Below are 135,563 nucleotides of genomic sequence, written 5' to 3'. Positions count from 1 at the left end.
ACTTTCTTAAAAATCAACCATTTCCCCAATTTTCTTGCCTCCCAAGGTAAAGTAATGCCCCAAATTAGCAGGAAGCGATTTTAAGAGAACTGCCCCATTCTCAAGAGGTTGAGTAGATGATTTCTGGTCATTCAGTGGGTGTTGGACATTGTCGTTGTTTAAGGGTGATGGTCACAGTACTTATGGTCTTGGAAGGAAGGAAATAAAATGGGGAGGTTAGATTCAGAGATTTTTTCTCTTCTTCAACCTTTCTCTTCTATCTAGTGCTAGGGGGAAAGGGGAAGAAAGAAAGAAAGAAAAGAAAAAAAGGGGATTAGGAATAATTTTGGAACGATATAAGTAATGGGTAGATTATTGAATCTTTTTGTACTCAAAAGAATATTAATAAGCAATAAATCCTACATTGATACTGATCTTTGTATATTGATATGCACCAAGGTTACATTTTGTTACATTGGTATAGACCTGTGTATACTGGTAAAAAATTGAGGTTACATTTTACTACAACATACTATGCTATATATGTTTTCAATTTTATTTGCGGTATTGTACCTATATTATTCTTTAAAATGTAATGTAAAGTTCTAGTCCTCTTGAAAGCCGCTATTATAAACTGTTGAGGATAAGTAAGAAATGCAGGTTGATAGTCAAATAATCAAACTCATTGTTATGTTAGATACTAGTCTGGTTAATTAGAGTAGGATCTTTATAAGGTTATTCAGAGAGCAGATAGTTAAAAGTGAACAATGTTTGACAATTCATATATACTATAGATGGTCTTTTAAAACCTCAGAGATCCATAGAATGTGGCATTTAAAGTTGTTTTATTATTAAAAGATCTTTTCTGACAATGAGACAGGTCTGATCCTGGCAGTACTCCCAGTTCCCTTCAAAGAAGGTGATGCACATTGAAGAACTTCCATGTGGAGTTCACTTCAAATGTGGCAAGCTGCCATTGGGCAGAAAACTGCCCTTGCTTCAACTGCAGACAGAAAACTGTCCAAACTGGACAAACAGAATGCAGGGAAGTCAACTGCTGAGTTTTGCCAAGACAAGGTAAGCAGTCCTTTATAATTCTTGCTTCACAAAATGGTCTGTGAGATGTTCTGGGTCAGAAGGATGAAGATGGATGTTCCACTGTTATAGAGACATTCACAAGGGACTGTTCAAGCAGTCAACTATGTCTGTCATTTCTATGGTTTTGGAAGCTGCTTGCTCTGCACTTCCTGCATACTCTGGTAACATTTATTCCTTCTCAAATCTATGATGGGATTGAAGACTATATAATTATAGTCACACATAGAAATTTAAGTCATTAAAGATTTAAATAGATGTTTTTAGGTAATGCAAGTTTAGAAAATGACTTAGGTACAGAACTCTGAACTCACCAATAGTATAGTTAATAAAATACTTTATGAAAATAACCAAACACATATGGACTAGATATTATAATATAAACCTTACCTGAAACTCTTCATAATTGTTATTATTGTATAAAGATCATTATTATTTGAGAAAGAGCCTTTTATTGGACAAAAAGGGGCAAATGCAGGCATAATATTTTTGTGCACTGTGTAACTAATGCTGATTTCTTTGTCCTCGTAACTTATTGCAATCTGGACATGGCATTGTAATGCTTGGTCCAAATATCTCCTGTTTCAAGTTAGTGTAAACAATGTTTAGCATTTATTCTATGCCTTGTCAATCAAAGCTGGTTAGCCAGTGGGTGGGAGACTTCTGACAGCCAGGGGAGGGAAGACTGAGAAGAGTAAGGAGTAACCAGCCACTAGGAGGGTCAAAGGAGAAAGACATCATGGAAAACGCATCTGGAACCCAGAGAGCCAGACCAACACTAAAATGTAAGTATTTCAGGGGAGTCGGCTGGCAGATGGCCAGATTAGCTTAGAGGATTAAAGTAGATCACTAACTGCCCAGGTATTATGCAGTAAAGCTTGGTTAAATAAATCTAATAATCTCGATCTCATTCTTTCAGGAGCTAGCCATGGCTAAAGAAAAACTTTTTAGGATTACCACTACAGAGAATCTTAGCTTGTTGTTACACGTCTGGTTAGATTGATTGATTGATCTCGTCTTGGTTTAAATATGGAACGGTAGGTGAATTTAGAAATTCATCCATTTCTTTTACATTTTCCAACTTAATGGGGTACAGATTTTTAAAGTAGTCCCTTATAATATTCTGAATTTCTTTGATGTCTATTGTGATGTTTCTTTATTTGTTTGTGATTCTACTAATTTGGGTTCACTCTTCCTTTCGGTTAGTCGGGCCGTGGGTCTGTTAATCCTGTCCATCCTCTCAAAGAACCAGGTCTCAAAAAGCCCAGCTGCTGGACTTTTCCAAACAGGCACACAGGAGTCATGACTATGGAAAGCTGACCAACTCAGAAGAGAGGCCTGTGCACACCTCCGTGTTCAAAGAAAGCTGAATCCAAGCCACATGATAGAGTCCTGTAACACGTTAGGATGGCCCCAAACACACTTAAATCACCAAGCTTTTCCTGATGCATGTAGGAAACAACCCACTTTGCTTGGACGTTTATATCCCAGTTTTTCGGTCTCATAGAACCTGAGAATTAGAAGAAAAAAAAACTCGCATTTTAATAGGAACCTTGGCACATTGTCAAATGTGCCACATGTGCACATTTAAAAACATAGTTACACGTGCCACAAATATCATATGACACTGATGTGAAGGAGCACTCTCTGTACACAGAAGGTAGACAAGAAGGCACACATAACGTGGTGGCTTTAATATGCTGGCCCGTAGGGAGTGGACCTGTCAGGAGGTGTGGCCTTGTAACTGTCTCCGTGGGGTGGGCTTTGACGCTCTGTCAGGAGGTGTGGCCTTGTAACTGTCTCCGTGGGGTGGGCTTTGACGCTCGCTCCGCCCAGTGTGGCATAGTCAGTCTTCTCCTGTTTGTCTTTGGAACAAGATGTTGGACTTTTGGCTCCTCCAGGGCCTTGTCTGCCTGGATGCTGCCGTGCTTCCCACCATGATGATAATGGACTGAACCTCAGAACCTGTAAGCGAGCCCCAGTTAAATGTTGTCCTTATAAGAATTGTCTTGGCCATGGTGTCTCTTCACAGGAACGGAAACCCTGAGGAACATAGATCAAAAATACTAACAGGTGAACTGTAATTGCAGCTTTAGCTCATAGAAGACATGTATTCCCCCTTTTAAACTAGAATAGAGATGATCATCTAGACCTATAAAGAAAAGCCATTTTCTCCTCCTCCAGTCCCATGCTTAAATCTACCAGAAGTTTGTTTTGCATATTATTATTATTATTATTATTAATACTTCTATAAGTGCCCAAGTTTTTTAATACTTGTAACGTTTATTAAGCATGTTATGACTTTTTATTAAGAGAGTTCTCTCAGTATCCTCTCCATAGAATGACTGTTAACAGTCATCTAATTTGATTATTATTTTCTTTACTACTTGTAACTCAGAGAATACAGAACACAGAAAACAACATCTTTTTTTTAAACAAAGAAAAAGGAAAAAAAAAGCAGCAGAATTTTCTTTCCTTAGCCTGTTATATCGTTGTAACTATAAAGTAAAACTAGAAGCAAGGGGTAGAGGTGTAAGTGAGAGAGGCCCTCGTAGGCTCATATTTTAATGATTGGTCACCAGGGAGTGGCACTATTAAAAGGATCAGAAGAATTCAGAGGTAGGGATTTGTTGGAGGAAGTGTGTCTCTAGAGGAGGGCTTTGAGGTTTCAAAGGCCCATACCAACCCAGTGCCTTTCTTCCTGCCTACTGGTCAGGGTGCAGAACTCTAATGGGCTAACATCTGAAACCATCAGCAAGGCCCAATTAAATGCATTAAATGCTTTCGTTTATAAGAGTCGCCTTGGTCCTGCTGTCTCTTGACAGCCGTGGAACAGTGACTGGGACACAAGGGGGGGGGGGCGATAGACTCAAAAGTGGACAATTCACCTAGAACACAGGAGTTTTGAGAATGTAAAGAATATTTTACCTCAGAGAAAGTCAGGACAGAAAACGCAGACTTTAAGATGTAGCAGAGCCGGTATCTTGTTTTAAATTTGTTTGTTTGTTTGTTTGTTTACATCCCAAACACTACTCCCCCTCCTGGTCCTTTCCTCAGAGTCCCTCGCCCTACCCCCTTCTCCTCTGAGAGGGTGGGCTCCCTCCTCTGTGTATTTCCCTACCCTGGCACATCAAGTCTCTGCCAGATTAGGTGTAACCTCTCCCACTGAGACCAGACAGGGCAGCCCTGAAGACCCAGCTGTCTGTTTGCTACGTAGGTGCGTGCCTGGGGCCTTCTTCCAGCCTGTGTATGTTCTCTGGCCGTGGCTCAGAGGTTTGTTGGCTCTGTTGGTCTTCCTGTGGGGTTCCCATCTATTTCAGGGCCTTCGATCCTTCCCCCATCTCTTCCATAAGTGTCCCCAAACTTTGTCTAATGTTCGGCTGGGTATCCGCATCAGGCAGCTGCTGGGTAGAGGCTCTCTTTAGGACAGTTACGCTGCGCTCCTGTCTGTAAGAAGAGCACGTGGAGAGCCCGATGCTGCTTCAAGGATATTGGCAAGGATATTTACTTTGGTCTAGGAGGCCGAGGGAGTGGGCTCAGATAAGAACGTTTACACTGGCCTAACTCAAGGCTCACGATGAACACAGCCGGAACGCACTGTGCTCCTTTTGTCTTGGCCATCTTTCCGAGACTTTGTTGCCTTGTTTGACTACTTTGTCTCTACTTTGTTTGTTCTTTGACTGCTTTGCCTTTGATCTAAGAACTGACCCTATTCCTTGCATGTACCTGGAATGGTATAAAAGCAGACTGGGAAAAACTAAACCCGCTTCAGCCTGGACACTACCTGGAGTCTTGTTACAATGCTGTCTGATTGTCTTTTCTTTCTTCAATCCTCCGTCCCTCTCGAGACCCTGCTGACTGAGCTGGCTTGGTCAGTAACCGAGTTTCATTAATAATGGGGATTGGTGCTTGCGCAACCATGGGAAGGGTTTCTAGTCGGGCCAGTTATTGGCTGGCCTTCCCTGCAGTCTCTGCTCCACCCCTGCATTTCTTTTAGACATGTAAACTTGGAGTGGAAAGTTTTATTGATGGGTTGGTGTCCTTATCTCCTCTGGGGTTCCTGCCTGACCACAGGAGGTGGCCTCTTCAGGCTCCACATCCCCACCGTTAGGCATCTCTGCTAAGGCCCCATTGACTCCTGGGAGCCTCCTCTCTCCCAGGTCTCCGGGGCTTCCTAGAGACACGCCCCTCCCATGCACCGCTCCAGATCCTTCTTCAGGCCCTCTGGGCCTCTCTCCTATCTCTCCCTGAACCTGATCCTGGCTCCCCATCCCCCTCCTCCTGCTCCCCCTCCCCTTTCCCCCCACCCCCAGTTCTCCCTCCCTCTGCCTCCTATCACTGTTTTGTTTGCCCTTCTAAGTGTGACTCAAGCATCCCTGCTCGGGGCCTCTTCCTGTTCACCTTCTTTGTGTCTGTGGCATGTATCATGGGCACACACCGTGCATGTCCTTTTGAGTCTGCATTACCTCACTCAATATGATATTTTCTAGTTCCATCCATTTGCTGGCAGAATTCATGATGTCCTTGTTTTTAATACCTGAATAGTAAAGTATTTCATAGTGTAAATGAGCCACCTTTTCTGTATCCATTCTTCTGTTGAGGGGCATTCTGGGTAGTTTTCAGTTTCTGGCTACTACAAATAAAACTGCTATGAACACAGCAGAGACTGTGTCCTTGGGGTATGGTGGGCATCTTTTGGGTAAATGCCCAGGAGTAGTGTAGCTGGGTCTTCAGGTAGAACCATTTCCAGTTTTCTGAGAAACTACCAGATTGATTTATAGAGTGGTTGTACAAGTTCGCAACTCCACCAGCAGTGGAGGAGTGTTCTTTCTACATTCTTGCCACCATGTGTAAAGTCAGTGTCATAAGCGTCCCTGCCCAAGCAGGCTGATCCATCTCTGAACTGGGACACCCACTAGCAGCAACTTGTCTGGGGTCTGGGTATCCTTCGGGTCCTGTGTACTTGGTTCGTACTATCTCAAAACTCAGACTTTGGCTGCTAAAAATGTCTTCCCAGGTTTGCCCATTTGAGAGTGTCAGCTCCTGTTGGTAGCTGCCTCATGTCGGAGGCAGATGTCTGGGAAAACTCTTAAGTCTTCTCTAGAAAGCAGTAAATAGATCATGCAAAACAATGCACCAACCCAAAATGTTTGCGTTATTGCTCTCCTAAACTATATGGGAAAAGCTTTGACTCTCATCATGGTGTGGGAGAGCCCATGTCGGAGTCTCTTCTGGTTGCTCCAACTCCATGATCCCATGGGGAACACAGGGAGATGAAATAAAACAGAGAAAACTGTGAGAGGATTGGGATGTGTTCCTGTCTCCCTGTGGCACAGGAGTCCCGGGGGTGCAGAGATCCTCTGAGGGCCCAGTGATATTGGAAAATATTATGGGTGTCGCCATTTTGATGATGTTGCTAGCCAGGTTAACGGCCAGGTCACATGGCCACCTCTACCTTAATGAAAGCATCAGCCAAGATGGCAACTTGGCTGTCTTTTTGACTGTGGGATGAACTCAGCTCCATAAACTGAGCCCATATCTCACCAGGGTGTGAGGTCATGGGGAGTATGGAAACGTGGGCAGCTGCCCCTTCGTTTCTCAAGCAACTGTCTGAGTTAGATTAGCATTGATGTAACAGTCCTCTGGTGTTCAGTCCCCAAAGAGCAAAGTAACAGAGGAAGGAATTCCATGGTCTCAGTCTAAGACAGGGGGAGGCCATATGTCTCAACACAAACGTAACTGTGAATTCAAAACCATGACCTGTGGGTCTTTGTTTGATCTCACTCAGTTTCCAGGAAAAGGAACCCCAAAAAAGACAGCAGAAGGAATAGGGTGGGGTGAGAAGTGCCAGCCTCCCTACACCATCTCTGTAACTGGTATGTGGAATGTAAGAGAACCGGGAGGCCCGCGCGAGCTGTGGTCCACTAATGTGCACCACAGTTAGACAGTCGTTCTTGGTTTCTTTCGGACCCAACAGCACCTTTTGTCCCATGAGTGCATGGCTTGGTCTGAGAGCAGACAGACACTTTCCGTGGTGGCTGGACCTTTAGTCTCGAAACTAATTTCTTACAAGTAGGTAGTCCTGGTTTAAAAACCTTGGTAGCCGTGGATGGTGATCTGTGAAGTAAAGCAGTTGCCTGGGCAACCTTACAAAGACAGTGTGGGATGGAGCTGCTGGCTGGTCTCTGTCCCCACACCATACAGTGTCTCCCGGGCTCTCTGAGGGAACCAGGTGCAGAAGGGAAGAAGGGAGTCTCCCATGCCCAGAGAGGAAGATAAGGAGACAACTTAGTGCTATTTAGCTCCCACCACAAGGCCATACGTCACCGAGTAAGGTCTGAGGGAGGGACCATTTGCACTGGGAATGTAGGGATATATTCGGTGGGAAGAGTCTCTGGTCAGGGAGAGCTGTTTGTTCCCACCTCTGGAGAAATAAGGTTGTTTTTCACTGAGCTTGGTTTCACCTTGGTATTTCTCATTCTGGTTCCTAAGTTGAGAGTCCCCTGGAGACACACACACACACACACACACACACCAGTGCTAAGGAGGAGGCTTCTTGTATCTGAGCTGAGCATCAGCTGAGGAAGTGTCTCACACTGCCCGCAGCTTCAGTGTGCTCCAACAACAAAGGCAATGTTTTGTCAGCTGGGTGATTTTCTTGCCTTGGTCTGTGCACACTGCTGTCTGGTCCCCATGGTGCTTGGCTGGGCCCTTCCCCTACGTTGCCTGTATTGTTACCTGTCTTGAAATTGCTACAAATCCAAAGGAATGTTCCTCAGACAAGACCCTGGAGGCCACACCAAAACATGTAGGGGAAGCGCTTTGTCCAAGGGAGCAGACCCGGATGAGCCCTTCGATTGTTGGAAAGAACATATATGTCTTTCATGTAACTCAGGGAGGTTACTCTTTGCCAAAGCAGGCACCAATGGCACGAGCCAGGCCAACCCGCACCCCAGGGCAATGTGCGTGCGTTGAGCAAACAGGTGCATGCGTAAGAGTTTCATGAGACGTGTGAGGTTGATGGAATATTGGCCCTTGGAGGCTAGCCGTCTTGGATAGAAAAACAAATACTTCTTGGAGTAAAAGTCTACTCAGAACACTTGTACCTTAGACCTGTGCCTGAGGCTGCTGAGCTGGACCAGTGGGTAATGTTGACAGCTTAGCAATGGAGACATGAGTTCCCTCACTGAAGGCCATGTAAACGTGGAGAGAGAGAACACCACGCCTCGGCCTCCTGAGTGCGGGTGACTGACACCACGCCTTGGCCTCCTGAGTGCTGGTGACTGACACCACACCTCGGCCTATGGGTGTCTCAGCCGATCGCCTTCTCTCTGTCACAGCGTTGGTTAGAGACAAAATCCCCCAGTAATCTGCATGGGCGATGGCACAGTGGGCACAAATACTTAATGCACACGTTTGATGAACTGAGCTCAGTCTCTGAAACCCGGGTAGAGGTGGAAGGTGAGAACTGACTTCATATTGCTGCCCTCTGACCTCCGCACTGGCACCGTGGTTCCCGTGTTATCATAAAATAGTAATAAATATGTTTTTGTAAAAAGAAAATGTCCAGGAGATATGGGTTGCTCTTTTTGGAGACGAAGCGTTGGTGATCTCACACTGGTACATCCACCACCGCCCAGCAGTATCCTCTGGTTTTGGCATCTATATGTAAACTATCGTAGCAGCTGGATCCTCCTTGTAAGCTCTAAAAGCATTGGTTTCCTGTGGTAGAATCATGAGACGTGGACTCCACTGGCATTTCTGATACAGGTCAGGTTCATATTATCACCTTCTTTAAAAGAAGGCCCACTGCTTGGGCAGGGCGGTGGTGGCGCATGCCTTTAATCCCAGCACTTGGGAGGCAGAGGCAGGCAGATTTCTGAGTTCGAATCCAGCCTGATCTACAGAGTGAGTTCCAGGACAGCTGGGGCTGCACAGAGAAACCCTGTCTCAAAAAACAAACAAACAAACAAACAACAAACAAACAGACTGTTTGGAAACCTGGAATTCAGGCTTTGACAGCAGCTCTGCGAACAAGCAGGGGACGAGACCAACTGAGAAGAATCCTTTCTATTCAGTTTCAGGAGTTTCCGGGGCCAAGTCTGTGAGGTATAAATCTCCCCAAGGCCGTCCCCAACTCTCAGAGACCGTGAGTCTCTGCTGAGGAGACAGCCTGCAGTCAGCAAGGCCAGGCTTTTAGGGCCTCCTGAGTTAACTCTGGAATTTGCCCGTTGAGATCAGTTTCTTCAGTACCCGTGAGACGTGTGTGCACTGGTTGCCTCATGCTTACTAATGCTGAATTCTCATAAGAACAGTCGGCGTCATGACACTTTCCTGTGGGTCTTTGCACAGTGCTCACATCTATCCCATCTTTACTCTTATTTATCCCCCTGCTTTCTTGTCCACATCGCCCTACAAAATGTCCCCCTCGGCACTTACATCTCACGTTCATACATGTACACGGAGCCATGCATGTGTACACGTGGGTCTGTATTCCCAATAGCACCGCAGTGAGCACGGGTGAGCAGGGAACGGCGATGTGCTGACTTAGATGGCCTTGCTCTCAGGGGAGGGGCAGCTGGATAATATGGTAGTCACAGAGTTAGAGTTGAGGAACCTCTGGACTGACGAGCAGGCTGCAGTGGTAGAAATCCCCGTGCCCTGTCGCCCTGCGTTCTAAGCCATGTTTCTCAGCGCTAGCTTTCTGGACAGCCTGCCTGCCTGGGGTGCCTTGTGATCTCAGGCATCGATGGCTTAAGGGTTAAAAATTCTTCATGATTTCGATGGCTATTCCTGTGTTCTCGATCCGTTGACCCATTTGTAAATTGGAAGGATATTTTCTGTTCTTTAAGTTTTCAGGGGAGCGGGGTAGTAGTTGCACACACCTCTAATCCCAGCACTCGGGAGGCAGAGGCTGGTGGATTTCTGAGTTCAAGGTCAACCTGATCTACAGAGTGAGTTCCAGAACAGCCAGGGCTACACAGAGAAACCCTATCCAAAAAAGAAAAAAAAAAAAAGAAAAAAAGTAAATTAAATAAAATGTTGGCTTTTCTGAGGTAATTTGTGTTGTTGATGTGCACATGTTCATGTGTGCCCATATGTAAGCGTGGTTGCATCTCCTCATGTATGCACACAGAGGCCAGAGAAGAAGGGTAGAGATACAATACCATTTCCAGCTTTTATACGGTGGCTGCACGTCAGAACTCAGGTCCACATGCTTCGATAGGAAATAAAACACCCAATGTGTCATATCCTGGGCCTCCTGAGTTCTTTACACGTTCTTAGTATTAATCTCCTCTTGTATATAGTATATATCCTCCCGTTCTGAAGGCTGTCCATTTACTCTGATGATTGCTATGAATTCAGTGGCTTCTGGAATTTCACAGAATTCCTTGACAGTTTTGCCTGCATCCGCAGAATGGCTTGGCTGTGGTCATCTTGTGAATCCGTTCCATTTCATGCCTCCTGTCTTTAAGCCATTGCAAATGTTTCCTGTGGACCAGGCAGGCTCAGGCTCTTCGTGTTGCCAAGGATGAGCTAAAACATCTGATTCTCTTGCTTCTCCAACCCACGAGCTCTGGGAGGTCGTGTGTGTACCACGGTGTCTGGTCCCCACACTGCCGGAGATCAAACCCCAGGCCTCATGGACATAGGCAAGCACTCTCCTGACTAGGTGTGTCCCAGAGCCCCCGAGCCGATTTTCCTATAGAGATGGCCTCTCCTCCCTTCCTCCCCATGTGGATGTGCAGCGCCCCACACCCTTTGTTGGGAGGTGTCACTCCTCCAGTGTGTGCTTTGACACCTTCCTTTTCCCCGAGAAATATTTCATGTGACCCCAGGTACACACGTACATAAGGTACACACACTAATCAATTGTCACTGCTATCCAGTCATGAAGAATTGTATTTAAACAGCCCTTTGGTATGTGTGTGATGTTAGCTTTTATTAAACATGAACTCACACTTTCTCCTAACGAGAGGAGGCACTCATTGCTTCCTACAGAATTCTCTGAATACTGGATAGTGCCACCTGTACATCTTATGCAGTGTTGTACACACTTGGGAGGCATCTGATTATACAAGCCCCCCTTGGTGCCTTCTACACAATGCAGGAGCATGTTTTCACAAGGGTTGCAGATTCTTCCTAATCCCAAGTTAAATTTACTGACTTCTTTTTCTGAGACGGGGTCTCTCTCTATATATATATATAGGTCTGGCACTGGGATCAAAGGTATACAACCATTGTTTCTGGCTCTCGGAGATGTTTTTAAATTATTTACCTTATTTTATGTGTGTGGGTGTTTTGCTCCCACACTCTGACACATGTGTCAGAGTACCATGTGCTTGCCTGATGCACATGGAGGCCAGGAGGAGGCGTCGGACTCCATGGAACTGGAGTCACAGGGAGTTCTGAACCGCCACGTGAGTTCTGGGAATTGAACTTGAGTTCTCAATGAGCCCTTTCTCCGGTTCCCTTTGAGTGTTTTTTTTTTAAATTAAATTTGTTCACTGATGGTTTCATACATGTACAGAAGGTATTCTCCTTGTTCTCATTCAGCCCTTTAAGTTCCCCCTTCCCCTTCATCACCTCCCACTCTTCCCCACTAACCATTTTCCCCACATGAACGTCTTCATAATGTCTGTGTGGTCTTCTCATTGGAGTGATGCCCTGGCACCTTGTGGGTGCATAGGTAGGCATAGCACTGAAGACTGTGACTGCTCCCCGTCTGAAAGTCAACAGAAAGGACTGAGTCCCATGAACAGCTCTGCACCCATGACTATCTGGGACCCAGTGATCAACCTCAGGTGGACAGGATTGGTGGCCTGCACCTCCCACCCCGACCCCCAGCAGTCCTGCTGGCAGTAGTCCTGTGTTTCTTTTTTTTTTTTTTTAATGTTTTTTTTGTTTTGTTTTGGTTTTTTGGATTTTTTTTTGTTTTGTTTTTTTGTTTTTTTTTTCCCCCCGACACAGGGTTTCTCTGTATAGCCCTGGCTGTCCTGGAACTCACTCTGTAGACCAGGCTGGCCTCAAACTCAGAAATCCGCCTGCCTCTGCCTCCCAGAGTGCTGGGATTACTGGTGTGTGCCACCACCGCCAGGCAGCCCTGTGTTTCTAACACCCTTAACTCTTTGCAGTTTTCTTTCCTCCCTGTTATAGATCCAGGGACAGCTTGTCCCAGGGAAGGCGTGTGGAGAACATTTGCATAAACATCCTCGAGTCTCTCTCAGAGTCAGCTCCCGAGGAGGAGCTGACAGGATGACCAGTTCTACTAATGCTACACTGCGTGGTACCCAGTGGAGCTGCTGACTGTGTGGCCTTTGTTTCCTCAAAGTGTTTATCACCCACAGTTTTCTGAAGTGGAGACTTAAGGGTCCTTTGGAAAGTCACTTGTGTTGGATGGTGTTTTACTGGATCAAACACATGAAGGAGTGTTTTGCTGAAGCAGACACAGGTGAAAGGCTAAGGCAGACCAATGGTCTCTCTTCCCATCGATGTCTGACAAGGCCATCCTCTGCTACATATGCAGCTGGAGCTGTGGGTCCCTCCATGTGTACTCTTTGGTTGGTGGTGTAGTCCCTGGGAGCTCTGGGGGTACTGGTTAGTTCATATTGTTGTTCCTCCTATGGGGCTACAAACCTCTTCAGCTCCTTGTGTCCCCAAAGAACTTTTCTAAACTGGCCCACTTTCCCCATATCATTTTTTCCACTACCTCTGGTGGGTGATGGGCTACAAGGGAGAATAAAGCATTTAAGAACCATCATTAAAAATAAGCTATTAAAAATTAAAATTACAGTTTTCTGTTGGCATCTTAAAGATGATTTAAGCTCAGGACCTTTTGCCTCCACATAGAGCGAGCTAGACTGTTCCCACCCTTCTCTTTTTCCTTTGGGTCCTTCTCTGTCCCTTTTGATCTTATAAAGCAGTCCGGGGATAATCTTAGTAAGACCACAGAGTCTTTCTCACTTCTGAGTTTAGAGGAAGTGATATCTGTGTGGCCTCTGTTACTGAAGTCTTGCGTATGTGTGTGTGGTGTGGCCAGTCCACTGCTCTTAGTTTCTGTATGTATCACGAATGTAAACCCTACCAAAGGTCTTTTGTAAATCTACTGGTATCCATGTGATTTCTGTCCTCGAGTCTATGTTTGTGGGGAATTGCATCCATTGAGTGCCAGACATCGAACCCTCCTTACATCCCTAGATACAAATGGAACAACATTTTCTCAGGGTGTGTGATCTTTTGACTATATTGTTACTTCTATATGAAAATCTCTAATGGTAGTTTGCCCATCTGCCTTGATCAGGCAAATTGTTGTGCGGCTTCCTGTATTTTTATGTTCCTGCAGGCTCTGGAGTCAGATTGGGTAACAAACGTGGATCAGGGTGCACTGCCAGGTCTCCTCCGGCACCGCTCCCTTCTCTTGCTGCTCTGAACAATGGAGGGCTCCATCACATTGGCTGTCATCTGAGGGGACACAGTCAATTGTGGGGCTGGTGTCACTGCGGTGTCACACAGAGAGGAGGCAATGCCTGTTCTTCCTTCGCTTCCCTTTATACTCAGTCCAGGGCCCTGGCCCTGGAGATGGAGCTGTGGACACGTGTGGTGCATCTCCCATACTCTGACATGCCTGTCACAGAGGAATGGTGCTCGCTCTCCTGGGTGGCTGTGAATCTGGTCAAGATGGCGATGAAGAAGAACCACCCGTCCCTGCTTTATGGAATAGTCTACAGGAGCAGTGCTGTCAGCTTTCGTCTTGTATGTTTTCATTTTATTTTAACCGTTTCTCTTACTTTTCATGATGATTGTGTACATGTGGGTGCTTCCTGCCGACCTCTGCCAGTGTCCACTCAGTGTTCCTGTTTGTCTTTCTCTGCTCAGAATGACGAGGTCCCCAGCAGGACAGAGAATAAGTTGATCTTTGTTGGAGCTCTGACATCTCACAAAGTCTTACATCCCTGCAGGTATGAGTATGAGTGTACCCAGAAACCTTTTTGTCAAGAATTTGATCCCCCCAGGTTTCCTGGTACATGGAGAGTCACCCTGATGTAGTTACCGCACCAGTCTAAGAACATGGAAGAAAGTGAGAATTACTGTTGGACCCGGGCACATCGAACTTCCTAAGTTAATTCTCATTCACTGGAGGCTTCCTATCTGGAGCATCTGCCCATCTTTCTGTCTCTCCTAGGGACCAAGCAGAAGCCAGGTGGCCGCTCTTGAGTTGTTCTCTCCCAAGAGTCCCCAGCTCTGTCCTGCCCATCCTCCTCCACCTAGCCCAAGGACTGGCTCCCTCAGCTGTGAGCAGGACACCTGACCCGAAGATGTCCCCTGCATGGGGAGAGGCCGAGGGGAGCTGCAGGGTCTCTGCTGCTGGCTCTGTTCCCCTCTGGAGGAGAGCTTCAGCTCCAGCGCTGCTCTCGGGCCCGCTGCTCTGGTGTCAGCATGGCTGCTTGACTGACCTCACTGTTCTTCCAGGCTTGAAGACCTCCCGGGGTCACATGAGCTAGAGACAAGGTGTGTGGTCAGGACTTCTCCTTGTCCTGTCCCTTCCCGGTGTTGGTTTCAGCCCCTTTGAACAAGATGGATGGGACCCCTGTCTCCTGAGAGGATCCCTCTGTCTCCCGGCCTTGGGACTCTCCGTCACAGAGCAAAGCCCTGGACCCCCCAGTGCAGGCGTTCTTCCTTCTGTGACACAGCTGGCTGGCTGCTTTTCCTAGTGTTGTCTGGTGTCTGTCAGTAGGATTTACTCCCACAGAAAGGTGCACAGGCTGCTCTTGCAGGGTGCCAAGGGGCCATTTGATTCACGACTGATCTGAGGACTGTATGTGTGTCACCTATATTGGGGACTTTCTTTGGACCTGCTATTGGTATGGTGTCACAGAGCCTTTTAATATAGTTTAAACCTTAGAACGTTTGCTGGGACAGGTGCCAGCTATCTCTTCTGCCTTAACCCACCTCTCCTAGCCTGCGACGTGCCACGTGGCTAGCTCTGCGCCTTTCTGCTCCATTGTGGTTTCTGTCTGTTTGCTCCTGTCTGCTTTGATCCCTTCTGTTTTCTTCTGGGTCATTCTCTCTGCCCAGAAGTCCTGCCTTCTTCCTTCCTGTAGTCCTTGAGTGGCTCACCACAAAAACCCTTGCACCACAAATGCCATCAAAGTGGCGGCAGGCCCCTCCTTCTCCACCCCCGCCCCGCCCCCAGCCTGTGGCCACCACAGGCACCCAGACCACAAGAGCTGTCCAGGGCAGCTCCACCACATCCCTTCAGCCTGCTACCGGCACAACAGCGCTGGAGGAGCTGTCCATGGTAGCCTTTCCAGTCTCAGCCGGTAGCTGACCCGCGCTACCGTCTCACTAGTATTTAAAAAAAAAAAAATTAAAGTGGCCGGGCGGTGGCGGCGCACGCCTTTAATCCCAGCACTTGGGAGGCAGAGGCAGGCGAATTTCTGAGTTCGGGGCTAGCCTGGTCTACAGAGTGAGTTCCAGGACAGCCAAGGCTACACAGAGAAGCCCTGTCTTGAAAAGAAAAAGTTTATGTGCTCGGGCTGGAGAGATGGCTCAGCGGTTAAGAGCACTGACTGCTCTTCTGAAGGTTCTTGAGTTCAAATCCCAGAAACCACATGGTGGCTCACAACCATCCTTAATGAGATCTGGCGCCCTCTTCTGGGGTGTCTGAAGACAGCTACAGTGTACTTACATATAATAAATAAATCTTTAAAACAAACAAACAAAAAAGAAGTAAAAAAAAAGAGGTGGGGTTAGAGGTTTTGGTCATTGGGGGGGCCGTGGATTTTGGTTGTCATTTAGGGGGATTAGTTACGAGTTGTTGTTTGTCATTGTCAGGGAGGAAACAAGGGGAATCAGGGACTTCTCTGTCTCCCCCCCCCCCATCCTTCTTTCCCTCCTATCTAGTGTTAGGGGCTAAAAAAGGGTAAATCAGGTCACACAGGATGAAAAAGGACAAAGAAAGGCTATTATTGTATTTCCTTTTAGCTGAGTAAAGCAACAAATCTCAAATGCTTTAGATTGATAGGGCTTTTTGTATGATGATTAAAAAAAAAACTTAATGCTACATTTGCTTCATCATTCTTTCTACATGATCTGACTCTTGTTTAAGTTATATGTGAATATGCGTCTCATTTCAAAATGTAATGGAAAGTTCTAGTCTAATGAAAACTACTATTGTAAAAATGTTAATGAAAATTAAGAAATGCAAGTTGATAATCATCTGTAAATAATCAAGTTTGTGGTCATGTTGGGGACTAATTTAGTTATTTACAGAAATAAGTTTTATTTAGCTTCCTGTGTATGTTTTCAATATTAAGCAAAAAGTCACTAGGTGGAAACAAGCGATGTTTGTCTACTTAGATATTCTCTAGATAGATGGGAGGTCCTCAAACACTTCCGGGATCTACAGGATATGACAGTTAAAATGTTTATATAATAAAAGGCGTTTTGACAGAGAGACATCAGCTCCTGGAGCACCTCCAGCTACTGGAGCACCTCCACCTCCTGGAGTACCTCCAGCTCCTGGAGCACCTCCACCTCCTGGAGCACCTCCACGCCCTTCCAAAGACGGTGATGAGCACTGAAGAATATTCACCTGGAGTTTGCTTCAACTGTGGCAAAGATGGATCCTGGAGAAAAGACCAGGCCTTAGCCCGACCGCTGACAGCGCGCTAACCAAACTATGGGTGATCAGGAACCGAGGAAGCCGTTGTCCCACTTTGCCAAGACAAAGTAGGACAGTCCATCAAAATTCCTACCTCACAGAGAAGTCTGTCAGATCTACTTAGCCTGGCAGTCAAAGACACATGTCCCACCGACATGGAGGAAGCTCTGGTGTCTCTGATGGGGTTGAAGACTAGATGGCTGCAGTCTTACAGCTGTCTGTGTTATCAGAGTCAAAACAGATAACTGACGAGAGAGACATAAAGGCTGAAAGGCAAAACTTTAAGTAACTTAAGACCTAAGAGAGTGTTTGAGGGTCTAAGAAGATGTTTTATGGGAAATCTTAAGTGGTGATAAGAAAGTGATTTAGGCACAGAACTTTGGACTCACCAAGACAGGATAGATAGAGAGTAGAGTGCTTTCTCCAAGGTTGCCAAATACAAATGGACTGGATGTAGCAAATGTAACACTTACCTGATAGTTCTCATAGTGTTCTTATTGTATATAATTTTTTAAGATTATAGATAAAGTTCTTTCTTGGGTTAAAAGCAGGAGATGTTGGGGTAACATTTCTTCCCATTGTATTAAGTTGTGTCTCTGTGTTTTTCTTTTATACTCTTTTCCTTAATTTATTTATTTATTCATTCACTTTATATCCAAATTGCAGGTCCCCCCTCCTGCCCTCTCCCCACACAGCCCCTCTCCACATCCCCCTCACTTCTTGAATGAGAAGGGGGAGGACCCTTGTATATCACCCCACCATAGCACATTACGTCACTACAGGACGAGGCACAGTCTTTCCAACTGAGGCCAGACAAGGCAGCTCAGTTAGGGTATGGGATCCACAGGTAGGCAACAGACTCAGGGGCAGCCCCAGCTCCAGTTGTTGGGGGAACCACATGAAGACCGAGATACACACATCTAACACACACACACACACACACATATGAAGGAGGGCTAGGTCCCGCCCATGCTCCCAAGCTCACTTTTTGGTTGGTAGTTCAATCTCAAGGATCTAGGTTGGTTGAATCTTGAATCTGTTGGTCTTCCTGTGGAGTTGCTGTCCCCTTCAAGTCCTTGAATCCTCAGCCAAACTCTTCCACAAGACTCCGTGAGCTCCATCTAATGCTTCATTCAAACACAAAAGATGATAGTATCTTCTCAGCCCCTCATGGAACCATCTCCAGAACTGACCATATACTCACAAAGCAAGCCCTTCAACAGATACAAGAAAATTGAAATAACCCCATGTAACCTATCAGACCTCCATGGATTGAAGCTGGACTTCAACATCAACAGCTACAACAGAAAACCTACACACTCGTGGAAATTGAACAACTCTCCAATCAATGATCACTGGGTCAGGGAAGAAGAAAATAAATTAAATACCTTCCAAAATACAATAAAAATGAAGGCACAACATAAGCCACACTTGTGAGACAGTACTGAAGCAGGCTAAGAGGAAAGTTCGCAGCACCAAGTGCCCGCATAAAGAAGCTAGAGAGACCTCACACTAACAATGTAACAGCACGCCTGAGAGCTCTAGTGAAAAAGAAGAAGCAAATACATTCAAGAAGAATAGATGGTGGGAAATAATCAAGCTCAGGTCTGAAATAATCAATTCAAAACAAAGAAAAAATACAAAGAATCCACAAAACAAAGAGCTGGCTCTTTGAGAAAACCTACAAGATAGATAAACCCTTAGCCAAACTAATTAAAAGGCAGAGAGCCAGTATCCAAATCAACAAAATCAGACATGAACAGGGAGACATAACATTGGCCACTGAGGATTTTCAAAGAATCATTAAATCTTACTTCAAAAGCCTGTACTCTACAAAATTTGAAAAGATGATTTTCTAGACAGATACCACTTACTAAAGTTAAATCAAGATTGTGTAAGCTATCCAAATAGTCCTATAACCCCCAAGAAAATAGAAGCAGTCATTAAAAGACTCCCAAGTAAAAGAGTCACTGGCCAGATAGTTTTAGCACAGAATTCTACCACACTTTCAAAGAAGAACTGATCCCAATACTCCTAAAACTATTCCACAAAATAGAAACAGAAGGAACATTATCAAACTCATTCTATGAAGCCACAGTCAGCCTTATACCTAAACCACACAAAAACCCAACTAAGAAAGAGAATTTCAAACAAATTTCCCTTGTGAACACTGATGCAAAAATACTCAATAAAATACTCATAAACGGAATGACAGAACATGCCAAAGACATTATCCACCATGATAAAGTAGGATTCATCCCAGGGATGCAGGGGTGGTTAAATCTATCAACATAATCCATCATATAAGCAAACTGAAAGAAAAAAAAAACTACATGATCACCTCATTAGATGCTGAAAAACCCTTTGACAAATTCCAAGAGTCCTTCGTGATAAAAGTCTTGGAGAGATCAGGGATACAAGGCACACACATAAACACAATAAAGACAATATACAGCAAGCCAATAATAGCCAACCTCAAATTAAATGGAGAGAAACTCAAAGCAATTCCACTAAAATTGGGGACAACACAAGACAACATCCTGAACAGAACACCAACGGCTCAGGCATTAAGACCAACAATTAGTAAATCAGACCTCATGGAATTATAAAACTTCTGTAAGGCAAAGGACAGTTCTACCCAGAGGACATTACAGTTCCATATGTTGATGCACCAAACTCGGGAGCACTGACTCTCACAAAAAGAAATGCTATCAGATCTAAAGCCACAGATTGACCCAACACAATGGCAATGGGTGAGATCAACACCCCACTCTAGAAGTTATGCCTGGTTCTTCCTCCCAGCCCCGTGCTCCCAGAATCAGACTCAAATATATTTACAAGTACCTTGGCCATATAGCTAGGCTCCTTTTTGACTAGACCATAACTTGCTATAGCCCATTTACGCTAATCTACCTCCTGCCACGTGGCTGCTTGCCCGTGGTACGGTACCACGTATCTGTTTCCTCTCATTGTCTGGATTTATCCCAGAATTCTTTCTGCCCCCTAGATTTCCCGCCCCACACCTTCTCCTCTCCCTGGGTGTACAGATGTGTCCTGGAAAGAATATCGTCCTATGGTGAGTTTCAGAGAGATTTCCCAGCATCCTGTGCTGGCTGAGTGTGGCTCAAGTCTGATGGTTCAGGGGTATCTCTGGTCACGTCCTCACTCTTTCCCCTGGGTCACCTCGTCTTCTTCATGAGTTATGACCCTAACAGAGCGGATTCCTCAAAGACATGAGAAGGAGCCAGTAAGTCAGAGCAGACTCCTGGGAGGGACATCCAGATCTGCTGGGACAAGAATGGAAACCCGTCCGCAAAAGTAACAATGCGTCCGGAAAGGTTTTGGAGCAGTAATTGTTGTATGTTCCAATGTCACCCCCTGGTGTTTACTCGGAGAACTGCAGCTCATGTCTGGGCAATAATAGGGATGCGATTGGGCTCCAACTGCTCTGGGCTAGCCTAGCACAGTGGGCTCTGACCTCCAGGCTGCAGGACCATCATTCCCTGCCCCATGCCTCCCATAGCTCCCGACTCCATCCAGTACAGGGTAAGTTCAGGGACACTTGGAGATTTGTCCTGGGAACTCCCAGTTGAGTTGGGAGTGTCAAGCATCCAGAGGATGGTGACAGTGGGAGGACGGTCCTGAGACAGGTGTCTTGAAACGTAAGGCAGAAGACACCTGCACTTGCTCAGTTCATCTCTTCACTCTAAATCCTTGGCTCTCTTTGCATTCATGCACACACACATGAGAGAGAGAGAGAGAGAGAGAGAGAGAGAGAGAGAACACAAAAAATTTTTTTGAAAGAAAAGGAAGAACGTACATTAGTTGGGTGTGGTGGTGACATATACCCATAATCCCAATGCCTGAGAAGAGGATCACCACAAATGGGTCTATGCGTGGAGTTCTAAGGAGATATGATGAGACCTTGTCTCAAAAGCCAAAGGTGGGGAGAAGAGGTCTGAGGATGTGCCTCAGCTGGACGAGAGCTAGCCTAGCACGCATGAGACCCTGAGTTCAGTCTCCAGCATGCCATCAGACTGGGTGTTGCAGTGGAAGCTCGTGGTTGCTTTAGAAAGTCAGTTATGTCAAAGAGCGTCTCTCTGAGGCAGACACTCTCGCTGAGGCAGACACAGGTAAGAGGATGTGTTGCTAAGGCAGACGCGTGAAGGAACATTTCACTGAGCAAGCACGTGGAAAGACGCAGGATGAAGGATTCTTTGCTAACGACACGCATGTATTGGCCTGCCTTACACGCGTTGCTGAGCTCCTGGTAACGTTAGGCAGTTTCTTGCCACCTCTATAGACTCAGCTGATTCGTCGAGGGATGTCAGCTGATACGGACTCACGTGGAGTTTGGCTAAGTCAGACTCACGCGCTGAGGCAAGACTGTGAAGGACACGTGATCTTTGGAGGGAGTGTAAAAGGGACTCGGTGAACAGTGAGAGGGGCTCGCCCGCACAGCTAACTCTGCAACGCTTCTTGATCTCTGCTTTGCTGACAGAGACACAGCTGAGAGCTACTGACAGCCCCGATGGCCCTGGGTCCTCCTGCTGACTTGTGCGGAGGCTGAGGCCTGGCTGTTTCTGCTAGGTCATGCCGCCGCTACTAATTTGTGTTTGCTGTCCCGAATCTACCGAACTGGGCTGCTACTATATTCATGACGTGTTTGTGAGTGGACCGAGCTGCCACTGCTGACCTGGGAACTGAACTGCTGATTTCCTGACAACGCAGAAGGGAGTTGCTCCAAAAAAACCTTTCTAAACAGGTCCACTTCCCCGGCATCCTTTCTTTCCCACTACCTCTAGTGGGTGGTGGACTAGACAGGAGGTTAAACTACTTAAGAACCATCATTAAAAGTAGGCATTGAAAAAAAATTAAAGCTATAGGGTGTGGTGGTGTATGAGTGTAACCTCAACACTTGGGAAATGAACCAGGAGAGTCTGGAGCTCGATATCAGTCATAGACACTAGCCTAGGTGACGTGAGACCCTGTTGCAAAGAAAGCAAAACCAAAGCCACAAGCCCAACTAAATGAGCATGCATGAAGCCCAAGGTTCCGTCACTAACAGCAACACATGCACTCGCATGCATGCACACACACACACACGCACGCGCACACACACACACACACACACGCACACACGCACGCACGCACACGTACATGCACGCGCACACGCACACACGCACGCACACGCACACACACTTCAGTCCCTAGCACTGAAAGGAGAACAGATAATTCTCTTGCTGTTCTGAAGCATAAAGTACACACACTGGGCTTGGCTGCTTCTAGAAACTTCAGGAAAGAATTCACACTCTACTCTTCTGAGCCTCTGGAAGCTTCCTGCTTTCCTCGTGTCACTCCAAACTTTGGGGTCCAGCATCCTGACTCCTGTTGACTCCACTGGCCGTCCTTCTGAGAAGAACCACCTGATTCATCGCCCGGTCACCTATGATAAATAATCCCCATCTCAAGACCCTTAAACTGGCCAGGTGACATTGTCACACGCCTGTAATCCCAGCACTGGGGAGGCAGAGGCAGGTGGATCTCTGAGTTCAAGGCCAGCCTGGTCTACAGAACCAGTTACAGGAAGGCCAGGGCAACATACACACACATACACAATACACACACACAGTCTGCCAAGGACCATGCAGTAAGAGCTTTAGAACGCATGGATTGCATTCCACCAGTAAACACAGTCACAACGGCTGCTGTACCTCGGGTATGCATGGCCCTGAGGTCTACGTGTCCTGAGGACTTCACGCTGTTGTGCAGTTCTGCTCGGGTTGTGGCCTTGACTTCCCTCTTAATCTAAATTGTATGAAAACTCTAAGGGCTCTTCCAGCCCCTCCCCGGGCATTATCACTGGCACGCACAGTAGCAGTGCTTGATCTCTGTCGGGCATGGCTGCTGGAGCAGTTTAATGATCCAATCACCACCCCAGGGAAGAACTTAGAGAAGTAGACTGTCAGCAATGACCACCACCCTTAGAAAACATTGGGAAAAATAAAATTGTTAGTGGAGCTAGGCTGAGATGTTTGGGGTACTGGTTCTGATGTAGGAAGTCTTAGGGAACAATTTGAAGTTTGGAAAGGCAATTTTTTATTTTTATTTATTTATTTATTTATTTGGTTTTCCAAGACAGGGTTTCTCTGTATAGCCCTGGCTGTCCTGGAACTCACTCTGTAGACCAGGCTGGCCTTGAACTCAGAAATCCACCTGCTTCTGCCTCCCAGAATGCTGGGATTACAGGCGTGCGCCACCACTGCCTCAGCTCAGCCATCTCTGCAGCCCCCAGAAAGGCAATTCTTAATAGTTAAGCTAGGGATTTTTTTTTTTTTTAAAGTCAGGGAACAAAGACAATGACTGTCATGGCTGGCGGGACTCACCCTGGGGCTGGACTGGCAATGACTGTTTCCTGGACCCACTTTTGCCCTCAGCTCCCTGATATAACTTATAAGAATTTGCTGATGAGTAGATATGCATTCTGAGGATTTAAAGTAGATATACGTGACTGCTTGTTCTTTATATAAAAGTTTAGATCTGTGATTCTTTTAAGATTCTGACAAGATTACTTTTAAAGATAAATAATAACGTAATTACTCCTTTTTTTGTAACTGCAGATTGCTGCCTGCCAGTAAGATAAACTGGCTGCGCAAACTGGCTTGCTCACACTTTGTTAATCTACAAGATGCTTAGTTACGAATGTGCGTGAGTTCTTGGAAATCATTTTTTTCCCTTTACCTGTACTACACAATGTTTCTCGTGTAAAGGTATTGGGGAACACACTGTTTTTTTAACATCATTCACTAGAAGAAAATAGGATGTAATCACATTGTAATTATATACTGTTTGAAAGATTTTGCTGGGATATATTGGAGCTTGCCCCACTAACTCTGTGTGTATGTGTGTGTGAGAGAGAGAGAGAGAGAGAGAGAGAGAGAGAGACAGAGACAGAGAGAGACAGAGAGAGAGAGAGAGAGAGAGAGAGAGAGACAGAGACAGAGACAGAGACAGAGACAGAGACAGAGACAGAGAGAGAGAGAGAGAAATGCTCGAGCCTGCTTGCCCAAGAGGCTTCAGAGGAGAAGATTCATTTGTGGCTTAGAGATAATTACCAGGACATTTGGGTGAAGAATGTGGCTGATTTCTGCCCTTGTCCAAAAAATCTGCCTGAGGCTACTTGGAGAGTTGTGAATTAATAGTTTTGGTGGAGAATATTTCTAGACAGCCTAGCATTGACTGTATTGTTTGGCTATTAGTGGCCACACTTATTCAGATCTCTAATGAACAGGAGCAAGCTGAACAAGTTAAAACACAAGAAACAGCTTGAGGCAGAGGCTAGTGGATGTCAGAGTCTGAGGCCAGCCTGGTCGACAGGCAGGGAAGGAAACTCCATGAGAACCAGAAAGCTGGTGAGGGTGTATTTGAATGAGGAGTCCTTGTTCCAGCCCCAGCAAGCTGCAGAAGTTGGCAGCTTTGACCAGGTGGTTCTGATTTGAGATTGAAATATACACAAAAGTGGTTGTGGAATCTCAGTCAGCACTAAAGGAAAGCTACTGAAGCCCTCTCTAGTCCTCACTATGCAGGGACTAGATGCAAGAGGCGCGGGACGCCCATCCAGGAAAGCCGCTAACAGGGAGTGGAACCAGCCCAAGAGAAAGAAGTGTGTGGCAGTCAACAAAGCTGAAACCAGTTAGAGAGCTGAAAAATGGGGAGTCCCCAGATCCCTAGAACGTGGGAACTAGAACCTAGTTCACCCTATGATTAAAATGGAGTCTGAAAACAAAATGGCGGTACTTAGGACAAGTTCCTCTAGCTTGTTCCCAACACCATAAACTGGAATGGTAGTGTGGTCCAAGACGTCTTGCCCCATGTAACTCCAAGATCACTCCATTCTTTCTCACCCCTGCCCCTCGGCTCTGTCTGCAACCCTGCTGTCTACTGGCCTCCGGGTTCTGTTTCTTTGCAATTGTATCTTTATAATTTCTAACTAAGAATGAAACTCTGAAGCCTTGCGCCTTTGGCCTGCCTTTGTTTCCACCCCAGGAAGCCTGCAGGTGTCTTCCTAGCTCTCTCAATACTCCTTTGTAGCTTTTTTTTTTTTTAAATGTTGCCCTTTTTTGTTTCCTTTTTTTAAAATACATTTTTATTGCTACTTTGTTTGTGGGTTCTTGGTGGGTTCCTCTTTTACCCGTCTCCTAACAATATCTTCTCTGGTTCAGCTCCCCTTCTCCTGAGCTTCTCCTGACTCACCTGTCTTCTCTCTGCGTCTCCTCTCTTCTGGACCCCACTTCTGTGTACTCCCCAATCCTACTGCTTTCCCTTTTCCTACTCCTCTTTCCAACTCCTCACTCTCCCACCCCACCCCTGAGAAGCCACCTGTCATTGAAGAACATAGGATCATTCAAAGGGTCGATACATAAAGATTTCATAATACATTCCCCCCCCCATTCATTTTAGCTACTAATTAAGCAGTTTTGAAGCTGCTTCTCAGTTCTTTCCAACGCCTTTGACAGGGTTCTCAGGGGTCTGATGTGATCTTTCTGTTGATTCTCAGGAGCACATCCACAACTAAGATATCCTAACAGTGATACTTCTCTTTCCTGTTTCTTGAATCTTTTTTATTCCTGGACTGTCATCTTCTAATGTCTTATGTTTTGGGGCCTCTCTTAATCTCCTTCCTGACCTCTGTTAACCTTGGGCTTGCAGCTCTGACTTGGATTTTGCAGGATGCGGTATTCAGCATGGTCTGTCTTAAAGTCCGGCTCACGGGCTGTGGTCGCTCTGCACTGTGAGTGGCTCTGTGTGGAGGAGACCCAGGTTCTGCTCATAGGCCTGTCGGTGGTTAGGTGCTGAATGAACGAACAGTTCTTGTCCCGGCTTCTCTGGCTGTCAGGGAAAGCAGGGGCTGCTCGGGCTCTCTTCTGTGCTCTGCTTTGGTCAGTGGCTAAGGTTCTCAGAAACCTCACCAGCTCAGCTCTGAGATGTCTCAGTTTTGATGACATCCACAGCTTTTGTTTCCTGTGGAAATATAAACAAATCTGCATTCCCAATGCAAAATATTCACTGACCTCTAATGTTAACCCATCCTGATGGCATATAGTCTGATTTATCACTACAGGTTGGTTTTGGGTTTGGGTTTGTTTTTGTTTTTTGTTTTTTGTTTTTGTTTTTTTTTCTTATTATTTTTTTTATTCGATATAATTTATTTACATTTCAAATGATTTCCCCTTTTCTAGCCCCCCCCCACTCCCCGAAAGTCCCGTAAGCCCCCTTCTCTTCCCCTGTCCTCCCTCCCACCCCTTCCCAGTTCCCCGTTCTGGTTTTGCCAAATACTGTTTCACTGAGTCTTTCCAGAACCAGGGACCACTCCTGCTTTCTTCTTGTATCTCATTTGATGTGTGGATTATGTTTTGGGTATTCCAGTTTTCTAGGTTAATAACCACTTATTAGTGAGTGCATACCATGATTCACCTTTTGAGTCTGGGTTACCTCACTTAGTATGATGTTCTCTAGCTCCATCCATTTGCCTAAGAATTTCATGAATTCATTGTTTCTAATGGCTGAATAGTACTCCATTGTGTAGATATACCACATTTTTTGTATCCACTCTTCTGTTGAGGGATACCTGGGTTCTTTCCAGCATCTGGCAATTATAAATAGGGCTGCTATGAACATAGTAGAGCATGTATCCTTATTACATGGTGGGGAATCCTCTGGGTATATGCCCAGGAGTGGTATAGCAGGATCTTCTGGAAGTGAGGTGCCCAGTTTTCGGAGGAACCGCCAGACTGCTTTCCAGAGTGGTTGTAGCAATTTGCAACCCCACCAGCAGTGGAGGAGTGTTCCTCTTTCTCCGCACCCTCTCCAACACCTGCTGTCTCCTGAATTTTTAATCTTAGCCATTCTGACTGGTGTAAGATGAAATCTTAGGGTTGTTTTGATTTGCATTTCCCTAATGACTAATGAAGTTGAGCATTTTTTAAGATGCTTCTCCGCCATCCGAAGTTCTTCAGGTGAGAATTCTTTGCATGCAGAAGAATGCGAATTGATCCATCCTTGTCTCCTTGTACTAAGCTCAAATCCAAATGGATCAAGGACCTCCACATAAAGCCAGACACTCTGAAGCTAATAGAAAAGAAACTGGGGAAGACCCTTGAGGACATCGGTAGAGGGAGAAAGTTTCTGAACAGAACACCAATAGCGTATGCTCTAAGAGCAAGAATTGACAAATGGGACCTCATAAGGTTACAGAGTTTCTGTAAGGCAAAGGACACCATCAAGAGGACAGATCGGCAACCAACAAATTGGGAAAAGATCTTCACCAATCCTACATCAGATAGAGGGCTAATATCCAATATATATAAAGAACTCAAGAAGTTAGACTCCAGAAAACCAAACAACCCTATTAAAAATGGGGTACAGAGTTAAACAAAGAATTCTCACCTGTTTTTTTTTTTTTTAATAACTCAGTGTCTCTGAGCCACTGTTGTTCCTTTCCCATTAACGTTCAGAAAATGTAAAGTTAACAGAGCACTATTTAATCTACCCCTGGGGGCCTTTATTCTCTCTTTAAAAAAAAATTAAGTATTTCTTTTAAGGTATGATTAGATCTTTCTACAACTGCTTGTCCTGTAGGATGCTGTGGTTTACCTACAATGTGCTTTATATTATAAAATACAAAGAGTCCTTTGTCTTACTGGAGCCATACTCTGGGCACTGTCAGTGTTAATTTGTACAGGTATCCCCATAGCAGCCATCACTTCCAGTAAGTGTGTAATCACAGAGTCAGCCTTCTCGGGACTCAAAACAGCTGCCCAGTGAAACCCTGAGCAGGAATCAATGGAATGGTATAGAAACTTTAGTTTTCCAAATTCTGCATAATGGAACATATCCTCTGCCAGATTTCTTTTCTTTAGTACCCTTAAAGGGTAATGGCATTTGGATATACAAAGAACAAGTAGGACATTTTTTGATAATTTCCTTGGCTTGTTTCCAGATGATAGAAGTTTATTCAATAAATCTTTACTGTTAACATGATGTTTTTCATGAAATCTTGAGACTTCTAATGCATTCATATTAATAATTAGTCAATTTCTCCATTTGCTCGTGCTAATGGACCTACCAAACCTGTAAGAGACCAAATATGGGTGATATATAATGCATATTTTTTTTCTGAGACAGGGTTTCTCTGTGTTGCCCTGGCTATCCTGGAACTCACTCTGTAGACCAGGCTGGCCTTGAACTCAGAAATCCACCTGCCTCTGCCTCCCAAGTGCTGGGATTACAGGTGTGCGCCACCACGGCTAATGCATAATTTGTTTCCAATTGTCTATATGGTGGTATAAATAATGTGAACTCTGAATTATCAGGAATAGATTCAGCAGTTTCTATATGCAAAACAGCTCCTGGGGCTGGAGAGATGGCTCAGCGGTTAAGGGCACTGACTGCTCTTCCAAAGCTCCTGAGTTCAAATCCCAGCAAACCACATGGTGACTCACAACCATCCATAATAAGATCTGACACCCTCTTCTAGTGTGTCTGAAGACAGCTACAGTGTACTTATATATAATAATAAATAAATATTAAAAAAAAAACAACTCCTTCTGCCTGTTGAGAGTCAGTAATTATATTAAGAGGCTCAGGAAAATCTAATAAAACCATAAGAATTGCATAGAACTCTGATTTTTGAACTGAAGTATATGGGCTTTGAGTTATTTTGTTTATTTTTTTCTGACTTATAAGCAGTCACTCCCAATTTATTTGCATCCGTATAAAATGTAGGTACTTCAGGACTTGGCATTCCTTTTACAATACATGACAGAATCAAATTAGTTCTTTTTATAATCTGAATACACTTGCTTTTAGGATATTGCTGTTAATCTCTCCTGTTGCTGCCATTCAGGAAGCATTTGTGAACCCCAAAACACCACCGAGGAGACAACTCCAGTGCAGTCACACGAGGGTCTTTATCCAAGCTCCGCCTTGAGCTCACCCACCATCTCCAGTGCAGCAGGACAGGACGGGAGCCCTGAGCCCTCAAAGGGACACGGTTTTATGGAAAACGGGGATCATGTGAGGGGGGCTTCAGCCTGTCGAGCGTCTAATTGAATGACTGCTGTAAGTCGACGACAGGTGGGTGCTCTGAAGCAAGACCCTGAACAACCACAAATGGTTTGAAAGTCCATCTGGAACTATCAGACTACTCCTGATTGGCTGTTGCTAGGGAGTAGCGCAGGAGTAACTCTGGGTTATGGGCCAGGGGGAAGAAGCCCCGTGGTCCTTCCTAGAACTTGGGTGCAGCTTGGCTTCAGCTGCCCCTTAAGTTCTTGGGCCTTTTTCTTTTAAAACGGAGGCCAGTCCCAAGATGGAGTAGATTTGGCTTCTCATTCCCAAATAGTTTCTACAAGCTCTTTGCCAGTCTTCACTGATTACTCATAATAAAGTAATCTCAGTATTATTATATGACACTGCAATTTCTGCTGATTCTATTCCTGACAATTGCTGTAGTCATCTTCTTCTTCTTCTTCTTCTTCTTCTTCTTCTTCTTCTTCTTCTTCTTCTTCTTCTTCTTCTTCTTCTTCTTTTTCTTCCTCTTCCTCTTCCTCTTCTTCTTCTTCCTTTTCTTCTTCCTCCTCCTCCTCCTCCTCCTCCTTCTTGCTCCTTCTTGCTCCTTCTTGTTCCTTGTATAATTAAATAATAAAGTATGATGGCTATTCCTGGTTGTCAACTTGGCTACTCTGGATGGACTACGATCCAGAAATGGAGGACACCCCTGTGAGTCTAGAAGACACAGGCTGCTGACCTGGATGTTAACTTGGTGTGACACATGCTTTTTTTTTTTATTCAGATCTTGAGGTATGCATCTGAGTGCGTCTGAGTGTGTGTGTGTGTGTGTGTGTGTGTGTGTGCGTGCGTGAGACACCATATGCAGCGGTTATGGGGTCACTTGCAGGCGTCAAGTTCTCTCTTCCACCACAGGATTCCAGAGATTAAACTCAGGTCAGCAGGCTTGGCAGCTTTACCCACTGGAGCCATCTTGGTAGGGTACCAGCTTGTTTGAAGGGAGGACATTTGCAAAGAAAGGATTTGCCTCCTCTGTTAACTCAGACTTCTCTACAAACAGCCTCACTCCTAGCCAGAACATGCTTTGGTAAACAACTGTGAAAATGTCATTGTATTTATCCAAAAATGTCCAAATATCTCTTCTGAAAAAATTACCTCTCCCAACCTCCTACCTCACTATCTCCAGTTAAGGTTCTTTACCTGCTCACTGGGACATCTATTTTGCAAACTGAGAATAGAACAGGAGTCACGTTCCCTGGATTGGAGCTGTGGCTCATCATACAGCCCCTGCCTAGAATCCCCCAGTGAGGGGCTGGGGGCGTGGCTCAGTGGTAGAGCCCCTGCCTAGAATCCCCCAGTGAGGGGCTGGGGGCGTGGCTCAGTGGTAGAGCCCCTGCCTAGAATCCCCCAGTGAGGGGCTGGGGGCATGGCTCAGTGGTACAGCCCCTGCCTAGGATCCCCCAATGAGGGGCTGGGGGTGTGGCTCAGTGGTAGAGCCCCTGCCTAGAATCCCCCAGGGAGGGGCTGGGGGCGTTGCTAAGATAGAGAGAAAGACATAGGGCATATGTAAAGCTGTGGCACATTTGCTACACATCTGCTCCCACCAACTTTATATTTTCAAACATTTGAAATTGTGGCAGCTCAGTGGTTAAGAGCACTTGATGCTCTTGCAGAGGACTTAGGTTTGATTTCTAGTACACGCATACAGCAGTTCACAACTGTCTGTAACTCCAGTTCCAGGAGATCCAACACCCTTTTCTGGTACATTTCCATACAGGCAGTGAAATGCCCGGGCACATTAAAATAAAAATAAATAAAATTTTAAAATAAGATATAAACACGACACTATAAATTTAAGCATTCTGGAAGCCATATTTTAAAATGCTGAAAGTCATAAGCAGATGTAGCTCAGTGGTGCAGCGTTTACCCAGCACATACAAAGCCCTGCGTTCTGTCCCAAATACCACTTCCATAAACCCTAAGTTTTACAAATTTTAGAAGTTCTGGCATGGGGGCATACACCCATCATCTCAGCAATGGAGAGATGGAGGCTGGAATATCAGGAGTTCAAGGCCACCCTCAGCTGTCTAGCAAGGTGGAGGCTACTAGCCTTGGGTACACGAGATCCGGTCTTGAAAAATAAAACAAAAAAGAAAACTATCAAGAAAAAAAAAGTCAGACCAGGTATGCAACTCAGATCTGTCACCCCAGCAGTGTATCTGTCACCCCCAGCACTCTGTTGCCTTAGAAGTGCAATGGCTGACAGAAACTGTGAATTCCAGTCCATACCAAGGCATGTAAAGAAATCCTGTTGCACAAAATTCAATTGGAACGACGGGAGGAAGGACTGAGCGATGGCTCAGTGGCTAAAGTGCTTGCCTAGGGAGTATACGAGCCTGAGTTTGAATCCCCAGAACCAACGGAAAGCTAGAGAGAGGCATAGTGAATATTTGTGATCCATGGAGACTTGGGAGGTGGAGACAGAAGAATTGGAAAGACTGGGCTGTGGTGGCGCACGCCTGTAATCCCAGCACTTGGGAGGCAAAGGCTGGTGGATTTCTGAGTTTGAGGCTAGCCTGGTCTACAGAGTGAGTTCCAGGACAGCCAGGGCTACACAGAGAAACCCTGTCTCGAAAGAAAAAAAAAACCAAATCCAAAAAAAAAAAAAGTAGAAGAATTGGAAAGAGATTTCAGGCCAGGGAAGGTGGTGCAGAGCTGTAAACAAGAGAGACCCCCATCTCAGGGTAGAAACTAGGAAGTGATGCCCGAGCCCATCCTCTGACCTCCACAGACGCCGCGGCACGCGCAAACGCACACTCACACACATACACAGAATGAGAAATGAGAGAATACCAAGCACCGCGGGGCACACCTATAATCCCGGAGCTCGTGACAGAGGCAGGAGAATCTCTGTGAATTCCCGGTCAGCCTGGTCTACAGGGCTAAAAGAATGAGGAAGAGGGGGCTGGAGAGATGGCTTAGCAGTTAAGAGCATTGACTGCTCTTCCAGAGGTCAGAGTTCAATTCCCAGCAACCACAGGGTGGCTCACGACCATCTGTAATGAGATCCGATGCCCCCTGCTGGTGGGTCTGAAGACAGCAAGAATAGGAAAGGAAAGGAAAAGGAAGGAAGGAAGGAACCAGCTTAGGGCCTGAGTAGTGGGCAAGAGCATTTGCTATGCAAACCTAAAGGCCCGAACCAGACCCCATCTCCCACAGGAAAAGGCCAGGCCTGTAGTCCCAGCCTTGGGAGAGTCAGGCAGATCCCAGCCTGGCCATGATGGGATGCTTCCAGTTCAGAGAAGAAACCTTGTCTCAAGGATTCACAGTGGAGATCCTTAGAGGAGACAACTCCACACACCTACACAAGTGCACGTATATCACATACCACACATGGAAAATGGTTAAAATCATCGATTTTATGTTATACAGCCACAATAAAAGCATATAAAATCAATAGTTTATCTCATATGTTCAAAATATTATTTCAACACATGGTTGTCACGTTGTTTAAATTGTTGAGAGGTTTTACCACAGAGGTGTTTGACTTTGGTTGTGGTCCACATTTCAGTCTGAACCCACCACGTTCCAACTGCCTGCCGGCCATGGCGCCCACCACGCTTCTCAGAATTGGTCTTCAAGCCTGGCTGCCAAGATTCCATAGCTTCTGCCGAGCACCTGGTCTCCGGGTCACACTGCCAACATCTCTACAGACACACCCGTGGTTTCTGTGCCCCTCCTACATCTGCAATCAAACCGACCCACAGCGCACAGGCCAATGCCTGGGTCTCCAGCTGCGCATCTTTGGCTGAAGGAGCATCATTGATTCTCAATCTCCGATTTCATTTGCATAAATTTGCATCTCATTTGCATGTCAAACTGAATCACCTCAGATGGTCATCTCGAAGTCCGGGAGGCGCTGGGCTGGATGGGAGCTCCCTGAACACCCTTCCTCCTGCTTCCCCTCTGACCCTTGGTCCTCTTCAGCACAGCTCTCCTCCTCCTCCTCCTCCTCCTCCTCCTCCTCCTCCTCCTCCTCCTCTTCCTCCTCCTCTTTCTCTTCTTTCTCCTCTTCCTCCTCCTCCTCTTCCTCTTCCTCCTCTTCCTCCTCTTCCTCCTCTTCCTCCTCTTCCAGGATGGTGACCAGCTCTTCCCGAAGGGTCCCCATCTCCAGTCCCAGATCACACAGCTGTCCCAACAGCTGGACATCCACTCGGCGCAGGTTCCCCTGTAGGAATAAAGGAACACCATGGCCAGACCAAAGAAAGCCGGCCAGAGCATCATGGGGGCAGGTTTCAGCTCAAGTCCTGCCCTGCCTGGCCAGGGCCCTCACATCTGTCCCCACATCTTCGGCTGCATTTTCTCACCCTTACCTTTGGTCTCTCCCAGCCCCCACTCCATCTGAGGTCCTGTGTGTCCTGCTCTCCATCTTTGATTTCTACCTGTGTTCTCTGGGGCTGACTCCAATCCTGTCTCTCATGCTCTGTCCCCATCCCACCTGTGTCGGCCCCATTTATTTTATTTTCACACGTGACCTCAGCCTGTCGCCCAGGCTGGACTCAAGCTTGCATCTCTCCTCCCTCGAGCTCCTGGGTGCTGCATCACAGACACACTAAGGCCCGGCCGGCTGGTCCTCGGCGATGTCTGCCTGTCTCTCTAAAGCCCTTTCTTTCACTCACCAGCTCCTCCCAGATCCACAGCAGCAGCTCCCTGGCACCCCCAAGTTCTGCCCCTGAAGACATGAGGGCCTGACCGGGGTTCCCCTCTGGAGGGGGCATCCTTAGGGCCTTGGGGAGTGGACCCAAGCCACTGGGCTCCAGTCCGGCCTTCTGCAGCTGTGCCCACAGCTCCATAGTCTGAACCATGGACTGACGAGCAGGAAGTACCAAGGTTCATGTGACCCAGTCCCCCGGGAAGCTGCGGGATGCAGGGAAGGCGGGGAGGGGCTGAGAGACATCCCAAAGTCCATTCTTCACTGTGAATCAGCTGCCTGCACTTTCTCTCTCTCTCTCTCTCTCTCTCTTTCTTTCTTTCTTTCTTTCTTTCTTTCTTTCTTTCTTTCTTTCTTTCTTTCTTTCTTTCTTTCTTTCTTTCTTTCTTTCTTTCCTTCTTTCCTGGAGTCCATCCTGCAAGGTCCCACAGAGTCTGAAGATAACCTCGAGCAATGGTCCAGCTTCACCTGCTGCCTCTCAGGCTGACACCCACACACCCCACACCCACACCCACACACACCCACATTCCCACCCCTGCCACCCCCACACTCTCACACCCCCACACCCCACATCCTCCTAACCCCACACCCCCACACCCCACACACCCACCTCACACCCCACATCACACACCCCCATAGCCCACACCCCACACCCCCATAGCCCACATCCCCACATCTCACACACCACCCCCACCCCCACACCCCTTATACCCCCCACACTCCCACCCACACCCCCACATTCCCACACACTCCCACCTCCACACACCCACACCCCACATCCTCCCACCCCCACACCCCACATCCTCCCAACCCCACACCCCACACACCCACGTCACACCCCACACCTGACATGCCCACACCCCACATCACACACCCCCACACCCCACACCCACACCCCACACCCCCACACCCCCACACCCCCACACCCCTTATACCCCCCACATTCCCACCCACACCCCCACATTCCCACACACTCCCACCTCCACACACCCACACCCCACATCCTCCCACCCCCACACCCCCACACCCTCCCACCCCCACCCCCCCCAGACCCCCAAACCCCTGCCTGGGGTACATGGTGCTTGGTGCTCAATACCTGAAGGGGCTGAGTTGTCTTCCTTCCCAGGTCCTCCCTGTTGCCAGTCTTCCTCAGTCTCTTTAGCTGGATGACTTTGGTCAGCCCCAAGTTGGTCCTTGTCTATCCCCGGCCAGGGCTTTGCCACCAGTGTGCCTGAAGAGCCTCTGTATGGAAACTAGTTCTGCTAGCCACGGACTTGCCAGCATTGTGTCCTTGTAGAGCGCTCGGAACTGGGAAGTTCTTGGGTCTTGCTAGGTATGCCAGTGGCCAGTGGCTCAGGGTCGGGGCTAGACCTCAGCTGCCCACCCCCCTGAGCCCAGACTCCAGTTCTGCAAGTCCCACATCTTGACATCAGTGTGGTCAGCACAGAATTCCTACTTTGGGCCCACCCCACTGGACCCATTTCCTGTTGATGTGGGAAAAGTCACCATAACCTGCGTACCTTAATGCAAGGGGGGAAGGGTGCAGAGATGCACCAGAGGGCAAAGGTGCCTGCCACGAAGACTGATGATCTGAGTTCAAGCCTCAGGACCCACAGGGGGAGAGGCAAGAACTTACTCTTGCAAGTTGTCCTCTGTCTGACCTACACACACACACACACACACACACACACACACACACTTCAGTCCCTAGCACTGAAAGGAGAACAGATAATTCTCTTGCTGTTCTGAAGCATAAAGTACACACACTGGGCTTGGCTGCTTCTAGAAACTCCAGGAAAGAATTCACACTCTACTCTTCTGAGCCTCTGGAAGCTTCCTGCTTTCCTCATGTCACTCCAAACTTTGGGGCCCAGCATCCTGACTCCTGTTGACTCCACTGGCCGTCCTTCTGAGAAGAACCACCTGATTCATCGCCCGGTCACCTATGATAAATAATCCCCATCTCAAGACCCTTAAACTGGCCAGGTGGCATTGTCACACGCCTGTAATCCCAGCACTGGGGAGGCAGAGGCAGGTGGATCTCTGAGTTCAAGGCCAGCCTGGTCTACAGAGTGAGTTCCAGGACAGCCAGGGCTACACAGAGAAACCCTATCTCGAAAAAAACCAAATCCAAACAAAACAAAAACAAAAAGAAAGAGAAAGAAAGAGAAAGAAAGAAAGAAAGAAAGAGAAAGAAAGAAAGAAAGAAAGAAAGAAAGAAAGAAAGAAAGAAAGAAAGAAAGAAAGAAAGAAAGAAAGAAAGAAAGAAAGAAAGAAAGAGAAAAGAAAAGAAAAGGGGGGGGCGCTCGGCAGGGAGGGGAGGAGAAGGTGGAGTCTTTTTAAAGTAACAGAATGTGGCGGTCTGAAGGTAAATGGCCCTCATAGGTTCAGACAGCGGAGGGGTGTGTGGTGGGTTGGGGAGGTTTAGGGGGAACCTTGCTGGAGAAACTATCGCATTGGGGGTGAACTTTGAGAGTTTAAGGCCCAGCCATTTCTGTTCGCTCTCTCTGCCCCTTGCTTCAGCGGAAGACGTGGACTCTCCAGCTTCTTGTCCCTGCCGTTCGCTGCAGTTGTGCCCACGAGGATGGACTCTTAGCCCTGTGGAACTGCGAGCCGGAGCAATCTTCCTTCTGTAAGTTGCTTTGAGTTACATCATTTTATCACAGCAACAGGAAAGCAACAGCTACATACAGTCCTTAAGGATTACAGGACAAGGGCGTCTGTGGTTGCGTTGTGGGCTGTTCAGTCGGCCCGCACCACTCCTGGACACACCCGCTGCCCCCTGCTTCTCCATTTCCATGAGTGGCCCCTTTCAGTTTCTCAGGCTTTCCTCTCTAGCAGCCTTTTGTCACCTGGGCCGCCCACCCCTCATTCATCACGTGCCTCTACGATGCAGAAAGCTCTCTGCTGGTCTCAGGGCCACCTCTGTCTGCTCAGAATCATCCTTCAGATCTTTGCGACATGTAAATCAGATTTCAAAACTCCTTCTCTCTCCCTCTGTGACTAGAAGGAAACACTGCTGGGCAGCCAGGCAGCACTGCCCAACTCTGGTCACCTCTCTGCAAGCTGGCAGTCACCCCAGGTCTTGTACCAGCTGTTACCTCTGCCTGAACACCTGCACTCCAAGCCTTTGGGTAGGTGTCTCTCTCCTGTCACTCGTTGAACTTAAATGCACCTGCTCTACAGACCTTCGATGCTGCCCTATGTCCCGCCACACCCTAATACATTGCCAGTTTTTACCTACTTTTTTTTTTTTTTTTTTTTGGTTTTCCCGAGACAGGGTTTCTCTGTGTAGCCCTGGCTGTCCTGGAACCGGGCTGGCCTCGAACTCAGAAATCCTCCTGCCTCTGCCTCCCAGAGAGTTGGGATTACAGACGTGCACCACCACTGCCCACCTACTTTTTATCAAACACTAGCTTTAATTTTGTATTCACGTCTTCTCCATTGCCTTTCTACCTAGAACGATGACTCCCTAAGAACAGGGCTGTCAGTGTGACCCCAGTACCCACTATGAGTGCTCAGTAAACACTGAATGAATGAATGAATGAATGAATCCACCAAGACTTCACATTGAGAGCTCAGCATGTAGCTCAGTTGGTAAAGGGCTTGCCTAGTATGCAGGAAGTCCTAGGTTTAGTCCCCAGAACCTCATAAACTTCTGACCACAGCACATGTGTGCCGGTACTTATATACCTAAAAACACACACACACATTAATAATAAATATAAGCTTTTAATTGAAAAAGGTTCAAGGCACGTATAACATACACGAGAGGCCCCATGTAAAAGTAATAACTCTCTTAATAAGTCTAGATGTGAACTCCAAACTAAAGACAGCCTCTTATACTCAAGTGGCCACTACCTCGTCCCTGAGGAGAGAAGCCTCGGTGGCAGTTAAGAGCACTGACTACTCCTTCAGAAGACCTGAGTTCAATTCCCAGCACACACACGGGGGCTGGCAACTCCAGTTCCTGGGATCCACAGTCCTCTTTTGGTCTGTGGCACTGAACACACGTGATGCAGAGGTACATGCACACACACACATATACACACACACATAAAATAAAAATTTAAAACCTAATAATAGGGCCAGCAAAATAGCTCTGTGGGCAAAGGTGCTTGCCATGCAAGTCAGGGGACCTGAGTTCGCTTCCTGGGCCCAGATTCTGCTCATCTCTACACCTGCGCGGCGGCATGCACAGGTGTGTATATGCACGCGTATATACACACAATAATAATAAACAAAAAAATCATAATCAGCCGTACTGATTCTTCTTTAAAGAGACATCGGGTGAGAACTGAAAAGCTAATGAAAAGTAGATCCCTAAGTGTGTGTGTGTGTGTGTGTGTGTGTGTGTGGTGAGAACTGGAAAGCTAATGAAAAGTAGATCCCTAAGAGGGAGGGAGGGAGGGAGGGAGGGAGGGAGGGAGGGTGTGTGTGTGTGTGTGTGTGTGTGTGCGCGCGCGCGCGCGCGCCTTTAAAAGGCGGGCTAAAACAAAAGGAGGGGCGTGGCCACAAGCGAGGTCCTTGCAGTCTGACCCACGTGCTAGGCGGGAAAGTCCCGCCTCTTCTGTTTACGTTCCCTGCAAGATGGCGGCGCCCAGAGCGGTAGGTGACCGCGGCGCCCGGGAGTCCCGGAACTGTAGCTCACTTTGCAGCTCGGCTCCCCAGCCCTCTTCCAGCCTCCAGGGAAACCAAAGCCTGCGGGACCTCGCCCGGGAGACGCCGTCTGGGGCTGCCGAGGGTCCACAGAGGGTCTCGGGTCGCTTGATAGAGAAGCCAATGGGCTGAGGGTGGACTGGGCACAGGGGAGTAGGACAGCTGTTCCTGGGAGAAAGGACGGGACAAGCCTTGGGAGGGTGAAGAGCTAATGATGCTTTTGCGCGAAATTCCTGGGGAATTTAAGGTTCTTGTACTCCGTATCTGGGAGGTGGAGGCAGAGGGATCAGGAGTTCAAGGTTATCCTTTTGTGTATCAAGTTGGAGGCCAGGAGGAGCAACATAAAATCCTGTCTGTAAATACAAAACTAAACCTTAATAGAAGAAAAAAAAATTAAAGAAGCTGAGGGAAATTCACAGAACTTCGTTAAACCGGAGAATGTATTTAGTAGTAGAGTATTTTTGTTGGTACTGATTGCGTTGGGTTCCATCTCCAGCACCACCTGTAAAGGTAAAGGTTACGTGGATGGGATGGCAAAGAAATTAGTCATTCGGCAAAATCCTAGAGAGAACTGGGTACAGTTTGGGCTGGGGAAACGGTTCATTATTAAAGCACATATCCTTGAGGCACAAAGACCAGAGTTGGTAAAGACCGAGTGTATCGGCTCCCCTGTAATCCCAGCACTCTGGATTCCTCAAGCATACTGACTGGCTAGACTACCTGAGTTGGGGTGCCACAGATACAAGTGAGAGACCCTGCCCCCATATAGAAAGTAACGAGCAATTGAGGGACACAGCTGGCCGCCACCTCTGGCCTCCATACACGGGCACATTCGTGCAAGGCCACCTACACATCTGAATGCACACTACACACGTGTCTTCCCCCTCAGCCCCCAAAGTGAACTGATGAGAAATTAAAGTATAACGGGAGTTTGAGGAAAGAAATAAGGACTTGGTGTGAAATTAGAAGAAGTTGAGAAAACTAAGACTGACTGCATTAAGGACAGAATTTATGGCTGGTTAAGTGGAAGAATTTGGAGAAATGTTTTGAATCCCAAAGGTTAAGGATTGGGGAGGTGGACATGCTGGGGAATGTTAAACAGAGACTCTAGTCCTGAGATACACCCCCATATTAGGGTGGGGGGGGTGTTACCAGAAGGATAAGACTTAGGAAGCACAGGCTGAGGTTAAAGGTCGTGCTGTGAGCGTTAGGGAGGGAACCCAGCTCCTGACTCAGCCTCAGTCCTCTCCCCTTCTCCAGTTCCTGCACCTGGGCCCCCGAGAATGGAGTGGGAGAGCCAGGCGCATCCACGGCAGGAGTGAGCTGGCGACCCCAGACGGCGGTCGGGCGGAGAGAAGAACGCTGCTGCAGCTCCTCTCAGATCACTTCCAGGACATCCAGACTCTGAGAGAGTACTTGCTGCAGAGACAGATCTCGAAAGTCAGCTGGGAGAATCGGTGAGAACCTGTGGCTGACGACCCCAGGGAGACCCTCCCAGCCAGAGCCCCAGCCCCTGCTCTGGGCAGCCCCAGGCTGGGCTGTGGCTTCCGAGTCCAGCATTACAAGCTCACATCTTCATCCGCTGGTCCATTCTTCCTCTGAGACTCATTTTATAGGCACCTCACCACCAGCTGTCCTCGGGGGTCATTCTCGGACATTCTTAGGTACAACTCAAATCTCTCACGTCTCCCATTTAAAAGAAATCTCAAGCTGCCCCCATCCAAAGAGTAGGCCACCCAGCTGCCAAGGGTAAATTTAAGGTGTTTTCTTTGGCTTCTCTCTGCCCTCACATCTACTCTATCAATGCTAGAGGATTCCCGGGGTCAGTTCCCAGGTTCCCACCACTTCACTCGTGCCTTGCCTACCGTGCCAGAAGGTTAGTCCATGACCATCATGGCGGGAGCATGGCCACAAACTGACCAGGCCCTAGAGCAGTAGCTGAGAACCACACCCAGAGAGGGGAGTGTGAGACTGGGCCTGGCATGGCCCTTTGAAATCTCCAAGGCCAACCCCAGTGACACTTTTCCTCCCACAAGGCCTCACGGGTTAATCCTTTCCCAACAGTTCTACTAAGGAGGGAACCAAGCACTCAAAGATGAGCCCACGGGAGCCGCTCTGATCCCTCCCGCTGTACTCAGTTATGACATCAGCTGGGAATCAAAGTGGATACACTGGGGGTGGGGGTGGGGGAGGAAAGGGGCGGATTTATTGCTGAGTAGAGTTGCCATCTCTAGCCTTTTTTGTTTGTTTGTTTGCTTGTTTGTTTGTTTGTTTGCTTGTTTGTTTGTTTGTTTGTTTTTTCAAGACAGGGTTTCTCTATGTAGCCCTGGCTATCCTGGAACTCACTCTGTAGACCAGGCTGGCCTCGAACTCAGAAATCCACCTGCCGCCAGGTGGTGGCAGTGCATGCCTGTGATCCCAGCACTCCCACAGGCAGGTTTCTCCTGTGTGTGCCACACCTGGCCAAGAAGTGAGTCTTACCATCTACTCTCACTGAGTGTCCACAGTCAGGCCGGCCCGGATTCACCCTCACCTCAGAGCTGGAGCTCTGTGCTGTGCTTCCGTTACGTCCTGCTGTGTAGCTGAACAGAGGCAGAGACAGACACTGGTCAGCTGTGTCCACTGTGACCCCGTACCTGGCACTCGATGGCACGCAGATCTGCAGCCGGGCTGGTCTATACGTGCTTGGTGCCCTGCCGTCTGCCCCTCGACGCAGTGGTACCCAGCGAGAGGTACCAGGCTTCAGCCCTGTTCTCGTTTTCTCTGCAGATCCTTCACTAAGATCCATGAGAAATATGGCCCATATGTCGCGGGTGCTTTCTTCATCCTGAAGCAGGGAGGCGCAGTGAAGTACGGAAGCAGTGGGGGGGGGGGGGGGGAGTGGGGGCGGGGCAGAGCGAGTAGGGGCGGGGCAGAGCGCCTCTGCCGTCCAATGGCTGTGTGTGCTGGGGACCTTGCTTCTAGACTTGAGTGTATCATTCAGAAGGAACTAGCTGGGGCCCGGAGCTCAGGAAGTAAGACAGCCCAATCCCTGAGGCTCTTGCTAGCCGGTCAGCTGGCCGCACTGGCCAGCTCTGGGTTCAGTGAGGGATGTGTTTCAAAACACAGTGGAAAAGCAAGTGATGGAGATGCCCGACTGACCTGTGGCTTACATGCATGCACTTGGACACGCGCACAAAGACATGCAAATACATACACACAAATACATTTTAAATTAACAACCAGCCCTTTAATTCCAATGCACTGGGGGCAGAGGCAGCTGGCTCCCTGTGAGTTCTAGGCCAGCCATGGCTACATCTTAAAACCCCCTCTTTAAAAAAATAATGAAAAGGTTATATACAGCCAGATGTATATATCAGATGTGGCATCACAAACCTTTAATCCCAGCACTCAGGAGGCAGAGACAATCAGATATTTGTGAATTGGAGGCCAGCCTGGTCTACAGAGCGAGCAAGTTCCAGGATAGCAAGGGCTATACAGAAAAATCCTGTCTCACAAAGGCAAAAAGTGTTTTTCTGCTGGGTGGTGGTGTGCACCTGTGGCTCTAGGATTGGGACACAGCTGCAGGTGCATCAGGGCATTGTGATCCTAGCTGCCCGTGGTGGCGTGCGCCCGTGATCCTAGCTGCTTTGGAGGCTGAAGCAGAATTATAAACTCTGAGCTGCATAACAAGATCCAAGATCCCGTCTCAGAAGAGAAGGTCTTTATACACCTTCTCATGCCTTTCTTGTGTATATATGTATACACACACACACCACACACACACCACATACTTTATTCAGTGTATGGGGGCGTGCTCCCGCTGCTGTGTGGAGGCCCGAGGACCACTTGAAGGAGACACTCCTCACCATCCACCGCTGGGGTCCTGAGGCACCTTGGCATCAGGCGGCTTTACCCACTAAGTCGTCTGGCAGCCCCTGGTTATTTTGTTTTCTTTTCTGGGAAAATACAAAGTTTCTGTTCGCCTATCTATTCTTCCTACCTCGTTTGAGTGCCTGAGCCAAGGTCCTTAGGATGAGACCTGTGTCTGAAAACTGTCAGCAAGAACTCAGGTGCATGTGGCTTTCCTTCAGTGTGTGCTCAGACAGGGGTGCTGGGGCGGGGGATGCTGGGGTGGGGGTGCTAGGGAGGGGGTGCTGGGGCAGGGGTGCTGGGGAAGGGGTGCTGGGGAGGGGGTGATAGGGAGGGGGTGCTGGGGCAGGGGTGCTCGGGAAGGGGTGCTGGGGAGGGGGTGCTCAGGCAGGGGTGCTTGGGAGGGGGTGCTGGGGCGGGGGTGCTGGGGAGGGGGGTGCTGGGGAGGGGGTGCTGTCCGGGTCTTGCTCTGAAGCCCAGGCTAGCCCCCGCCTCCCAAACACTGGGCTTCCAGGCATGCAGCCGTGCACACCCTAGCTCAGCTCTAATGCTGAGTAATACCCGGGGCTTCTGGTGCCCCGTGTGAAAGAGTGTGAGCAATGCCATCTTGATGGCCACCCATGGGAAGCTGGGCAGTGACCCTCTGCCAACTCCTCATTCTAGGTTTCAGGACAAGGAGTGGATCCGGCCAGCCGGCCGTGGCCACTTTCTTGCTGAGCTTCCGACATTGCAGAAGGTGCCTGTGGAGGCTGTGGATGCCAGTGGCTGTGCCATCAACTACCAGGGCCTGAGTAACCTCTGTGAGTGGCCGGGATGGCGGGCTTCCCTATGGTGTTGGGGTCCAGGAAAGGCCTCCAGGTGCCACCTGCCTTCTTACTCACCAGTGCCCCTGAAGGAGCTGCGGTCCCTGTCCCTGCAGCGCTGCCCCAACTTGGACGACTGGTGCCTCAGCCGCCTCCACCCACTGGCTGGCTCGCTGCAGGAGCTCTCGCTGGCTGGGTGCCCCAGGATCTCAGAACGGGGCCTTGCCTGCCTCCACCACCTCCAGTAAGATCTCTGCTCAGGCTGGCACGGGGCAGTCGGGAGGGCACCCTAGGTGCGCCTAGCCATGCGCCTGCACCCTGATCCAGTGCCCGGGGCAGGTGAGCACAGCTGAGCATTCCGAGGCTGGAGACGGACTCGGCGACTCCTGGCTTTGCTTCCTCTATGTGTGGATGACACTTTGTTAGCCACACTGCCGTGGGAGAGAAGAAGCCAAAGAACTGAGTTTATCCTCAGCAGTGAAGTTCTCATTCTTCGCTAGCCACAGTTTCACCAAGGAGCCAGGGCTCAGGGGTATCACAGGTACCGAGAATCCCCCAGCGAGGGGCTGGGAACTCAGCGGAGCTGTGGTGTTTGACTAGAATGTACCAGTAAGGGGTTAGGGCTGTGGGTCAGTATAGAATACACTAATCCCCGGATTCCTTCCTTAGCAAGTGCACACGCAGATAGACACAGAATAAAGAGAAACTACCCATCGTAATTAGGGTCGGGACCCGCCCTTCACACACACAGATGCCACTCAACGTCTGTCCTTCTCGCCCCTTCAGGAACCTCCGCAGGCTGGACATCTCAGACCTCCCTGCTGTGTCCCACCCAGGTCTCACCCAGATCCTGGTGGAAGAGATGCTGCCCCACTGTGAGGTCCTTGGAGCTGACTGGGCCCAGGGATGTAAGCTGGGGCCAGGCGAGCAGCCTCCGGACACATGTAGCCCCCTCTCTTCCTAGCTTGTGACCCCGACTCTCCCAGGCTCTCGTGGGCTCTGTGGAGTGTCTGAAGACTTCTTGTATTCATCCAGCACGGAGCAGCATGGGCAGATATGAGGACTGAGTCAGGACTCACTCCTGCTGCCTGCGCAGGGCGAGTGTCTGCCGCCTGCAGACAGCCCTCCATGCGCGGCTGCAGTTCCATGACTTCCCGTCATCCCTGTTCGTCAAGATTTCCCCCAAACTCTCCCCATACATGTTGACAGGGACTGTGGCTGACATGAGATGCTGCCGGCCCTTGACAGTGATCGTTCTTCTCCATACCTACACATACTAAAGACCAGCAGCACCCCAAGCCCCACGGCATGACCCAGTGATTTACTGAATTGCACCTTCAAATGTGGGAGTTCGAGTGTGTCTGCACACCCCGCCCCCAAACGGAGCTGAGTGTTTGAGAAAATGTTCTCTTCATCGGGCACAACAGACCTCGCCAGTAGAGGGCGCTGGAGAGAATCCAAAGTGAAGAGGCCTGTGCTGGGACTGTAAAGCCCAGAGTGTAGGGGGGCGGGGCTACCGGGCAACCGTTCCCCAGCACCCAGACTGCTGGGTGGCAGCATTCCCCTGGCTCTCCTGTCAACTATGACTGACTCCTGGCACCCATGTTACCAGTGGCTCTGTCATGACTCCAATACACCATGGAAATGTGTGATTCTTTATATTAAACTGTGGCATTTCCTCCTAGCTGGATCCTGATGGCACCAAATGCAAAGTTCTGGGGGTAAAGATTCAAGATGGATTTGGGAGGACTGGGCCTTTGTACGTGAGCATAGCAGTAAGTCCTTGCTGAAAAAATAAACACAGGGTGCCATCAACCCTGTCACGCATGGCATCCCAGACGACCTGTGGTGGATGCCAACAGCGGTCAACTGCGGCACGCACCCATAGCCGCTGTGCCAGCAGCTGTGGCTGCAGAGATGCTGTGGGTGCTGGGAGTTTGGGGAGCACCCTTGAGTGCTGGTGGGGGGGTTGCATGTGTCAGAGCTCCCATGATAGCCCCAGAAGTTCATTCATGGAATGGAGCCAGACTCAGTCAGGCCTTGACCCCTGTCCCCACCCACTTGACGGTTCTTGCCGATACCAAGGAGCCACCAGAACCACCTGGTGATGACCTCGCCTGGACCTTGGCTTTGAAAGGAATGCCTAGTATTAAAGATTAATTTATTTTTATGTGTGTTGGATGTAACACATTGGCCACAGGGCCCGTAGTAGCCAGAAGGTGGCACTGGATCCCCTGGAACTGGAGTTATAGGTGGTTATGAGCTGTGGGTTCTGGGGACCTAGGTCCTCAGAGCAAACTATGCCCTTAACCACTGAGCACTCTCTCCAGCCCCATACGCCCATCATTCTCAAGATTCCAGAAAGCCCTCAGATCTGTCTACATAGCAAGTTCCAGGGCAGCCAGGGCTATATAGTGTGAAATTCCATCTCAAATACATATATGCACAGATATGTGAATGTATAATACATATTAAAGAGTGTCCTCTTGTTAGTCTATTGCTAACAAGTCTGTAAAACCTAGGATCAAACCCACTTGCTCCACAGCTTGGAGAGAGCAGGGTTTGCTGGGCTCCAGCTGGTAAGAACGAGATGGGGTAGCACAGCTCAGTGGTATCACGCACACAGCTACCGATACTAATCAGTACTTTCTCTCTGGTTAGCTGGTTGACTGACTGGAACATGAACCAACAGTACCCTTCAGTTAATAAAGGCAAAAATCTACAAAAACCCCTGGTCTGACATGGAACTGGATGATGAAAATGTCCCAAACTATGGTCTCCCCAAAATACTCTTCAAGCCCTGACCCTTCATTACTTGGTCTCATGTTCTTGTACATCACAGCTTTCTAGTGAGCCCTCCCGGTTCCAGCAGCTGTGTGGCGGACGCGTTCTGGTTGGACGCAGGCCGCACAGCAGCCCGGCTTCCTGGGAGACTTTAAGGCCCCAGGAGGCAGGTATCAGTCGTGGAGCCTTCTGCGCCCTGAGGGAGGTGAGCCTGTAGAGCTTCGCTTGCTCGCTGGCTTGGAGGCCTAGGCTGGGCTGGGCTTGGCGCAGCCTGGCCCTTGGCTATCTTCCTCACCCTAGCTCGCACTTATTCCATTAACGTTCACCATTTCCTCCCCACTCTCTTCCTCCATCTGTTCCCACGGGCTCCATTATTCAAACTTGGAGGGAGGAAATCAGGGCTGGAAAGATAACAGACTGTGGGCGCTGGTACACTGAGTTCCTTTTATATCTGGACAGTCCTCCAAACCAGGTAGGCTGCAAAGGGTCAACCGGGGCTTCGGGGGTGGGGAGCAGCGGGCTTCCTCCCAACCTCGGTCCCGGGAGATATAAGAAGGCCCTACCTGCTGGCCTCCCCAGACTGCTGGCAAAAAACTCCACAGCAGAGGCCCTAGGGCCGGGATGTAAACAGAGTCAGACACACTCCTGCCCCAGGGGTGGGGCGTAAAGCCCAGAGCATCATAGGGCGGGGCCGCTCCCAGCGGATGGAGGTGGTTCTTGCACAAGTTGGAGGAGGTGCAGGCCCCTAACTCGGGGCTCTCAGTGCAGCTCACCTCACCGCCGCCGTCTACTGCGCTCGAACGGCCTCTCTGCTCTCCCAGATCCTTCCTTTCCTCTCTAGGTCCTCCTCCCATCATTCCCTGGTTAGTCAGGCTCTGTTCTGACCTCTTCCACCTGTGCATCTTTCTCCTGCCTCCCCCTTTCTCTGCTCTTCTAGTTACCTGCCATCTTTGATCCCTCCACCCACTCGCGGCCCCTGCAAACACCCCCCCCACACACACACACACACCCGCTCACAGAGGTCACAACGCTTTCAAGCGGTGGCCTCGAACTAGTCAGCCCCTTAGCCTCCCGTCTCTTTGCTCGTTGGGACCTCCCTCGCAGGTCCGCGGCTTTGGCCACCCCTAAACCTTTCCCGCTGTCTCACCAGAAAACCAGCCCTAACTCGCCAGGGCGCGTCTCCCCGTCTGCCTCCCCTTCCCGGCCCCGCCCCGGCTCCTCCCGGCCCCAGGGGCCCTCCCGCTCGCCTCCCCTTCGACCGCCCGCCCCTCCAGACTCGCAGCGCGGGCTGGGCCGGCAGCCCGAGGACGCACGGCTGCGAGGAGGGTGGCCGGGCAGGGCTTGCCCAAGGACCCCCAGAGCTGGCGGAAGCTGACCCCAGAGGTACCTGGGGCCCCAGGCCCTGGGGTGGGGTTACTGGAGGAGGTAGGTAGGTTTCCAAGAAGGTAAAAAGGAGTTTCCCCGGGAAGCTGGGACTCCAGAAGAGACAGGACCGAGGGAAAGGGGGTAGGAACAGCGCTGGAGCGATATTGCAAATAGATATATCTTGACTACAGGAAAGGGAAAGAATGGGGGGTCGGAGGGAGGCGGCGTTCCGTCTAGGGTAACAGTTGGGCACTTTGGGTCAGCCTGCCTAGGGTCAGGGTCTCAGAAGCCATTACTGGAACTGAGGAAGACCTAGGCTGCTTGCCCCAGCTTTGCTGGGCACTCTTCGGAGATCCCCCTGCACCCTAAAGACTTCTGTGGCTCCTTGTAACTCTTGCAGCCCCACTGGTGGCCCTTTCCCTGGGCCGGGTCATGCGTTGCCGCAAGTGCCAGCTCTGCCTGTCAGCACTGCTCACACTCCTGGGCCTCAAAGTATACATCGAGTGGACGTCCGAGTCCTGGCTGAAAAAGGCTGAACCCCGGGGCGCTCTGCCCAGTCCCACACCACCCAATGCTGAGCCCACCCTGCCCACCAACCTCTCAGCACGCCTGGGTCAGACTGGCCCACTATCCTCTGCTTACTGGAACCAGCAGCAGCGGCAACTGGGCGTCCTGCCCAGGACGGACTGTCAGACTTGGGGGGCTACCGCTGCCTCGGAGATCTCAGACTTTGTCCTGTACCCCCAGGACCTCCGGCGCTTCTTGCTGTCTGCAGCCTGTAGGAGCTTCCCGCTATGGCCGCCTGCAGGAGAAGGTGGCCCTGTGGCCAGCTGCTCTGATAAGGATGTACCCTACTTGCTACTGGCTGTCAAGTCAGAACCAGGACACTTTGCAGCACGACAGGCCGTGAGGGAGACCTGGGGCAGCCCAGTCGCTGGGACCCGGTTGCTCTTCCTGCTGGGGTCCCCACTAGGAATGGGGGGGCCTGACTTAAGATCACTGGTGACGTGGGAGAGCCGGCGTTACGGTGACCTGCTGCTCTGGGACTTCCTGGACGTCCCCTACAACCGGACACTCAAAGACCTGCTGCTGCTGACCTGGCTGAGCCACCACTGCCCTGATGTCAGTTTTGTCCTGCAGGTTCAGGATGATGCCTTTGTGCACATCCCAGCCCTGCTGGAGCACCTGCAGACTCTGCCACCCGCCTGGGCCCGCAGCCTCTACCTGGGTGAGGTCTTCACCCAGGCCAAACCGCTTCGCAAGCCTGGAGGACCCTTCTATGTGCCCAAGACCTTCTTCGAAGGCGACTACCCAGCCTATGCGAGTGGAGGTGGCTACGTCATCTCAGGACGCCTGGCTCCCTGGCTGCTGCAGGCAGCAGCTCGTGTGGCACCCTTCCCCTTTGACGATGTCTACACTGGTTTCTGTTTCCGGGCCCTGGGCTTAGCACCCCGTGCCCATCCAGGCTTCCTCACAGCCTGGCCAGCAGAACGTACCAGGGACCCCTGCGCTGTACGAGGCCTGCTCCTGGTGCATCCAGTGAGCCCCCAGGACACCATTTGGCTCTGGAGACATCTGTGGGTCCCAGAGCTCCGGTGCTGATCCCCAGAGACAAGCTGGGGTGGGGATGGGGTGCTGACCTGGCCTGAGTCCCTCCTAAACCCTTCTCAGCCAAGAATGGGCAGGCCAGGCAAGATGGCAGACTGTGTTTATCTACTTTCTGATTTTGAAAAATGTGTCCTTCCTACTCTGAGGCCAGGAGCTATTTCTTCTTCCGTGGGACCCTACAGGAAAGGCAGATGGTGCTGCCCCTCTACCCTCACGCACGCATGCACGGCACTTCCCAGCCCAGCATGGCAGGTTCCAGGAGCACCCTGGACCCTTCATTGGACATCACGCATCAACCAGCGCACTGGAGGGCTCTCTCTGGAGGGCCGTGTGCTAAGGCTGCTCTCTAGCCTGGGAACATTTACAGAAGTAGGTATTTCCACACCTTTCTGCCTGAAGAGGCCAGGCTGTCCCCAAAGGCTGGTGTGGTGCTATATACTCCTATAATCCCAGAACTAGAAACTAAAATAAGATCACAAGCTCCAGTCAGTTACTGTGTAGATAAATAACAAATAACAGCCCCCTCCCCGGCCCCTGCCGCAGCCGCAAAGCGAATCAGCCATACTGGGCTCTCCCCTCCCGCCACATACACACCCCAGCCCCAAACTTGAGGAAGCAGAGACCAGAGGAAGCAGAGTCAAAGGCAGTTGTGGTTTACTTACTCTGCCAATTAGCTATTTCTCTGGGCAAATCCAGGGCCACCCTGCCCAGAGGGTCTTCCCTGGCCCCGGTCCCACCCACCCCTCAAAGGCACTGTAACAGGTGAAGGGAGTGACGGAGCTGCAGCAGTGACTGCAAACATGGTGCCCCAGTGAAGTGGCCTGGGGGAGCAGGAACAGAGGTCACCCCATGACAGGCTGGAGGGCAACCCTGGCTGCTCAGCGTGTTCGCAGCGCTGACGAGCCGAGGGGTAGCACCCTGCTGGTACCCCTGCTCCACTCAGCTGGACCACCTCGTGGTGGCTGGGCCTCACTTGTCAAAGTGGTCCAGGGGATAGTGCTCCCCGTAAGTCTGCAGGTGCCGGGCCAGCGCCTCCTGCTGCCTGCGGAGCTGGGCGGGCATCTCCTGGTACACGTCGGAGAAGAGGAGGCTTGGCTTTGGCTTCAGCTTCCGCTCGGCCTGCTCAAAGGCCTCCATGACCTGGACACACGAGGGAGTGAGAAGTGGCTGCCCCTTCACCCTGCCCTCTCCCTACCACACGCCATGGTCCAGCCTCCCCACGGAGGCCTCAGCCTGGTGTTAGTGAACAGTCCAGACCCCCAGCTCTGGCCTGCAGGGACCTGGCACTGCACTGAGCAGCTCTACAATGGAGGGACAGGATGCAGAGGAGGAAAGGTCTCCTCAGGGCAATGGAGTCAGAGCTGAGCCAGTGACCACGGGGCAGCCTGAGGCCAGACCAGGCTCTGTCACAGAGGATGACATTCCCTCCAGCCCAGGTAGGACAATGCACTTTACATGGACTGCGTTATAAAACGGATACCCCAGGAACTTAGAGATGACCGGTCCCGGGTTCCACTGTGGAGAGTCATTGAGGCCATGTGGTCCAGGCGGCTTGGCTCCAGGGGCCACAATGGGGACAGTGCTTGCACGGGTCAGTGTGAACACCCGATCCTTATCACTGTTCTCCCGGAGTTCTCCCTGCGCAGAAGCCAGCGGGAGCTCACCCTGGGGCTCCAATGGGCCCTCACCTTCTTTCGTGACTGCTTCCGCCAGGCCTTCTCCTGCTCCTCATCCCACCAACCCTGGTTCAGCAGGTATTGCCTCAGCCTCGAGATCGGGTGGTCCTGCTTGTCCCAGTAGTTGACCTCATCCACTGACCGGTACGCTGAGCTGTCGTCACTGGTGCTGTGGTGTCCAATCCTGCTCAGGGGAGGAGACGAGCATCAGCTGGGGGCCAGGGCGACAGGCCATGTGTGCGGGCACTGACAGAGCTTGTCAGAGGTGTGCACTACAGGGATGGAGGGAGATGAGTACCTGTAGGTCATGGCCTCGATGAGGAAAGGCTGGTTCTCAGCCACAGCCCGTCGTCGGGCCTCCTTAGTGGCATTGTACACCGCAAACACATCGTTGCCATCCACACGAATTGACATGATGCCATACCCAGGGCCCCGAGCCGCTGCAGGACAGAGAGGGTGCCAGTCAGGACTCAGGGAGGGGAAGAAAGGGGAAGAGTGAAGGGTCACACCATCCAGGAGAGAGCAGGAAGGAGGGCAGCGAGAGAAGGGCGCTTACCTATGCCATCCCCACGGTACTGCTCAGAGGTTGGTGTGGAGATGGCATAGCCATTGTTCCGGCAGAAGAAGATGATGGGACACTCCAGGGTGGCAGCAAAATTGAAGCCAGCGTGGGCATCCCCTTCACTGGCTGCCCCCTCGCCAAAGTAACAGATCACAATCTGGTTGGCATTGGCCCGCTTGGCAGCATAGGCTGCCCCGACCGCTGCATGGGAACATGGATGAGGGTGTGAGGAGGAGTACCCTGCCCCCTCACACACCCTCACACACACACGCACACGCACACGCACACTTCTCCTCGGGCTTGGAAAGTTGTCTCCAGGTATCCAGGGTGCATGACCCTTGACTCCAGTCTGTCATACTTACATTTAGACCACCTTCAGAGGACAGCCAGATCTCACCTTCCACACCAGGGCCAAGCCACAGCCAGGGACTCCTACAGTGTGAGTCTGGCAGATTCCATCCTAACTCTGGGCTCTCAGGCCACTGTGGGCCAAAGCTTGGAATAGGAAAGGCCACTGGGCCACACTGCTCAGCGTCCCCCACCCTTAGTCCCCTGGTCAAGTCATTACTAAGCACATGATGGCCTCAAGGTGCCCACACGGCTTGCTTCCACACTGCTTCTAGTCTGTCTGTCAATCGCCTGCAATGCGTCTGCCACTGCCCCCAAACATGGCTCTGTGCTGCCTTTCCTGTCATTCCAGGTACTGTCTCTTCACTCTTCCCTGCTGCTGTCCCCCAAGCCAACATCAGTATCAACAGGGCTGACATTTGTCTCTCTTGTTCAGAAAGCCCAGGGTGACACCTGCACATACACCTGCTGACGAGGGCACTCTGTCCTTACCGTGTAGTAGACCTAATAAAGAGCTCTGCTTCCCGCCACTCTCCCAGAGGTCTGCAGCCACACAAGCCACACACCCTGACGAGCTCAACAGCCAGGCTACCCTGAGTCACACGCTTCCTATCAGATTCTGGGCCCAGGAGGCCATAAGAGAGCCAACCCTCAGTCTTGGTGCTGTGTGGGCACAGGCCCAGCATCCTGGCAGTCTCGGGAATATGCAGGAGCCTCAGGGCACCCCAGCTCTGGGGCGTCCACTTGGCTTTGAGGACCAAGGCTAGCCAGGGCAGGGTTGAACGTGGTGGTCTCTGCAGCCACAAGTATCCGTGAGGGAGTTTTTCTTCTAGTCCCTGGTAAGTCACTTCCTTCTTCAGTTTCAACTTCCTGTTCTCCGTAACAGGGATAATAATACCTGCTAGGTTTACCCACAACCACTGACGGTGTCATCAGACAGTCTTGAGTGTGGCAAGGACTCAATGCCTGGCCATGCTGGCTTGGGAAGTTCAGTATGGTCATGGCGACCCACGGCTGCTTAACGAGGGGAGACAGCAGAGCCGCCCTCCGCGAGGGCCCTGCACATAGGTCAGGCTCTAACCTCTAAGGCCCTACTCAACTAGCAGGCGGGAGGCCTGGGCCCACAGACCTACGCCACCGGTACTGCATGCACGAGGTTCAGAGTACACGTCCTCACCCTGAGGGATCTGCGTGGCCAGTGGAGAGGAGATGGTGACGAAGTGGCGCTCCTTGCAGCCGTAGTGAACAGGCATCTGGCGTCCCTTGCCGGGGTCACTCACGTTGCCGTAGCACTGGGCCATGAACAGCTCCAGCGGGTAGTCCCGGTACATGAGCACACCTGCGAGGAGGAGGCTGCCCTGAGCCTGAGGGAGGAGCAGTGCTGGGAGGAGTGCTGGGAGGAGTGCTGGGAGGAGCAGTGCTGGGAGGAGCAGTGCTGGGAGGAGCAGTGCTGGGAGGAGCAGTGCTGGGAGGAGTGCTGGGAGGAGCGGCAGGACAAGCCTCCTCCCCAGAACGTCCTACCCAGAAGGCAGTAGCCAGGTCAGTGTGGTAGGGCAGGCCTTTGAGCCCAGCACTCTGGAGGCTAAGGCAGGAGGATTGCAAGTTGGAGGTAAGTAAGCAAGGGCTACAGAGCAAGATGATGTTGTTAGTGAAAAGATACCCAAGAGCCACTGTAGAAGGTAGGTAAACTCGGGGTCATAAGGACAGGCAGGTCCCATAGACACGACCTATCTCAGGAGAGACTTATGTTTGACCCAATGTGGCTTGGTAACTCCAGCAAGGGTGAACGGTTTATGTTAGTACCACCCACACTTGTCTTTGAAGGGGCATAACTGAACTTTGCATATGACAGGGCTGCCCTGCACAGAAAATGGCAGGTGAGGTCTTTGCAAGAATCTGGTTTCAGCCTTCAGGGCACATGGTCAGCAGGAGGAGCCATCAGACCATCACTCTACACGTAGCTTTTCAAAAATTACTTGGTCATTTCATCCATGGACCTGAGGTGTTTAAGTCACCCCTCACCCCTCACCCTGATCCCACATCCAATCTTTTGGGAACACCCTCTATTCTCCAGACTTCATGTTGTTTTCTTTTTCTTTTTTCTTAGTAACTCATTGGCCAGGCATGGTGGCGCAAGCCTTCAATCCCAGCACTTGGGGTCAGAGACAAGCAGATCTCAGAGAGTTTAAGGCCAGCCTGGTCTGCACAGTGAGCGGCTGTCTAAGTCCCTGTGTGCCTGCCCCTGTGCTCACAGATACAGGGGGCCATCCAACGGCCCATGGGCCACAACACTGAGGGAATGTGACTCTCCTTCCCTTGAGGCTGTCAACATCCCCCTTTCCCTTCTTTTTTATAGTGCTAGACATGGAACCCAGGACCTCAGGCAGGCATGCCAGCAAATATTCTACCACTGATACAGCTCCAGCCCAAGGCTTTCTTCCCAATGAGAAACTGTGAGATTTGTGTCTCAAACTGATTCACCTCCACCTGTGCCGACAGGAAAGGTCATATCTATTCATAGAAATGAAACCTTTTCTTCAAATAAAGGCCTTGGGGGAGGGGTCTAAGAAATGCCAGAGACCTGTGCCAGCGGGAGGGAGGGCCCAGGAGTGTGTAGGACGACTCTAGCTGAGTCTCCTGGCAGCGGGGTATGGATCCTGAAGTGGACTCCCAGTGGAGGGAGAACACAAACCCACCCACAAAACATGACCCAAAGTGTGTCATGCCTACAAGATGTGCAGGAACAAAGATGGAGCAGACGGAGGGCATGGCTAACCCATGACTGCCCCAAACTGAGATGCATCCCTTGGGCAAGAACCAGTCCCCGAAACTATTCATGGCAGTCTTCTCTGTTTGTAGACAGGAGCACAGCATGGCTGTCATCTGAGAGGCTCTACCTAGCAGCTGACTGAAACAGATGAAGACACCCACAGCCAAACCTTAGATGGAGCGAGGAGAGTCTTGTGGAAGAGATGGGGGAAGGGCTGAGGGACCTGAAGAGGACAGGGACCCTACAGAAGGACCAACAGAACGACTAACCTGGACACATGGGGCAGGTGTGCAGCTTGCTCTTCATGCAGCCCCCCAACAACTGCAGTCGGGCTGACCCTGGATGCTGCCTGTCTGTGGATCCTGTTCCCCTAACTGGGCTGGCTTCTCTGGTCGCAGTGGGAGAGGCTGTGCCTAGTCCTGCACTGACTTGATGTGCCGGGGTGGGCTGATACCCTAGAGCGACCTCCCCCTTCTCAGAGATGAAGGGGAGGGGAAGGAGATAGTGAGGGGAGAAACCGGAGGAGTGGGGGAAGCCTGATACTGGGATATAAAATGAATAAATGAATGAATGAATGAATGAATTAACTAATTAATTAATTAATGGGGGGAAAGCCCTGCTGGATGGATGTTAGATCTCCGTCGAAGGCGACTTGCATCCACGTACAAGTCAGAGGGCTGGATGGGTCTAAGTGTTTCATGGCACACAGCCTCAGGAGAGCGCTGTGGGTTGTGATATCCTACAGTCTCGCGGAGCCTGAGCTCATGGAAGCATCTTCATGCCCGTGAGCTCTCCCAGAGCAGAGCCTGAGCTCACTCTGAAGCAGCTGTCTGGCACTGGCCATTCCCAAGCCTTTACTGCAGAGTTGTCCCTCATATGAAAAGTTAATGAAGCTGGGGTGGCTCACTACCCCTGGGGAGGCAGGCAGGGAGAGCTCAGTGAGTTCAAGGCCAACCTGGCCTACAAAGTTAGTTCCATACCAGCCTTGGCTACACCTAGAGACCTTGTCTCAAAACAATAACAACAACAATCAAGGCAATGGGTCACATGATTGTTTCTTAAGACAGGTTCCACTTGGTAGCCCTGGCTGTCCAGGAACTCACTATGTAGATTAGGCTGACTTCAAAGAGATCTGCTGCCTCTACCTCCCAAATTCTGGGATTAAAGGTGTACACCACCACACCAGCAGGCCTGGATTTTCTGTGTATGTAGGCCAGGCTGGCCTTGAAATTGTGGCAATCGTCCTGCCTCTGCTTCCATAAGTGCCACCAAGCCTTGGCCTTCACAGTAATCTGTTAGAAGTCTTTGGATGGCCACAATAAATTCAAAAAGGCCTTGCTATACTGCACAGTGACGGAGAAGAAACTGTGGCAGAGGGGTGTGTCTGCCTTGAGACTTCCTACAAACTTATAAGGCCCAGGCACAGCGGCTTCTGCACGACCACCACAAGGGGCAGGAAGAAGGTGCTCGCATGCGCAGTCCCAGGCTGGGGTGTGGCTTCACGGTAAAGGGCCTGCCTGGCATGTGTGAGGCCCTGGGCTCCATCTCCACCTCCACCAAACATAAACAAATCTGACAGCCTTGGCCGTGACAACACCCAGGCAGCTCTAACCAGCACCAGGAAGCTGCAGGTCCCATGGGCATCGCTGCTGTGCCTCGCACCTGCTGCTGCTTTGGTCCTGAACAAACAACACTCCTGTCACCACCACAGCTGGGAACGGCCGATATGGTCTGGGAGGGCAGCCAGAGTGACAGAGAGGGCTGTCACTGGGCCAGACCTCAGTGAAGAGGACGCCCAGCCCTGCTCCTCGGCAGCAGATGGCCTGGGTCCCAGGACCGTGCTCTCCTTGCTGACTGCCTGGCTTCACAGTGAACAAGGACAGCTGCCTCACTGGCTGGGAAAGGGACCTCCAAAGCCACCCAAACCAGGCCAGGCCCGGCTCCACAGTGCTCACACTGTGCCAAGAGGACCAGACTGAACGCTCTGACGCAGTTGGAGACTTGGCCTCCAGGAACCTCCAGTAGGGCCACCTGCCGCTATGGAGGCCTCTCCTCTCCTCACAGCACAGTGGCTTGTTTCTTGAGTTGGCTGTTTTTAAGGACAGCTTCTTGCTATGTAGCCGAGGTTGGTCTCAAACTTGTAGCCTTCCTGCCTCGGCTCCAACAGCTGGGATCCCAAGCACATGCTACCGAGCAAGCCAGGCTTCTCCCCTCCCACGGGGAAGCAGGACACGGTGGCCTTAGTCCTCTCCCTGCACCATCGCCTCCACACAGGCAAGAGCTCACGGTGGGTTCCCAGGGCCCTGGAAACCTGGCTTTCCTGGCTCATGATGACAAGCCTCGACCGTCACAGAATGTGTCCCAACCCAGTACAAGAGGGGTCAGAGGCTGGTCCAGCTGTGTGCTGGATGTCCGGCTTACCCAAAGAGGCCTCCCGACAGTCATCCTGGCCACCCCGCACCCGCTTCTGAAAAGGGGTCCCTGGACTGCTCCGATGACAGGGCTCCAGCTCCACGTGCTCAGCCCCGTGCCAGCTTCACGCCAATCGCCCCTGACTGCAGCAGCCAGCGGGGCGAGCACACCCTTAGAGAGGACGGCAGGACCAAGCAGCTTGCCCGAGACGGCAGGCCTAGTGAGGCTCGCGATCTGCCGGGCTGGTGCTGCCAGGCGCGCCCTCATTTCTGGACCCCACACACATCTCCTGGCCAGCTCAGCAGGCCTCCTGCCCGGCCGGCCCTCACTGAGGGATTCCAGACAGGGGCTGTGCTGCCAGGCCATGCCCCGCGCCCCCCCCACCCCCCCCTGCTCTCAGAGGGCCTTGCCTTGCTCTCTGCTCCCTGCTTTCCTCTGTATCCATCTCCCTTGCCAAAAAAAAAAAAGAGATCCACACTGTGCTCAGGCCCTTCCACAGCCTCCTTGGGGGAGTCCAAAAGTGCTGTCCTGGTAGACAGGTGTCCACAGAGTATGCCACGACCTCACGACCTCAGCCAGGCCGATCCCCAGGGTCTGTCTAGTAGCTGTTCAAGTCAGGTACCCCCTCACTGCCGCCTCGGAGATGAGCAGATAGCGGCTCAGAGAGGGCTGTGAGCCCTCATCACCTTGGCAAGAGGAGCCACCCCACACTTCGCAGCACTGGGCGAGGCCTGCCTGGTCACAGCCTCAACTGCCCTGCTTTCAATGCTGGTTCTTGGGCGCTGGAGGCCTTCACAGCGCCATGTTGTGGGACTCAATGGAGACCCCAGAGCAAACTACCAACAGACATACCTGCCTCCCGGTACTGGCCAAACACCAGGTCCGTGCGCTCCAGGGCAGCGGCGCTGCCCACGTGTGTCCCCTCCTCGCCATAGTTGGTCATGTAGAAGGAGATCCGGCCCTAGAGTGAGGGACCAGAGGCCCAGGATCGTTAAGGCAGTCCTTGACCAGAACCCTGCCTTCCTTCTTTGTTTCATGTGTAGAGACAGAGTCTCTCTGTAGCCCTCAGACTCCCAGAGATCTGCCTGCCTCTGCTTCCTGGGTGCTAGAGTTAAAGGTGTGTCCGCCTCCCCCAGATCCTGCTGGTCTGGTGATGGTCAGTCACCACTGGGGCCATCACCGTGCTGGGCTGGGCTCGACGAGCTCCTGCCTCCAAGGGCAACGGGTGGACAGAGAGAGCTGAGGGCCAAGAGCCTAAAGTGGACCGGACATGGCCTGGTGTGCACTGGGCAGAGGCAGGCCGGGTGGAAGGCCTAGACAGAAGGACCAGGAAAGACACGAGGCCAAAGGGTCACAAGGTCAAGTGAGGTGAGGGGAGAGAGGTATATCTGGACTGTTCTTCAGATCCCTCTGCAGGGATGCCGTAGCCATGCCTGGATCTTGGAATCCCTCAGGTGGCTCTGCAGGGAAGGGATGGCAAACAGGAGAGACTACAATGCCAGGAGAAAGGGACCAGGCCTGGTCTGGGAGCTAGGGACACACAGGGAGAGGGACAGGTGTTAAGAGTCCTCAAAAGCTGAGTTAATGGCTCGGAGAGTGCTCACCCAGACTTGCTCAGCCTCTCTAGCCCTGGGCCTGGAAAACCACTGGGCTTCCCAGCCTCCCTTGCCAGCCAGAGGTGGTTGGTCAAGGATAGTTTTAGTCCCAGGCTTTAATGGAATTTGCTTTTCTGGATAAGGGAGACTCTTGCTGGCACCACCCCTACCCCGATCTCCTTCCTGCTTCCTGAAAGAGCCAGGATGCCTGGACCTGTGGCAGCCACCGTGTGAGCATGAGGCGACAGGCACAGGCCACCGGCCAATCTGTGACAAAGGGTGAAGCAGAGGCACGGGGTGGGTGTCCAACAGTGCTGCAGCTGCACTGTTCCTAAGGGAACATCAAGAAACAGAGGGAAGACGGCAGACAGCAGCTGAGACTTGGGGTGCCAGAGCAGGTGGGAAGGGCGGTGCCAGTGCCCACCACCGAGAAATGGTTAGAGGAGGAGTGCACGCAGCTCAAGTCTGGACAGGCTGTCTGCTGTGGGGCATGAGCAGCAATGAGGCCAACTAGTCTAGGACGCCAAGATGGAAGTCTGGCTGGAGAGTTGGGGAACCCCGGTGTATGATGAAATCCAGATCACCCGAGATCATACGGACGAGCTCTCGTCACACGGCCCCTCAGGACTGCCCGCCTCTGGAGCTCAGCAGTGCTCCTGGAACCTGCTTCTCAGTGGCCTGGGAAAGTGGTGAGAAAGAGCTTGTCTTTAAGTGGGGAGCCAATTAAAACTTAATTGACTTTCTGGTGCCAAGCGGGTAGGCGGGTACTGGGTATGGAGGGCCTTCGGGGCTGTCAAGTTCAGTCAGGATGTGGATGAGCCTGAGATGCACCCCAACCTGGTCTAGTGTCCTCCCTGCCTGTTACCAGAGCACCCATTCTGCCACATGCAAGAGCTATCTGGAAGAAAGGCCAAGTGCCGGTCTCTCTGGCAACTAGGAAGGGCTGATGAACACTGACAGACGGCATTCAGACCGCCCACGAGAGCTGGCTCTATGGAGGCACAAGTCGGGGAAGAGCCGAAATGGCCGTGCTCAGCCTCCCAGCTGCCTTCTGCTCGCTACCTGGAATGAGACGCCAGCAGCCACCTGGATTATGAGAATCATGAGCAGGCCACGAAGAAGAAAGGCCTGCACTGCACAGCACCGCACAGCACTGCACGGCACAGTAACAGTGTTGTGGATTTTGCTTAATGCTTGAATTATGTTATTTGGGTTTCCACAATCACACGGGAACCCACGTCTGTGCTGAGGGTCCCTGCTCCTAGCTGGCTTTGACTGGTGAATAACGTTGCCTGCAGCTAATGGCTGGGCAAGGAGACAGAGGAAGGACATCTAGGATTCCTGGGCAAGGACACAGGAGAGAAGGTGCCATGCGGGGAAAGAGAGGGTCCAGGTCTGAGAAATGTAGGACATACAAGAGTCGGGATCATACAAGAGGAGGGCTGCAGGCCTGGCTCTGGGGTGGCCACGATGGAACAGAGGTTTTAGTAAGTAATAACTTAGGAATGTCCGAGGGGAGAGTGCAGTAGCAACCTGGAGGTTTGGGAGTGGCCCAATCATGGAGCTGGTGAAGGCATATTAAAATATAAGGCTGTGTGTGTGTGTGTGTGTGTGTGTGTGAGTGCGAATCCAGAGCATTGGGGGGGGGGGGCAGGTCGCCAGGAAGCGTGCCACTGCCTCCGCAGCCACCACTGGGAGTTTAGAGTGGATTAATTTACTGCCACAACAAGGGATGCTGCAGGAGACACCCAGCTGCCAGGCCAGCGGGCGAGTTCCCGGCTCCCTAGTCCCCTAGCTTCTGTTATCCAAGAGGACAGACAAGTCGCCTGCTGAGCACTGCTTTTGACTTTGTTTCTCGAGCTTTCCTCTGGCATGGGTCCTCTACTCTCACGCCCAAGCACAGTCGTTACGCACAGGGGCTGCTCTGCATGTTAGGTAAACTTCTTCCTTCCGTTCTGGAGAGCATGGTTTCCATGCCAACACTACAAGGTGGTTGGAATGCCAGCTCTCACTCACTGATGTATGGGGCTGGGGTGGAGGGGCAGCTTTGAGACAGCATCTCGCTTTGTAGTTTAGGCTGGCCTAGAACTCAAGGCCTCAGCCTCCCAAGCACTGGAATTACAGGTATGTATCATCAAGCCTGGCTTTTGAAGGGATGGATTTATTTGTTTATTTATACAGCTAGTGACAGAAGCCAAGACAACGCAAGCACTCTACCACCGAGTTGTGAATCCAGCTGTCAAATACTGTGGAAACCAAGACAAAGACAAGAAAAATGTCCTTCCCAAAGTCAAGACTGATGGCACTTCTGGAACTCTTCTCTGTTGGGAATGTGGCAGGTATTTTTAGAGTCCTTGGATGAAACCCTTCCAACCTCTTCCAGTGCCCCACAGAACCCCACAAGCTCTCATGATGCCACCAAAAGGATCCCTCACACGGCCCCCCTCCTTGGTGCATCCACAGGTAGGGACCTGGGGTGACTCTGCCCCGCCCTGCCCCGCCCACCTGCCCCGACCCACCTGCCGCTGGGACTCATAGAGAATTCGGTCCATGGTGTTGAGCAGGGTCATGCTCCTGTATAACTTCAGCACCTCCTCCTGGGGCAGCTGCAGGCGGAAGCAGACAGATGGGGAGTCAGACATGGGGCGGGGCCTGGGAGCCTGCGGGCCTGGGAGGGAGGGAGGGGAAGCAGCTCACGTGGGGGTCTTCACTGGGGTTGATGATCTGGCCCTGGCGGTCCATGACACGGTAGATGGGGATGCCGGAGATGACATTGGGCTGGATGAACTCAAGCTTGTCTACAAACTCCGCAGAGGCCCCTGGGAACTGGGGCTTGTCGTCCAGGGATGGGAACTGCTGCTGCTGCTGCCTGCTGGGGTGCTGGGGAAGAGAGGCAAAGAGCACTGTATCAGGAGCAGCTGACGCTTCAGCGGGCGCAACATCGGTGGCTGGCATTATGGTGGGTAAGGAGCACATGAGCCCAGGTTAGCCTCAAACTTGCTTCTTATCAGACGCCAGCTTTGAAGTCCTAATCCTCTCCACACCCAGTTTGTTTTGTTTTGCAGACAGGGTTTCTCTGTGTAGCCCTGGCTGTCCTGAAACTCACTCTGTAGACCAGGCTGGTCTTGAACTCAGAAATCCGCCTGCCTCTGCCTCCCAAGTGCTGGGATTGAAGGTGTGCGCCACCACGACCTGACAATGGGACCAATCTCTTAATGGGTGGCATGGCGAAGAGATTTTCCCTTTAGGTATCCCCCGCCCTAAGAACAGAAACTAGTTCATGTGTACAAGCCTACAGTCCTTCCCTGAGGGAGGCAGAGGCAAGACAGCAGGAGTCCCAGGTCATCCTCAGGGACAGGCAGAGAGCCTACCAAAAAATCCATTTGAAGTGAGCTTTAAAGAAAGGCATGCTTACAGGGCTGTGGGGGAGCGCGCCTTTGATCTCAGCATTTGGGAGTTCAACACACACACATATATACGTACATCATACATACATAGATATGCGTGTGTGTGTGCGTGTGTGTATAAAACAGAAAGGTATGCTTATACAATACCCCATAGGGCATCTGGAAGTCATTTTAGGACTACACTGCCCAGGCTGGCCACTCACTCATGACCCTCCTGCCTTAGCATCTGGGGACTGGATTACAGGTCTACTAGTGATAAATGCTGACCCCCCTTGTCCTTCCCTTCTCACCTGGCAAAGGGTGTTACAGGCATCAGTGCCTCCCCTGCTGGGGCAGCTCCTATGCTAAAGCCAACCTAACCCACCCAGCGGACACCTGAGCACCGCTGAACTCCCAGCTCCGGGCAGGGATCTAGGGACCACAGGCGTCTGTCCTTGTGGCCGAGAGGGACACGATATGCCAAACAAACATAGGAGGGCAATTCTGTCCTCCACAGCCATGAGGACAAGACCAGGGCTCCTCTGAGGAGGTGACCTAAGAACTGCGTCCCATAGAGTAATAAGCAGCCAAGGAGGGAGTGCTACAGGCAGCGGCCAGCATGCCACACCCAGAAAGCAGAGAGGGCACACGCCCTGCGGTGGGCTCCGAGCAGCCAGGAGTTCTGGAGGGACATCGAACCTCTCAGATCAAAACCTGCATACGTTCCTCTCCATGAAGACAGTGGTTTCCAGAAGTTCCTCTCTGCTCCTGCCTGCTCTGTCTTTTACACACAGACTGAACAAAGCTGTGCACAACAGCGCGCAGAATGCAGACTGGAGACAGAAAGAGGACAAACTCCAGGGCAGCCCTGAGACACAGAAAACCCCACCACGGACACAAAGCCAAAAGCTAGGTATGAGGGTCCACACACCCCTGCACTGGAGGGGGTAGGGAGCCTGGGGGGGGAAGGTGCCTCAAGTTCAAGGCCAGACTAAGCGTTGATGTCAGATCATTTTTTTAAAAAAATAATGAAGTGGGGCTTGGCAGCTCAACTTCTAATCCGAGCACCTGGGAAGGGGAGAAGAATTGAGAGTTCGAAACTACCTTTGGCTACATAGCAAGTTCAAGACCAGCCTGGACAACAAGAGACTCTATGGTTTTTTTTTGTTTGTTTGTTTGTTTGTTTGTTAAAAAAGGGTAGGAATATGGCTCAAAAGATAAAGCGCTTGCCTGGCATGCATGAAGCCCTGAGTTCGATTTAGAACGGTGGTTCCTGCCTGGAATGTGGAGGGCAGGGATATCACCAGACTGAGACAGCCTGGGCTATGGACTAAAATGAAAAACGAAATGAAAAACAAAATCGAACAGTTGGGCCGCACACTGAAGCTCCCAGGAAGGAACAACCCGCCAGCCTTCCCCAGGCCTGCTGGACCTCGGGCCAAGCTCCCGGAGAAGGCCCCTTGCCAGAAACCTGACCACAGCAAAAACCAGGCTCGGCCTTCTCTCGTCAGCACGGGAGCTGTGAATCTGTCTTCAGACGGCCTGGAGGGCCTCCCACACCCCAAGTTCCTTCATAAAGGAGGTAGGGCAAGAGCAGCTCCCATTGCAGAGAGGCTACTGGGGGGAGGGGAGGACTACTCTGAGAAACAGAGGTGCCCACCTGTTCCAGACCCACTCGGCTCCGCACACTGCCTTCCCTTAATGAAAACCCAGAGCCAACTTGACCTCTGGCAAGGGGAAGGATGGCTGGAGGGAGAGACAGGCTGCCATCTTCCAGCAACCCTGGCTTGTTGCTAATTAAATCTTTCTGGGTGATTCTGCCGTTGCACTCCTTGACGCCATCAGACAGGAGGTAAGAGGACCTTGTAAGGCTAGCAGCAGAGGAGACAAGGCTGGCAAAGGCAGAGACGCCTGCCTGCTCAGGAGGGGACCGAACCGCTGGGAGCCAGGCCGGGCAGGGCTTCCTTGGGGGGCATCAGCGACAACTACTTGCACTGCTATGAAATCGACGAGCTAAGAGGCTTAGGGAGGTAAACCAGCGTTCCCCAGGCCACAAATCTAAAAGCACTTGTCACAAATGGACTTACAAGCTGGCAGGCTATGATTCAGACCCCGGGGCCCCGCAGCCCCACAGCCACAGGGTGTCCGCTCCCACACATCTGCGTCTTCTCCCCACCACAGCCAGGCTTCCGCCCAGGTCAGCAGCTGCGGCCTCACTTCGAGGGGAGCCACGGAGACAGCGGGTGCCCTGCAAACTACACCTCACGTGTGTCCCCTCCCTCCTTTAATTGCATTGGACAAGGAGGTTCCAGTGGGCGGCATATTTCCAGAGCATGATTCCTGCCATTTGTGGCTGTGAGGAAATGACTGCTCCCCACACAGGGCAGGTTCAGGCTGGCGCCCCTCTGGCAGACTCATCCTGTGCCAGCTAGAAGGGTAAGCCACCTCCCCCTGACCCGAGCTCCAGGCACACAGGACCTTGGGACGGACCTGGAAGGGGCCTTTGTTTCAAGTCTGTCTCCCACACGGGCCACCAGGCAGGGAGGTGTTGCGCTGGCTTACACAAGAAGCTCCCCACAGGTAATTACCTTGTAACCTTGAGAACGAGCAGTTGGCTGAGTTCAGTGACTCTGGAGTCAAATTCACTTTCTGAGCTCACCGTGTGGCTCTCTGCAAACCCTTCAAAGTTTCTCATGTCTAAAAAGCCGCAGAGGGCTGTGCACCAAGCTCCCGGGGTGATTTACACGGGGGTCATGTGGGCCTGCGCATAGTGTGTGCTTGAGAAGTGGAAAGAGAGAGGGGCATGGTGGTGATGCCAAGGCCACCTTCATGGTGTCTCTTCACAGCAACAGAATTTGAGACACCCACTCCAGAGGCTGAAGCAAGAGAATAATGAGTTCAAGGCCAACCTGACCCACATCCTAAGACCTGGTTTCAAAACCTAAGCAACCCCACCATCAGACAAAGGTAAGAAAGGCAGAAAATCAGAAATGATAGGCACCTTGGGAAGACGGGGAGAGAAGAACCAGTACCCCCTACATTAGAAACTGATTCCAGACTTTGCCCTAGCTAACTTCAGAGAGAGAATCAGGAGGACACAGGAGGAGAGCTACAGGGATAGCCTGGGGTAATGAGTCCCGGGCAGAGCCAGGCAGGCTAAGAATGAGCTAGGGTGTCCAAGTAGGACACAGTGTCAGGGGACCTGGTGTAACCATTAAGACACCCAGGTGGACTTCACATACTGGAGCAGGCCCTGACCATGTTCTCCAATCCTCTACTTCCAAACTTGTGGATAAGAGGGCCGTCTTTGCCCCCATGAAGTCACTGTGCTAATTCAGTGAGTTCCAAAACTGGCCAGTAATGACACTGGATGCCAGATTATGGGATGGGCAGCAAAATACCTACAGAAACCAGGCAACAGTGGCACATGACTTTAATCCCAGCGCTTGGGAGGCAGAGGGCAGGCGGATCTCTGTGAGGCCAGCCTGGTGTACAAAGTGAGTTCCAGGACAGCCAGGACTACAGAGAAACACTCCCCCACCCAATCCTACAGAGAAGGGATAAAGCCACATCCAATGACCGTATTTCTCCTCTGCCTCTTCTTGGAGGTAGGGAGTTGCCTGGTGGCCAGTGACACAGAATGACAAAACTGCATAGCCTAGGACAAAGCCCTGAAGCCTAAGGAACCCCAGCAGGAGCTGGGCAGCCTGCACAGGCAGAAGCTGTAGGCCCGCCACCCCGAGCCTTCGTTCCTTCTTTGGGATACATTCTCATGGGCTATCATGCGCATGGCAGGAGCTGACATGTACATGTGATCCAGCCCAGGGTCTGACACGTAAGGAGCGTATGGCAAGCATGAACCACTAACAGGTATGGTGAGTGGCTGTCCCGTCAATCAGGCAGATACAAAGCCTTCTGACTCAGAGGCCTGGAGGAGAGCTCGCCCAGGAGCATGGGTAACAGACGCTGCGTGAGAGAAGCAGGTGTCCTCACAGCTACACCTAACCTGCCTGGCTCAAATCCCAGGCCTGCCTCTGTCCAACCAGAAGACACTGACAGGAACCTGCTGCCCTGAGTCCACGACCCATAAAGACAAGAGGGCTGCTTCGTGGACTGGGGGATAATACACCACTGATGCCTTACAGGACGCGTCACCAGCCACTCCACATGGAGTGATAGAAAAGTTCCCTCAAAGAGGGGAGTTGAGCGAAACTGCTGGCCAGGCCGGGAGAGGCAAGGGTGACAACATTCTTTGCGCATGAGGAAGAACAGAGACCCCAGAGCTCGGTGGAGTTATGCAGGCATGTCAGATCAGCATCAGGAAGTTGAGGCAGGATCACAAATGCAAGGCTAGCCTGGGCTATAAGATACGACTCTCTCAAAACAGAACAAAACAAAAACCAAAACAAACAAACAAAAACTGGCTCTCAGCCTGGCCCTGGGGGATACTGGAAACTAAGATGGCTAAAGCAGGTCCACAAGAGCCCACTGCGGGGCTGGAGTGACGGGACGGCTCAGGTGCTCATTCCTGGCACCCACCTCAGCTAACTCCCACTGTAACTCCAGCTTTAAGGGATCCCATACTCTCTTCTAGTCTTGACAGACACCCACAAAAAACATGCACATACACAAATAAACCTTAAGAGACAAGACCAAGCTGGGTGGTGCTGGCGCACACCTGTAATCCCAGCACTCTGCGAAGCAGAGACTGGCAGATTTCTGAGTTCGAGGCCAGCCTGGTCTACAAAGTGAGTTCCAGGACAGCCAGGGCTACACAGAGAAACCCTGTCTCAAAAAAAAAAAAAAAAAAAAAAACCCAAATCCAGAGAGAGAGAGAGAGAGAGAGAGAGAGAGAGAGAGAGAGAGAAGACCAAGAATCAACTGACTATGAACACAGGTGCCACAGGTGGAGGAGAGGAACCCCCACCACACTCAGGTGGTGTTTGAGGCTCAGGAGGGTGAGACAACTGGTCCAAAGCCACACAGCTCCCGAGTGGTGAGTGGTGAGGTTGGCATGTGCAGAGAAGGCAGGGTTCAGAGTTCGGCTATCATTTGGGCTGGACCAGCGAACTCTACACTCTGGGGAAGGAGAGCCAAAAACACCCCGGCCTGCTACGCCCTGAGCCCTGAGGCACTGGGCCTGTGAGGGCAGCAGGGAGCTCTCCTCTCTTGAGGGTTGCCCCTCCCTGGGCCTCACGGCTCAGGCTCCGTGCACCACAGGTGTGAAGCCCTGGAGAACATTCACTCTTTCTCTGAATCAGTCAACCTGAAGCCAGTCAGTATCCCGGGAGAAAAAGCTGTGGCTGCCATTTCTAAAATCCTGACTTAGTCAGTGCTTTGAATACTGAGTGCCCTCTCTTGAGGTCAGAGAGAGAGACCAGAAGTGAAGGGCTCTTGCTGCTCTAACACAGGAATGAGTTCGGGTCCCTGCAAGCTCAGGCACTCTGCAAATCACCTGGAACTCTAGCTCCAGGGGGATCTGCCTCTGACCTCTGGCCACAGCACGCCTGCGGTTGAGCGCTCTCTCTCTCTCTCTCTCTTTCTCTCTCTCTCACACACACACACATCTCAGAAGCAGGAGCAGGAGGACTATATCAAGTTCCAGGCCAGCCTGGACTGCCAGCCTGGACTACACAGCAAGACCCTAGGGAAACAGCACAGTCTACACTGGCTGGATGTGCTAGCCCACACTCAGAATCCCAGATCAGGGGTTCACAGCTACCCCAGCTACAGTTTACAGGGTTGCCCAGGACCACACGAGAGCTTGTCTCAAAACCATCTCTTTGATGCTTACCACTGCTATCTAAGGGAAGTGTTTCTCTGGTGTTACCCAAGGAAGCCTACAGTGTACAATCTCAGACTGCTCTGAGGAACCAGCAGGTCAGCTGGCCCAGAAATGCTGCAGGGGCCTGGTGGTGCCCGCCAGTCAGCACTCCTCCACGGCTTCGCCCCTCCATCTCCTACAAGAAAAACTAGTGTGGACAGACGCTTTGTTCCTTGCACTGTCTGTCAAAGCTGCTCGGGGACTGGGACAAGTCTGCTCCCTGGGACAAAGTCTTCTCTCTCCTAGAACCAAAATGCCACCCAGGTTAGACCTTTATACTAGGGATAGTGAGGGGGCGGAGCTCAGCTGTAGCGAATGTGGTTGACAGGGGTGGTGTCGCCCTGAGCCCAACAGAAGCAAATGTCCTGGACAGAGAGGTCGGGATGGGTGCGCGGTCTGCATAGTGTGAGCCTGAGGTGCCTGAGCTTCCGTCTCCTTGGCAGCTGGAGGAACTTAGGCTTTGGAGTCTGGGCCTTCCTTCTTCGTACTCAGACTTTCTATCGCTGAACCTCAGTTTCCCCTTTTTTTTCTTTTTTGGTTTTTTTTGGATTTAGTTTTTTTGAGACAGGGTTTCTCTGTATAGCCCTGGCTGTCCTGGAGCTCACTTTGTAGACCAGGCTGGCCTCGAACTCAGAAATCCACCTGCCTCTCTGCCTCTCAGTGCTGGGATTACAGGCGTGCGCCACCACCGCCCGGCGTGTTTCTCCATTTTTAATAGCAGACTCCAGACTCCTTAAGTTACCAGCCAACCCCCTCAGGGGCACCCAACTGTCTAACATTGCAACACAACACTGTTATCTACAAACTTTACACTCAGCTAGAACTTCACCACAGTTAGCAAAACACACACACACACACACACACACGCACGCACGCACGGAAAAGAATAATCTCATGTTTTAGCTACATTTACAAATCCATGTTGGGCCCTAGTCATACCCGGCTTCGGCTACATTTAGCCTCCAGGCCAAAGGTTAAACTAGACAGGAGAGAAATCAGCAAGAACCACCTCCTCTTTGTGCGCACTTGGAGAGCCTTCAGAGTGCTTGAAGCAAGGCCATTAGTGATGAGGAGCAGAAACCTGGCTCTCACCAACCCTGCTCTGCTTGCCCAGATGAGGGTCGGAGTGCTACTGAGTGGATCTGCTGTTTTACGTTTTTCATTTTTTTCTGACTTATTTTTATATTATGTGCTGGTGTTCTGTCTGTCTGTATGTCTGAGTGGGAGTGCTACTTCGCCAGGCGCTGGTGTTCCTGAGACTTCTGAGCCACCATATGGGTGCTAGGAAACGAGCCTGGGTCCTCTGGAAGGGCAGGCTGAGCCATTTTTAGTTTTTAAAACTACATTTGATTTTGTGTGTGCACCTGCATGCGAGAGTGAGATAACTTGTGGGTATTGATTCTCTCTCTCCTCCACGTGGGTCCTCAAGTCACCGGGCTTGACGGTGACTGCCTTTACTCTCTGAGCTTTTCAATGGCCTTAAGGGTGAATCAATCTCTCAATCTCTCCTCTCTCTCTCTCTCTCTCTCTCTCTCTCTCTCTCTCTCTCTCTCTCTCTCCTTGCTTCACTCTCCCTCCCTCCTCCTTTCTCTCTCTCTCTCTCTCTCTCTCTCTCTCTCTCTTTTTTGTTTTTTTTTTTTGTTGTTGTTGTTGTTGTTTTTCGAAACAGGGTTTCTCTGTGTAGCCCTGGCTGTCCTGGAACTCACTCTGTAGACCAGGCTGGCCTCGAACTCAGAAATCCGCCTGCCTCTGCCTCGCAAGTGCTGGGATTAAAGGAGTGAGCACCGCCCGCCTGGCTGGTTTTCTTTCTTCCTTCCTTCCTTCCTTCCTTCTCTTTCTTTTTCCTGCAGAGTCTTACCATGTAGCCCAGGCTGGCCTGGAGCTCCATGCAATCTTCCTGCCTCTGCTTCCTGAGCATTGGAACTGTAGGTATGCACTGCTGTACTCAGCTGAGGCAGTGCTGGTACAGTCTACCAACACAGCCTGAGAGAGTAGTTAGAGTTTTGTTTTGTTCTCTCTCTCTCTCTCTCTCTCTCTCTCTCTCTCTCTCTCTCTCTCTCTCTCTCTCTTTCTCTCTCTCTCCCCCTTTCTTTCTGGGAGGGCTGCTTGCGTGCCTACAGGATTCACAGTCCCCACCCAGCCAGGCTCCCACAGTGTGAGTTTCCTTCCTCTTCTTAGCCCTGAACAGCAAAGACTTGTGCTGTAGCAGCAGAGGAAGACAAATGCAGATGCAGCAACGCAGGCCAGGGCCATAGTGTACAGTGAGGGGTGCCAAGAGGAGGGGCTGCCTCATCCCTCTTCCTGACTCACTGGCCCTTCTCATCCAACCCCCCACCTCCCAAGGCCTCAGCTCCTCATCCTCATCTGGATAAAACTGTACCTCCCAGCCATGGACGGTGGCTCAGGCCTGCATTCCCATCACTCGGGAAGCTGAGGCAGGAGGAATGCCACCAGTTTTGAAGCCATCACAGGCTATACAATGAATCTGAGACCAGCCTGCACTAGAGCTCCAAAAGTTCAGATTTCCTGGAACTGGAGTCACAGGCAGATGTGAGCTGCCTTGTAGGTGCTGGGAATTGAACCCGGGTCCTTCAGAAGAGCAGCCAGTGCTCTTAACCACTGAGCCATCTCTCCAGCCCCCTAACGGGGCTTCATAAGGGTTTTTCATTCATTCTTAGTTTTGGCTAGCCCGCCCCTACCTCTCCTCCCCTTCCCCAGTGACTTGAGTCCTCTAGGCCCCGGGTCCCCTTCCCCAAATGCTTCTGCTCCTCAGTCCCTGCTGGTGGTCTGTTTTACCTTCCTAGCTCCCAAGTTCTCTGTTAAGAACATAAAAGATCTGAAGCCAGAACCTTCACGGGAATGTACAACATTTATGTTTTGTGGCCTGGGCGACCTTGCTGAATATACTTTTCCCAGCCCCATCGTTTACCTGAAGATTTCATGGTTTCAGTTCTTTTCACACTTGAGTAATACTCCATAGTGTGTGTGTATATATATTTACATATATGTATGTGTATATATGTACACATGAATATATGTGTGTATATATGTGTGTATATGTATATACATATATACATCTCACGATTTCAATATCCATTTGTCAGTTAATGAACATCTAAGTTGACCCTATTTCCTAGCTACTGTGAATGGAGCAGCAATGAACAAGGATGTACAAGTGTCTCTAGAGTAAGACACAGATCTGTTGGATAGATGCTCAGAAGCAATACAGCCAGGCCATGTGGCAGATCTGCTTATAGTTTTAAGAACCCGACCGACCGACTGACCGACCGACTCAAGGTTAGAGAGGCTGCACCAGTCCACACCCCACCCCCAAGGCTGAGGGTTCTCTCGTTATGCTGGATGCTATGCAGGCAGCTGGGGAGCACAGACAGCAGTGTATCCAGTCTTGGCCTCCACACACTACAACACCAACCTGCGGGGCGAGATGTGCCACTGGTCCACATCTCCGGCAAGCCTGCTCTCTGGATTGAGCAGAAGTCCTGCTCCTGGAGGGAACCCATACCTGGTATTGTAAGTCAGGTCAAAACACATGGCTAGAGAAGCCGCAGGAGCCAAGGAGAACCTTCCGGTGCTATTTTCCTAAATGGTCACGTTGTCAAACTGCCTTCTAATTAATGCTGTTTATACCATGGATTTGTGAGTCTCCCAACCTTGCCCAGAGAAGCTCCTTATTGAAGTGGGCAGTGGTTAATGCACACACATCACTGCTCTGTGCTCAAAATAAGCGACTGCAAGTGCTCAGCTGTACATGAGGCATCACTATCCAAAGCTCAGGGAGCACTGTGAAAGAGCAGCCAGAAAGAACCTAAGAACTGCTGCTGAGGATGGGAGGAGCTGCTGAGGATGGAAGGAGCTGCTGAGGATGGGAGGAGCTGCTGAGGATGGGAGGAGCTGCTGAGGATGGGGGGAGCTGCTGAGGATGGGAGGAGCTGCTGAGGATGGGAGGAGCTGCTGAGGATGGGAGGAGCTGCTGCAGGATGGGAGGAGCTGCTGAGGATGGGAGGAGCTGTTGCAGGATGGGAGGAGCTGCTGAGGATGGGGGGAGCTGCTGAGGATGGGAGGAGCTGCTGCAGGATGGGAGGAACTACTGCAGGATGGGAGGAGCTGCTGCAGGATGGGAGGAGCTGTTGCAGGATGGGGGGAGCTGCTGAGGATGGGAGGAGCTGCTGAGGATGGGAGGAGCTGCTGAGGATGGGAGGAGCTGCTGCAGGATGGGAGGAACTACTGCAGGATAGGAGGAGCTGCTGAGGATGGGAGGAGCTGCTGAGGATGGGAGGAGCTGCTGAGGATGGGAGGAGCTGCTGAGGATGGGAGGAGCTGCTGCAGAATCTGGGTCCTCATGATACAGCTTTTGCAAACGTAATTCATAGTAGCTGTGGTCACTTATAAATGATCTGCACCAAGATGAAGCCAGTTATAAGTTCCAGCAAGGTTTTGGGAGGTGCTCTCAAGACCCCATCCTGGTTAAAGAAAGGTCTGTTGCAGTTGCCAGCTGCGAGAGAAGGGGGAGCCATCCATTTTTCTCTTAGGCCACAGGTAGGTTCCCCATGCCCCAGGGGATGAGTCTACACCCGTTCATGTATGAGCAACATTTATTGACTCCAGCATGCAAAAGGCAGAGGCAGGTGGATCCCTGTGAGTGCCAGGCCTTTGTGGTCTACAGAGTGAGTTCCGGGACAGCTACAGTTAGACCCTGTTTCAATAAGCAAACAAACAAATAAACAAACAAACAAACGAGTCTAAGAAGGGCACAGAGTTTCAAGGGGTGTGAGGATCCTAAGCTAACTGGAAGTGGGGAAGGTAAAGAGGATTTCATCAAAATACACTGTATATATGTATAAAATTTTCAATGAATAAATAAAAATTACAACCACAGTAAACGTTCAAATTGAGCACAGGCACACACCCCTGTAAGTCCAGCTTTTAAGAGCTCGGCCAGGAGGACCACCAGTCCGAGGTCAGCCTGGATTACGTTACAGACAGGACAACCTCATCTCAAAAAGAAAACACCACAGTTCTAAAGCTGCACTAACCACATTCCAAGCCAGGCAGCCGCATATGGCTGGTGCTACTATGCTGGACCGCACAGATACAAGACGCCTACACTGTCCGGGAGAGCTCTGTTGGGTAATCGTGGGTCTGAAAATCTCCTTTTGCTACTACCCAAGCTTGCTGCCACCACTTGGAAGGTAAAGGGGTGGGCGCAGTGGCACGCGCCTGTGGTCTGAGCACTTTGAAGGCTGAGGAACAGCTGAGGCAGGAGGATCCTGAGTATTAGCCTGGGCTAGAAAATTCTAGGTGAGCTAGACTGTACCTCAAGAGTTGGTCTTTAAAAAAAGAGAGAGAGAGAGCAGCTTTTATTAACAGACCTAGAGTAACAGGTACAGGAAGCACAGTGAACCGTGCTCACAGTACACTGCAGGAGAAGAAGATTGATAAAATTTGTTTTTCAAAGCCAGAGCTAGGTGTGTTGGCATAAGCCTTTAGTCCCAGCCTTGGGAGACAGAAGCAGGCAGATCTCTGTGAGTCTGAGGCTAGTGTGGTCTATGAAGCAAGTTCCAGGACAGGACAGTCAGGGTTACATAGAGAAACCTTGTCTCAAAAAAGACCCAAAACAGAATAAAATCAAAAGAGCCAATATAAAGCAAGGCACGATGGCAAATGCCTGAAATCCCAGGATGTGAGACAGAGAGGCAGGAGAATCAGGGTTCTAGACAAGACAGGGGGTGGGGGTGGGGGTGAGAGGAAGAGGGAGAGAAGACAGAAGAGGCTAAGGACGTAGCTTGGTAAGTAGAGTGCTTGCCCGGCATGTGGAAGTCCTGAGATCAACCCCCAGCACCACACAGAAGCAGGCATGGTGGGGGATGGGAGTAGGTGCTGTGGGAGGGGGCAATGGGGGGGCAAATAGCGGGATGTGAAGGGAATCCACAAATAAATTAATGGGAAACAAGCAGTCATAGTGGTGCACAATTTAAACCTAACACTGACAGGGAGGCAGGAAGAACAGGGGTTCAAGGTCATCCTCAGCTTTATAGCGAGCTGGGAAGCCAGTCTGGGCTACTCAGACACTGCCAAAAGGGGGAGGAGCCTTTTAAATATTGAAACTACTGAAAGCTTCAAACTGCTCCCTCCCGCCGCCACCGGCTGCTGCCGTTCTTCCAAATGTCCTCTCAAGTAAGTAAAGAAACGCGGGGACAGCAACATAAGACTGAGCCAGAGGGAAAACAGATAAAATCAGCTACAACGACCTTCCCCTAGGGTACCTCACCTCACCTGACTTCCACTGGAAGCTCAGCCTACCTGCCCAGCCAATGAGTTCAGGGACGGAGATCAGCTGTGGAGGATTTGGAATTTGATTGCCAAAAAAAAAAAAAAAAAAAAAAAAAAAAGACAAAACAAAAAAAGCCAAAGAAACAGCACACAGGCAGAAGCCCGCCCTGCCCCACCGGCTCCAGCAACTGTCCTTACCCTGCTCGCCTCTGCTTGTCCCCTTCTCTTCCAACCCGAGCTTCTGCCCACAGACCCCATCTTCTCTGCCCTATGAAATACCCTGAAGAGTAGCCACAGCCTCATACGAGATTGAGATGTTTGCCAGGGCATTGCCAATCCAGTTCCCACCCCCAGGCTGCCCTTCTCCTCTCCCACTCTGTGGTCTCGGTCCTCAGCGCTAACACAAGGCGGACGTTCCCACTGCCCTTTTGTGCTGGGTCCAACTGTACTGCTGACAAGCTGGTATTTCCACAGCAACCCTATGAAGAGCCCACTATTGGCAGTGTATGGAGAGGCACAAGGTGCAGTTCCTTGCCCAAGGCTATACAACTGGAAAGTGGCAGAGAGGCAAAATCCTGTGGTGCAGCTCTAGACCCCAGCTGCTTAACCAGATTTCCACTGGAAGTTTCCACTGGAAGTTTACTTCAGAACCCTCCCATCAGGCATGACCAACAAGATTTTTCTCCTGTAAGAGGCGATCTCACTATATAGCTCCAGCTATCCTGACACTCTACCTAGACCAGGCTGGCCTATAATTCACAGAGGGGAACAGGGCGGGATCAGGTGCAGCGAGAGCAGAGGAGTAGGTGGAGATCGGCCGCGGAGGTAGGGTGGGATTGAGTTGTCTCCACAATGTGCCAGAGTCCTGGGGGTGGGGAGGGGAGGCCCCAGGGAGTCTGTGGGGATGACCCTAGCTGAGACTCCTCGCAGTGCAGAATGTGGCACCTAAAGTGGTCACTGACTGTGGCCAGTGGAGGGACCCACACAAAAGCTTTGACCCAGGATGTGTCCTGCCTGCAGGGACATGGACGGAGCAGAGATGGAGGGCAGGAACCAATCCCCGATGCTGTTCATGATACTCTGTTATACTTGCAGGCAGGAGCCTAGCATAACTGTCCTCTGAGCTCAACCCAGCAGCCGAAGGAAACAGAGTCAGAGACCTCCAGCCAAGCATTAGATGGAACCTGGGGAGTCTTGTGGAGGAACTGGGGGAAGAATTGGGGGCCCTGGAGGGGAACGGGGGCTCCACAGGAAGGCCAGAGCCAACTAACCTGGACCCTTGGTGGGTTCTCAGAGACTGAACCACCAACTAAAGAATGAGCACAAGCTGGACCTGAAAACACACACACACACACACACACACACACACACACACTGGTCTTCATGTGGGTCCCCCAATTACTAGAACGGGTGCTGACTCTGAACCTGTTGCCTCTCTGTGGATTCCTTTCCCTGGCTGGACTGCCTTGTCTACAATGACTTGATGTGCTGGAGAAGTGGTGGGAGCACACACACACACACACACAAACACACCCGGTGCGCACCTTTACAAAGGAGAGGGGGAAAGGGAACTGGAGGAGCTGTGGGGGGAGGGACTGGGGGGAGAAGGAAGCTGCTATCTGGATGTGGAGTGAATAAATAAATAAATAAATAAATGGAAAAAAAGACACAGGCTCACAATGTAGCCTCCGGCTAGTCTAGAACTCAGAGATTCCCCTGCCTCTGCCTTCCTAAGCACTGAAATCAAAAGCATACATCACCACACCAGGTCCTAAACCGCGGGGGTGGGGGGGGTGGGGGGGGGTGGGGGGTGAGGGGGAATGGGTAGGGGAGATGGCTCAGTGACTAAGAGCACTGGCTACTCCTCCAGAGGAACTGGGTTCAATTCCCAGCACCCATATGGCAGCCCAAAACTGTCGGTATGTATGTACTTCAAGTTCTACAGGCTCCAACACCTTCATGCAGACCAAACAATGCATGTGAAATAAAAATAAATAAATCATTTTAAAAATTCTTTCTGGTTTTTTGAGACAGGGTCTCATATAGTTCAAACTGGCCTCAAATTCCTCGTCTTCAGCCTCCCAAGTGCTGAAATTACAGACATGTGTCACCATATCCAGATAAACACAAACCCGGGGCAAGGAGCCAAATTCTGGACGTGGCACACGCTAGGCGAGCATTCTGCACTGAGGGACATCGCCAGACCGCAACAGCATTTAGAAGTGTTATCCTGCCCTTATCAACAATAGATAAAAAGGGTTCCTGCGTTTTCTCCAGTGTTTTCCAGAAAAGTGGGCGGCCAAGTACCATAGCTCACATCTGTAATAGCAGGACTTGGGAGACTAGGACAGGACTATCTCCCAGTTCGATGCCTGTCTAAGCATCTGGGTGAGCTTAAAGGCCATTCCGGACTAATGGGTGAGATCCCGTCTCAAAAAAGAACGAGGGCAAAGGGTCCTGTTTGAACTCCTAACACTCTTTGTCTCCCTTCATAATCATCTTCTGCAAATGACAATCACGTCAAAGTTCCCTGCCTTGACTTTTGATCAGGGGGCACAGGAATCAAACCAGTTTCTTGCTCAATTCCCGTTACAGCTGGAATTTAAGCAACGCAGACCCTTGTGAAAACCTGATCCTGTCCTTCCAACCCCCGACTCGTCTCCTTCTATCAAGGCCCACAAGTAGCTGCCCTGCTTTTCCTCTAAAGGGATTTTTCCCTTGAATTTCTCTTCATGAAGTTTCCCGGTCCTTTTCTTTCTGAGTTTGCTCTTTCCTCACAGCCCGTGGTGTCTCACACACAACTTTTACGTCTCCTGTTTCTCCACAAGAAAGACCCCGTGGGGCCCAGATACTCACGGATCTAGCCAAACCCCGAACCCCAGATCGCCCCAACAGCAGGAGGGCAGCCTGGCGCAGGCCGCGGCTCGGACTCCAGATCCTGGCCGCAGACATCGCTACCGCCATCTTGGCTAATAGCCACTCCTCCTTTCTCACGGGTTAGACGTGCGGCTGTCCCATCAGATGCCTTATTCAAATAGCAGCACCACTAGGCCAACGCACCATCGGCTTCCAACCACCTTGCAACAAAGACGCAGAAATAAGTAAGGTGGCAATTTTTATCCTCTAAAAGTGCTCCAGTCCTCTGCTTGTAGTTGTTCAATTATCAGGCAATAAAATGGACAACCTAACTTGAAGCTCCAGGGTTCAGGACCCGGGGCCTTGGGCAAAATGGGTCAACTCCAAGTCCCGCCCCCTATTCCTTATTGTCCAATGGTTTTGCCAGAATTGGGAGGTGGAGGTGGGCGGATCCAGATTGTTAGTAAACGCTGAGCCACGTGCTAGGGTCAACTCCGGAGTGCTCTAGGCTAGCGCATGCGCGATAGGTACACGGCCGGTAGGCCTGCGCGCGCGGCTGAGCGGAAGCTACGGTACCAGGCGGAGCGCGCGTGGTCAGCGGCTATGGAGGGAGCAAAGCGTGCAGACGCCAAGGTACTCACTGACACCGGAACAGAGTCCAGCCCTCGAAGTCCAGTCTGCAGCCTCCGGCACTTCGCTTGTGAGCAAAACCTGCTGTCCCGGCCGGATGGATCTGCTTCTTTTCTGCAAGGTACGACCCTAGCCAAGTTTAACTCAGCGCGAGCCATCCTCACCGAAGGATTTTTGAAGAGCGGTTATTGTGTAGTGTGCAGCCAAGTACGCCCACCTCCTTGAAGAATTTATTTCTAGATAATGAGTATACCCACCTCTCATAAGAGTGAATGTTCCAGAATAGGTATTTCACCAAGGCAAATATTACCCTTGACTAGATTTCTTATCCATCACCGGTTGAGAATAAGGTGTTTATTTGCATAAATACCCTTTGAGACAGACACATCACCACCACTGGCTTAAATATAATTACTGTAGCAGATGATACACCCAAGTAAAAAAAAAAAACGTGCCTTTCCTTGGTATACACGTTTCATCAGAGAGAAAAGAGAATTCTCGTGGCTGAGACGCACATAACCCTGTATCCCAGTTGGGCTGGCAGACTTTGATTGATCACGAGAGGGTAAGAAACACCAGAGTAGACAGATGAAGACGGCAGAGGCTGAGTGACAGTGGCGAGTTGTGTTTGAGATGTTAATGTTAAAGGCTGATCACCTTATGGACTGATGAGCTGGAGGCCGTTGTTTCTAGTGTGGTGGGTCAGAGAGAGCGAGAAGACAGTTGAGACAACTCTTCAGGCATCTTCCTGTGAAAGAATCAGGTAGATGGGGCAAGAACTGAAGACTGATGAGGGCTTAGGAGAGGAGATAACTGGCAAGTCAGTGGTGGCACACGCCTCTAGTCCTGGCACTCGGGAGGCAGGTTCAGGGTCTCTAGGAGTTCGAGACCAGTCTGGTCTGTAGAGGGAATTCCAGGAAATCCTGTCTCGGGAAGAAAAGAAGAGAGAGAGACAACAGGGGGCTGGAGAAATGGTTTGGTGGTTATTACAGTTCTTACAGAGAACAAAATTGAGTTCCCAGCACCCACTTGTAACTTGGGAGCCAGGAGATTGGAAGCCCTATTATGGCCTCTGCAGGGACCTACACACACACACACACACACACACACACACACACGGCACACATGCACGCACATGGGGGGGGTGTTGTGCATACATGCACATAATTAAAAAGTAAAATAAATCCTGGGGGCACGGGGGAGAGGATTTGTGTAGCCACGTCGGCAAGATGTTGGGAAGGAAGAGACTCCCTTACTCAATCTATATAGCAGAACAGGAATGTGACTCTAGTAAGCACCTGTGTCTGTTGGGTCACCTCTGGTTTCCTTGGGATACCTCTACAGATGCATACTGTTCTCATCCATCCTTTGGGTTAGCTCACTTGCTGAATCAGCCTCTCCTGTCTCTTGGGATATAAGAAATAGAGACGGGCCGGGCAGTGGTGGCGCACGCCTGTAATCCCAGCACTTGGGAGGCAGAGGCAGGCGGATTTCTGAGTTCGAGGCCAGCCTGGTCTACAGAGTGAGTTCCAGGACAGCCAGGACTACACAGAGAAACCCTGACTAAAAAAACAAAACAAAAAAAAAACAAAACAAAAAAAGAAATAGAGACGGAACCCTCCCATGTTCTGCAACTCTAAACCCACGGGCCCTAGTGCAAGTTGGAGACCTTGCAGACTTTGAAAAAGAATGTTGCAGACACTTTTGACCTCAAAGGCTCGTGCAAAAACACCCTGTGGTGGGGGAGGGGCAGCAGCAAGGGATGCAAATGATGCATATATATGACAGTGACACAGTAACCCTATTACTTTGTGTCTGTCCTCGTTACCTTAGGATTCTTTTGCTGTGACCAAAAGCAGCTTGGGGACAAATCTACAGAGCCAGGAAGCGTTGCATGAATGTCCCACCACAGGGTGGCATCCCTAAGCCCTTGATTTTTAAGTTACTGGGTTTTTTTATGGCTGTCCCTGGTGCCTGAGGAAGACAGGAGAGTGTGATCTTCCCAGGAATTGTAGTTAGCAATGGTTGTGAGCCGTCTCTCCAGCCCCAACCTGTGATCCACTATACACATACATTTTATCCGTTTGGAGCTGTGCTGTAAAGCGTAGTGGTCATTGGGAGTTACGGTCGGAAACATGGGAACTGCTGCTGAGTCCAGTGCCTTCACATCGTAGATGGCCTCTCTGAAGCCTGCAGACATTAGCAAAGTCACACGAGGGCCCGTCATAGGCAGAATGGGGCTGAAAGCCAGGCTGCTTCTTCTCCAGAGTCATTTATAACCATTCTGGGAAAATAAGCAGAAATTAAGACCACACACACACCACCCGCACACACATCACAACCTTTTTTGTTTGTTTGTCTTTTTAAAATGTTTTTTATTAATATATTTTAATTATGTCTAACAAGTCTGCTTGGTTGGCTTATGAGATGGTCTCATGTAGCTCAGGATAGCCTCAAACTTAGCACGGAGCCCAGGACGATCTTAGTTTCCTGATCTTCCTGTCTGTCTCCCAAACACCCTGTGTGGGTGAGAAAGAGAGCATCTGTGTACGAGTGCCCACAAAGGGCAGAAAAGTGTGTGATCCCTTGGAGCCGATGGTTGTGAGCAGCCTGACGTGGGTGCTGAGAACTGAATTCTAGTCCTCTGGAAGAACAGTGTGCCCCCACTACCCCCACCCCAGCCATCTCTGTGGCCCCAACTACCTCTAGAAATTTACCAATGGCTGAAGTCTGTGGCAGGCTCTGTACCTCCTGGCCACTTCCTGTATGTTCCAAGTGAAGTGTGTCTCTTTAAAGTTGGGATTTATTTCATTTTTTGTATGATGCCAGGAGACGTGGGCCCCACCCCCACTTACCCCACCCCCACCCCCAACTCCCCACGTCGGTGAGCCACCATCACCTGGTCTTCACAAAGTGACATGAGGAAGGTGACTTCCCTGCTTAACGGTGAAACTAAGTGCAGCCCCGAGCGGCCACGGCCTGCCTCCCTCTTCCCTCAGGCGACACCTCCGTCCTGGCTGGAGTCTACGGGCCTGCCGAGGTGAAGGTCAGCAAAGAAATATTCAACAAGGCCACCCTTGAAGTGATCCTGAGGCCAAAGATCGGGCTGCCCGGTAACTGACTCCATTGAACCCCCCCCCCCCAAAAGATCCGCTCTGTCAGGACCTCATCTGACCCCTCGATGCTCGCCGTGTCCAGTCCCCGCTGCCCTGCTCCCCCTCCCTCTTTGCCCAGCTTTTGATCCTGCTGCACTGGGATGGAATCCACCGTACCGTCCAGGGTGGGTTCTGGTCAAGCCCTCTGCTGCTGAGCTTGGGCCCTCCCCCCCCCCACCTCCGCCGTCCTCCCTGGTGGGCTCCCGGCAGGCCTTCCAGCCCTGAGCCATGCCATTTGCCTCTCCCTGGTGAACTTACAGCTATGTGGTTAGGCCGTGGAGCCAGCGCCGCCCGGTAACTTTTTGAGACAGGGTCTCAAGTCCTCTGAGCTGGTGGTAGCTCTCTTTGTAACCTGGGCTGTCCTCACATTCATGATCCTGCCGTCTGAACTTCTCAAGCCCTGGGATGACAGACCTGTACCACCAGACCCACCTCTCCTGAGCCGATTCTTTGTCCCCTTTTCTTCTCTGCCTTCCTCTCTCTTCCTTCCCAGTAACTTGTTTTTCTGTCCTTTTACCACCTCTCCCCATCTGTCAGGGGATGGGCCTGCTCTGGTGGGAGTAATACGGCCAGTTGCCCAGGACATGGGCACTTCTGGGCATTCCTCTTTGGGCGGCTGGCTGGTGGACCCCTGGCCAAGGCTGACCGTAGCAGGAGTTACTCAGAAATGTTGAGAGCTCCTGGGAGCATGTACACCATGGGGCGGAGGCTGAAACTGACAGCCCCTTCCTGAAGTCTCCCTCCAGAGGCTGGACCGAGCAGAGCAGAGCAAGATGACAGGGTGGAAGGGAAGAACCTGACAGCCTCCCGTCTCCCCAGGCGTGGCTGAGAAGAGCCGGGAACGGCTGATCAGGAATACATGTGAAGCGGTGGTTCTAGGGGCCCTGCACCCCCGTACCTCCATCACTGTGGTGCTGCAGGTGGTAAGCGACGCCGGCTCTGTATCCTTTCCCAGCCCTCTCCCCCAGGAAGTGCCCAGAACCTCCCCTCTGGCTTCTGTCCCCGTGACCTTGTAATATACCCTCAGCCACTCAGGACAGGTGCCAGGCAGCCGTTCACACAGAGCACACGAGGCCACGGCTGGCACAATGGTTCAGTGGATAAAGGTGCTTGCTGCCGAGCCCCACAGCCTGAGTTCAATCCCCACGGCTCGTAGGAGGAGAAAAGCAGCTCCCACGAGCTAACTACACGTGAGCCCAGTGGCACACGCTTGCCCCTGAACACACACAGATAAATGTAACTTTTAAAAGTCAGCAAGCGAGCCGGGCGATGGTGGCACACGCCTGTAATCCCAGCACTCTGGGAGGCAGAGGCAGGTAGATTTCTAAGTTCGAGGCCAGCCTGGTCTACAGAGTGAGTTCCAGGACAGCCAGGGCTATACAGAGAAACCCTGTCTCGAAAAAAACAAAACAAAAAGAAAAAAAAAAGTCAGCAAGCAGGGCTTCCTGTGTGCTGCTGGGCCCAGCTCTGAGCGCCTCACTGTTGAGTCATTTAGCTCCTGCTGGGCCTGGATGGGCCACACTAACTCCTGTGTTCACCCCAGATCATCAGAGCTGAAGCCAGTGACCACTGCACTTGCGCATGAGTTCCTGCAGCAGGAACTCACTAGCTCCATTATCTGGCACCCCAGCTGATCCCCCGGGCGAGGGCCTGGCTTTGCCAGTGCCCTTCATGTGTGACTTTGGGAGATCCCTCTCTTCGACCCCGTTTCACTAACAATACTTGGTATATCCCTTAGTGTAGATATCTGTTCCCTAGCGCTATCCCGTCAACACGGGATATGAGACTTAGAGAAAAGCAGCTGGTCTGTCTCATAGCTGGGAGAGGGGTTAGGTAGGGTGTGGAGCAGCAGCAGGCACTTGGCGCCAGAATCACTTAGGTGCCCTGCCACGCCACTGCCGTGTGATCAGTCAGCCATGTGTAAAGGGCCGTATGACTGCTCCGAGGCTAGCCCTGCAGAAGACACTCTCCTTGACCAGCGTGTGGCCCTCAGCTCTTGGCCTGTTGCCTCAATGCTGCCTGCATGGCATTGGTGGATGCAGGTGTGCCCATGCGAGCCCTCTTCTGTGGGGTCACCTGCGCCCTGGACTCTGATGGAAATCTCGTGCTGGACCCCACGACCAAGCAAGAAAAGGTAGGTGCGGGGCTGCGGCTGGGCCTGCCTCCCAAATTGTGGTGCCAAGTTGGCTTGTGCACGCTGACACACGTGGCAGGTCCCGCCCTACCCGCTATGGCTCCTTCTAAGTGCTAGAAACCCTAGTGAGACTTGCACAAGCCAGAAGAGAAACTTGCTAGCATTTACTCCCAACTGTGCAGCACGGCCCTGGCTCTGAGGCCTGTGCTGGCTTGACGGTGGTGACAGGGAAGCCCGTTCTCCACACTCGACATGAAGGGTTTGACACTGCAGGCTAGAGGAGCAGCAGGGAGAAGAGACAGGAGCACTTGGAATCCCCAGAGGTGTGGGCTGGGCTCCAGCAGGGTGACAGTTGGCTGCAGATACAGACACAGAAAAAGTGCGGCGCTCTGTCCTGACCGCTGCTGCAACTGCTGCTGTCAGAGTGAGAGCCAGGATCCTCTCTGGAGGCTTCCCGGGTCCCCACCAGACAACCAGGAAAGTGCAACGGCAGAAGCCGGCGTATGGCTCGCCTGTGCTGGACAGGGCAGGATGGCGAGGCAGCCAGGAGAGGACCAGCGCCATGGTTCCCCCTGTGGGTCAGAAACTGCTCAGAACAAAGACATAAGGCACCAAGAAGTAAACAGTTAACCAGGACTGGGCTGGTGTGCAGACATACAGACAGCCACAGTTGCCGTAGAGGCTCAGCGTCCAGTTTGTCCTGGCTGAGATCTTAGAAAGGAAGTCCCCCCCCCCCCCAATACTGAACAGCCTTCCACCTCTTGTCCGTAGGAGGCCCAGGCCATCCTGACCTTTGCTCTGGACAGCGCAGAGCAGAAGCTGCTCATGTCCACCACCAAGGGGCTCTATTCTGACGCGGAGGTACCAGTGTGGGGGCGGGGCACACCCAGAACCTTTTCTACCATCTCGACTTAGCTCAGAGCAAGCCCCTCTTCACACCCCTGCTGAGGGGTGGGGGGAGGCCACATTTTCAGGGCCTAATTCATGAAGTCCCTGCATGGCTTGCACAGGGTTCTGAGCCACGAGTTTAATCTCAGCATTTGGGAGACAGACAGGCATAGTTCTGAATTCAAGGCCAGGGAGGGCAACATTCGAGATCCTGTCTTAAGCAAAAAAAAAAAAAAGGCTCCTTTGTAGCATTTTAAAGGAAAGCCTGAAAGATGGGCTCAGAACAGGGTTCAGCTTGAGTGAAGTGGTCTCCATGTCAGCACAGAACGGTGCTGCCTAGAATTCTGGGCTCCCAAGGAGAGGTTTGGAAACTCGGGTCAAGTGGTCTGTGCCTCTGTTTCTTCTGATTTAGAGCTCTCATTTCCTGGCTCTTAAGGTTATTTGAGTTGGGCTTAGGGGCTCACAGCTGTGATCAAAGCACTTCAGGAGCTGGGGCAGAGCACTGCTGTGAGTTGCAGGCCAGCCTGGACTGTATAGTAAAAATCGGTGCCAAAAGCGGAGTGGAGGCTCTACGTCTGTCTAGTCACTCTCAGCAGGCCGGAAGCTTGAGATCATTTTGAGCTACATACATAGTTCCAGGCCAACCTGAGCTACATAGCAAGATCCCATCTCAAACAAACAGAAAAAAAAAAAAAAAGACTTTGAAGGTTGAAGGATTATTCCTCTAGTTCTCAGGATCTCCAACTGTCTTGAGTTGTCTTGAGTTCTTCCAAGGTGTGATGATTCCCATCTCAGGGATTTGAGGTCCTGTCACTTTCAGAGTGTGGTCCCCAAAGCCCTTCTGTTTTCATTAAGAAAAAGTTTAGGGGCTAGGAAGATGGTTCTAAATTAAAAACAAAAAATTGGCAACAAGCCTGACCTAACCGCCTGACTTCAGTCCCCAGGACCAACATGGCGGAAGGAGAGAGCCAACTCCTTCCACTAGCTCTACAACCTCCACGGTGCATGCTCCCGCGCTGTGATTCAGATATTAAAGAGGGGAGCAGGCTTAGGGGGCTTGAGGGCGTGGCTTTCTTGGTTGAGAGTCTGTCTCCCATGCATGAGACCCTGGGCTCCATCCCCGGCACCATATAAAGCCAGGCGTGGTGATAGGCTTTGGAGCCTGGGCTGGATGATTGCCAAGGCCGTGATGTCTCATTGTGGGTGGCAGTCGGGAGGTGGTAAGGAAGGGGATAGCCATCGCCATGGGGGGAGGGGAGGTGGTAGGCTGAGGGAGTCCTTTGGGGTTAACGCTCTTCTCCTGTTCCCAGCTCCAGCAGTGTCTGGCTGCCGCCCAAGCCGCCTCCCAGCACATCTTCCGCTTCTACCGGGAATCACTGCAGAGGCGCTACTCCAAGAGCTGAGGCGAGCCAGGGTAGGGCGCCCCTCCCACCACGCCCATCGCCTCCGGCCCGCCAGCCAGCGCTCCAGCGCCTCTGTCTGCCCGTGGAGCTTCCGGTCCTGCCTAAGCAGAGGCTCCTGTGCCAGGCTGGGGAGGGGGCTTAGGGACGTTCTAGGCCTGGGCACACACCCCCTTCATCAGGATACCATTAAAAAGGGCTTGCCTGTGTTGAGCGAGTGAGTCACTAGCCACGGATCCTGGTGTCTGCAGAGGACGCATTCATCCGGCCTGCGTGGTGCCAGGGAGCTGCAGTGAACAAGGGACCCAGGCCCCGCGGTCCAGGAGAGGAGATGGGCGTGGTGGCGTGAGCCGATAGTCCTTGGCACTTGGTAGTCAGAGGTCATTTCCCACGGCATAGTGAGTCTGAGGCCATGATGAGCTACGTGAGACCAGCTTACTTCTAAAAAGAAGGCGATCTGGAGAGAGCTCAGCCATTAAGAGCACTTACTGTGCTTACAGAGGGCTGAGTTCAGCTCCCAGCACCGTCTTCCAGCTACTCATGACCACCTGGCTATCAGCAGGCCTCTGGCCCCGAGGTCAGTTCTGCAGGGAACCCAGGGATTTAGTTGAAGTGAGTTTGGGGAGTTATTTGGGAAGAGAGATTTATGATCTCTAGATGGTTTGAGCTATGCAGACTCTTTTCTCTAAGAGAAAAGAAGTCACGTTTCCAGAGAGAGCCATGCTCACATCACGGAAGCCAAGGCGCAGTATACTGATTCGCTGTCCTGTTTGTCTTGGTGGCTCTTGCTCTTACTTATTTGCTGTTTCGAGTCAATCCCAACTGTATAGTTCTTGACTGACCTAGAATTCATGTAGACTAGGCTGCCCTTGAACTCAAAAAAAGAAGATCTTCCTGCCTCTGCCTCCCAAGTGCTAGGCAGTAGGGCCACCAGCGGCGGCAGCCGGCTTTGGGATGTGAACACATAGGCTCTTGTGAATTCTGAGCAAGTCCTTTACTGTTGAGCCATGCCCCTGGCCCTCTTCACCACCACAACCACCCCCAGACTAGATCTCTCTGTGTAGCCCTGGCTGTCCTGGAATTCCCTCTGTAGACCAGGCTGGCCTTGAACTCAGAGATGCACCTGCCTGTGCCTCCCAAGTACTCAGAGTGCTGGCTTTTTTAGGTTTTGACATTTTTAGGCTGGGTCAGTCTCCTTAGATTGTTAAGGCTGGCTCACTACCCACAGCACTAGGGATTAAACCGAGGACCTAGGTCCTGCCTGCTCTACCAGTCAGTTCACCCCAGTGCCCCAGCCAGCTTGAACTTGTATCCACTTCTCTCTCGGCCTCCTGAGCCAGAACAAGCGTGGCTGCGCTGCTCCTTCTCTACCACCAGTTCTCCTTTCTGCTGTGGGAGGAGCTCAGGCAGGGTAACACACACACACACACACACACACACACACACACACACGAGAGCACGTGCTCCGCCAAGGTAGACCTCGACCTCGTCCCGTTCTGCAGTGACACAAGTTCATGAAGTCTAGGGTCACAGAGCTACCAGGTCAGGTCTCTACTTCTACTCTGCTGACTGCGGAGAAAAAAGACTGAAACATCCCACCTCACGCCCTGAGCTCTAATGCCCGTCTCAGCTGCGTTCCCTGCCTGCTCTTAGATACTCCTACCTGTGCACCCTGGACACACCCAAATACAGGCAGATTCTGTTTGGCTTCAGGGTATCTTTAATCTTTCACACTGCTTCCTTCTGGGTGGGGGCGGCCAGGAAAGGGAGGGGCTCCAGCTGACTCGTTTGTGGTGATGTGGTCCTCTCCCGTCACCACCGTGTGCACCGAGATCATCCGTTCTGCTCACGGAGTTGATGGTCCTCTGGCCTCTGCAGTCACAGTGGGGGTCGAAGGGCAACTAGGGCGGGTCTCGGGAGGCAAGGTAGGCAGCCAGGGTCACCAGGGCAGCCGCATACGTGCACAGGCCCAGCCCCACGGCAAGGACCCCCAGCAGGAAAGCTCGGTGGGAGGCAGCCCCTGCCCCTTGGACGTCCCCCTTGGCCCAAGCCTTGTTGGTCTGTAGGGGCAGTGGGCAGCGGTAACCAAGTGCCCCCCCCCACCCTCCATCCTGCTTCCTGTGGCTCTCCCCCTCCCCGCCCCCACTAATCCACTTGTCTATTCCCAGACCAGGGTTGGGGCAACGGAGTTGCTGGGTATTTAATAGAAGAATGTATTACATGGGGGTGGAGCACACCTTTAATCCCAGCACTGGGAGGCAGAGACAGATCTCTAATGTGTTTAAGGCCAGCCTGGTCTACAGGGTGAGTTCCAGGACAGCCAAGGCTACACAGAGAAACCCTGGCTGGGGGATTTCCAGATGCCACTTTTGTATGCCAGTATTTTACTCAGTTGGTTTACACAATAAACCTAGGAAAGGGATTGTTCCCATTTACTGAGGCGGGAGACCTGTGAGCATTCACTGGCTTCTGTAGTTTTACAAAGGATAAAATGAGGATGGTTCCAAGTTCGTCACCACCACCCTGGATTTGTGAAACATGGTTTTCCTCCAGTTTCCTCCCTTTGTTTTTATTTTTGTGTTTGGTTGTTTTGAAACAAAGTCTCAGGTAACCCAGGCTAGCCTGAGGTCCCTTTGTAGCCAAAGATAACCTTGAGTGTAGATCACCCTCCCTTCGTTCCTTGCATGTTGATCATCAAACCTGGCACTTGGTGCCCAGTGAGCGTCCTGCCAACCGAGCTGCAGCCTCCGCCCTGCTCTTTTGTGGTTCTGGTTCTTTAGAGACAAGATCCTGGTTTGTAACCAGGTTGGCCTTGAAACTCCGCAGCCCTTCAAGTACTGGGATTACAGGCCGTCACCACCACATCCGGTCACACATGCGTGTTTCTGTGTGGAGGCCCCCCTCCAGCCACCCCCACTGCCTGAAGCACAGCATGGCTCCCTCCCACAGCACAGCACAGCACCCTCCCAGTCCCAAACCCAGACTAACCTTGTGAGCCAGACAGAAGGCTGCAATGCCCACAGGCCAAAAGCAACACAGCACAGAGAATACCGCCAGGCCGAGGTGGTCGTGGGGAAGAAGTGGAGAGAGCCGGTCACCCCCATCATAATCTGAGTCACTGTCACTGGATGATGTGTCCTACGAGCAGGAGAGAGCATACGTGGTGGTCCTCACCCACCTCTCTCCATCACCCTGTAGACCAGTGCTTCCCTGGGGCCTGCCCAGAGACTTCTCTGTCCCCTGGATCCCTTGATGGGAGACAGTGGACTGACGCTGAGGGTCTCCAGAGAGACCCACCCCCAGGTGAGTTCATTCACAAGGATCCAACTACGGCAAGATTGCTTATAACCCCTGGGTGGGAACATCTGAAGTGGAGGCAGACTTCTTGGGTATGAAAACAGGCAAAGAGTTAAAAATGCCCCAGTGCTGTGACTCGTCAGGACAAACCTGCCTGCCAAAAATGGTCCTAAAGCCAAGTGTGTTTACAATCCCAGCATTCCGGATGTAGAGGCAGGAAGATCAGGAGGCCTGCCCGGGTTACATGAGTCCTGTCTGGAAAAAATAAGCACAGAAAAACCAGAAGCTACCACTGATATCTCCAAGCAGCTCGATCAGGAGCAAACCAAATTCCCTCTGGAAAAAGGTACCTTCATTTCTAGACCTCCAAATAACTGATCTTAAAAATATTTTTCTTTTCCCCAAATAAAATGACCAGGCACACAGTCAAATACACTAGACACAAAAGTCAAACAGGAACTTAGAGGTGAATACAGTTGTCAAAGTCGTCAGTGCTGGAACAGTCAGAGACTGTGACATGATGCTTTCTGCCTGGGGCAGGCTGTGTTCAGCCCCTTGTTCTTGTTTTGATTTTAGACACGGTCTTTTTTTTTTTCTCTGTAGCCTCAGGCTGTGCTTTAAAGCTCTGTGTAGTCCTTCTGTCTGAACCCATTCTCCTACTTCATCTTCCTGGGTGTCAGGAGTATGGGCACACACTAAACCTGCTTCTAAGTGCTTTGCCCTGGCTGTCCTAGAACTCACTATGTAGACCAGGCTGGCCTTAAACTCAACAAAGATCTGCCTGCCTCTCCCTCCAGAGTTCTGAGATTAGAGGCATGCGCCAAAACCCTTTGCTCCAAATATTATTCCCTTGATGTGACTCTGATGTTCCTCCCCTTGAATCTGAGCGGGTTTGCAACACACTTTACAGAATATGACATAAAGTCACTCTACAAGATTTAAAAAAAAAAAAAAAAGACAAAAATGTGGGCAATTTAGCAAGACCTCACCTCAAGAAATACGGGAGGACCAGGGCTGGCACAGCCTCTAAGCCCAGCTATCGGGGTGGAAATAGGAGGAACAGAAGTTCAAAGTCATTTTCAATTACATGATGAGTTTGAGGCTAACCTGGACTACATGAAACCATCTCACAAAAGACAAACCAGGGGGAGTGGCACAGGCCTCTATTTCCAGTCACTCGGGGCTAAGGCAAAATGATGAGTATGAGCCGGGCGGTGGTGGGGCACGCCTGTAATCCCAGGACTCTGGGAGGCAGAGGCAGGCGGATTTCTGAGTTCGAGGCCAGCCTGGTCTACACAGAGAAACCTTGTCTCAAACCAAATCCCAAAAAAACAAAACAAAAAACAAACAAAAAAAAAATGATGAGTGTGAGTTGGTGAGTTCAGGCTGGCATAAATGATGAATGTCAGACTTTGTCTCAAAGAAGGTAAATGTTAAAATGTAAAAATGACTTTAGGCGATGATGGCACACACTTCTAATCACTGCACTCCAGAGGCAGTGGCAGGCTAATCTCCGAGTTCCAGGACAGCCTGGTCTACACAGAAAAAATCATGTATCAAAGGAAAAAAAAAAAGAAAAGAAAAAAATTAAATTAAAAGCTGACTTTATGATGGTCGTGTTGGCACAAACCTGTAACTCCAGCATTCTTGGAGGCTGAGGTAGAAAGATGAATTTAAGGCTAGCCTGAGAAATACTCAGGCCCTGTCGCAGAAAAAGGGGAGTGGGGGCTGGAGAGATGTGTGCATGGTTACTGCTCTTGTAAGCCCAGTTCCAGGAGAGCTGAATAGTGGAAAATGTGTTACTCACCTGCACGAACACACACAATTAAAAATAAAGGCTGTGGAGATAGCTTGTTGGTTAAGGCAACTGGTGGAGGAGCCAAGCTGGATTCCCAGCACCTACCCACACAGTGACTCCCAACTCTCCGTTACCACCAATCCCAAAGGACCGAGCACCCTCTTCTGGCCTCCACAGACACCACGTGAATATAACGCACAGGTAAACAAGCAAAACACCCACACACAAAACGTTTTAAACTAATAACAAAATCTGAAGCTAAAAGAATTTTTTTGGGTGTTTTTTTTTTTTGGTTTGGTTTGGTTTGGTTTGGTTTTGGTTTTTTGGATTTGGTTTTTTCGAGACAGGGTTTCTGTATAGCCCTGGCTGTCCTGGAACTCACTCTGTAGACCAGGCTGGCCTCAAACTCAGAAATCCACCTGCCTCTGCCTCCCAGAGTGCTGGGATTACAGGTGTGCACCACCACTGCCCGGCAAGAATATATATATAAGAGAAGTAGGTCAGCAAGCAAAGATCAAGGAACAAGGCCAAAGCCTGAAGAAAAAAAAATGACAAAACAAAACAAAAACCCTGCACTTGGGAGACAGGACCAGGTGGATCTCTCTGTGATCGAGGCTGTCCTGGTCTGCATAGAGAGCTCCAGGTCAACCATGGCTTCACAGAGACTCGGGAGCCTCCAGCCATCCTGAACAGTCAAGAGAGACCCCAGACCTAGGCAGATACCTCCACCATCCATCGGCCTGATGCTCCTACCTCAAGGTCAGGGGTGTCCGGCTCCCCCAGGCCAGCGCTCACTGAAGGAAGAGGTGGGAGTAGGAGCTGCCAGCCTCTCGGGGACCCCGCAAAGACAGCTTCTGGGAATGGGGTGCCCAGCTCTGGCGTCTCAGCCCTGGGAGCCGGGTCACAGGTTATGCTTGGCAGTAAGGGTTGCTGGAGCTCCTGTATGCTGGACTTGTCCATGGTTGTGGAGGCTGTGGTGAAGGGTCCTGGAAACAGGAGGAAGCAAATGCAATTTCAAAAGGCTTGCCTTCATCCATCACCAGTCTGCCTATTGGCTCTGGACAGATGAGGGGGCTCAAAACGCCTTCTATTCATTTTATAGATAGAAGAACAGATTTTGAGAATAGAAAGGGGGTTGCCTAATTCACACAGACTATTCAGGGCCCCAGGTAATCAATTCTGGGATTCTTAAAAAAAAAAAAAAACAACACGGTAGTGGTGCATGCCTTCAATCCCAGCACTTGGGAGGCAGAAGCAGGCAGATTTCAGAGTTCATGGCCAGCCTGGTCTACAAAGTGAGTTCCAGGACAGCCAGGGCTACACAGAGAAACCCTGTCTCTGAAAACCAATATGTGTGTGTGTGTGTATGTGTTTATATATGTATATATACATATATACATACATATACACATATGTATGTATGTACACACACACCCCTTAGGGCTGGAGAAACGGCATTGAAGAGCACTGGCTGTTCTTCCAGAGGGCTCGGATTCGATTCCCAACACCCACATGGTAGCTCACAACTGTCCAGTTCCAGGGATCCAACATCCTTGCACAGACACACATGCAGGCAAAACACCAATGCACATAAAAATAAATCATTTACAAAACTATACCACTGGGCAGTGGTGGCATGCACCTTTAATCCTAGCACTTGGGAGGCAGAAGAAAGTGGATCTCTAAGTTCCAGGACAGCCTGGTCCGCCGGGGAAGTTCTAGGACAGCCAAGGACACACGGAGAAATCCTGCCTCGAAAAACCAAAAAAAAAAAAATAGTAAAAAATAAATAAAAAATATATACCTGTTGCACGATCATTTGCAAACCATGTCTTACACACGTTTGTCCCATGAGCCCTCTATACACACACACACACACACACTCCCACACACACTCCCATCCTCAGGTTCACAGGTCCACAGCCTTTCCCCTATAATGCACACATCCATTCCTCACCTCTGGTTACCTAGGAACTCCACCCTAGTCCACACATCCCTTGCCACTCACACTCAGTTCCCAGGGCCACTGTCACCCATCCCCTCTGAAGGCAAACCCACCCACCCCCACACCCTGTCGCTTGCCAAAGGTCCCCTTGAGCACATGCTGCAAAATGACAGCTGCTCCCCTCAAAAACATGTCTGAGGCCGGCAACGTTTTTATGTATCCTTCTGTATCCCTAAGCCTCCTTGCGCAGTAAGTCCTCACCGTTGCCGCATCTGAAACCGCAAGCACCCTCACCACGCAGAAACCCCCACCGCCACGCTTCTCGCTCCCATCGCTTCCATTGCACACCTGTCCAGCTCAACCGGTGTCGCACCTCACCCCACACAGCTCCCCACTGGCCGGCCTGTCGCGTTAGCTCTCCCAGCATATGTACTGTTCACACTCAACCAGAAAAATCTCTCTCAGTCTACGATTCCCCTGCCCCAGGTCATCCCAAATCTAGCACAGGTCTCCGCCAAAGGTTCGCCCCCATCCCTTCCCTTCCCGCCCCCCCCCCCCCGCAACGCCAGGACCCTGGGGGAGGAGCAGTGTCCCCATCTGTTCTCACCGCCCACGGCCACACACCCGACCTCCTTGGGTCTTGCAGGGCACCCACCTTGCCCTGCCGCCCAAAGACGGGCAAACCTGAACCCTGAGATCAGGCTTCCAGAGTGGAGTACCCCAGCACAGGGTCTGAGTGCAGTGCGGCTGAGCTGCGCTTAGGTCTCTGCGCCCCAGCCCCGCAGCGCGCTGGGGAGGAGAAAGGCGGGGCGATAGCTCCAGACTCCTCCCCTCCGCGGCGCCCCGGGAGGGGGCCTCGAAGGCTCCTCCAGCTCTGGGGGTCCCAGAGCCAGCAGCTTCTCCCTTAAGGAGGCTGAAATCTGTTGGTTGGAATATGCCTGGATCCCACTTGACTCACCCAAAAAAGATGGCTCAGCAGTAATAACATCAACTACAGCTTTGTGCCTTGTTCTAAGAGGTGCTTTAAATATACACAGCCACAGATCAATTCTAAGAAGCACGGTGTACGGTCTCTTTTTTTACACGGCAGTCAAAAGGCAAAGAGAGGTGAAGTAACTGGTCCGAGAACACAGCTCGTTCAATGAGGGCGGATGCTCCCCCGGCCCGGTGCCGGTTGCGGTCCCTTCAATTTGTAGATGAGGAAACCGAGGCCAGGACACCGAGCTCCGGTGCTGGCATAAACCAGTGGAACCAGTGCCAGCAGACTGTCACCCACTGCAGAATTCCTTGCAGGGGTAGGAAAGAAGCAGAGGTAGGAAGGTCGAGGAATGGTCTAGGATGGGATGCTGTCAGTATCCTTCAGTGGCGCTGGTGGTGTCCAGGGTTGGGCTCTCTGCATATGGGTCCTCTGCAGGCATTTCAAGGCACTTTGTGGGAACTTTGGACCATAAATCTCCTCATCTCTCTCTCAACCTGAATTCCTTCATCTGAAAACTCAGGACTTATGCCCAGCCTCCTAGATGCGATGACATACAATTCAAATTTTTTTTTTATTACGTTTATTTATTTATTTTTGTGTGGTGCGCGTGCTATACAGAGCAAGCCTGTGCAGAAGCAGTCAGAGGATGACTGGTAAGAGTTGATTCTTTTCTTCCACCGGGTCTGTTCCTGGGATCCATCACAGGTTATCAGGCTTAGTAGCTAGCCCTCTTCCCCTGAGTCATTTCGGCAGCCCAACATATGGATTTAACTTAGATGTGACAACAAATGCCCACACAGTTACCCAAAGCCTGACAAAGTAAGCGCAGTGAACACATGCAATGCGTTTGTCAACTGTATTATTTATAATTCGTGTCCGTTCAACTGAAGAATCCTCCTGGTCCTCCAGGACACCCCCTCCTTCAGGACGCCCTCCCAGCTTGCACTGCCTCCCTTTCCTGCAGCCCTCCATCTGGCTAGATGGGAGGATTCCCCCGGCCTGATGCGGGGCCGTGGAGTTCCCTAGCTCTAGGGTGCCAGGGAACTTTGCCAAGAGTGCAAACACTCAAGCTGGCACGGGCCCCACTCCCGGCGAGAGCAGATGGCGTCTGGGAGCGTGCTTGGCTCAGTCTGAGCTTCTGGCACAGAGACCCACGGGAGGGATAAAGCCAGGGGCAGGGGCCAGGATGGTTTTCACCAGAAGGTATTTACTAGCTCCTTCCTCTTGTTCTATTTGTCTTTCACACCATGCAAAAAACTGCTAACCTCTTCCTTGTGTTTGCTGCTCCCGCCTGCTCCCACCAGCATCAGCTCCAAAGGGGCTGGTGTTCAGGGATGTGCCTTGGGCCTGAAAACAGTGCCTGGCACAAAGCAGGCCCTCCTGTCGGACTCACGGGATGAGGGTATGAACGCCCACCAGCCCCATCTCTCCATCAGACCACGGAGCTCAGTGACACCCCAGCGTCCTTGCCCTCCTAGTGGTGAATTCCTGTCAAGCTAGAAGTATGGCCTCCATTATTAGCCTTAGAGAATCTTCCCCAGTCCGCCTCTTCCAGGAGGCCTAGGGTTTTATTTTTTATTTAGTGACAGGCCTAGAATGTGGAGAGAGAGAGAGAGAGAGAGAGAGAGAGAGAGAGAGAGAGAGATGCTAGAGAATCCAGGACCTCCTGCATGCTAATAGGCAACTGTACCTTAGTCACTTCCTCAATCCCTCCCTGGGAGATTCTAGGCAGGGGCTCTACTCTGAGCCACGCCCCAGCCCCTCCCTGGGGGACTCTAGGCAGGGGCTCTATCACTGAGCCACGCCCCCAGCCCCTCCCTAGGGGACTCTAGGCAGGGGCTCCACCACTGAGCCACGCCCCCAGCCCCTCCCTGGGGGACTCTAGGCAGGGGCTCTATCACTGAGCCACGCCCCCAGCCCCTCACTGGGTATTCTATGTTCCATAATATCTTAACCAAAAATGTAGTATCACGTCCATGCTTTTCCTGATATATCATTCAGATCCAATCATAAAAACCATGCGTCAGGATTGGAGGCGTAGCTCAGTTGTTTGAGTGCTTACCTAGCAGGAACTGGGTTCAATTCCAAGCACTGCATAAAAACAGATGTGGTAGTGCATACTTGTAAGTCTGACAACAGCCAGGTAATGGTAGTACACGCCTGTAATCCCAGCACCTGGGAGGCAGAGGCAGGCAGATTTCTGAGTTTGAGGCCAGCCTGGTCTACAGAGTGAGTTCCAGGACAGTCAGGACTATACAGAGGAACCCTGTCTCGAAACCACTCCCCCCCCCCCCAAAAAAAAGTAAGTCTGACAACCTTCAGGAGGTGGAGGCAGGAGGATCAGGTCAAGATCATCATCCCCTGCTGCTATATAGCAAGCCGGATGCCAGCCTGGAAGACAAAAAGTAAAACAGAGCTGGGGATATAGCTGTACTTAAATAATAGAGCACTGCCCAGGATGTATTTACAAGGTCCTGGGTTCAATCCCTAGCACTAGAAGGAAAGAAAATAGGGGGAAAAAAAGCCACTTTCAACAACAATGAATAAAATCTCAGCATGCAAGGCTCACTGAAGCTGCATCTCTGTACCTAAAACAGCTGAGCTGCAGGCTCTCCTCTTCCTAGCAATTGTTTACACCTTTCATAATTTTGGAGGACGATGTGAGTCTTGTAATTTTCAGGACTTTCCTGGAACTCACTCTGTAGACCAGGCTGGCCTCAAACTCAGAAATCCACCTGCCTCTGCCTCCCGAGTGCTGGGATTACAGGCGTGCGCCACCACCGCCCGGCTTCAGTTACCTTTTTATTGCTGGGATAAAACACCATGACCAAGATAAGTAAGTAGTAAAAGAAAGAGTTTAACTGGGCTCCTGTGATGGCACAGTGAAGAGCTGGCAGCAGGTGTCTGGAGCAGCTACTGAGAAGCCACATCTTGAACCACAGGCAGGAGTCAGAGAACACTAACTCAAAATGGCACACTCTGGTGACACTCCAAAGCCCCAGTGACATGCTTCCCCCACCAAGGTCATGTTGCTGATCTTTCCCAAACAGCTACCAACTGGGGACCAAGTATTCAAATGCTTGAGAGAAACCACAACACGTATTTTCTTTTCTTCTTCTTCTTCTTCTTCTTCTTCTTCTTCTTCTTCTTCTTCTTCTTCTTCTTCTTTTCTTCTTCTTCTTCTTCTTCACTTCTTCTTCTTCCTTTTTTTTTTTTTTTTTTTTTTTTTTTTTTTGGTTTTTCGAGACAGGGTTTCTCTGTGTGGCCCTGGCTGTCCTGGAACTCACTCTGTAGACCAGGCTGGCCTCGAACTCAGAAATCCGCCTGCCTCTGCCTCCCAGAGTACTGGGATCACAGGCGTGTGCCATGGTGCATGCTTTTAATCCCAGCACTCTGGAGGCAAAGGCAGACAGATCTTTGAATTTGGGGCCAGCCTGGTCTACAGAGTGAGTTTCAGGACAGCCAGGGCTTCATAAAGAACTCTGTCTCCAAGAAAAATAAAGACTTTTGTTTTGTTTTGTTTTGTTTTAGGTGCATGTGTCTGAGTGTATGCCACAGAGGCTAGAAGGCGGTGTTGTGCTAACTTTCCTGAGTCTGGAGTTACAGTTAGTTGTAAGCCACTGGACATGGATGCTGGAAACTGACCTCAGATCCTTTGGAAGAGCAGCAAACATCTTAGCAACGAAGCCCTCTCTCCAGCCCTACTTCCTGATTCCTGAGGGTTCTTTGTCCTCTGCAGAATGCATCCATTCTGAGTAAACACACAGCCTGTCCATAACCTGCGCCTTGTTTTCTTTGGGCATGAGGTACATTAGGTTTATAAAATTCATCAAGACATCCTTCGCTTATTGTTTGTGCAGTTTTCTGTACATAATACTTAGAAAATGATGTTTTTGAAGAAGGTGATTTAGATCCTTCTGTTCCTGAGACAAGTCAGTGAGAGACGAAAGCAAGGTGTGCAGCCCCATTCCAGCTGCCACCGAGACCGCTATAGCAACCGCGTGGTTCCGGAATCCCACTTCCGGTGAAATGCCCAGAACCCAAATGGAGGGGTCTCAGGGAGGTACCATGTCACAGCGGCAGCATCTCCAACAGCCAAGAGGCTGGGGCAATGGCAGTGTCTACCAGGATAAAGTGTGGAGTATGGTTACTCTGAATGCACGGTGGCATTCCAAAGGAGGGAAATTCTGACACGTGCTTGCAATGCGGGTGAGCCTGCATGGCCGTCTTACTGAATTAAATAAGTCAATACAACAGAAGATACTGTACGGCTGGCCTGGAGCGATGGCAGAGTTGCTAAGAACACATTCTGCTCTTGCATAGGTCTCAAGTTCCATTCTCAGCGTGTATCCTGGGGTGGTCGCTACTGCCCGCAACTCCATCTCCAGGACACCAGATGCTCCCTTGTAGCCCTGGCAGCCACTGTATACACCTGGTGCTCAGATGTAGGTGGAAAACACCCACACAAACAAAAGATTTTTAACAAGCAAATAAACAAACAAAAACAGTGGTGTTAGTGTTGGTAACATACCCTGAAAATTAGAAGGGGAAAAAAAGGTGGATAGCTTCTGAGGTTGGTGAGCTAGCTTCTGGCCTCTACATATGCAACACACACCTGAATACACACACACACACACACACACACACGCACGCGCACGCGCACGCACACGTACATGTTTTAGGTTGTTTTGTTGTTGTTTTTAGATTTATTTATTATTATATGTAAGCACACTGTAAGTGTCTTCAAACACCAGAAGAGGGCGTCATATCTCATTATGGATGGTTGTGAGCCACCATGTGGTTGCTGGGATTTGAACTCAGGACCTCTGGAAGAGCAGTCAGTGCTCTTACCCGCTGAGCCATCTCTCCAGCCCTAGGATTTATTTTTATTATTTGTGTATGCCACAACAAGCGCGCGGGGCGCGGGGCGCGGGGCGCGGGGAGGGGGTGTCCTCTGGGAAGCCAGAAGAGGGCGGAATTGGAGCTGCAATTACAGAATGCTGGGAACCGAACTCACTCCCGTTCTCTGGAAGGGAGCAAGCGCTCTTGCTGAGCGATCTCTCTAGCCCCATCTTCCTCATTTATCCTTACCCCACCCTTAGTTCAAAACCAGCTCTTAGAATGAACTTTGCAGTGACTCTGAGAAAAAAGTTGCACTTCTCAGTCCCTGAGAAATCCGAGGAAGCTCCGAAAACTGCAGAGAAAGCTTGCTTCGCAATTTCTCTAGTGTCACAATACGGAGATCCCTTTTTCCCTCCAGCTGTAACACGGAGATGACCACGGTGGGAGTTCCTTCAGGTGCCCGTTTGGTGTCGACCGGCTCCATTCTGACAGTGATCCTCAACAGGAAAGGTGTGTTGTTTTGTTTGAGGAAGCAGAGAGCATCAATAGATTTGCTTATTGCGTGAAGAAGATACGGAGAGGAAACAGTTGGCGCTCTAACTTCCTCAACCGCTGATGGAGATAACCCTCCAGGCTTACGCCCACTCTGGGGCGTAAGACTTCCCGGGAGCAAGACCTACGCAATTCTCCAAAAAATGTCCCGAATGACCAGGTCCATCACAACTACGCCCCGCCCCCAGAGGGATATAGCACCAATCATCAGCACGCAGGGCGGGCGCAGGGGAGGAGCCTGCTGTTGCCCCAGCAACTACCGGCACCCAGGAGAGCGAGGCTGCGGGTCTATCTACCTCAGATCTCCCTCCGCCTGGAAGGGCCCGGGCGGGGCGCGAGACTAGTCTCGACGGCGCCCGCAAAGAGGAGGCGGCCAGGCCCATGAGCTACCAGCCCCGAGGCAGCTTTCACTCCTAACGGGCAAGTACGCGGAGGTAGGAATGACGCATGCGCAACGCCTAGGGGTAAGGCTAAAGCGGCCCTGCACCCGAGACGCATGCGCTTTTTGAAGCTTGGCTGATCTGCCGCGGAGGGGCGGGGCCTTGCACGTGTGGGCGGGGCCACATATCCTGGGGCGGGGCTTTCTACGTGTCTGAGCCTTGGTTTATTTATTTCTGCAGGTTCCCGCACCTCTGGGTGTCTTCCTCATTTTTCTTGGGCTTTTCTGGGGAGGTGGCTTGTATCTGTGATGAAGACGACATTGCCAGTGGGTTGGTGGAACTAGCTTAGAATCACAGTACTGTTCTTCATGCGATAGGTTTCAGTTTTCCCAGCTGTCGGATGGAAATAATACACTTACCTCACAGGGTTGTGATTGAACTTTTCCCTTCCTAGAGCTATGGCTGAAGTGCACGTGATCGGGCAGATCATAGGGGCCACCGGTTTCTCGGAAAGCAGCCTCTTCTGCAAGTGGGGCATCCACACAGGTATCCTTCCCCCACCTTGTTCATCTCCCAAACAAACCCAGCCCCCTCCCCTAGCCTAAATCTCCATGTTGTTTCCTCGACTCTCCAATGAACTCAGACCATACTGTTTGCTTCTTTTTTATCCTTTTCTTTCAGGTTATCGCACCATCTGAAAACAGCCCTTACGGGGCTGTGACATAGAAACACACACACACACACACACACATCCTGTCCTCGGGTCAGTAGACAAGCTAGGTGTGCTTATGCATATCTGTAGTTCCAGCACCCAGGAAGCCTTCCATTACAAGTTTGGGGCCAGCCTGGGCTACGTGGCAAAAAAAAAAAAAAACAAAAAAAAACAAAAAACAAAAAAAAAAAAAAACAAACAAACAAACAAAAAAAACCAAACCAAACCAAAACCCTGTTTAAAAGAAAAGAGTACAAAGTCTTTACAAGATTATTGTCAGTGGTGGTAGGGAAAAAAAAGAAACAGAGCGATGTACTGGGAGCTGATTTGGGATAGGGAGGTCTGGGATCAGAGAAAGCCTTTCTGTGCAAGTGGCACTTGAGTTGGGGGGCAGGAGGAGGAAAACAGCTGGAAATAGGGTACCCAGTAGCAGTCTTCTCAGGGCAGAAGGGACAGCCACTGCCAATGCCCTGAGGCAAGGGAGCACGCTGGGCCCGGAGAGGCTTGAGGGTGGGGAGGGTGGGGAAGGGTAGTGGCAGATCAGTGACGGGGGTCCAGGGCACACTTGGGCCTTCGCGGTGACAGGGAGGAGTCTGAAAGCTTAGCGTATGTGTTCGGAGGCAGCGGTCAGAATCCCAGAGAGCAGATAAGATGGAGACATTTCCGGGAGCATTTAGCAGAGGTCCGGGGGTTTAGTGCTCAGTATGTGGCCGCTGTTTCTCCTTGCCCTCACTGGGGCCACGATGTGCTCTCGGATGTAATCTCCTCCTGGTCTTTGAGCCAGGCCTCTGAATGTACATACAGTATGGAAAGGGTGCTGGGAGTCTCATCGCTTGGGGAACGTAGGCAGGAGGGTCAGGAGAGGTTCAAGGTCGTTCTCAGCTAGGGAAGAGGTTTGCAGCTAGCCTTAGCTATGGGATTCCTTATCTCACAAAGGGAGGCTATCGGTGCTGAGAGTGCAGCCCATCAGTAGAGCCCAGAGCACGAGCCCCATAAGGCACAAGGCTCTAGGTCGCACCCCACACCCCAGCAGCGTACGGAAGGGTTAACAAGTGAGTGGTATCTTAAAATTAATAGTCCGTATTTGCTGAGTCGTCTTAGGAATTGTGAGATGGTATTTCTGTCACTCTTTTATAGACAGGGAACCAGAGAGCCCTCCTAGTGGTGCACAGACAGAGAAGGTGAGGCTTGGGGCTGGGACTGTAGATTGTTGGCAGAGAGCGCTCGCGTATGTACTTCTCTGCGTCCCATCCCTGACACTGCAAATACAGAGGACATATATGATTCTGTGCCAGGATTTCTACACGGGATTCTCTGTGTAGCCCTGGGAACTCCTTCTGTAGACCAGACTGGCTTTGAACTCACAGAGATCTATCAGCCTGCCTCTGCCTCCCAGGGGCTACGACTACAGGTGTGCCATCACTGCCCGGCTGTATTCTCTCTCCTGTGCTTTTCAACTTCCGTCCAATTTTCCTTTAGAGAGTGAAACCCACACTGTAGTCGGTGCTGACTTGACACTCATCAGGCAGCCCAGGATAGCCCCAAATAAACTCCCCAGTGCTGAGATTTCGGGTGTACACTGCTAGTGGCAAGAGCTGAATCCAGATATTTAGCTCTAGAGTCTACAACTGTCCCACTCCCAAATACCAGCGGGAAACAAACTGGTTGCCAAGGCAGGTCCCCTTCCTGAAGGTTGCCACTCCCCTCCGACCCTGTATGTCCTGGTTCTCATTCCAGGGGCCGCATGGAAGCTCCTCTCAGGTGTACGGGAAGGCCAAACACAGGTAGACACACCCCAGATAGGGGACATGGCATACTGGTCCCACCCTATTGACCTGCACTTCGCCACTAAAGGTCTCCAAGGTCGGTACAGGAGGATGGTCAGGGGAGGGAGGGGCAGTCAACCTAGGAGCAGCTGGGCTCTGTGGCTCTCTCTGCTCCCTGTACTTTGTGGGTCCCTTTTCTGGTACAGCATCCTCTGGAGAGGTGCATTTGAGGCCTCACCAGAGCTATTCAAAACCCTAGGCCTGTGGAATGTGCCAGAGGTTGGGGTAGAGGAGAGATCAGGAAGTGGGGGCCAAGTGGGAGGGGCCTTTGACTAAAGGCCCCTGAGGTGGCTGGGTAGGGTAAAGAGAGCTGGTAGGGGACAGGAAACAGGCCAGTTGCCGTTGCTCATGTTGCTCACGCAGGCAGAGGTTCTGCTCAAAGGGGAAGTGAGTGTTCGAGGGAGGAGGGGATCCTATCAGCGCAGCTTTTCTGGGTAAAATACAGCAGGTTCTGGGAAGCCAACGGCCTGGGTATTTCAGCAGTAAGCACTGTTGACTGAGCCTGCACACGTCCAGCTCTGGCAGGGACATCCCCAACTAAGACAGGACCCTCCAGCTGGGCGGTGGTGGCGCACGCCTATAATCCCTGTAATCCCAGCACTCTGGGAGGCAGAGGCAGGCAGATTTCTGAGTTCGAGGCCAGCCTGGTCTACAGAGTGAGTTCCAGGACAGCCAGGGCTACACAGAGAAACCCAGTCTCGAAAAAATCAAATTAAAAAAACAAAACAAAACAAAAAACAACAACAAACAAAAAACAAAAAGAAGAAGAAGAAGAAGGCTGTGGGGAGCCCAGGAAGAATGGAAGGATCAGATTTTCCCATTGAGCAATCTGGTTTCTGTGTGGGTGCTGTGTGGGAAGGTGAGGCAGAGAGACGAGCCCTTGTCCCTTAGTCCTGGCCTTAGCTGTCCCCTCCCTGCCTGCTTTCTTCTCCGTCCCTCAGCTCACCCACGAACCCTGGTGGCTTTGACAGCCACTTCTGTTCCCCAGCCTCCCACCGGGCCTTCTCTGCCCATCTTCTCTTACCCACACCGTCTTTTCTTTCTGTCCGCACTGTGTTCCAGGCCCAGGTCTCAGGGTTGGACATCACTGGACTGGGCCCTGGGAGGGCCTAAATACGGCATGTCCTTCCTCCCTCTGTACAGAACCTTCCTGAAGGTCTCCTATCACTCAAGATAAAAGCTGGAGCCTTCTCTGGCACCACATGGCCCTTTGTCTTCTGGCTGTCACCTCTTCCTTTGCCCCCACAACTCCTTGTTCGAGCCTCCCTGGCCTCACCAGGCTAGCTCCCTTGGGAGCTTTTGTGCTGACTGGATCTGTCATTCCCCTAGGGGCCTAGATAGCCCATTCCTCAAAACATTTATGTACCTGTTGCATCCTGGTTGGTTGGTTTGCTTTTGAGATAGAATCTCAGAACTTAGCCCAGGCTAGCCTGGAACCTCAGCAGCCCAAGTGTGTGCCAGAACGTCACGCTTCCAGATGAGGTCTTCTTGTATAGCCCTGGCTGTCCTAGAACTCATTGTGTAGCCCAGGCTAGCCTTGAGCTTGTAGGGTCCTCTTGCCTGTACCTCCCAAGTGCTGGCACCGGAGTGCTCAGCCCAGATGTCACCGTCTGTAGTGAAGCTTCCTTTAGCTGCTCCCCATTTTTCCAAACTACATCTCTACCCCACCCCCCTTTCTGGCTGTTGTTTTTCCCCAGAGCGGTTATCACCATCTGACATACCCTATAATTTACTTATTTACTATGTTGGTTGTCTAGGATGTCAGCTTCATGGGGCAGGAATTTTTGTCTGCTGTGTTCATTGCAGTGTCCCCAGCCTGGAGAACAGGGCCTGCCAGAGAGGGCTCAGGGTAGTGGGGGTGGGGAGGGTGGGGGGGCTGGGGGGCTGGGCTGCATCTCCAAGCAATGGAGTTTCAGGCCGGGACATTCAGATGTGCATTGAGGCCACTAGAAACCTACCGAAGGGGAGAGATGGTTGCACTGGGGGAGAAAGGAAATCCGGGTCAGGCAGGCGAGAGCAAAGACAGCCCTGAGGAGAGAAGGCAGAAGGAAGGGTCTGAGCTCAGGTGCTGACTTGAGGGCCCGAGAGAGCGAAGAGACCACAAAGGGAGGTCAGCCCCGGCCAGACTTGACTCCTCGAGAGGTTGGACTTTGTGCTGTGGCACAGGGGAGCCATGGGAGGGTTTTGTGCAAGGGTGTAGCGTGGGTTTCTATAGATCCCTGTGACTTCTGGGTGGGGTGGGTGGGAGATGCGAACCCAGAGAGTAAATGCAGGCAATAATCCAAGGTGGAAGGACTATGCGAGGTCTCTAGTGGTTTCCAGAATGGGGACCTAGGAGCAGGTTTCCGCCCCTTTGTCCCTTTCTCAAAGGCGTCTTGTTCTGCAGGTTGGCCTCGACTCCATCTCCAGGTGTGGTCCCAGGACAGCTTTGGCCGCTGCCAGCTTGCTGGCTATGGCTTTTGCCATGTGCCCAGCAGCCCAGGCACTCACCAGCTGGACTGCCCTACCTGGAGGCCCCTGGGCAGCTGGAGGGAGCAGCTAGCACGGGCTTTCGTGGGCGGAGGGCCACAGTTGCTGCACGCAGACACCATCTACAGCGGGGCCGACCGCTACCGCCTGCACACGGCCGCGGGTGGCACAGTGCACCTGGGTATCGGCCTGCTGCTGCGCCACTTTGATCGCTATGGTGTGGAGTGTTGAGGGACTTCATTACCACTAATCGCCATCATCCACTGAGCACGCGATGGATGGCACAGCGGTGAAGGAGGCACGGGCACTCAGGAGACTGTCAGTCCTGACCTCCCCAAAGCCATGGCCCCCATGCCATGGACTGCAAGGCCAGGACCCCCCCCCCTCACTGTGGCCCATGCTCCACTCAACTACCAGGTATCACTAATCTGTGGGTTAGAGGGACTTGAGGAGAGCCCGCTGTTTGGCTTGTCGGGGCACCTAATAAAAGCGCGCATTTCTCCTGCCTGGGTAAGGTGCCTCCTTGTATCCACTACCGCCCACAGACGTCCGTCTCCTTATTTCATTCTCCTTGACACTTTAATCAGCAAACCCAAAGTCTGCCCCTGCCTTTCGCGCTCTGCCTCCTAGGTTCCCACCTCTAATATAGGACTCTGTTTTCTCACGAAGTCCCAATTTTCCATTTGACCCTTCAACAACTCCCAAATCCACGGGGGCGCTTTGGTCGGTCACAGGCTTTAGTTGTGCTCCGCCGCCAGGAGGCAGCACCCTGGAGGTGGGGCGGGGCCGGGGTGCCCGCCCCCTCCCCGCAGGGCTGAAGGGACCCCCCTTGGAGCCCGCCCACGCTAAGAAGACCGTGGCCCCCCCATGCCCTCCCCCTGGGGCTGCCCCCGCCCCGCGTGCGCTTCCTGGGTGGGGCCGGGGCGGCTTCAAAACCCCCGCCGCCCCAGCCGGTCCCGCCGCCGCCGCCCTTCGCGCCCCAGGCCGTCCCCCTCCTCCTCCCGCCGCGGATCCTCCAGACAGCCAGGCCCCCGGCCAGGGCAGGGGGGACGCCCCTTCGGGGCACCCCCGGCTCTGAGCCGCACGCGGAGTCGGCCTCCGCTGGGAGCCGGCAAAGGAGCAGCCGAGGAGCCGTCCGAGGCCCCAGAGTCTGAGACCAGCCGCCGCCGCCGCAGGGAGGAGGGGGAGGAGGAGTGGGAGGAGGGACGAGCTGGTTAGGAGAAGAGGAAAAAAGTTTTTAGACTTTTCCGCTGCTACTGCAAGTCAGAGACGCGGGGACTGCTGGGTGCTGCGCTGTCCCGCAAGGAGGTAGGACCTGAGGACTCCAGACAGCCCTGCTCACCGTCGTGGACACTCGATCGGGCTACCCGGCGCTCCTCAGACGCCCCCATTCCGGACCAGCCCTCGGGAGCCACAAGCTCCGCCTCCCGCGAAGACTTCACCCCAAAGCTGGGGCGCACCCCTTGCACGCCGCCCTCCCCCCAGCCTGCCTCTAGAGTCCCCCGCATCCCAGGACCCTCTCTCCCCCGAGAGGCAGACCTCCCTCGGACCTGCTGGCAGTAGCTCCCCTATTTAAGAACACCCACTTTTGGATCCCAGAGAGCACTCATCTCGATTTTTTACCCTGGTGGCATACTGAGACACCCTGGTGTCAGAGCCTCACCGCGACTCCTGCTGCTTTCTCCCTCAACCTCAAATTATTCAGGACTATCACCTACCTTTCCTTGGGAGACCCCACCCCACCCCACAAGCCCTACAGGGGCGGGGCCTCCGCATCCCACCTTTGCCCAGGGTTCGCGCTCTCCGAAGTGCCGTGGGGCGCCGCCTCCCCCATGCCGCCCTCGGGGCTGCGGCTGCTGCCGCTTCTGCTCCCACTCCCGTGGCTTCTAGTGCTGACGCCCGGGAGGCCAGCAGCGGGACTCTCCACCTGCAAGACCATCGACATGGAGCTGGTGAAACGGAAGCGCATCGAAGCCATCCGTGGCCAGATCCTGTCCAAACTACGGCTCGCCAGTCCCCCGAGCCAGGGGGAGGTACCGCCCGGCCCGCTGCCCGAGGCTGTGCTCGCTTTGTACAACAGCACCCGCGACCGGGTGGCAGGCGAGAGCGCCGACCCGGAGCCGGAGCCCGAGGCGGACTACTATGCCAAAGAGGTCACCCGCGTGCTAATGGTGGACCGCAACAACGGTGAGCTCCGAGGGGCCGGGGAGCCAGGAGGGAGCCCCCAGGGGGCGCCGGAGTGCAGGGGTCACCGGGGAGGAAATTAACCTCAGAGGAAACTGGCTGGAGGAAGGGGACCCCTGGAGGCGCCGGGGCAACTGTATGGGTGTCCTAAAGAGGCTGGCACTTAGAGCCTGCAAAAGTGAGCCTCTCCTAGAAAGGCAAGATAGTGGCAGGTTTTAAGCTCCCTCCCCCCCCCCCCCAACACACACACCGCCTTATGGTGCCTAAAAATGCTGGGCTCATTGGGTCAGAAAGGTAGAGCCCGGCTTAAGAGAATGGAAGGCGTCCAGCATTTCGGAAAGGAGAGGAAGTGTGAAAAACCGACCCCAGACCGGGTCGTGAGTTGGAGAGACAACCTAGGAGATGGGTACCCGAGAACTGCCAGATAAAATCTCTAGTGGGCTTCCTCCCAGAAGGCGACAGGCGCACGCTGGAGTGTGTGATCTGTAGAGTCACTATGGGGTTACAAGTGAAAACGGAAAGCGAAGTTGTTGGGAGAAGCAGACTAGAGGGGAGCGGAGAGGGTGCGGAAAGTGAGCCCGGAGGTGTCACGAGTGTTTTGCTTGGGGGCGTAAAAGAGCGCGCGAGCCGGCAGGCGGAGCCCAGTGAAGGAAGCGAGCGAGTCCTCAAGAAAGGAGTTATAAAAGAGGGGAGACTGGCGTAGGAAGGTGGCCCCCGCGAGGCGGGCGGGCAGGAGGAGCAGGGAAACCGTGCCATCCAGGAGTGAGTGGCGAGCGCCCCTCTCCTGGGCGTGGAAGGGAGTGGCTGAGCCTCGGGAGTCTAGCCCTAGGGGAGCGGCTAGAGGTAGAGGGAGAGGCAGTCTTCAAAACTCAAATGAAAAAACCGAATCCGTAAGGATGAGGAAGCCCCCACGTGGGTGCCACGCGCGTGGGGAGGAGCTTGCGCTTCCTGAGGGGTTAAGAGGACCCCACGGAGCTGAGCGCTGGCAGGCTGTAACCCCAAAGTCCCAGTTCCCCCTACGGGAGGCTGGGGAAAACCCAGCGTCCGGTCGCCTCGCCCTCCTCCCTTCCCTTTCCTTCCCGTGCCCGGGAGGAGGGGAGACAGATCGCGCGCGGAGCCTGGGGCGAGACGAGGCAGGTCCGGATCCCGCCCTCCCTAGGCTGTTAGTCTCCCGCCCTCCTCACCCCAGCAGTGGGCGGGGACACTCACGACCCCGCCCTAGAGGCACCCACGCGGGACCCGGGCGTCTTGTGTGACCCGGGAACTTCAGGTGTCAGTAGCTTCTCCAGGTTTCACCTCCCTAACCCCAGAGGTGGACTTAAGGATTCCTTGCACGTTGCTGGACCCATTTGTGGCTCAGGCCTGATGACACCCCTCCCTAGCCACTACTTAATATGACCTCTTCGTTGGAGAAGTCCTTTCCTCTCCCCTGAGACTGTATTTCTTACGCATATATCTCTTCCGGCATGCTCCTCCCCATTTCCGTCTTCTCTCCCACATACCTATTCATCTCTGTGTCACCCCACTTCCCTCTGCGACACCCACAATCCTTCCTGCCCTCCTATCTCCCCCCTATCTGCTGCCCCCAGCTAAGATCCCATCCCTCCATTGTGGTTTGCTGAGTAACATCTGGACCAGGAATAGAGCCCCTCTGCCCTTCAAAGATGTCTGGGTCACCATTTCATCTCCATTACAAGAAGCCAAAAGCCTCCTTTGACTTGGGATTTCAGGATTTTGACCCTTCGGCCCCCAACACAGACGTCCTTTAGCCTAGGAAGCCCTTTAGTGCATGGGGTTCTCAAACATGAAGTCATCCTTACCTAGAAATCCACATCACCGCTAACCCGGCCCGGAAATGGGCCAAAGGGGGGGAGTAACTAATGATGATAGGCAAATGATAATACCCGCCCCGCCCCCCCCCCCCCCACGGCCAGGAAGTAGCAGAGGTTCGGGCTTAAGAGCACAGTCTGGTTGTTTCGACACCTGATCCCCCGTCCCACTTACCCTCTTTCCCACTGTTCTTTCCCTCCATCCATCCATGACTTACTGACTTGATGATGTGCAGGGGTGGATTGGTACCCAGCAGGGGCTCCTCCTTCTCAGGAGAGGACGTGGTGAGGAAAGGGGCGGTGTGAGGGGTGACTGGAAGGAGGGAAGCTGCAGTGGGGGGGTGGGAGAGACAGCCAAACCACACTCTGCCAAGCAGAGTGGTCCGTGACTGTAGTCCCAGCGCTGGGGAGACAGAGGCAAAAGGTTTGCTTCAAGACCATCCTCGGACACACAGTGAATTTGAGAATAGCCTAAGCTATGAGATCTTGTCTCCAGAAAGAAAGAAAATAAACAAAAAATTAGTTCCTGGAGCTGGAGAGATGGCTCAGTGGTTAAGAGCATTGACTGGTCTTCCAGAGGTCCTGAGTTCAATTCCCAGCAACCACATGGTGGCTCACAACCATTTGAAATGGGATCCGATTCCCTCTTCTGATGTGTCTGAAGACAGCTACAGTGTGCTCATATACATAAAATAGATAAATAAATTAAGAGAAAAAAAAAGAGTTTCAAAAAATTAGTCCCCTTGGCCAGGTGGCAGTGGTGGCGCACACCTTTAATCCCAGCACTTGGGAAGCAGAGGCAGGCGGATTTCTGAGTAAGAGGCCAGCCTGGTCTACAGAGTGAGTTCCAGGACAGACAGGGCTACACAGAGAAACCCTGTCTCGAAAAAAAAAAAAAAAAACCCAAAAAAAAAGAAGAAGAAAGAAAGACAGAAAGAAAGAAAGAAAGAAAGAAAAAATTAGTCCCTGGAATAAGGTGGCTTGAATCTTACCACGTTGTGAATTCTCAATGTTTTTATCTTTTATAGTGTTTAAAATGCTATCTTTACCATCACTGTATTCCCTCACCTTTATTAATGTGTGTGTGTGTGCACACACACACACACACATGCATGCTAACCCCCAGTGAACAGAACTGACTCAGGCTCCTAAGTTCTGATTGCAGACTTGCACTGGCTAAAATACACATTATTGATGTGTGTGTGTGTCACATGTTTAGCTTTTGCTGTGTGTCTCATCAGCTCCGTTAATCCTGGCATTGGATGATGTCTTAGAGTTAAAGAGAGGAGTTTGCTCCTCACACGTTACGTAGTGCTTAGTGCTTCGGTTGCAGCTGCCTAGGCTAGGAATCAGAACTTAATAGCTAAAAGGCAATTGGCCCAGAGGTAGAACCCTTCTCTAGAATCCACCTCTAAGGGGGTACAGGTTTAGTTGGGCTGCTGAGCTCCTGCCTAGAACCTGCTGTGGGAGTCGCTCAGGGCAGGAGCACCCAACCTGAGTAGCAGCGGGGAGATTTCTGAAACCCAAAATTATGCCGCGCCATTTACAACTTCTGTTTGGTTTTGTTTGAGGCGCGGTCTCCTGTAGCTCAAGTGAGGTTAGCCAGTTAAGAACATTAGAGAGTCGCCTAAGAGAGCAGCTCACAGCCATCCCTAACTCCAGCTCTAGAGGATCTGACGCCCTCTTCTGGCGGTCACAGGCACCAGGCACGCACTCTGTACACAGACACACAGACACAGCCAAAGCACCCACATACATACATAAGCTAAAAGTCAGAAAATAAAAATGCTGAGCAGAAGGGCCAACGTGAGTGAGGGGCTCGGAAGCAGGGTGCCTCTGTTTCCCCCATCCTTGTCACAGACCTGATGTCTTCCTCCTTCTGCTCCTCCCCACCCAGCAATCTATGACAAGACCAAAGACATCCCACACAGTATATACATGTACTTCAATACGTCAGACATTCGGGAAGCAGTGCCGGAACCCCCGTTGCTGTTCCGGGCGGAACTACGCCTGCAGAGATTCAAGTCAAGTGTGGAGCAGCACGTGGAACTCTACCAGGTGAGGCTTTGAGCCTGAGAGGTGGTGCACAGGTCACCCCTGCTGGGGCGAGGCCAGGCGGCTCAGTGTGAAGGCTATACAGTACATAGGTACTGGTGTTGAAGCCTAAGGGTTTTTTTGTTTGTTTTGTTTTCATTTGGTTGGTTGTGTGGGTGGGTTTTTCAAGACAGGGTTTCTCTCTATATCCTTGGCTGTCCTGGAACTCACTCTGTAGACCGGGATGTCCTCAGGTTCACAGAGATCCATTTGCCTTTGCCTCTGCAGTGCTGGGATTAAGGGTGTGTGCCACCAATCACCCCCAAGAATCCTAAGGTTTTAAAAAAACGATCAGATTGCATCCTATTAGTTGAGTTTGTGAGGCTGAACTGTATGTAAAATGCAGAAAGAGCCAGGGGATGGATATCTGGGTTTGTATGCCTGCTTAGAACCCCCAGGGAGGAGCTGAGGGCGTGGCTCAGTGGTAGAGCTCCTGCCTAGAATCCCCCAGGGAGGGGCTGGGGGCGTGGCTCAGTGGTAGAGCCTCTGCCTAGAATCCCCCAGTGAGGGGCTGGGGGCGTGGCTCAGTAGGTTGCCTAGGTTGAGTAAAGCATTAGGTTCCATCCTCAGCACAGGGGGAAAAAGTGACAGGGAGGAAGGGAAGGAAGTTGGAGTTTTAGGAACAGACTCTTTTAATCCCAGCACTTGGGAGGTGGAGGCAGGAGATCAGGAGTCTGAGGCCAGCCTGGACTACATGAGACCCTGTCTGGAGGCTGAGGCAATATGATCTCTTGAACCCAAGCATTCGTCTCTTAAGTCCGTAGTCACCTGCCCCCTTTTTAAAGACAGAAGTTCTCTGTGTAGCTCTGGATTCGTGGAACTCAGAGCTCCACCCACCTCGGCCTTCTGAGTGTTGGGATTAAAGACTTGAGCCACCACTGCCTGCCTAGCCAAACATTTTTAAACTGGGAGGCAGAGGCAGGAGGCGAGTCTGGTCTGCATGGTTAGCTCCAGAACAGCCAGGGCTACATAGAGAGACCCTGTCTCAAAACAACGACAACAACAAAACATTAGGAAGACTGTTCTGTGTGCGTACTCATAACAATAAGTAAGATAACAAACTATAAGTCAATAAGAAAATTACGACTCTCCAAGACTCGGGGTAATAGAACCACTGAACCGTGCACATGCGGGGGGGGGGGGGGGAGGGTCAGCTGCCGTGTCTCAGCCGCATTGCACCATGGGAGAAACTGAGGCCCGGCAAGGCTGGCAAGTGCCCACAGCTTGTACAGAATCTCATGCACAGCTGAGGAGCCTCACGGGTCCTGAGCACAGCCTGGGTTGTCGCGACCCTGTCCCCACGTCGTGTCCCAGTCTGTGTCCACCCCTGGCTGCTATCTGCTCTTGGGGGCTGTGTGTGAGAGTGTGGCCTGCAGGGTCCATGCGTGTCAGAAGCCAGCGTCCGGGGATGGTCTGGAAGCCAGTTCGTGAGCCAGGCAGCATGGGGCTACAGCCAGATTATCTGGGGGCAAGACGGCGACCCCAGTCCTGTTTGCTTTCTTTGTTTCCGTTTAGAAATATAGCAACAATTCCTGGCGTTACCTTGGTAACCGGCTGCTGACCCCCACTGACACGCCTGAGTGGCTGTCTTTTGACGTCACCGGAGTTGTACGGCAGTGGCTGAACCAAGGAGGTGAGACCGCTTGTCTTGTGCCATCCTCCAGTGGGGCTGCCCCTGTGTGTCCTGGCATCACCGTGCCTAGCACTGTGTCCCCCCACCTCACCCCTGACACACACACACACACACCACACACACACGCACACGCAGTGATGTCAAGAGTAGTACTCCACAATTCTTACCAATGGATCAGTCTGTGGAGTGATGCCAGGGACAGGCGGTGACCCAAACAGTCCCCATCCTTGCCCTCGATAGATCTCATGGTCCTTTGGACAGTTGAAGGAGGAGTTGACTTCTAGCTAGGTGCTTTATGACTCATCGTACAGAGGAATGAGGTTGAGCACTCAAGAGGTGCCTGACTGTCTGGATTCAAGGAGGGCTTCCTGGAGGAGGGGGCATCTGAGGTAATGTCTCTGAGATGAGTAAAAGCAAGCAGGAAAAGGAGATACAAGAATAGCCAAGAGTACCAAGGCTCTGCAGCTAGGGAATGCCTGACCCGTCCATCTGTCCAGGAGTGAACAGTCTTCCTTGCCTCTTGTGCGTCCTTCCTTTGCAAGGCCCACAGGGTCTTTCCAGACACTTGTAAGGTCTTGTCGGAGCCCTAGCGGGCAGTAATGGCTTATACAGATGAGGGCCAGGATGGGAGACCTACACAGAGGGGGCAGGGCTGAGGTGGGGGAAGCCAAAGGTGGAAACCCAGGCAAGGTTAGGATCCAGGAGGGCTTCCTGGATGAGAGTTGCGGAGGCTCATGGGAAATGTAGTTTAGGCCCATGAAGGATGAGCTGGAGTGTGGAGACTCATGGGAAGTGTAGTTTAGCCACATGGACGCGGTGAGCCTGAGTGGGTTGGCGCCAGGACGAACGTGGAAGCCCACTGGACGGGGAGGTCGAGAAAGAGTTTGTCTGGTATACAGTAGGTGCTTAGACAGTATTATTATGCGTCCACTCAAGGAACATCTCCTGTGAGCCAGGTGAAGGTGCTTGCTGCTGAGCTTAATGGCCTGAGTCAAGCCCCAGGACCCATACGGTAGACGGAGGGAACCAACTCCTACAAAGTGACCTCTGACCTCCCTGCACACCCTGGTCCATGTGCACCCCCGTGAATAATGAGGAGAAGAGGCCAGCTTAGGTACGCAGGGTGCCTTTGGCTACGACTCCCTGTGTGGCCCTGGCCAAGTCTCTTCCTCTTGGGGTGACTTGAGTTAAGGAGTTTGAAGATCAATGGAGTTCACACAGAGTTTAGATCAGGGCCTGGCACCTGTTAGTTCTAAACATCCTGCGACGCCAACAGTGCTCCCGACCCTTGACAGCTGGATCACCATAGATGTTTACTTTTATGACAGAGGACCGGGTTTTACAGAGCACAATGATGACAGTACCTCAGGGCAGCACGCATGATGGTACACAGCCCGCTAAACCCTGCGCTTGGGAGGCAGAGGCAAGGGGATCGCGAGTTCAAGGTCATTCTTAGCTCCATACTGAGTTCGAGAATTTGAGGCCAGCTTGGGCTCCATAAGACCTTGTCTCGAAAGAAAAAGAGGGTGTGGAGAGGGGTCAGTGGGCGGGAGCTTCCGTTTTGCAAGCACGAGGACCTGAGTTCTCATCCCTGGCACTCATGTAAAAAGTCAGGCCTTGGCGTAGTGTGTGCCTGTAACCCCAGCCTTGTGGCCGTTCAGTGTATGTAAGGAGACAGGCTGACACACGTCCCTGTGACTGCTAGCTTGGCCAAAGGAGTGGGCTCAAGTTCAGAGATCTGTCGGTCTCAGGCAATAAGGGAGACAGGAACAGAGAAGACACTTGTCACCCAGCTATGAGCCTCATGTACCACACACATCACACAATCACCCACATGTATTCTCTTATATACATAAAATATGCATTATATGTACATAGACATATATACACATATATACAATTTCAAAGGATACAGAAGTGAAAGAAAATAAGGCAGGGGTAGGATCCCTCCCATGTGCGTGTTTTTCTGCTGAGATCAATCAAAGAAGTCGGTCGTCATGCAGAAATCTGAGAGCCCCTGCCTGCTGTGGTGAGGGAAGGGATGCCACATTTGGAGAGGGGTGTGTATCTTTCAGAGCCTTCCCCGAGGGGTGGGTGTTTGAGCTGAGCCCTGAATAAGGGGCAGAAGGGTCCAGCCATTCGAAGAAGAGGAGCAGGAGTGACGTGTGGGGTGACCAGCAAGGAGCCCCGAGGCTGGCAGCTTCCGGTCTCCTCTTCCCCCCCAAGCCACATGAGTCATAGCCTCAGACTCCTTTCCTCTCCCGCAGACGGACTACAGGGCTTTCGCTTCAGCGCTCACTGCTCTTGCGACAGCAAAGATAACGTCCTCCACGTGGAAATCAACGGTGAGCTAACTTCCCGGGTCCGGCCTGACACGGGCCCCGCGTGGTCCGTGTGCATGCGCACGTGTGTCGCCCCTTGCTCACCCACCCATCCCTCTAAGTGTGTGTTGTGTCCTTCACCACAACATCCAAACCCAAACAGGGATCAGTCCCAAACGTCGCGGTGACCTGGGCACCATCCACGACATGAACCGACCCTTCCTGCTCCTCATGGCCACGCCCCTGGAACGGGCCCAGCACCTGCACAGCCCACGGCACCGGAGAGCCCTGGATACCAACTATTGCTTCAGGTAAACGCTGTCTCTCTCTGAGGCTGCGTGGGCTGAGGGCTTGACTGTAGTCTGTGGACTGGCGTACCACCATTTATGCCTGCAGGCCTTGGGGGACAAGTTCTTGGTTCCGTGGGCGCTGAGAGTCCTAGAGTGTGGGGTGTTTTCTTGCTGGAGCGTTGGGATCGGGGAATTCAGGAAGGTTGGCACATGCGTTAGGAGACTGTTAGAAGGTCGGTCGTCTTGGTTGGGTTTTTAAGTTTTCACTAGGCTTCTACCACTTTGGGATGCTAATGAAAGAATTCACTGTGAGCAACCGAGAGTGTTGGCCCCAGGAAAGCTGGGGTGCTGGGATCCGAGCATTGGGTTCAGGATCAGAAGGCGGTCTGGTCTGCACTGGGCTCCCACAGTCTTGGCACATGGTGGGCCTAGCGCTGGTAGATGTGAGCGGCAGATGCCGGGGCTCAGAAGGGCAGGGTCTGGCGTGGAGATGTTAGCATCCAGGGTGGAGGTGGAGAAAGCCGGATCCGAGTCTCCTGAGGGGCAGCGCTTCGTCTGGCAGTGGTGCACCCTGAGGAAGCTGGGAGGCAGAACTTCCTGACGTGTGTGCAGGCTTAGAAGTGGGGAGTGTTGGACTACAGTACTGAAATAGGGAACTCTGAGGAGCCAAGAGCCCTCAGAGGCGGAGAGCCGGCATCCTGGGGTATCCAGAACAGCCGTCCCAAGGGCAAACGCTTTTTGGTCATTGTTTGTAAGTTATATCTGTGTGCGTGCGTGTGTGTGTGTTTGTGTGTGTGTAAGGGACATTTTGTGTGTGTCTGTGTGTGTGTGTGTGTTTGTGTGTGTGTAGGGGCATCCATGCCATGACACTATGTGAAGGTCAGTGGACAACTTTTGGGTCGTTGGGTTTCACTTTCACCTTGTCAGTTCTGCTTTGTTTGGTTTCTTTTGAGACAGGGCTTTGCTGTGGAATCCAGGCTGGCCTCAGATTCACTCCTTTAGCCCAGGCTGTCTTGAATTCTCTGTCCTGGGATTACAGGGGTTACACACCCACCCAGTTCCAGAATGGTAGACTCATAGTAAGTCTCGGTACTGCGGATGCGAGAAAGAAGTTGGAACACTAAGTGAAAGAAGTTACACGCTAGATGGTGTGAAATTCAGGAGTGTTGAGAGATGAGAGCAGTGAGCGCGGCCTGTCCCTTCTCTCTTCAGACTTTATAGAGCGCTGTGGCTGTGTTACATGTCGGTCCTTGGCTGGGCCTCCTCCCCCTCCTCCCCCTCCTCCTCCTCCTCCTCTTCCTTCTTATCTTCCTCCTCCTCTTCCTCCTCCTCCTCTTCTTCCTCCTCCTCCTCCTCTTCTTTCTTATCTTCCTCCTCCTCCTCCTCCTCCTCCTCCTCCTCCTCCTCCTCCTCCTCCCCCTCCTGAGTGTCTTCACCACCTTTTGCTGTCAGGCTTCAGGAACAGATGGAGGGTCTTCGCACTGAGGTTACTAAGAGATACAGCAAGCTATGTAAACTTTGTTCCCCGCATACTGGGAAACGAACCCAGGGACTCAAGAACATCTGTCTGTCTGTCTGTCTGTCTGCCTGCCTGTCTCTCTCTTACATTTGCTCTGCCTATGCCTGATGTGTATGTGGGCTCCGGGAGTCCGAAGCCAGGTCCTCATGCTTGCGTAGCGAGCACCTGACTCCCTGAGCCAAGTCCCCAGCTGTGACAAGCAAAGTCTTGCGTGGAAGAACACGGTGCCCTGGAGGAAGGCCTGACAGACACACTGACCTCGATCTGATGGGTGCTGTAGCTCCAACTCCCACGTTTCCCTGCGACAGAGGGACAGAGTAACATCAGCCGGCACCACAGGGATGCACCCAGCCGTTCCTTCAACAGATACAGTGCAAAGAAGGGAGGGGAGGATATAGAATCCACGCCACGGGAGGGAAGGGCCGAGAGGTAGGAAGAGGAGGAAAGAGAAAGAAAGGGAAAGACGTTTATGGAACATGGTGAGAAATATGAACTTTGAGTAATATTTGATTTTAGAGTGTTACTGTTAAATTCTTGCCTGGGGGGTGGTGTGGAGACATGGCCCAGTGGTTAAGAGCACTGGATGCTCTTCTAGAGGACTTGGGTTCAATTCCCAGCACCCACAAGGAGGATCACACCTGTGTATAACTCTAGTTCCAGAGGATCTAATGCCCTTACAGAGGCATAAATGAAGGCAAAACACCAATATACAAAAAAAATTCTTGCAAGGATTTTGTTGCTGTTGCTGCTGCTGCCTTGTGATGCTGAGGAGGGAACTCATTACCTTGTATATAGATAGTAGAGAAGCATTCTACCACTGAGCCACGCCCCCAGCCCCTCCCTGGGGGATTCTAGGCAGGGGCTCTACCACTGAGCCACGCCCCCAGCCCCTCACTGGGGGATTCTAGGCAGGGGCTCTACCACTGAGCATATTGATTTATACTTTTGGTTCATGTTTAAATTGTAAAACAGTCTTCACTTACTAAGAGAAAGTGAGCTTTTCTATAAAAGTTCATTAAGCAAATGAAAGAATTACAAAGGCAGAAAGGAAGTAGGTGGAATGAAATTGGCCACAAGTCAGCAGCTGTTGGCATGTACAGTTTTGGGATGTGAATTATTAGTTAGGAATCCATAGTTCAGAAGCCCAAAATCTCGCTGGCCTCCGTGACCAAGGTTGTAATCCGAGCACTGGAGTAGCAACGGGAACGGCAAGAGGTCAAAGTCATTGCTAGGTACGTAATGTGTTTATGGCAACCTGGACAGCGTTAGACCCTGCTTCAAGAAAAGGGGCGGGGCGTCTGGGGGGATGGCCGTGCAGTTAAGAGCGCAGCTGTTCTTAGAACCTGAGTTCAATCCCCGGCAACCAACATGGTGGATCACAACCATCTATAATGAGATCTGACGCCCTCTTCTGGTGTGTCTGAAAACAGCAACAGTGTACTTATATAAAATAAATAAATCTTTTAAAAAAAGTTTAGCCGGGCGTGGTGGCGCACGCCTTTAATCCCAGCACTTGGGAGGCAGAGGCAGGCAGATTTTTGAGTTCGGGGCCAGGCTGGTCTACAGAGTGAGTTCCAGGACAGCCAGGGCTATACAGAGAAACCCTGTCTCGAAAAAACTAAAAAAAAAAAAAAAAAAAGAAAGAAAGAAAGAAAGAAGGAAAAGAAATGTGAATAATAATAAAGGTAAAATAAATGTGTAGCAGGAGGGTACTTAACATCTTATAAAGTCTATGTAAATATGCCCTTATGCCAAAAAGCTATACAGTCTAGAACCTTTTTAGCCCCTGGCATTTCTGAAAAACGATAGTTTATATTGTAGCATTCTGCTTCTGTGTCTGTTCATAGCTCTCCATGGCAACGCTGTTTTTATGCCAGCTTGTCAGCTCAAAAAACCACCTCCCCCGGGTCCTCAGATAGGGCCCATCACAGATTAAGCTCAGGCTGGGTCTCAGACTGGCGAGGGAGGCTCAAAAAGCAGTAACTGAAAATCCTAAGACTGCGTCCCAGAAAGAAAGCCCCACGTGCCAGACTGTGGTGGCACACGTCTTAAAGATGCATTATTATTCTGTTGTTTGAAACAGGGTCTCCCAGGGTAGCCCTGCCTGGCTTAGGACTCCCCCTGCCTGGACCAGGCTGGCTTCAAGCCTGCAGCGATCCTCCTACTCTGCTCCCTGAGGATGGTTGTGCACGGGTGGTGCATGCCTGCCTGGTTCACATGTGTCAAGTTTTATTTTTTATTATTTTATTTTACATGCGTGTTTTGTCTTCGTGGATGTATGTGTGCTGTGGGCATCACGTATGCACAGAGGACAAAAGAAGATGTTGGATTCCCCTAGATCTGGAGTCACAGGATACATGTGGGTGCTAGGAATCGAACTTGGGTCCTCTGCAAGACCATCCAGTGCGCTTGACCACTAAGCCATCTCCCAGTTCCTTACCCACATTTTTAGAGTTATTTTTGAGGTGTTGGGAGCAGGAACCTGCATTTTCCTTCCTTGAATTACTTTGTTCTGATTCTAAAAATAACCCCCAGCCACTGCTAAGAATGTGGGAAAATCCAGAAACCCATCACACTAGTAAACGAAAAAAAATCTACTCTCAGCATTTTAATATACATCCTGCCAGCCTGTTTGTGTGTAATGGAATTTGAATGATTCTCTCCCTGCGTCTTCACATCACGATTCTGATACATGCCGTGAGCACACATGCTCAAGTGTTTTTGCTGGTCAGCCTGAGCTACAAATTCTGGGTCAACCTGAGACCTAGGTGAGACCTCATCTTAACTCTCCTCCCTCTTGAGGGGGTCATGCAGGGTGAGGTGGCAATTGCTGGTAATCCCAGCGCTTGGGAGGCTACGGCAGGGTTCAAGGCCAGCCTGGGCTACCTAACAAAACCCAAACCCAGTCTTGAAACAAAGGACTGACCAGTACTCAGGATGCAGAGACAGGACGGCCTCAGGAATTTGATGGTAGCCTGGTCTTCGTAGTGAATAATAGGACAGCCACAGCTACATAAAGAGAGTCTCTCATTAAGAAAAAATGTAGTAATTTTCATCAGTTGATTCATACACCCAGCATTTGCTGAACATTAAGAGACACTTTCCCATGAAGACAGATAATATTTAGGACAAACAAGCTGAAACATTCCGAGGAGGAAAATAAAGTTGGGGATGGGGCCAGGTTAGAAGCCAGGCCAGGAAAATGAATATTAGAAGCCAAGTGTGGTAGTACACACTTGTGATCCCGGCACTTGAGAGGCAGAGGCAGGAGGATCAGGAGTTTAGGGTTGCCTTGGCTACATGAAAGCCTGTCTCAAAAAAGACAATTGGACAGACAAAAGAAATCTTGGGGACTAATTAATTTTTTCTGTTCTGATTTAAATTGTTATATGGTAGAAATTCAGATGTAGACAGAAAAAGCAGAGGTACTATAACCCTCTTGTAGCCTCCAGCATTATCAGGAGTTTGATGACCCACTTCAGATATTTTGACCACTTCAGACAGTTTTGGGCTGGAGACTTGGCCCAATGGTTAAACGCACTGGCTGTTTTCCAGAGGACCGGGGTTCAGTTCCCAGTTCTCTTGCAGAAATCCAGACGTTCCTGCCTCTATGTTGAATAGTAAAGGCATGTACAGATTCATTTTTATATTTTGTTATTATTTTATGTGAGTGCACACACATACCATGGTGCGCAGAAGCAGTGCAGAGAATAGTTTTGTTTCTTCTCTCCTTCCTTGCTTATGTAGGTTTGGGGAAATCACACTCAACTCATCCAGTTTTCAAGGCAGGCTCCTTTACCTGCTAAGCTGTCTTGCAACCCTGAGCCAAATCAAAATGTAGTAAAGGGAGAAGCCAGAGTGGGTATCTCTGGGAAGAACAAGTCAGGCAAACAAACAAATAGCATGTGTAAAGGCCCTGAGGTAGGACTGACTGTGTTGTTTTGTTTGTTTGTTTGTTTGTTTTGAGACAGGGTTTCTCTGTGTAGCCCTGGCTGTCCTGGAACTCACTCTGTAGGCCAGGCTGGCCTCGAACTCAGAAATCTGCCTGCCTCTGCCTCCCATGTGCTGGGATTAAAGGAGTGCACCACCACTGCCCGGGCGACTGTGTTGTTTTGTTTTGGCATCTTGAGACTCTGTCTCCCATAGCCCAGGGATCACTTCTGATCACCCTGCCTGTGCCTCCCACGTGTTGGTGTTGGGATGGCAAGTGTGTGCCCCCATGCCTGGCTATGCCTGGGTCTGAGGACTAGAGAGGAAGCCTATGTGGCTGTCAGGGTGTGCGAGGGAGGACGCTGAGGAAAGCCGGATCGACTCATGGTGATAATTTAGGCATTTGCAGCAAACTGGGTGAAGGAGTGACCCACCCACTATGGCCTCCAAAGGCCTGCATCTGCCCTGTTTGTGCCACTCAGCAGTACAGGCCTTAGCCCTACATGTTCGGTAAACATTTGTCCTACAAATAGGACGTGCTGGCACACGTGGGGCTGTGGATCCCTCCTGTGTGTTCCGTGTGTGGATGTGACAGGATTTATTCCGTCCTCCCCGCGAGTGCTCATGGGCCTCCTCAGCGCCTGTTGCTAGCTAGCCCTGCACTCTCTCTGTGCGTCGCATCTGCGCAGTGGGAGGCGCTTCATGGGTAGCCTGGATGGTCATAGTGTCACTGTTATCTTCGCAGAGGTCCTGGGGGTCCTGAGCTGGGCATGAGGCACTGAGGGCAGCCTAGGGCTGGAGGGGGCAGCAGGGTTATCCCCACTCCTGACCTTCGTTCTTCCTGCCCCGCCCGCAGCTCCACAGAGAAGAACTGCTGTGTGCGTCAGCTGTACATTGACTTCAGGAAGGACCTGGGGTGGAAGTGGATCCACGAACCCAAGGGCTACCATGCCAACTTCTGTCTGGGGCCCTGCCCTTACATTTGGAGCCTGGACACACAGTACAGCAAGGTGGGTCTGGCCCGCGGGACAGGCTGGCGCAGAGGCTGGGGTGGGAGGAAGAGAAGGAGAAGCTAGAGGGGAGGGGAATCAGAGGGGAATCCAACTCTGCCCTGCCCTTCCGTATTTCCATCTCTTCTGTTGGAAAGAAGCAGATCGGGTGAGAAAGGCAGGAGGGCTAGTGATGTGGAGAGATGCAGAATTGGAGGTGGGGAGGATTAGGAAGAGGAGCTAGGGTGAAGAGGAGGGAGGGGCAGAGATGAGGACAGATGAGAGAGAGACAGAGATGGAACAATAGGAAGAGACAAACAGAAATAGACTGGGAGAGAGAGGGAGACAGAGATGGAAGTTGGGGAGACTCAGAGATAAGAGACGAGATGTAGAGATCCTGTGGGTAGAGAGATGGGGGAGTCCCTGGACACTGGCGGTGACCCTGGCCCACCCCACCCGCAGGTCCTTGCCCTATACAACCAACACAACCCGGGCGCTTCGGCATCACCGTGCTGCGTGCCGCAGGCTTTGGAGCCACTGCCCATTGTCTACTACGTGGGTCGCAAGCCCAAGGTGGAGCAGTTGTCCAACATGATTGTGCGCTCCTGCAAGTGCAGCTGAGGCCCCGCCCCCGCCCCGCCCCGCCCTCCCGGCAGGCCCGGCCCCGCCCCCGCCCCGCCCGCAGCGCCCGGGGCTGTATTTAAGGACACCTGCACCCCCCAAGCCCACCTGGGGGGCCCATTAAAGGTGACAGAGGACTGGTGGTCTCCGTGTCATTGGGCGCCGGATTGCGTCTCCCTCCGAGCTGAAGCTCCCACCACATCTTGTCCCATTCTGTGCCACCACCTCCAGCACTCCCTAAGGAACGCCGGCTTTGATCCCAGGATTCCAGCGGGCGATGCTAGGGCCCAGGGAAAAACCTCTTTAGACTCGGGTGTGTCTCTTTAGGCGCTGTTCACAGTGCCCTTAAAGCTCTGAGCACCCACTGAGACAATCCGGGAGAGCCTGAATTCCTGCGGCTGCCTTGGAAGAGCAAAAAGTGCTGATTCAGCGGGTTGTGGTAGCCCCATGTGAGGAGTCCCAGCACTCAAGAGACAGAGGCAGGCAGATATAGCCCAGGCTAGCCAGGGCTGCGTGGTGAGAACCTGTCTCAACAAACAACAAAATACAGGTTCAGAGGCATCTGAAATGCCTGCTTTGGGAAGGCAGGGGGATAAGGAACTCTGGGCCTTCTGGGCTACGTCAGTCCCTGTCTGAAAAAACAAAAAACAAACCACCACCACCAACAAAAAACCAAACAATTCACAGGATGTGGTGGCACAGGCCTTTAAGACCAGCACTCAGGAGGCAGTAGTCTACCGAGCACGTTCGGGATAGACAGGACTACACACAAAAGCTGTCTCCAAAATGCCAGAAAAACAGCTCAGTGGTTGGTGTTGGTGCTGACTACTTTGCAGGAGAACCGAGGGGGAGGGAGAGCTACAAGAAGGAAGTGGCATTAAGGGAGTGTGTGTGTGTGTGTGTGTGTGTGTGATTCTTGGAAGACCAGAAGTGACAAGTGACAGCCATCTTGGGGTGTGTCACCAAATGAGGAAAGAGACCTGCGTGACTGGAAGAGTTATAAGGGAAGGGTGTTGGGGAATGACAACTCTCCTACAGTCAGGTGTGTGACTGTCCTTGATCACAGCTTTCTTCCCACGGCCTAACAGCAGGGCTTGGCCCAAAGCCTACTGCAGCCTGCAGCCTGTGTCTGCCAATACGTTCTGCTGGCTCGCAGCCACACTGGATCCTTCCTCCACATCCTGTCTGTAGCTGTGTGCTGTTTCTGCAGCATAGTCTGCAGGGCCCGCAGTATCACCTCATCCTTCAGGAAAAGCCTGCTAAGATGGGTGTGGTCTGAACAGGCTGCCTGTAATTTGAACAGGAGGCAGAGGCAGGAGGATCTCTGCAAGTTCAAAGCCGATCTACCTACGTAGCCCCCAGCCACCCAGAGCTAAGGACTTGGAGAGCCTGACTTGTCCCCTCCCACTCCCTCCGCTCGCTTGCTTACCCTTCCTGGGAGGTTGTGTGTGCTTCTTCAGGAGGAAGTAGTTACACGCCACACATGGAGGCTAGTTGTTTCTTAAATCCACAGGACTTCATGAGTGGCAGAGCCAGATTTGAACCCAGCATCTGCGTGTGTCCCAAGATTGCTTTCTTGATCATATCAAGAGCATGGGACCCCAACAGAACTTGGGGAGCACATAGCCTTACTGGATGAGCTAAAAAATGGAATCCAAGGCCTCCATTTCTGCTAAATCACTAAGAGTGAAGTGAGTGTGGGCGGTTGTGAGGCTGTGTGTGTGTTTGTGTGTGTACAAGAGCACAGGTATGTGTGTGCAACACGTGTGTGCGTGCATGTCCTCAGGAAAATAAGCTACCCAGGCAAGTAGCGGCTGCCTGAGCCCAGAGGGTCCTGTGTTTCATCTCTTCCCATCTGTTGGGGCGAGCTTGTGAATTCTCTCCTGGTTCCTCTTTCTCCAGCCTGTTTCCTCCTTTCTCCTGGGTTTCACTTCCCCTACTGCCTTTCTCAGGCCCCTGGGCTCCTGAACTTGCTTTTCTCAGGGAGTGTCCGGGAGGGAGGGAGGCAGGGTGACTGAGGGCAGGGTTCCTTTGGTCTGAGGCTGCCTCCGACCCTGAGACTGGAAAAGTAGGTCCGAGGCCTCTTCACCTCTCTCATCCTGGTCTGAGAGCCTGTGAGGAACAGGCTGGGGTTGGGCGCAGGACAAGCTCACTCTGTAAGAACATTTGTCATTGCCACCAGCTCACACCACTGAGGCCTGGCAGACACACACACACACACACAGACAAGAGCACAACCTGCATTGCAGTCCCTCAAGGATTGCTGAATAGCCCCACTGCCCCCAGCAGAAGCCAGAATATGGACAGGGTCTCAGAACCACACCAACGCATTCACCTCTCGGGACTAGTGACATGTGGATTCTGACACCTGGCAGTACTCACAGACCACACATACACACACCACAAACAGCCCAGCCCTGGGGCCTCACAGGACATGACACAAGTAGAAAAGGCTACCACACAAATATATATTATAGGGCCATGCTTGCATCACATGCCAGACAGTTCACAGTGTCAAACACACCACACACACACACACACACACACATCACAGCATCAGAGCCCAGTTGGGAAACAGACTGCCCCCCCCTTACATAAACATCTTCCGCGGGGTCACGGTCTTTGCGTGACCCGCTGCAAACCCACTCATACCACACACACTGAGGTTGCAGACACGTCACAACCCCAGTCAGACTACCAGTAGGTCACAGCTACTGTCTGACACTTCACACACACCCACTTGCCTGGGGAGTCCCAAGTGGCCCCAACAGACCCAGACACAGTCACACCCAGGATCCCAGACTAGTGGCTCCCACGCACCCAGACACACCCCCAGGATTGCCGAGCCCTTACACCAGGCCTTCACCCCGAGCCTGCGGACATGACAGCTGCTGGCTGTTTCCCATGTCCTGCCCACTGGTGACATAGCCCGCCCACCTGCCTGCTGCTCCTAGGCAGGCCTGGGGGAGGGTGAATTGCAGGCTCAGCATCTCTGCTGCCCTGGCACTTGGGCTCCATAAGTGGCCTGACCCAGCACAGGGCACATCCCCCTCCTACCCACCGGCATCTACCTCAGGCAGGACAGACAGGATACAGGGTTAGGCAGCTGGGGCCTGGGGGAACTTGTGGGAGGGAGCCTGGGTTCCGGCTGGAGCCCTTGCTTCCCGTCCAGGATCCAGGGCAGGAAGCAGCCGAGGAGGCCTGCACAGGCCTTCCTGCCCGGGCCTGGACCTGCTGGGAGAGCGAGGGTAGGGTGGGAGAGACAGGAACACGATTTCCCTTGAAGCCCAGTCCCCAGGCACAGGACCAGTGTGTTTTGTCTCCAGTGTCACCTTACAGGTGTTCAGAGCAGCTCTTTCTTCCCCTGAAACCCACTCCTGCTTTCTCTGGTGCCTGAGGGCTTTTGGCCTGCATGCCTTTGTCAGTTTGGGGTGTGTGTTCAGCTCTGTGTTTGTGGCTAGCGAGTGCCACATTTCTGCTGAGTGTCTGCCGCTGCTTGCTTCACATTTCGGCTGGGCAAGCTGGAGCTCTTTCTGTGGTTCGGGCTGGCCCTGTTTGCTGGTAAGAGTGTATGCTGTACCAGCCGGCTGCATATCTCGGAGGAGTTTGAGGCTAATTTTTTCCCCTTTAGAATCTTCACAGGTCCCCGGGTGTAAATTTTTGCAGTTAGTGTCGATTCTATCTGAAACTGGGGTGTCTTATACGTTTTTTTTGCGGGGCTGTGGGTTTTGTTTTCTTTTTTTTTTTTTTTTTTGAAAGGTGGTGTGTTTCCGCTTCTTACCTGAGCTGTTTTTGTGTATGGTAGTTACCAGTGTTTGGGTGCCTTGCGGGTGGGTGATGTGTGAGCTGTGATTATGTGTGTGCTTTTTAAGTAGTTAATGTTTTTAATGATGTACGCGAGTGCTGATTCCGGCGGAGGTCAAGGTGAGCAGGTTCCCCTAGAGCCGAGTGACAGGTGAGAGAGGAGAGCTTGTGTGACACGGGGAACTGAGAACTTCAGGTCCTCTAGAAGAGCTGGAGCCGCTCTTCACTGTTGAGACATCTCTCCTGCTGGGCTGAGGTTGGAACCAGGGCCTCAGGTATCTAGGAAATAGTCCTAACAGTCACTTCTTTAGCCCCAGGGTCACATGTACCCCAGGCTGGCTTTGCACTTGATCTCTCTCTCTCTCTTTTTTTTTTTTTTGGTTTGTTTGGATTTGGTTTTTTTCAAGAGAGGGTTTCTCTGTGTAGCCCTGGCCGTCCTGGAATTCACTCTGTAGATCAGGCTGGCCTCGAACTCAGAAATCTGCTTGCCTCTGCCTCCCAGAGTGCTGGGATTACAGGCGTGCGCCACCGCCTGCACTTGATCTCTTAATTACCCCGTTTCTCTAGCTAGAGTAGTGGTTCTCAATCTATGTGTCAAGACCCTTTGGGGGGGGAGGTATCCAACGGCCCTTTCACAGGGGTCACCTAAGACCACTGGAAAACACAATTTATGTTACAATTCCTAACAGTAGAAAATTTACAGTTATGAAGTAGCAACAAAAAGAACTGTATGGTTGGGGGGGCGCGTTGCTACCCCATGAAGAACTGTATTGAAGGGTCAGAGCGTTAGGAAGGTAGAGAAGCACTGCTCTCCAGTGCTAGGATCACAGGTTTTATGCCGCACTGAGGGTGAAGCCCCCGGCACGAGCTGTACCCGCTTGGGTACGGCCTCGGCTCTGAGGGCTGCGTTCTGTGATTACTGTGCTTGGTTCACAGTCTAAGGCGCATTTCCCAGTTTGTATCCGAGGTGTCTCCAACACACTTGGTGTCTGTGTGAGAGGCCTCCAGGGGCTCAGGGGCCTGCGTGTCCTTTTAGAATGGTTTCAGCTAGGGTGGGGAACTTCGAGCAGGTGGAGGTAGAGCATCGGTGTGCCCAGCCTGTGGGCTGGAGACTTCAGCTTGTGAGTTGTATGGGTCTTGTATGGGTCACCTTTGACAAGGTTTGGAGGTGTCTGCATTAAGGTGGGGGAACGGACTCTTCACCGTGTGCTGATGGTTCCAGAGGAGGGAAAGTTCCTATTATGTGAAGCCATTGGCTGTTGTATGACCAGCTCTGGTTGGCCTTTGTGCTGAGTGGAGTCTGTCTGCGGTGTCCCTTTGCTGGCGGGTGCCACGCTGGCTCAGGGCTGGCTGTGGCAGCGGGGAGGGCAGGGCAGGGGTTGTGGTGGGCACTGGCCTTACGCCCGGCCTTGGTATAAATATCCCCGGGCTGTTTACTCGGCCCCAGCCCTGGGGGCGGCAGCAGCCCAGCAGGTCCTGGGGGGTGGGGGATGACCAGGCCACAGCACAGACATTTCCTTCTGCTCAGACAGGTCAGGTCGGCAGCCTTGTTCTTGTCTCGTGGGTGGGGACCGGGTGGTGACCCCTTGTTTTAGGTTCTCTGGGGCCACCAGTAGAGCTCTGACCTGGATTTCCCAGGGTCTGAGAGACAGACAGGGAAGGGGGATAGACCGGGAGACAGCAGAGAGAGGGACAGGAAAAAATGAAGGTGCAGGCTGGTGTGGGGGCGGGGTCAGGCTACCGATGACGGTGTCAGGGGCTGAGCCTGGTGAACGCCAAGGGAGAAGTGTTTGGGGACTGAGGGCAGAAGCCAGGGAGAAAGGGGAGAGGATTGGGGTACGATGGATAGGAGGAAATGAGGGCAGTGGGGAGCAGGCAGGGGGAGGGGGGTAGGCATGGGTGCGGGGCAGCAGCCAGCAGAGACCTGTCCAGGGCAGGACAAACAGGAGGCATGGAGGTGGGGGCCGGATGCCCACAGAGGGGCTCTCCCTCCCTGACTCAGCCTCTCCGCCCGCCCACCCCATCCCCAGGATCCAGATCAGAGGCAGTGGCGCCAGCCGCCATGGGGACTGCTCAGGCGGGTGTGCTTTTGCTGTCTCTGCCCCTCCTGTCTCCACCTTTCTTCCTGTCTCCTCATCTAATCCCTGTCCTTGTGGCTGGCCCCACCTCTGTCTCTCATTTGCAGACTCGTCTGAGCCATTTGACTGACCCCAGATCCTGACTCAATGGCTGTGCAGCTCAGCTCTTTTAGAAAGTTACATAAGAGATTGATGGATAGTCCTTACTATCTTAAATACGTTTAATGATTGGACAGAACACTGGTCAACTGTGATAAAGACTTAAGCCACAACTTCCCAAAAGAGTCCCCCTGGCTCCTGCCCAGTGTGGTGGGGTCCCAGTGTGGATTCACTGTGTCCTCTGGGAGGTAAGAGTAGAGGTGTAACAATCTGTCACCTGCCCCTTCTACAGTCCCCTACGATGTGAGGAAGTCTGTCTTTGCATCTCCACCGCTGTCCAATGAGGTCACGTGGTGGCACACAGGCCAAATGCTGTGCATGTTACGGTGTTCCAATCTGCCTGGGAGGCCAGGTGGTCTCAAGATGCTGACGGTTACTTCTGGGCCCTTTTCATCCTTTGTGACAAGTGGCAGCTGACAGTGTTGTTTCCAGGGCTGTTAGGGGGTGTCACTCAGGCCTGGCCCAGGCTGAGCCGTTGAGGGTCTCCCAGCAGTTTAAGAGAAAGACCTCTGCCCCACAGGGCGAGTTGGAGACAAGAGGGCAGGGCCAAGACCCAGGGTCAGGACCTTGGCGTTACAAAGCAGTGTTGAGGGTCCTTTAGGTATGGCCAGAGCAGTCTGGAACCTCAGGCCAGACGCTAGCCTCCATCCCCACAGAAGCAGGTCGCTTCTGTCTGCTGGGGACACAAAGCAAAGGCCGGGTGTGGGGCATGGGAAGGTAGGCTGTCTGGGTTCCCACAGCCACGGCTGAGTCACAGGCAGCCATCTGGCTTTCATTAGCCCAGGGCAGCAGGGGGCTCTGTGGGGCGGGCCCTGTGGCCGGCTGGGGGCAGGGACACTGGGGCAGGCTGTGTGTCTGTGTGATGACTCAAGACCCATGATAACAGCCTGTGCGTATTTGGGGAGTGTAAACAGGAGGGGGAGGGGGAGGAGGGAGTGAGGAGAAGGAAAATTGTGGCTGGGAAGGGGGGCTGCTAGGGGAGAGCCCCCTCTTCATGCTCCTCTTACACTCAGGCTGGCCCTGTGGTACCCAGCTCTGCCTCTGCCAGCACCCCAGCCAGTGTCTAATAGGAGCAGCCGAGGCTGGTGCCACCTGGGTTCCCCTCACCTCCACCCACAGGGAAGGCTGCTGCTGCCGTTAGCTGCCAGGTCTGGGGGAGGGGGCCCAGAGAACCAGAGTCGTAAAGGCCGAGACAGAGGGGCAGACATAGAGGCCTGGAGATAACTTGGGACGTGACCAAGGATGAGGAGGACGCTGGCAGAGAGGTGGAGAAACTCAAGAGCTCTGCTGGGCATCGGGAGCTTGACGCTAGCATACTAGCATCCATGTGATAGCTGCAGCCAGCAGACAATGTCAGGGCCCTGCTGTGGGCACAGCACCTGTGACCCGGCTGCGGTGGGCAGAGGTGGACGCACAGAAGTTAGAGACCTGGGAAGCGAGAGGCAGGGCAGTGGCATGAAGGGAGGGAGGGTAAGAACAGGATGGGTAGACAGGGCACAGGGATCTGCCTGTACACACAGCATGCAGGAAGCCGAGGCAGGAGCACTGAGTTTCGGGCCAGCCTCAGCTACAAAGCAAGTAACAGGCAAGTTAGTGCTACACAACAGGATGCTATCTCAAAGAGAGAACACAGGTGGGGCCGGAGCAAGAGGGGCAGTGATGTTCAGAGAAGAGTAGGAACCCCTCCACAGAAGGGAGGCATTGTCTGAGGCGGGCCAAGTCCAGGGGGCCTGTCTTGAAGGCCTGAGTCACTAGCCCGCTTGTAATCAGGGGCCTGCGGGGTGAGCAGGGTAGGCGCTGTCAGTCCCCCTCTGGCTCTGCACTGGACACATCCTCAGGCTCCTCCTCATCAAAGTACCGGTCCTCCTCATCGCGCGCCACGATGTCCAGGTTGTCGAAGTCAGGGTTGTCGTCCACCGCGCTACAGGAGGAAAGCTGTCAGGCGTCAGGAGGCCCAGGTCAGGGGACTGACCTCCTGGGTATGCGTGTGCCCTTGGAATCCTAAAGAGGTGTTTTCCTAATCAGCCTACATAAAACATGCCGGCTTCTTTGACAGACCGGAAAGTGTGACACAACCACCAGGCTTCTCACGCTTTGTCTCTGTGTGGCACTCGCCCCAGTTCCACTATGTGACCCCAAGTCACCAAGGCTCACTCCTCTGGGCTGAGCCGTCTCAGTTCTACCTCAGCACTGGAGCTCCTCTGTGCCTCAGGTGCCTGCGCCCGTGCTCGCCCTTGCTCTTTGCAGAGCTGCTCAGAAAACACCCCTCTGAGGCTCTGACCACTGCTCTGCTCCCCCGCAGTCTTCAGAGCTCCGTCACCAGTGGAAGCTGGGAAGTCCCCACCGCAGAGGAAGATCCCTCCTTCAGGAAGGTGATTCCTGACTACACCCATCCCTTGCGTTCACCCTGGGGTCTGGACACAGCAGATGGACAAAAGCCTACGTTGACCGTGGGGCACATTTGGGTATCTGCTGCCCTCCTGAAGGAACAGGCTTGGGCCCCCCCTTCCGGTGTCTTCTGGGTTACCTAGTGCAGGAGTGGGGCTGGTTCACAGGTGCCATAGCCGACACTCTGCACAGCCCTGGTGGCCCCAGCTGGCAGCGGCCGAGCCCCACTGATGTCAGACTGCGCCAGCATGGTCGCTGTGGCAGCGATAATCAGGACCCCTGCTCCACTGAAGCTGTCTGTGGACATAGCTGCCATGTCATTGGGCCTGGACGTGAGCAGGTGTATTTGTCCTCTCCCTCTCTCTCCCCCCTCTCCCTTGAGGTAGGGTCTCATCATGTCTCCCTGGCTGGGACGAGGTGTGCCCTACTGGGCTTCATTCGCTGCTTTGTCACACTGTGCTAAGGGTTGGCTCAGTCCGTCCCTTCGCGTACAGACGGAAGGGATAGGGCTCTGAGAGGGACAAGGTTAGGCCGAGACCCCAACCTCCTCCCCTCACTGATCTGAAACTTCTAGAGTGACCGACACCAGGGCCCTCGGCGGGGAACTATTCCCGGGCACTCTAGCACTAAGGCCCCTTGAGGAGAGGCAGGGGCCTGCTTGGGACCCTGGGTGCTGGGCTGGGTGGGGCGGCACCTGTAGTCGAAGCCCCCATCTTTGCCATCCAGGAATCGCTGGTGCATGCGGCTGGTGAACTCCTCTCGAAGGATGAGCCTCTCTTCCGAGTCCGGTACCCAGGCCTCTGCATCTTTATCTGACGTCTGGTCTGTGGAGATAGCCAGGCGGGGGGCCTGAAGAAGGCTGACAGGATGCCACCCTATGTCAGCCCAAGCTGCCGACAGCCCAGTCTCTGCCCTCCTGGCTCACACAGGACACTGTGGTGACGCTGTGTACTGGAGACTGTGCCACAGCACTCAGGAGATGGCAGGGAAGGGTATAAGGGCAGACATCACGCTGTCCTCACAGGCTGGGGAACAGCCTGCCCTGACTCACCTTCCTCATCGCTGTCCTCCTCCTCCAGGCAGGCCTCTTCCTCCTCCTGCTGCCGGAGCAGCTTCTGCTGCAGCTCCCGCTCCTGGTAGGACTGAAACAGCAGGTCGGACAGTGGGTAGGCCGGCGTGCCGGGGGAGCCGGACCTGGGGGCCTGCGGGGCCGGTGTGCGGGCACTGAGCTCTTCCTGCGTGAGGTACTGCCCTATGTACTGCTCGTACAGTAGCGGGGCCCGGAACCGCATCTGCTCGTCGCTAAAGTACTCGCCTCCTGTGCATGAGAGGTAGACGTGTGTGAGCACACATGTGGAGGCATGTATGTGTGTACCCTGCCTGTAAGGCGTGTACATGATAAAACCACCCACAGGTGCAGAAGGGTCTCTGGGGCACTGAGTACACAGGCTGGGCTGAGCATGTCCATACACCCAGGCCTGCGCCGAGATGTGGACTGGGCTAGCGTCAAACTCCCGCCTCTGCCTCCCAAGTGTTGGGTGTAACCCGCCACGGCAGGCTCTCTGGGTGTTTTGTTCGGGTGGCTTTGGAGGACATTCCTGCCCCTTGGTTTCCTACGACATGTGCTTGGTATGAAGGTGGGAAGGCCATTCCTGAGGTGGCAGCTCGTTACCTCGATGCTGTGTGTGCTGTCGTCCATTAGAGGACAGTGACTGTCTACAGTGCACTTCTGCCAGCCCTTGAAAGGCTGAGGCGGGGAATTTGGGGTCAAGGACAGCCTGGGCACTCGATAGTGAGTTGTGTCACGCAGACGCCTCTCTGTCACCTGCGGAACTCCAGCCCTGTGTGCTTCCCTTTCTCTCCCGTACTGCACTAGGGTCTGTGTCTCCTATCTCCAAGGGTTTCTCTGGGCTCCTGCTCCGCTCCAGTCCACCTGTCCTCCCTGCCTGTCCCTCTCACCCACCATCCCCCACACCTTGGATGAGCTCACGCAGGGCAGCGTAACGCCGGTTACGCAGGCGGGTGCGCAGGGTTCGAGGCCGTGCCGTGCCTTGCCGGGCTATCTCGGCACAGTAGAAATCAGCGCGGTGGTCTCCACGCACATGGCCGAAGCAGGCCAGGTGCTCTTCCCGCAGGCCTGTGCGGAAGCGCTCCAGGAACACCAGTGGCTTCCTGTGATACAGCTGGCCCAGGATGGCCACCTTCTCAGGCTCTGTGAGATCAGGCTCGCCCTGCTGCTGACTGCACACAGGCAGGTGGCTGGCAGCGACAGCGTGCAGCATGGCCCTCACGGCCGGACTCTCTGTCTGGGAGCTGTCACCGCAGGGGATGCCTGCTATTCTCTCTGCTGTCGTCTCCTTCTCCTGGGGTCCAGGTGGAGTGGAAGTCGGGCTCAGCTCCCCCCAGTGCACACATCTGGGCTCTGCGCAGTCTGAGAGTCAAGAGGAATCTTTAGTTAAAGGCTTCAGGGGAAGGGGGCTTAGGCAAGCGGGGGCTGGGAACTGACGCACTCGCACAGCTCACGTTTACTGGGTAATGTGCTAGGCCCTAGACAGACAGACCACGGTGAACAGGCGATCCCATTGTGATGCTGCACTGTCGGTGACCTAATTAACAGAAACATGTAATATGTTAGGTGCATCCCTGGCTATGTGGTAAAACAGTCAGACAAGCCTGGTGCAGTGCGGCACACCTTTAGTTTCAGCACGGAGGAGGCAGAGGCAAGTGGATCTCTGTGAGTTCAAGGCCAGCCAGGACTACACAGTGATACTGAATCTCAAAAACAAACCAACAACAAAATCCAAAGCACCAATGATGATGATGATAATGATGATACTGATAATAATAATAATAATGAAACTGTGCAATGAAAAGCCATAATAATAATAATAATGATGATGATGATGAAACTATGCAATGAAAAGCCAAAAAAAAGACAGACGAGGCAAACACTTCGGCCGGCTGAGCTTTAAACTGCAAGGTAACAGGCTTCCCGGGAAAGAGACATTTTGCAGCTGGAGAAACGGCTCAGCGTTTAAGAGCACAGGTTCAATTCCCAGCACCCACATGGCAGCTCACAAATCCTAGCACTTGGGAAGCAGAGGCAGGAGGATCTCTATGAGTTTGAGCCCTGCCTGGTCCACAAATCAAGTCTAGGACAGTCAGGGTTACACAGAGAAACCAAGAAGGACACAACAACAACAACAACGCACACAGCAGTGTGTGCTGCTTTGCTGCAGCAGCCATGAAGGGCGAACACCAAGGCTAAGAAGGAGCAGCCTAAGCAACAGGGCGGAGGCAGGGCGAATGTGCCAGGACGGAGGGGTGGCGGCAGTGACTCCTGGAAGCAGTAGAGTAAGAAAATAATCTGGGTGCTGGACAGAGTAATAATATATATACATAGTTCCAGCAATCGGGAGGCTGAGGTAGATCATAATTTATGAGTTCGAGGTCAGCCTGGGCTACAGGGTAAAACCCCACCTCAAATAAATCAACATACAATCAAACAAATGAAGGAATAACAATAAAACGTAACAAAACAACAAAAACCTTATCAAGCAGATAGAAGAGCTGTGTAAGGAAGTCCCCGGGGATCCTACCTGACTGGAACAGGTCCAGGGTGGAGAGCAGGCTGTAGTGGGGGATGGGTGAGAAAACAATGAGAGGTGTGTAGGAGTCTCTGGAGAAGCCAGATGTCCAGAAAGCATCAAAGGGCCAAGGGGCACTAGTTCTCTTGGGAGTGCTGGGAGTACAGGCCTGTCCCACCACAAAGAGTTTAGGTGGTGCTGGGGATTGAACCCAGGCGTGGGTTCTGGCGTGCTATGCAAGGGTACCATAATAAGCTGCGTCCTTAACCCCTGGCTCTGAACCCTCGAGGCTCCTGATTCTAGGCTCCTGATTCACTTTTATGTTTGTAGGTATGGCTTCATGGTAGCGAAGGTAATTGGCCTTAGTAAGGCTTGACCCCAGCATCAGAAGGTTTAAAAGATACATACAATTTTGTTACGGAAACTGTTTATATATACATACACACACACACTTTGAGGCAGGGCTTCACAGTACAGGGTCTCACTTTGTAGTCTGGAACTTACTATGTAGTTTAGGATGTCTTCAAACTTAAGGCTAACCTCCTGCCTCAGTCTCCCAAGTTTCGGGATTACAGACTTAAACCACCACAACTGGAGATTATCGAAGATCGAAGCACACAGTAGAACACACAGACATCTGCCTCTACATTCACACACCTGCTATTCAGCCTCAGTAGCTCCAGCTCCCAGCTGTCAAACAGCCTTGACTATACCTCATCGCACATCAGACTACTAAGAAACATTAAAGACAGGTGTGGTGGCACAGGGCTGTAAACTCAGAACCTTGGGAGCTGAGATAGGAGGACGGCAATTGGGAGGCTGACCTTGACGATGATAAACGGGTAACTAAAAAACAAAACCCCCAAACAACAACAGCAACAGCAGCAACAACAACAACACCCGCCAAAATCCAAACAACCCACCAGGCAATACTTGCAGGAAGTCAGTAGAAAAGTAAAAGGCGTAGAAGGTGCAAGGGAGAAGGGACCTCAGGAGGCTGAGTGGACCGCAGACGTGGGGGGCAGGAGGAGTCAGAATGCAATGGGAGCTGCTGCTTTGCACGGGACAAGAGGAGAGCTAGCTTGCGATACAGAGAAACTCGGGTTGGCACAGGAAAGATGAACTTGAGAAAGGTTGGTTGGAGACTGCAAGCATTTGCAGGAGAGTTATTTGCTCGAGGCGTTGGCATCGTAAAAAAAAAAAAAAAAGGCTTAGTCTAGGGTAGGGAAAGGGGTTCATTTAAAAGAAAATGACGGGAATCGCCAGCCTGCCACAAGGCCGAATACCAGACCCCCAAAGTGGACCAAGAGTTCAAAGTGCCAGCAAGTAAGCTGCGCCGGACTTCCTCGAGTCTTGTCGGAACCATTTCCTGCCACACCGCAAGGCCCCGTCACCTGTGCCTGGCCAGTGCCTCACCGTTATCGGCCACCTTCCTCTCTGCCACCGCCGCAGCTGCCATGGCTTCCATAGCAAGTCTCTCCGCCACAGTAACCGCCGCAGCGGGCTGCGGAAGCCAGGTTGGACCCTAGGTACCCGCCGGGACTTCCGGCTACGCAAGTGTCTTTAAGCGGCATCGAAGCACCAAAGTTCCGGGTCAAAGGCAGGCCTTCTTTGTGCGCATGCGTAGCCCCGCCCCGAGCAGTCAGGCACAGAAAAGGCGCTAGGTTGAGCAGATGGATTTTTCAACCTATCAAACTGGAAAGTCAGTGCGGATCGTGTGTCATCTGATCCTTACTCTTAACTCCAGGTCCTCATGTGGTTAATCTAATGGAATGACGCTATCGCACAGACTCTCGAGTCCTTTTAAAAGCGTTTATGTGGTCAGAGGACAACTTATGCCAGTGTGGATAAAATTCAGTCAAGATTGGCAGCAAGCATCTTTAACCGCCAAGCCATTTCACCCATCCTTGTGCTCTTTGTAGATTTGACTTCCTTCTATCATCACATTCAGCCTGTAGGGCTGGCGTGAGATGACGTCAGGGAGAGAACCTTTGTGTTTCCAAACAAGAAGGAGACCTGCAGATAAGACGAACTGTGGGAATCCGCTGTGGAAAGGGAAGGGACCTGCCCACTACAGGCGGGGTCAGGGGCTTTCTGGTAGGGATAAAGGCCACAAGATGAGGCCTGAAAGGCATAGGCAGGAGCTAACAAGTATTTCGGGCAGTTTAGATGGCAAAGGTAGTTCTGGGTGCTGTAACCTTACTATGGTCAGGGTATACAGCACTAAGCAGAGGTAGGGAGATCACTGAGGGTTTGACCAAGCCTTGTTTTTGTCAGATCATACAGGGCTTCGAAGCCCTATGCGGTTTTTGGGGACTATAGGGCTTGGGGTAGGGAACCAAAGAAAGGAACTGGAGATCACAATGAGAAAGGTGCTGCATTAATCTAGAAACAGGCTTGGAAGAGTTAGAACTGGGTAAGCATTCCCGTCAGTTGGGGAATGGTCTGATGAAAACTCAGCTGCAGCACCAGAAATGGGCAGTAGAGGGCGCTGCTGCAGCGCGCGCTATGAGCAGGACTTCCCAGGCTAGGGACAATAAAGACCCCCTCCTGGCCCTCTCCTAGAGCAAGTTGACATGTCTTTTAGGAACCAACATGGTCCCTCCTCAACCTTGCATCTACTTGGCCTCCCTCCTGGTGTCTGGTCATGCACCTAAGTCCTGGTGCACTGTAAGCGGTACGCATACCTTTGGGATACTGGCTCTTGTCAGTAGCTTCTTTTGCTAGGTTGTGGCTCTTCAAAGGCTCCCCAGTTCCTACAAGGGAGCTGGGGTGAGCTATTCACACTGTATCAGATGTGAAAAACACAGCTTCCACAGGAAAA

At 51.9% G+C, this 135,563-nt stretch overlaps 9 protein-coding genes across 13 annotated transcripts; 5 read left to right on the top strand and 4 right to left on the bottom strand.

Moving 5' to 3' along the window:
• Positions 1-32,693: 32,693 nt before the first annotated feature.
• Positions 32,694-33,657, bottom strand: Erich4 (glutamate rich 4). Its single transcript, XM_052168790.1, has 3 exons — positions 33,484-33,657; positions 32,938-33,032; positions 32,694-32,835 (listed from the first exon to the last, which is right to left on the bottom strand). The coding sequence occupies exons 1-3, from the start codon at positions 33,655-33,657 to the stop codon at positions 32,694-32,696; spliced, it is 411 nt and encodes a 136-aa protein (XP_052024750.1).
• A 4,404-nt stretch (positions 33,658-38,061) lies between these two features.
• On the top strand, positions 38,062-44,513 carry Dmac2 (distal membrane arm assembly component 2). Its single transcript, XM_052168783.1, has 6 exons — positions 38,062-38,123; positions 39,435-39,631; positions 40,944-41,024; positions 42,690-42,826; positions 42,911-43,073; positions 43,616-44,513. The coding sequence occupies exons 1-6, from the start codon at positions 38,106-38,108 to the stop codon at positions 43,791-43,793; spliced, it is 774 nt and encodes a 257-aa protein (XP_052024743.1). The 5' UTR covers positions 38,062-38,105; the 3' UTR covers positions 43,794-44,513.
• A 2,093-nt stretch (positions 44,514-46,606) lies between these two features.
• Positions 46,607-49,225, top strand: B3gnt8 (UDP-GlcNAc:betaGal beta-1,3-N-acetylglucosaminyltransferase 8). Its single transcript, XM_052168776.1, has 2 exons — positions 46,607-47,038; positions 47,379-49,225. The coding sequence occupies exon 2, from the start codon at positions 47,411-47,413 to the stop codon at positions 48,578-48,580; it is 1,170 nt and encodes a 389-aa protein (XP_052024736.1). The 5' UTR covers positions 46,607-47,038; positions 47,379-47,410; the 3' UTR covers positions 48,581-49,225.
• Positions 49,224-76,441, bottom strand: Bckdha (branched chain keto acid dehydrogenase E1 subunit alpha). The gene is made up of 9 exons (XM_052168768.1): positions 76,307-76,441; positions 60,647-60,829; positions 60,469-60,555; positions 57,207-57,315; positions 52,350-52,511; positions 50,819-51,025; positions 50,561-50,702; positions 50,275-50,446; positions 49,224-49,726 (listed from the first exon to the last, which is right to left on the bottom strand). Exons 1-9 carry the CDS (start codon positions 76,412-76,414, stop codon positions 49,556-49,558), a joined length of 1,341 nt encoding a protein of 446 aa, XP_052024728.1. The 5' UTR covers positions 76,415-76,441; the 3' UTR covers positions 49,224-49,555.
• Positions 76,442-76,840: 399 nt separating this feature from the next.
• Exosc5 (exosome component 5) lies at positions 76,841-84,722 on the top strand. Its single transcript, XM_052168740.1, has 6 exons — positions 76,841-77,057; positions 79,936-80,049; positions 80,911-81,032; positions 82,085-82,225; positions 82,997-83,086; positions 84,424-84,722. Exons 1-6 carry the CDS (start codon positions 76,910-76,912, stop codon positions 84,514-84,516), a joined length of 708 nt encoding a protein of 235 aa, XP_052024700.1. The 5' UTR covers positions 76,841-76,909; the 3' UTR covers positions 84,517-84,722.
• A 1,504-nt stretch (positions 84,723-86,226) lies between these two features.
• Positions 86,227-92,325, bottom strand: Tmem91 (transmembrane protein 91). Of its 2 annotated transcripts, XM_052168757.1 has the most exons (5): positions 92,209-92,325; positions 91,251-91,356; positions 90,362-90,594; positions 87,502-87,651; positions 86,335-86,573 (listed from the first exon to the last, which is right to left on the bottom strand). In XM_052168757.1, the coding sequence occupies exons 3-5, from the start codon at positions 90,566-90,568 to the stop codon at positions 86,415-86,417; spliced, it is 516 nt and encodes a 171-aa protein (XP_052024717.1). In that variant the 5' UTR covers positions 90,569-90,594; positions 91,251-91,356; positions 92,209-92,325; the 3' UTR covers positions 86,335-86,414. The 2 variants fall into 2 exon arrangements, with proteins under 2 accessions (XP_052024710.1, XP_052024717.1); XM_052168750.1 differs by lacking the exon at positions 91,251-91,356 and having other exon boundaries at positions 86,227-86,425.
• Positions 92,326-98,086: 5,761 nt separating this feature from the next.
• B9d2 (B9 domain containing 2) lies at positions 98,087-104,789 on the top strand. The gene is made up of 4 exons (XM_052168744.1): positions 98,087-98,360; positions 98,761-98,852; positions 100,756-100,881; positions 103,231-104,789. The coding sequence occupies exons 2-4, from the start codon at positions 98,765-98,767 to the stop codon at positions 103,542-103,544; spliced, it is 528 nt and encodes a 175-aa protein (XP_052024704.1). The 5' UTR covers positions 98,087-98,360; positions 98,761-98,764; the 3' UTR covers positions 103,545-104,789.
• On the top strand, positions 104,284-120,860 carry Tgfb1 (transforming growth factor beta 1). Its single transcript, XM_052168693.1, has 7 exons — positions 104,284-105,500; positions 109,224-109,384; positions 110,936-111,053; positions 113,321-113,398; positions 113,538-113,685; positions 119,970-120,123; positions 120,565-120,860. Exons 1-7 carry the CDS (start codon positions 105,146-105,148, stop codon positions 120,721-120,723), a joined length of 1,173 nt encoding a protein of 390 aa, XP_052024653.1. The 5' UTR covers positions 104,284-105,145; the 3' UTR covers positions 120,724-120,860.
• Positions 120,861-126,808: 5,948 nt separating this feature from the next.
• Ccdc97 (coiled-coil domain containing 97) lies at positions 126,809-134,342 on the bottom strand. Of its 4 annotated transcripts, none has more exons than XM_052168705.1 (5): positions 134,156-134,342; positions 131,128-131,583; positions 130,204-130,470; positions 129,847-129,976; positions 126,809-128,699 (listed from the first exon to the last, which is right to left on the bottom strand). In XM_052168705.1, the coding sequence occupies exons 1-5, from the start codon at positions 134,205-134,207 to the stop codon at positions 128,531-128,533; spliced, it is 1,074 nt and encodes a 357-aa protein (XP_052024665.1). In that variant the 5' UTR covers positions 134,208-134,342; the 3' UTR covers positions 126,809-128,530. The 4 variants fall into 4 exon arrangements, with proteins under 4 accessions (XP_052024665.1, XP_052024671.1, XP_052024687.1 ...); XM_052168711.1 differs by having other exon boundaries at positions 126,809-128,685; positions 134,156-134,337; XM_052168727.1 differs by lacking the exon at positions 134,156-134,342 and adding an exon at positions 132,752-132,775.
• Between the last annotated feature and the right edge of the window lie 1,221 nt (positions 134,343-135,563).

This window comes from Apodemus sylvaticus, chromosome 1, assembly GCF_947179515.1.
Source record: "Apodemus sylvaticus chromosome 1, mApoSyl1.1, whole genome shotgun sequence".
In the NCBI taxonomy this organism is placed as follows: domain Eukaryota; kingdom Metazoa; phylum Chordata; class Mammalia; order Rodentia; family Muridae; genus Apodemus; species Apodemus sylvaticus.
The sequence above is the reverse complement of the archived record's forward strand: the minus strand, read 5'-3'. Positions and strand labels throughout refer to the sequence as shown.

Coding starts and splice junctions, on each gene's coding strand:
- Erich4 (XM_052168790.1), bottom strand. CDS start 33,657: ATGGAGCTGTGGGCACAGCTGCAGAAGGCCGGACTGGAGCCCAGTGGC. Junction 33,033..33,483: donor TGTGGATCTGGGAGGAGCTG/GTGAGTGAAAGA, acceptor TTATTCCTACAG/GGGAACCTGCGCCGAGTGGA. Junction 32,836..32,937: donor GAAGAGCTGGTCACCATCCT/GGAAGAGGAGGA, acceptor AGAGGAGGAGGA/GGAGGAGGAGGAGGAGGAGG.
- Dmac2 (XM_052168783.1), top strand. Junction 39,632..40,943: donor AAAGTCAGCTGGGAGAATCG/GTGAGAACCTGT, acceptor TTTTCTCTGCAG/ATCCTTCACTAAGATCCATG. Junction 43,074..43,615: donor GCCTGCCTCCACCACCTCCA/GTAAGATCTCTG, acceptor TCGCCCCTTCAG/GAACCTCCGCAGGCTGGACA.
- B3gnt8 (XM_052168776.1), top strand. CDS start 47,411: ATGCGTTGCCGCAAGTGCCAGCTCTGCCTGTCAGCACTGCTCACACTC.
- Bckdha (XM_052168768.1), bottom strand. CDS start 76,414: ATGGCGGTAGCGATGTCTGCGGCCAGGATCTGGAGTCCGAGCCGCGGC. Junction 60,830..76,306: donor TTCGGGGTTTGGCTAGATCC/GTGAGTATCTGG, acceptor TCTCTTCCCCAG/CACCCCAGCAGGCAGCAGCA. Junction 57,316..60,468: donor TCTATGAGTCCCAGCGGCAG/GTGGGTCGGGGC, acceptor CCCTCACTCTAG/GGCCGGATCTCCTTCTACAT.
- Exosc5 (XM_052168740.1), top strand. CDS start 76,910: ATGGAGGGAGCAAAGCGTGCAGACGCCAAGGTACTCACTGACACCGGA. Junction 77,058..79,935: donor ATCTGCTTCTTTTCTGCAAG/GTACGACCCTAG, acceptor CTCTTCCCTCAG/GCGACACCTCCGTCCTGGCT. Junction 83,087..84,423: donor GGCTCTATTCTGACGCGGAG/GTACCAGTGTGG, acceptor TCCTGTTCCCAG/CTCCAGCAGTGTCTGGCTGC.
- Tmem91 (XM_052168757.1), bottom strand. CDS start 90,568: ATGGACAAGTCCAGCATACAGGAGCTCCAGCAACCCTTACTGCCAAGC. Junction 87,652..90,361: donor CGGACACCCCTGACCTTGAG/GTAGGAGCATCA, acceptor TCCTGCTCGTAG/GACACATCATCCAGTGACAG. Junction 86,574..87,501: donor CCTTCTGTCTGGCTCACAAG/GTTAGTCTGGGT, acceptor CTGCCCCTACAG/ACCAACAAGGCTTGGGCCAA.
- B9d2 (XM_052168744.1), top strand. CDS start 98,765: ATGGCTGAAGTGCACGTGATCGGGCAGATCATAGGGGCCACCGGTTTC. Junction 98,853..100,755: donor CAAGTGGGGCATCCACACAG/GTATCCTTCCCC, acceptor TTCTCATTCCAG/GGGCCGCATGGAAGCTCCTC. Junction 100,882..103,230: donor CGCCACTAAAGGTCTCCAAG/GTCGGTACAGGA, acceptor CTTGTTCTGCAG/GTTGGCCTCGACTCCATCTC.
- Tgfb1 (XM_052168693.1), top strand. CDS start 105,146: ATGCCGCCCTCGGGGCTGCGGCTGCTGCCGCTTCTGCTCCCACTCCCG. Junction 105,501..109,223: donor AATGGTGGACCGCAACAACG/GTGAGCTCCGAG, acceptor CTCCCCACCCAG/CAATCTATGACAAGACCAAA. Junction 113,686..119,969: donor GATACCAACTATTGCTTCAG/GTAAACGCTGTC, acceptor CCCCGCCCGCAG/CTCCACAGAGAAGAACTGCT.
- Ccdc97 (XM_052168705.1), bottom strand. CDS start 134,207: ATGGAAGCCATGGCAGCTGCGGCGGTGGCAGAGAGGAAGGTGGCCGAT. Junction 131,584..134,155: donor GAGGAAGGTGGCCGATAACG/GTGAGGCACTGG, acceptor CTTGACTCTCAG/ACTGCGCAGAGCCCAGATGT. Junction 130,471..131,127: donor CCTGCGTGAGCTCATCCAAG/GTGTGGGGGATG, acceptor TCTCATGCACAG/GAGGCGAGTACTTTAGCGAC.